The sequence below is a fragment of the Bos indicus genome, chromosome 12 (genome assembly GCF_029378745.1).
Source record: "Bos indicus isolate NIAB-ARS_2022 breed Sahiwal x Tharparkar chromosome 12, NIAB-ARS_B.indTharparkar_mat_pri_1.0, whole genome shotgun sequence".
Taxonomy (NCBI): Eukaryota; Metazoa; Chordata; class Mammalia; order Artiodactyla; family Bovidae; genus Bos; species Bos indicus.
Window position 1 is genome coordinate 9464321 of NC_091771.1, and position 144179 is coordinate 9608499.

The window sequence follows — 144179 nt, forward strand, 5'->3', positions numbered from 1 at the left end:
AGGTTGAATAGGAAGAAGCCATGGACTTGAGGAGCAAAAGAAGCAGATACTACAACAAAAGCTTTAGAGAAGCAGGCTGCTAAAATGGGTGATGAAACACATATTGGAAGAATGAAGGGCATATGTGTACTTGCTGGTTTTGTTGGTAGGATAGGGCAGGGTGGTAGGTATTTAATACAAAAGCAGGTAAGAGTACTTAAACTATGGGCCATAAGACATTGAATGTAAGTTGTTTTGGTATGTTGAATAATAAAATGTGGTAGATTAAGGGAAGGTTTTGTGCATTTGACAAGTCTAGGGATGTAGGATGGAGAAGGCAATGGCATCCCACTCCAGTACTCTTGCCTGGAAAATCCCATGGACGGAGGAGCCTGGTAGGCTGCAGATCTTGGGGTCGCAAAGAGTCGGACACGACTGAGCGACTTCACTTTCACTTTTCCCTTTCATGCATTGGAGAAGGATGTTCTTGCCTGGAGAATCCCAGAGATGGGGGAGCCTGGTGGGCTGCCGTCTATGGGGTCACACAGAGTCGGACATGACTGAAGCGACTTAGCAGCAGCAGCAGCAGCAGGGATGTAGGTAATGGGGGTCAGACCATGGAAGCAATTGTGTCTTTGATAAATAGCTTGGGCTTTGTGTGGAAATGTAGGGCCGTTTAAGGGATTTTAGTCCAAGCTGAACTAGGATTAGATTTATACTACAGAAAAATCTATGCAGATGTATTTTGTGTTAGTCCCTCAGTTGTGTCTTACTCTGTGTGAACCCCAAGGACTATAGCCCACCAGATTACTCTGTCCATGGGATACTCCAGGCAAGAATACTGGAGTGGGCTGCCTTTCCCTTCTCCAAGGGATCTTCCTGACTCAGGGAATCGAACCGAGGTTTCCCACATTGCAGGCAGACTCTTTACCATCGGAGCCACCAGGAAAGCCCATTGCAAAGGTACAGTATGTGATAAAATTGAGTCATTTAAGAAGATGGCTATAAAAGTCCACATGAGACATAAAGACAGTCCAACAAAAGGAGATAGTAGTAGGCTGGAAGGAATGGAATTTAAAGTCAATAGAATAAAGACACATGCACCCCAGTGTTCATTGCGACACTATTTACAATAGCCAGGACATGGTTGTTGTCCGTGTCCACGTCCATGTTGTAATGTCCATTGACAGATGATTGGAGAAACAGATGTGGTATGTGTATATATATATATATATATAAATAAAATTGGGTCATTTGTAGAGACATGGATGGACCTAAAGACTATGGTACAGAGTAAAGTAAGTCAGAAAGAGCAAAGCAAATATCATATATTAATGAATAAGTGTGGAATCTAGAGAAATGGTACAGATTGACCTATTTGCAGGGTAGAAATAGAGACACAGATGTAGAGAACGAGCGTGTGGACATGGGGCGAGGGGAGTTTGGGATGACCTGGAAGAATGGGATTCACATATATACATTACTATGTGTAAAATAGACAGTCAGTGGGGATATGCTATATAACGCAGGGAACTCAGCTCAGTGCTCTGTGATAACCTAGATGGATGGGATGGGTAGGTGGGAAGGAGGTCTGAGAGGGAGGAGACATGAATATACATAAAGCTGCTTCACTTCATCGTACAGCAGAAATTAGCACAGCACTGTAAAAAAATTATACCCCAATTAAAAGTTTTTTAAAAAGCAACAGAATAAAAAGGTAGACACACTCAGGCATATGTATGCCTGGGTACTGACTGTATTTGCTACTTATAGTATAATGTTTGAAAAATAATTTAATGTGTCTACTCTTGAATCACCATTTGTAAAATGAGAATAAATGTAGTACATATTCATAAGGTTACTGTGATAATTAAATAAAATAATGCTTGTAAAATACTAGGACAAGCCTGATACATTATATGCCTCAATAAATGTTAACAGTTTTTATTATTAGGAACACTTCAAATGAACAAAAGCTCAAAGCAGAAACAAAAATGGCAAATAAGTGAATATGTTAAAAATGTTTCAATTGCATAGTGTTCGGAGATGTGCAAAATAAAATGATACCAAGGAATAATTTGCACCTATCAGATTAACTATCATTAAAGGAATGGTAATACTCATTGTGGGCCGGTAGGTGAGACCAGAAACACTAAAGCTTCAGGGGAAGAGCCTGATTGTTCTGCAGGGTTTTGTGCTGTGTTTAGTCATGGCCCCCAACTCTTTGTGACCCCAGACTATCCCACCAGGCTCCTTTGTCTTGGGGATTTTTCAGGCAAGAATACCTGAATAGGTTGCCATTTCCTCCTCCAGGGGATCGTCCTGACCCAGGGGTCAAATCCATGTCTCCTGTGTCTCCTGCATTGCAGGCAGATTCTTTACCAGTTGAGTCACTGGGGAGCATGTCAAAAGCTGGAAAAAAAGACATATCCTTTGACTCAGCAATTCCACACCTTGAATTTTATACTCTAGAACAGACAAATATGAAAATATAAATAAACTAGGATGTTATTTGTGACATTGTTTATGGTCACAAAATATTGTGAGCAACCCAAACATTCAACAACTAGGAAACGTTTAAATATTTTATGTTGCAATTTATAGAGTGAAATGGTGTTCCGCCTTTAAAATGATGAAATAAATGAATATTTATTGCTGTGTAACTATCCATGTGGCGTTTAGTTTTTTAAAAAGCAGATACAGCGTAAGCTAATTTTTGATTGAACTCATAAATGTCCAATCACATATGGTAAATTGGATAGATCTCACTAAATTTATAGACTTATTAAAAGCTGTTAGAGTGAGAGAATGAGGGTACAAATAGAGAAACGTGAAGGGAAAATTGATTAATGAAATTCCCTTTGGAAACAAAAGCCCTTTCCATGGTATTAGTGTTATGAAAAGGAATTATTTTTCTCACAAATTGAAATAAAGGAGGTGAGAATATATCATACTGTGTGATCCAGTAATTTCCTGACTCCAGAAAAAGCAGCTTTAGATTTTTGTTTTACATTATTTTTGTTTGTTTCTTTCCTTCTTTGTTTGCTTTTGGGTTTTCTTTTTTTTTGGTTCTTGCTATCCAGTCTAAACTACTTCTCTACTCTTTTCCTCAAGACTCTTGCTTTCTACAAAATATGTATATTATGAATATGTATATTTTAATTATGTGCTTGAGCCAAGTGGTGAGAGGTGGTTTGCTTTATAACCTCAGTAGTCTGTTGTTTTTATTGTTAAATTATCAACAAGATTATTTTACTAAGAGTGACGGGGCAGAAGTGTGGGAGTGTTTTTAAAAGCAGAGCAAAGAGAGATTTCAATTAAGACTCTGCATTTCTACTGCAGGGGGCACAGGTTCAATCTCTGGTCAGGGAACTAAGAACCTGAATGCCTTACAGTGTACCCCTCCCCAGAAAAGAAAAAGCATATAAAAGAGATGTAAAACACACTGCAGAGGACATAAATCTAACTCATCACCTCTCTCTGTGGGTCTTTTCCTTTGCTGGTTGAGTAATACCACTTAACTCGTTTAGCTAGAGTAAGGCTGAATCCTTCTAATTTATTTCCTGGGAGGGAAATAGGCAATTCCTAGTTATGGGAAAAGGCAGTCTTTTTTCCTGCAAGGGTATGAGTTTAAAAGATATTTAATCCTGGAGCTGTTGATTCCATTTTTTCTGTCATGGAACAAGACATTGCCTGAAAAATGAAATCAACACAGAGGAAGGAAGAGAAAATAGAGATCTTTTTTATGATATATTTGAGCAACTGCATTCCAGAATGTTTGAAGAGAATTCTGTTTCTAGATCAATGGATCTCAAAGTGTGATCCCCACCCCTAGGTACTTGTTAGAAAATCAAATTAAAAGTCCACATCTAGGATTGGGAACACGTGTACACCCATGGTGGATGCATGTTGATGTATGGCAAAATCAATACAATATTGTAAAGTAAAAAAAAATAATAATGAAAAAAATTTGCCAAAAATTAAAAAAAAAAAAAAGTCCACATCTTAGACCTAGCGAATCAGAAATGCTGAGGTAGGACCTGGCAATTCTATTTTAACAAGACCTAGACGGAATTCTCTGGAGAAGGCAATGGCAACCCACTCCAGTACTCTTGCCTGGAAAATCCCATGGACGGAGGAGCATGGTAGGCTGTAGTCCATGGGGTCGTTAAGAGTCAGACACGACTGAGTGACTTCACTTTCACTTTTCACTTTCATGCATTGGAGGAGGAAATGGCAACCCACTCCAGTGCTCTTGCCTGGAGAATCCCAGGGATGGCTGAGCCTGGTGGGCTGCCGTCTATGGGGTCACACAGAGTGAGACAGGACTGCAGCGACTTAGCAGCCGCAGCAGCAGCAGAGGGAATTCTCATGAATGCTCAAGGTTCAGAGTCATGGCATAAGCTTTTCAAATAGATCAGCCATTCAATGCCTTATTTCTGTCTCTTTCATGGGAAACTCCTACGTTTATGGCCACTGGGATAAATAGAATAGGTTGGGTTGTGATGGGTGATCAGCAGTTTTATAGACCCAAAGAGAATTGAAATTATTTTTCGTAGCACCAAAATGTATGGTTGTGTGTTTTTGTGTGGCACTTTTCCACTGCCCACATGTATGAATAGATACAGTAAATGATGAGTTTTCAGAAAGGTTGTCTCAGAAAAATAAGCTCAAGAAGTGGTGCCTTAGCTGAAAGTTTAAGAAGATAATGAAGCCATAAAGGAAGTTCTCAATGAAGAAACAGATGTGAGGCCAAGGGATAGATATCAGGATGATATCAATAAAAATGTGCAGAAAGGAAAGCAGTGAGAAAGAGGGCAGGAGGTTAGGGTTAGACATTTTCATACCTAAATTCAACTGAGAGCAGTTCTAGGTGTCCAGGATGGAGACACAGGCCTAGGTGGTAAGGACTGCTGCTGTTGAGAAGGTCAACAGTTCTGGATTCCTGGGTCAAACATTTGGACATCCACAGAAGTTCAGCCAAATGCCAAATTTCAGAATGAACAAACAGAGGATATTGGTAAATAAGGCAATAAAGTGTGCTGAGGGTATCCTGCTGCTGCTGCTGCTGCTGCTAAGTCGCTTCAGTTGTGTCCGACTCTGTGTGACCCCATAGACCGCAGCCCACCAGGCTCCCCCATCTCTGGGATTCTCCAGGCAAGAACACTGGAGTGGGTTGCCATTTCCTTTTCCAATGCATGCATGCATGCTAAGTCACTTCAGTCACGTCCAACTCTGTGCAACCCCATGGACAGCAGCCCACGATGCTCCTCTGTCCCTGGGATTCTCCAGGCAAGAACACTAGAGTGGGCTGCCATTGCCTTCTCCAATGCATGCATGCATGCTAAGTCACTTCAGTCGTGTCTGACTCTGTACGACCCCATGGACAGCAGCCCACCAGGCTCCTCTGTCAACGGGATTCTCTAGGCAAGAGTTTTGGAGTGGGTTGCCACCTAGCTGGATTAAATGGGTCTTAGAAATGAAAGCAATTCTCTAAGTGGGAAGTTTTGGTCAAGAAACAACAAAGGTGGGTATGAGAACTGTATCATGGTCTGCAGAACATGGCACATGGAATGCAGTATTATAAACCTCCGCTGAGGAAAACCGAGAGAAACAGTGCTCAGTGGTGGGGAGGGAAGGCAGAATTTCATAAAGGCACAGAGTTGGAGGCAGCATCTGGAGATGCTCACTAAAAAATGATGCGTCTTTTATCTGGGGAAAGGGTTGTGATGTTCAAAATGACAGAGAATAAGCAGAAAGAGGCAGAAGTTAGCTTTAGAATATTCAGAATGGAAGCAAAGAGGAAATTGAAGATGAAGATCATTTTATGTTCCTGTTATTGTACATTAACATTTACAGGATTCAATCTAAGATTACAGTTGATCTATTTCTATAAATAACTTACAGAAACTCTTCATAAGAGGTTCATTTTTTTTTAATGTGAATATTGGGGCACATTTTCTTGCCATTAGGTGAACTGTCATGCTGGATAAGACTCTTGAGAGTTCCCTGGACTACAAAGAGGTCAATACAGTCCATCCTAAAGGAAATCAGTCCTGAATATTCATTGGAAGGACTGATGCTGAAGGTGAAGCTCCAATACTTTGGTCACCTTATGAAAAGAGCTGACTCATTGGAAAAGACCCTGATGCTGGGAAAGATTGAAGGCAAAAGGAGAAGGGGGTTAGATAGCATCACCGACTCAATGGACATGAATTTGAGCAAACTCCAAGACATAGTGAAGGACAGGGAAGTCTGGCATGCTTGCCGTTCATGGCCTCTCAAAGTGTCAGACCAATTTAGTGACTGAACAACAACAATAAGATAAATTAACCTTGATGTTGAGTGTGTAGTAAATGCAGACTGCATTTCTATGACTTCTTCCTCTGTGGCAGGGGCTGTAGTTTCAGGCCCTTGCACCTGAGATTGCCTTCACTGTGGACTGACATTGACTGTAAGTAGGGTGCTTGGTTTCTAAATAGTGTTTGTCATGATGGACACAAGTACCTCACTACTAGTGTGAAGAACTTGGTTCACGCTGTGAATGAAAATACTCATTTGAGAATGGTATACTTATTCTGGCTGCAGCCCCTCTTGGCTCAGATGGTAAAGAATCTGCCTGCAATGTGGGAGACCTGGGTTCGATCCCTGGGTCAGGAAGACTCCCTGGAGGAGGGCATGGCAACCCACTCCAGTATTCTTGCCTGGAGAATCCCATGGACAGAGGAGCCTGGCAGGCTACAGTCGATGGGGTCACAAAAAGTCAGACAGGACTGAGTGACTAACACTTTCACCTTTTCATACTTATCCTAGTATACCTATATCTATCAGAAATCTTTAAATTTGTCAGTGTGTCAAACTATCTTCTGGTTAATAGTTAACAGTCATTTTCTCTAGTCCTTACCCCACCCAGAGAAAATATTATTTAAAATATCCTGGGTCAGTGATGCACTCACCTTAGGAAAATGAAGTATTTTATTTTCACACATGGATTAGAATTTTCATGATTTTTACATTCTGAGAAAATGAAAAAAATAAAAGTTGATGACACAAAACACAGAAACATGGCTTTCGATTTTTTTCTTCATAATATTCTATGTTCAGTGATGTTTGAGTTTTGTTTTATTTGTTTTTGACAGTAATGGATAGTTCCATTATTAGGCTTCAGTTCTACAGATCCAGGCCAAGAGGATAAACAAAATAATAAAGTGTATTTTATGCTGAAAGTTGTATTTAAGCCTGATTCATTTCTGTTACATATTCATGGATGTCTACTTGTCATTAAACTACAGTGCTTTTCTCTCCCATTCAGTCAAGCAACCACATATGTAAATCTAGTCCCACCACATTAAAAAGCACATATATTAAAAACATTAAGCCTTCTCTATACATCAAAAAATGCTTCTCAGTGACTCCCAGCAGAGCATGTCTATCTCCAGCTAATGAGTCTTATTGTATGATTTTTCCTGTACCCCGCCTCTCCTTACACATCAATCTGTTCATGGCATCTGCCTTGCAAACAGTAACAGGGAAACCGCTGGGGCTGTCAAGGAAATGACACCTTTCTCCTTTAGCAGAACCTGAAAATGATGCCCAGATTTTTCTGAAATTCTCCAGGCAAACTATGTCTTTCTTTTAAAACCAATGCCATCTGCCCAGGCAGACATTTCTGAGCCAATTGTCACATGAAAGATTTTAATTGATTTCTGATATTCAAGTTTGTTACATTAGGTTATCAACCTTTCATTTAACTAGATGACTTACACATTTCAAACTGAAGATGAATATTATAGACTATAAAAGCATGGGTTAATTTTAGCCAGACCACATCATAGTAAAAGCAGCAGCCTTGACTTATATTTTAAAATAAAGCCACTCAGTATCGTTTCAATTTACGTGTGTGCATGTGTGTGTGCATGCTAAGTCACTTCAGTCGTGGCCGACTCTTTGAGACCCTATCGACAGTAGCCCGCCAGGCTACTGCATCCACGGGATTCTCGAGCCAAGAATACTGGAGTGGGTTTATCGGCCCTCCTCCAGGGGATCTTCCTGACCCAGGGATCGAACCTTTGTCTCTTATGTATCCTGAACTTGCAAGAGGGTTTTTTTTACCACGTGTGCCACCTGGGAAATCCTTACATATGTACATATATGTATATATGCATGATTTCTGAATTTAAAAAATTTTTTTCTTTCAGAATAAAAGCTGAAAGCATATAAAAATATATTATCAATGAGCACATACAAAAAAATATATTATCAATGAGCACAAATGAGTAGTGGCCATTTTCATGTTTCTTGATTAAATTTTTATTCAGATCAAAACTTAACCAATGCAATATAATTAAATACAATATCTTACACACTGAGCTGCAGCAAAATGATCCCCATTTAATCATTTCTATTCCATAGCTAATTGTATTCAGCAGATAATTCATTCACAAGTGTACACTTTTACACCTGGTTCTGCTAATTTAATTAATCTAATTATTTTTCATAATCTATCAACTTATTCAAATATTTATCACCCTAAAGAAAAAAGTATAAACATACACATGTTGCATATGCATATATGCACATATGTACTTTATACATAATGTAATTTTTCACTTAAAATAATTGATATCATCCTGGGTAAATAAATGTATATGTATAGTACAGATTTTAATGATGCTCAGGATATCCCTGTGTGTGTGTGTCACGTATGTACTGTTTAAAGAACTATTAAGAATTTGCAGTGTTTTGTTATTGCTAAAAGCATTTTGATGAACATTTTTATTGGTATATTTTTATAAGCTGACACATTTTGGCTCATCTTTATGACTCCCCAAGAGTTATAACTGATCATTAGGGAGGTAGGAATATTTTAATGATTTTGATGCATACTTTTCTAAAAAATTGTCAAATTAAACCACTTTCAGCATTGCATGAAAGTTTCCACTTCACAATAAACATGTAAACATTAAATATTTTCATTGGTAATTTCTTGTTAATTGAAAAATGTTCTCACTGTTTTGTTTCTTTGATAGCTACCAAGGGTTAATGTTTTCCCATAAGTTTTTAGAACATTCTATGGTTTCTTCTGTGATTTATGTCCTTCTGTGATCCCATTAGAGCGTTGCTCTTTTTTTCTCATTCATTTGCAATAACTTGCACTCTTAAAAGATATAAATTCTTTATATGTTATATAAATTACATGAATTTTCCAGATTTCCATTTGCATTTTGCATTTTAGTAAGGTTTCTGGTCATTTTTTACTTGCAGTGTTTATCAATCATTTATATCAAGTTTTGCTTTATGGACTCTATTTCTCTTTATGGTTTGTTATCATTCTCTCTGCTCCATTATTACACAAGTTTTCAAATCTATATTTTTCTAGCAATTTTATAGTTTTATATGCCTATTTTTTTTAATTGGAGGATAATTGCTTTACAATTTTGTGTTAGTTTCCAGTGTACAAAAACATGAATCAGCTATATCCCCTCCCTCTTGAGCCTAATTTTTAATGAATATAGTTTAATAATGACTCTCCCAACATTCCAATAGCTTTTCTTGAAATATTATCTTTTTTATATGCTATATTTTTATAAATTGGGCTATATAAATCTCTCTATTATATTCTTTGGGCTATTTGCCTATTTCTATTCTAGTAATATATTCTTTTATCTTACGCATTTAAGTATTTTTTAGGGGAAATTACTTTCCCAATATTATCCCAACACTATTGCTCTTTGTATTCAAGAATTCAATCATGATTTTCACATGTTTGTTATTTCAGGTCAATCTTAAGATTATTTTGGTTAAGTTTTTATAAAAATTTAAAAGTTTTTATTAATTTTTAACCTGGATATCACTGAAAATTTTAACCATCTCCTATTACCATTCTCCTTTTTTTTTCTTTTGCAAGAGAAACCCAAAATGTTTAGCTGGATATGGACTGCCTAGGCTTACAACTTACTGCTGCTAAGTTGCTTCAGTCGTGTCTGACCCTGTGCTACCCCATAGACGCCAGCCCACCAGACTCCCCCATCCCTGGGATTCTCTAGGCAAGAATACTGGAGTGGGTGCCATTTGCTTCTCCTATGGCTATGTAATTAAACTAGTGGCTGAGTGAGTGCAAATGACAAGTATGGCTTCTGAATCATTGCCTTTAAAACTGCTGCCCTGCACCAACAAACTTTGAGTTGATAGATGAAAGGAAAAGCAAAACATCTCTTTTATTTAAGACTGAGTATGACAGGATATTTTTTACAGCACTTTAGCTTGAAACTTAACAAATAGAATTGTCTTCTGGGATGTCGGGATACTGACAAAAATGTACAATATGAAGGATTGCCTTAGCGATTGTTTAATATCTAGAAAGAACACAGGTATCATTATAGTCCTGCAATCTAGTCACCAACTTTATGGCAAGGTTAAGCACTTGGCAGAACACTTGCTTGTGATCACCTGGATGTCAGACTCATGAGAACTGGTTGAAAAAATATAGAATGTTTGTAATGGCTGTTCCTTGTTGCTTTTAGCAACAGAGGGGAAAGAGACATTCAGACAAAAACTGGCCAGTTTGCAACCAGAGATAGAAAGAAAACAAGCTCTGTTTCAGGGAGGTTCTGACTGCCAGTGTACTGAAATTTAACCTGAATGAATGTCCAGTAGTTTGAGGCCTTAATGAATTTGAAGTTCCAACTGCTTCTGTGTATAAACAGCAGGAAGTAAATTCCCTGCTTCCAAAAGCAGACTGGAAGCTAAAAAAAGCAGATTAAGGTTGTTGTAGTCCCATATGAACTCATGGTTACAAATCCCTCAAGGGAGCTCCCATTATAGGCGAGAGAGAGATGACTAAGTTCAGAACCCATCCAATATGAGAAGAGATCCTGCAAGCTCAGGAACTGTAAACAGAGGAGATCTATGTGAATGGTTATTTCACGTGAAACTGACTGGAAGCAAGGAGAACAGAGACTACTACATTTTGGAGGAAACTGAATTGCCAAATAAATTACAAACCTAAGCACAGAAGCCTGTGGTTGTTCTGGCTCCAAAGCAACTCTCCAGTCATCAAACCTCCATTTCTGCAACACCCATTTATACAGTGGCTACAGGGCATAATAGGGAGGAAGAACTTGCAATGGACCACAGAGGGGCCGTGGAGGACTGTGAACAAGGAAGTCTGTGGAGAAGACTCAGAGTTGGTAGGAGAGGATTAAGGAAGGGAACTGCTACCTCTGGGGTAAGGAGACTTCTGTCCAGCTGGGTTTGCTCTCTATGACAGACAACCGAATATTTCCAAACTTCCTTTTTTCAAATAGTACTGTATATATTTGAGCGTTCTTTTCCCTAATTTTCTGTGAATATTGGTGGGTTTAATCTGTGATGTTATTAGTTCCCAACCCCTATAAGTCATTCCTAGAATTAATACAAATAACAGAGCATTCAACCTTTTTTATTTGAGCAAGATGCAGAAAGTGGGGAATTGAGTTAACTTCCTCCATAAACTGTGTGTGTGTGTGTGTGTGCATGCGTGTGCGTGTGTGTGTGGTGGGGATGCCTGTGGGGCAGAGGAACTTGAACAGAGACTAAAAAACATTTCTCAGCTTCTTCTCTTCTATTCTTCCTTTAATAAATGTTACAGTTTTTACATTTGGCCCCCAATTTTTGATGCTCTTCCGCTGAAGTGGGTCCTGTGTCTTCTCCTGAATCTGGTGACCCTCGTGTTTTCAGTGGAGCATGGTAAAGATGACACGAGGCGATTTCTCAAGGCTTCTTAAGACAATTAGTATTCTGCCTCCTTCCTTAGAAAATCCTTCCTAAGGACCAGTGACTTGGTATGTAAGCAGTCCAACTGCCCAGAGGCTGACGTGTTGGGAGAAAGCCCCAGCCAGTATGTCAGGACCACACACGAAAGTTCTGGGTTCACAAGAGAGGCAATTATTCAACCAGTCATGAGTGGCTCCATCATCCCATATCCATATTCTTACTCTTGTTACCATCTCACAACTGCAAGTGAGATGCAGAGTCCAAACCTCCCAGCTGAAATTTTCCTAAGCTGTTGAGTCACCAAAAGTTTGAGAAATAATAACATGTTATATCACTAAACTTTAATTCGGTTTGTTACCAGGCACGCAGACATTTCACCCTGTTTGGTAATAGCTACAGATTTCACTTCCTAGCCTCCTCGGCAGCCAGACATGACAATGTGAATAGATTCTTGCCAAGTAGATGTGCACAAACTCTAGGCCATCTCCTTGAAGATTACTTGCTTTAGAATTACTACTTCCTCCTTTTAGTCTAGTCTGAAATAGGAAAGAATAGAGCAAATTTGGAAGCTAAAGGATACTAAGGATACCAAAGTTTCTCTGCAACAAAGAAAACAATCAATAGAGTAGAAAGGCAACCTACAGAATGGGAGAAAATACTTGCAAATCGCATATTTGATAATAGGTTAATATCCAAAATATGTGAGTTTTCTGCTATAACTCAATAGCATAAAACCAACTAACCTGACTAAAGAATAGGCAAAAGACTTAGACATTTTTCTAAAGTTACACAGATGGTCAAAAGGCATATGAAAAAATGTTCAACATCACTAATCATCAGGGAAATGCAAATTAAAGTCACAAGGAGATATCACATCACAGCTTTTAGGATATCGTTATCAAAAAATAAAAATTAACATGTTGGATATAAAATATGTGAAGAAATTGAAACCCTTGTGCACAGTTCTTAGAAATATGAATGGAACGGCTGCTCTGAATAAGTCTTTGCTTGATTATAATGTATATTGTGCCTCAGGTGGGGGCATTTCTGTAATGGTAGGGGGAATAGATGGCATGTGAAATAAGGCATACCCTATCAACTTTGGTTTGAAGATAACTAAACCAAATTATCTTAAGAAGTGAAGGGTTTCTGAGATGTTTTTATGATCCTGGCCTGAATTAAGGTTGGAACCTAAGCTTCAGCTAAAGTTGATAGATGACATAGTCATCATTCCTTGTTTTTATCACTATGGGGATTTTGTGAAGAGAGGCTACACACACACACACACACACACACAAAATCACATCCAAATATCAACTTCACTTTCCGTGTTTCACTTAGGATTTTCATACCTGCTTATATTTGATTGACTGATATTTGCTCTGAATTTTTGCATCTTTGTTCATGTGATATTTGTCCCTAGCAATTCCTGACGTTTCCAATCTCACATTTGTTAGGTTTTGTTCAAAGTCAGGGAAATTTGGTAAAGGCACTTTTTTTTTTTAACATAAGTGTATTCTAAAATGACAATAAAAAGTTTGATTCTGAAAGGTTTAAATGAACATATACATGGGATTTTCTGCACTAAGTACAATTCTAGACAATTTGACATGCTTTTTAATGGCTTTAGGATAGAGGTTACTTTAGGTTTTCTTTATCCTGTTAAGTCACTTGCCGTTACGTTTTTCTCAAAAAGTCCCCCATTCCTTTGATTATTTTCTATAATTTTTTTTAAATCAATGCTTTTATTCAGAGGAAAAAATCAAGAGAAAGAACAAATATTTTAGACAATCACATATTAATACTGCTGCTGCTACTGCTGCTAAGTCGCTTCAGTCGTGTCCGACTCTGTGCGACCCCATAGACGGCAGCCCACCAGGCTCCCCCGTCCCTGGGATTCTCCAGGCAAGAACACGAGTGGGTTGCCATTTCCTTCTCCAATGCGTGAAAGTGAAAAGTGAAAGTGAAGTCACTCAGTCGTGTCCGACTCTTCGAGACCCCATGGACTGCAGCCCACCAGGCTCCTCCGTCCATGGGATTTTCCAGGCAAGAGTACTGGAGTGGGGTGCCATTGCCTTCTCCACATATTAATACTGGGTAAGGCCAAATCTGTAGAAAAATGATTTAACTACATATATATGTGTGTATATAGGCTTCCCTGGTATCTCAGCTAGTAAAGAATTTGCCTGCAATGCAGGAGACCCCGGTTCAATTCCTGGGTTGCGAAGATCCCCTGGAGGAGAGCATAGCAACCCACTCCAGTATTCTTGCTTGGAGAATCCACATGGACCAGAAGAGCCTGGTGGGCTACAGTTCATGGGGTTGCAAGAGTCAGACGGGACTTAGCAACTAAATCACCATTACCACAACTATATATATATATATATATATATATATATATATATATATATATATATAAAACTTTTAACAGTTATAGTACTACTGATGTTTTTAGAAAAATTGGGAGCTCATTCATTTTCTATATGCTACAGTGTCTGAGTGTCTCAATATTTTCATCCTTTTGCTGTCAACAGGATCAATTTTGTTATGTCATAGGATGTTTTAAACCATATTATAACTGAGCTAGTCCATTGTGCTTTCTGTACTCTCCCTGCCTAATAAATGGTTAATGACTTGGTCTCACAGTTTAAAAAATAAATTATTAACTCTGAGTCTATTAAGATAAGTGAGTATAGAATGGCCAGACAGTCTCAGGTATGTATATTTTTATGTATGTTTAAAGTCATCTGAATGTTACTTTTTATTCTCCTCTCAAATGTGAATTTTCCCTGTTCCTCTGGATATCTTTGATGCTTATGGCTGTAAATCATTAATCTTGCCTTTATAACTTTACTACCTCTTGAACCATTGCTAAGAGACAATATTATGGAGAAGACTTTTGACTAGTCCTCAGTATCACCCCTTCACAACTTCACACTGTAAAAAAATTATATTTCTTACAAAATTTAATGAATGTATATCAGAAATACAAGAAATACCACTGCCATAATTATAAAGGAAAAATATACCTAAAGGAAATTATACAACTTTGTTTTTTTTTTTTCTTCAAACAATTCTGATAACAACAAAAATTCACAAACTTGTCAATTCTTTGGAGGTTACTTTTTATTTTTTTAATAAAACTAATTAACCAGTATGAGACAGTTAGCTAACATTAAATTTTCTGCAATCTGCTTTAAGAATCAATACCAAAAAAAAAAAAAAAAAAGAATCAATACCATATTATCAGAAAACAAACTGAAATTGAGGATTAAGTAGGTGAAAATGTACACCCTCTGAAGTACATTCCACGGTTAATATGAAAATAAGAGTGCTTAGTCGCTCAGTCATGTCTGACTCTTTGTAACCTCACGGACTGTAGTCTACCATGCTCCTCTGTCCATGGAATTCTCCTGGCAAGAATATTGGCATGGCTATCCATTTCCTTCTCCAAGGGATCTTCCCAACCCAGGGACTGAACCCTGGTCTCATGCATTGGCAGGCAGAGTCTTTACCCTCTGAACCAGCAGGGAAGCCCTTCCATGGTAAATATAGATTCATCCTAACAATCTGATGTTGGAACGATGGGAGGCAGGAGGAGAAGGGGAGGACAGAGGACTAGATGGTTGGATGGCATCACTGAGTCAATGGACAGGAGTTTGAGTAAGCTCCGGAAGTTGGTGATGGACAGGGAGGCCCGACGAGCTGCAATTCACGGAGTTGCAAAGAGTCAGACATGACTGAGCAACTGAACTGAACTGAACTGAACTGAACAATTTTCTGCCAATGAAATCTAAGCTACCCTGCTTTGCTCATTTGGGAGCACAACAGTTTGAACTGAAAGTCTTCTGTAGCAAAGGAAAGCAGTCCTGAATAAATGGGCCTTTTACTTTGGTTGATTTTCATTCTTTTTTTTTACTTTAAACAATAGTGAAGAAAAGTTAACTTTAGTCTGCTAGGTTTGTTTTCATGGGAATGTTTGCTTTACATATGCAAAAGCATCTCCCTATAGCATTAATATGACATATTCATCTTCAGAGATGCTATGCTTTTTTATGCACTATAACAGCCAAATCTGAAATGAAAGCTTTCAAGTCTGTTGACTCTGGAACTACTTTGATTTTTCTTTCCACGCTGCCATAAACGCCCTTTTTCTAATTTGACACTGAGAATAAAAAAGCAAACTCTGTCAGCATAAGTCACCTGAGGAACAACATTGGTGTTTGTCTCGCTCAGAGTTTTCTAGCACCCTGGATATTCAGAATAACTGAACTTACTGGACCCCAACCAAGTTCGCTATCTCTGACGGCCGCTGTGCTGTAAATTTATCCCCCAAACTATGATTTTCTCCTGAATTGCTGCAGCTCCTTCAGTAAAATGAGAACTCTTCCACAGCTTTCTGTCAGCTTCAACCTGGAGGTAAGATTTAGGAAGGTTGCCTGCCTTAGTCTACTGACAGAGAATGATTTTCCCACGGTCTTCAGAGCAGTCTTCCTCAAATTCAGCGTTAAAAAAGAATACAACAGAGATGCTGGTAATCAAGCTTTGCTATAATTGGTTCAGAGATGTTGTCTTTAGGCAATTTCATTTTTAAAAGTCCTGATAAGTCGGATCGGCAAAGACTGGCGGCAGTTTCTTGTTCAGGAGCCTTCTATCACGCAGTCTAGCAATCTGGCAGTTATCTTCCCCCAGGCTCATTAGTTTATGCTCTAAGTCACTCGTTTGCAGATTTAAGTTTGAGTTTCTCAGGCTGAAAAATAGCCTCTCCATTCTACTTGAGCAAGGCCAACATGTCTTTGAACTGATACTTCAAAGGGTCTTGGCACATGGGTATCACCATCTAGTGATGCTCTCTGCCCATGCTCCGTATTGCTGCTCAAAAACCATTCCCATCTGAGCAAATACGTACTGACTAAAGTGAAGGTTTCATTGCTTAGAGTGTTGAGAACTTTATAAAGAGAGGTAAAAAGCAGATCGGAGAGATGAAAAGAGGAGTGGGTGATCAAACTCCCCAGTTCCTGGGCATGCTACTTCCTGGTAAAACAGGAAAAGTCCGAGGCAAACCAAATGAACTGGTAATCCTAGTCTTTTATTTTATGTTATGTTATTTTAAAATTTAATTTAATTAAATTTCCATTTGTTTTATTTTATTTTATTCTGTTTTATTTTATCTCAGCCTCACTGAGGCGTGATTGACAAAAACTGTGTGTATTTAAAGCACACAATGTGTTGTTTTGATATACACTGTGAAATGATTAGTACAAGCAAGCTAATTACCATATCTATCAGTCCACATAGTTACCTTTTCTTTGGCATTATATACTTGAAATTGGTTACTCTAATTCTTAAGTGCCCTCAAAATTAACTTTATCCCCATTAGTTAGGAAAAATTAGCATTTGCCCTTTCAGCAAATAAACTACCTAACCAGGAATAAAATAATATTTCTATCTCTGAATTCCACTAACTAGCAAGCATCGTTGCAACCTATCTCTTTTCTTGATTTAAATATTCTCAAAAAGAAAATTTCAAATTAAATTATTGCTAATCAGATAAAAGACAGTCTACACTGATTTAAATTCTAAGTCTACCACATACCAGTGCAGACACATACTTCAGAATCCAGACTAACTAAGGGAGCCCTTGTCTTCTGTGTATCCTCTATCTAATTCCCAACACCATGGTACAAAAGATATGGATTTGCTTCAGTGTCACTTCAAGAGGAAAACAAAAACAAAAAACTGATTTTATAGGCTATCAGTTTTGACAGTGAAAGTAAAGACTTAACCCTCCCTGTTGCTACTGCCTCAAGGTATACTTGTAGAAAATAAACAAAAATCGTTTCCACAGGTAAAACTTAGGTAATAAAAAATAAAGCAACATCTGTGTTAAAGGAAACTCTAAGAAAGTTAAGTCTGCATAGTTTGACCTGAAAACACCACAGCTTGCTTGAGTTACATGGCCACCTGTCACAACTGCGCTCCAGATTCTTCTAAAACAGTAGGAGTTTGTCACATAAATGGAATGTGCAGGATTTAAATTATTGGAGACCAGGAGGCCACTCCAATGAGTGTGAAAGTTTTCAAAACAGAAATGACAGCGCTCAGTGTCTCCAAAAGCCATGTAATACTCCCTGTTGGCGGAATTCCTATAGCGAGACTGAGGATTAAAGTGACAGCATTGTCACTGGATTCTAACACGTTAAATTGTACCAATTAATAAGATTAAATTTGTGAGTCCCTACCTTGTGGATACATAAATCTTTTGTCAATGATATGTACAGATGACTGTACATATCAGGTTTTTGTGTGAACATAGTGGGAGATAATCGGATGCCACCACCTTTCTTAAATGCATGCTTTGTCTTATCCTAACCACCAGGGGGAGCATCACAGGGGGCTCAGAGGTAAAGTATCTGCCTAGGAATACAGGAGACACTGAAGAGGTGGTTTCTATCCCTGGAGAAGGGAATGGCAATCCAATCCTGTATTCTTGCCTGGGAAATCCCACGGGCAGAGGAGCCAGTGGGCTTCAGTCTATGGGGTCAAAGAGCAGGATACAAAGAGCAGGTCACAAAGAACAGGCATGTACCCAACCACCAGGAGAGGCTGCAGTTCCACAATCCATGCACCCATCCCTCAAGGGCTGCCTCCTCCTGTATTCCTCTTTCAAAATACCTTAGAAATGATGATCAAACTGACACTCAGAGTCATTTGGTCTAAGAAAGTACTTACTTTTTGCCCTCTTCACTGTCTTCTCAAAAACCTCATGGTTCCTAGTGTTGCAAAAACTAACACCTAAGGATTGGGGCATGGGCAAGAAAGAACAATAAGATCCAGTTATAACTCCATCTGAGAAATCTTTTACATGCCCCATCCCTTATCACCACTATTTTCCAAAGTCCAAGTCCCTTATCCAGTTTCAGCTGTGGCTCCCCCAACGTGGGACAACCCTCATTGAGTTTCTCTGCTTGGTCCTATTAAAACACCTAGTTCACATTTTATCTTGGAGCAGGTTTTCACTTACTGAAATACCCTTTTCTCATTTCTTTTACCCCCAAATTCATTTTTTTCTTAATGAAAATTTCATTTTTAAATTATTTTTCAAGTTACTTTTTATTTTATATGGGGATATAATTGATTTAAAATTCTGTGTTAATTTCAGGTGTATAGCTAAGTGATCGAGTTATATACATGTGTACAGTGCTAAGCACTTCACTTGTATCTGACTTTTTGCGATCCCATGGACTGTAGCTGACCAGGCTCTTCTGTCCATGGGATTCTCCAGGCAAGAATACTGGAGTGGGTTTCCATTTCTTATTCCAGGGGATCTTCCCCACCAAGGGATCAAGCACACGCCTCCTAAGTTTCTTGCATTGGCAGGTGGATTCTTTACTATTATCACCACCTGGGAAGCCCAGTTATACATATATATAGCCATTCTTTTTCAGATTAGTTTTCTATAAATGTTATTAAAGAATACTAAGTAGAGTTCCCTGTGCTACACACTGTGTTGTTGTTTATTATTTATTTTATATATTGCTGTTGTTCAGTTGCTAAGTCATGTCTGACTCTTTGAGACTCCATGGACTGTAGCCCACCAGGCTCCTCTGTGCATGGGATTTATGTATATGCTAATTTATCCCTCCCTCCTAGCTTTCCCCTTTGGTAACCATAAGCGTGTTTTCAAAATCTGTGAGTCTTTCTCTTTTGTAAATATGTTCTCTTGCATCACCTTTTTAGATCCCACATGTAGGTGATGTCATACAGTATTTGTCTTTCTCTGTGTGGCTTACTTCACTTAGTATGATAATCTCTAGTTCCATCCATGTTGCTGCAAATGGCATTATTTCATTCTTTTTATGGCCAAATAACATTCCACTGTGTACATTTGCTTTATCCATTCTTTATCCATATTGTATTCATACATTCTTCTGTTGATGGACATTTAGGTTGCTTCCATGTCTTGACTATTTTAAGTAGTGCTTTGAACACTGGGGTGTTTTTATCTTTTCAAATAATGATTTTTTTTAAATTTTATTTTATTTAACTTTACAATATTGTATTGGTTTTGCCATATATAAAAATGAATCTGCCACAAGTATACATGTGTTCCCCATCCTGAACCCTCCTCCCTCCTCCCTCCCCATATCATCCCTCTGGGTCGTCCCAGTGCACCAGCCCCAAGCATACAGTATCATGCATCAAACCTGGACTGGCAACTCGTTTCATACATGATATTATACATATTTCAATGCCATTCTCCCAAATCATCCCACCCTCTCCCTCTCCCACAGAGTCCAAAAGACTGTTCTATACATCAGTGTCTCTTTTGCTGTCTCATATACAGGGTTATTGTTACCATCTTTCTAAATTCCGACCAAACTCATTATCTCCCATGGTTACTTCTTTTCCTATGTTTTTTTAGCTTTTTCATGATATTTATTGCTTCATTTCTGATTGTTAAATATAATAAATGGTCAACTCAGAATATTAAGAAAAAATTAATAGCATACATTTAATTTTATTATGTACACACTCTGCATATACACAGTCTTAAGTGTTCTGTAAATTTACCACACAAGACAAATCACTGGTTACATGTATTTGTATCTTCTTAGCCTACGTGTGTGTGTGTGTGTGTGTGTGTGTGTGTGTGTGTGCTTCTCTTATGCTGTTTGGCAGTGTTCAGGCAGATTACAAACTCGTCGACACTCATCTAGTTCATCTGTGCTTTGAGATGCTTTGTGACACACAGAAGTTAGAGCTAGAAGGAGCCTTGGGAATGAGACTCCAACTACTTATTTTATGAATGAGTGAAGTGAGGACGAGAGATGTTCATTGCTTCACCCTAGATCATGCAGTTTGTAAGGAGCAGCATTAGAATTTGATCCACATAAGGACAGCACTTTCAGTTACACATATTGTGCAACAGACAGGGCAGCCTGCATATTCACCGAGCTGTGCACCAGGGTTCAGTGCTGCAACATCTGGAGAAAGGGGCACAAAGACAGGATCCATTTATGATGAACTTTCAGGGTTCTGATCCCAAGGGTAGCAGGAGGTGATAAGGATCATGGGAATAAGAGAGTGTTTCTAATTCAACAGACAGCACTGCGGAGACAAGCAGTGGAGGGCCTGAGTCCAGGCTTACTTGCCAAGCTGATGCTCTTTTCAGGACCTTTGGTTTTCCACTGCATCTTTCTTCCTAATACGACATATTTGGAACACAGGTATACCTGTGGCGGATTCATTTCAATATTTGGGAAAACTAATACAATATTGTAAAGTTTAAAAATAAAATAAAATAAAAATAAAGGAAACATCCCTTTAAACCTGAAAAAAAAAACATAAAAAATTACTCCAAGTTAGATATTTCTCTATAATTTGATACTACTTGCCATACCCATCAGAGAAGGCAAGGGCACCCCATTCCAGTACTCTTGCCTGGAAAATCCCATGGACGGAGGAGCCTGGTAGGCTGTAGTCCATGGGGTCACTAAGAGTCGGACAAGACTGAGCAACTGCACTTTCACTTTTCACTTCCATGCATTGGGGAAAGAAATGGCAACCCACTCCAGTGTTCTTGCCTGGAGAATCTCAGGGACAGAGGAGCCTACTGGGCTGCCGTCTATGGGGTCGCACAGAGTTGGACACGACTGAAGCGACTTAGCAGCAGCAGCAGCAGCCATACCCGTGCATTTATGTATATATATATATATATATATATAAGAAGCACACACACATATATATATAATATTCCATTTATATATGAAATCTCTCCCAGTACCTTGATTATTAGCTTCTGTGGCCTGAAAAAAAGGTATAATAAAATAAGCAATGGATTGGATTGATTATTGGAAGGCACACTTGAAAAGAAGAACTGATAGTGTGTCAGTAATGATTTACTGAAATTATTGTCTATGACAATGGTCTTCATCTCACCTCCTGAACATGCAGTAAATTACCTTATATTCTGAAAATATTTGTTTAAATTAGCTCTTATACCACACAGTAGGAAATGCCAGTATTTGAGATAAAATAAAAGCAACAATATAGTTTGTTCTACCTTATATTAGGAGTGATTTTGATCAGCCAAATTCAAACATAAGTAAGGGAAACATTCATGTAAATTAGAGAAAATGATAGTATGGGGATCAAAAGCAAAGATCTTGCAATTACCAAGCTTAAACCAAGGGTGGAATCTACTACTGACACTTACTAACGTGTGATTGTAAGAAAATTCATCTGTAAAATAGAAATGATAATGCTACCTTTTAAGTGTATTCTAAAAGGTAAATAATAATAATAATGCATAGTCTGACATATAGCCAGCACTCAATAATTGTTAGCTATATTATTGAGGTTCTGTACTCTTAATTTTGTGTTTTAATTCTCTTTATAAAATATGACTCTTTGCTGATAACTGGGAGACTTTTTTAGGGTGATTCTCATGAATAACTTAGGAGAAATTCTCTCTCCCAAAGCCTATTTCAAGAGGTTTTTCTGAAGGTTTCTCTTGATACATGTAACTTTGATTCTTGTGAGAGTTGCTAACTAGCATGTTGATTCAGAAAATAAGAGAAAAGGATGTTTGGCTTCCAAATTAAAACTGGGATATCTTATTTGAAATAAAGTGTTAAAATATAAATACCATCAGGAAAATGTTTCCATAACTTCCTGCATCTCAAAGTGGAAACAATTACTCATTTTCCATAAAAGCAGTACAGCCTGTTGACACTGCCTTACCGGAGCTTCTGTGGAAAGGAGGGAATGTGATAATTTGTGGGAGATTTCATTTGAGTTTTCGGGAGCTTCAACCAACCACCTGCATAAGCTTAATTACTTTGTGAATGAGCAAAAATATTGATAAGAAGATCAGTGAATGGCAGCAACACCATTACTGATATGACATACTTAGGTGATGCCGCTTCCCTTAGCTCCTTCTGCCCAGACTTAGACCTTGGAGAATGATGATCCCAAATGTGCAGAGTAGAGAACAGGCTTTCTCAGGCCAATGAATGAATCAACTAATTCTTACTCCTCCTCTTTTGAGGAGAAAGAGAGTAAAATCAGAAGCATTCCATTTACTGGGTGAATAAAATAATTGTGCGTCCGTGGCCTGGACTATGCTGCTGCTTTTAAAAAGGGAGGAAACACTGTTATGTCTCATTACATAGTGAGTCTTGCTAAGTGAAATAAAGAGAACAGTGTTATGAAATGATAGCTTTTGTTTTTGTAAAGTAGGAGGAATAATATAAAGAAACATATTTTCTTAGATAAAAGCATAGAATATCTCCAGAGGAATATGTAAGAAATTGCTAATATTGATGGCTTCCATAGACAGGGCATGAATGCTTGGGGAATGTGTGTGTCGGGGAGACTTTACTGAATATTTTTCACATTTTCAACAATGTGACAGCCCTGCTTATTGAAAAATAAATGCAATTAAAGTAAAAGTAAATGCCACTTTTATATTTTTTCTCAAACACCATCATTTTCTGATGCAGTTACTGCCAATTGCCTCTTCTCTGTTTTCTCCTAAATATCCTGGTGAATGCTATATGTCTCAAAGGATTTCTTTATCATTACCTTACAAACAGTAGCCCCTTCTAGTAAAAATGTCACTGAGGCCTCTGGAAGCTATATATAATTCAAGTATTAAATTTGCATCAATATTTCATATCAGAATCTTGATATTTACCTATATTTTTCAGCCTGACGTTTTGTGAAGCTTCCTCCTTTTCTGAAGAAGCAGAGTGTGGGTCTTCCAAGACCTTGAACTGAGATTTACTTTCCTTGTCCTGCTTTGACCCATTTCTGCATCTTGGAGACTTGCTAACTCTATGCCCTTGAGGATGAGAAAAAATAAATCCTTGCAGGTTCTTGGAATATAAATTACAAGGAGGTGAACAAGATGAGTGTGGTATAGAAAACTGACTTCCCTTTCCCTGATGTAAGCTTTCAGAAGTCTTTGTTTTTTTTTTTTTTTTCCCCCTAATCCATGAATCAAAAAGTGAGGAATTGAGGCAATATTTCAACTAGTGCATTACTTGTTTATTTCATAACATTTTGGATAATTATTTTAAACTCTTTTCAGGGAGGTACTGTTTAGAAAAGGGGAGAACAAATTCATTCCCTAGAGCATCTGAGAATGTGGGGAAAAGTCCAGTTGTTTGATACAAAAAATAATCACACTTCAAATATGTGTGTATATATACATATGTATATACATACATATACATACATATATACATATATATATATGCAATTTGACTTGACTATGTATGGAAATTTTGCAATCTGCATCACAAGAATGTAAACTGCTCCTCATTGTTTGGTGTTCACCCTCAGCTTGTGGTGCACATCTGTGCACACTTTTTCAGTGACAGGAATTCGCAAATGTGAATTGTGAAAGTAAGGTGTTACGTGAGAAATAATACATTATATCAGAAAGTAATTGCTACTGGTATGTTAAACTCTCTGTAAGATCCTCAGATATAATTATTTTCATCTGCTGAAAGCATATGTGAGATAGATAAGTGAAGAACCTTTTGCTAAATACCTACTGTGTGTAAGTTATTTTCCATTTGTTACCTAGTCCTCACAATCAATCTGATAAAGCATTATTAGTGCTCCCATTTTACTGATGAAAAAGAAGCCAAAATAAATAAGTCACAATTCCAGTCTGGAGGATGGAGGAATTTCATTGACCCACTGGCCCACTCTGGATAAGGAATTCACCTCTAGGCTAACTAACTGTAGGGAGTTTAGGGCAAGACCCTCTATTAAACACATGACTGCTGCAGTAGCTCAACTTGAAAGGCAGGTTTCAGAAAAGCTGACGGTATCTAGGCCCCATAGGTCCCGCAGAACGTGTGTAGTATGTTGTGTAAAGTCACACAGTTGTGAAACATGGCAACCAAGACCCTACTCTTTTAGCTCTACCTTGAAATCTAAATGCATCCTGGATTAATACCATAATGCAAACCCTTTGCCTCAAGGCCAGAAGGAGTATGGAGCACTATTCACTAGGCAGTTTATGCTTCAACCCAGATTTAAAGAATGAGAGACCTTGTAGGTCAGACAATAGGCATAACACGTGCTGTCAAATAGAACATATCAGAGCTACAGATTTACTAGAGAGAGAATACATTCATAAAGCTGAGTGAATGAGTGCAATAAACTGTGGCACTGTAGAAATACAAGCGTGACTGCAGGAAGGCTGGTGTAGAAAGGAAAAAGCATGCTTGATGCAGGCTTTCCCACATCTAAGCCCCAGGTTTGGAGTGGAAGCTGAAGGTGATGGGAATCACTACTGGACTTGAAGCCGGGAAAATAAACATTCAGATTTGTCTTTTTGAAAAAAATATTCTGAAATCAGTGTGGAAATCAGATTGCATGGCAGTGAAATGGAGACAAAACACCATTTGGGATATTATTAGAATAATTCAGGCAAGAAGAGCTGAGGATGAGTGAAAACAGTGGCAGCAGTAAGGAAGGAGGGGACTCAGGTACAAAAGCAGAGTGGGCCAGGCTTGATAGCTTTTTTCTCCAGGACAGAATTAAGTTCCCTTCCTATAAAATAACTATTTCCATCATTTTGAATGTGTTGCTGTTACTGTTGCTGTTAAGTCACTTCAGTCGTGTCCGACTCTGCGTGTCCCCATAGTCGTCAGCCCACCAGGTTCTCCTGCCCCTGGGATACTCCAGGCAAGAACACTGGAGTGGGTTGCCATTTCCTTCTCCAATGCATGGAAGTGAAAAGTGAAAGTGAAGTCGCTCAGTCGTGTCCAACTCTTAGCGACCCCATGGACTGCAGCCCACCAGGCTCCTCCATCCATGGGATCTTCCAGGCAAGAGTACTGGAGTGGGGTGCCATTGCCTTCTCCATTGAATGTGTTAAAGGGGCATAATTAGTTATGTAACAGAATGTAAACCCCTGGTTTTACAGATAAATTGTTATTTACAAAGAAGTATCATTGGCATTTAAGAACGTTGGTTGGAATTTTGTATTTTAAATTTATTTTCACCTGATTAGAATGATTATACTTATCAATTCTGATCAACTTTAAACAGGATGAATTATTCTTTGCTTTCCCCGAAGACTGAACCTAAAATCACATCCATATTCATTTAAATGAAGAGCAAAATTTTAAAGTTTAATGTTGAAAAATACTAAGTAACTCAGCTCCTTTTGTTCCACAGGATAGATTAAAAAAAAAATATTAAAAAAGGAGGGGAAAGTCTTTCCAAAGGTTGTCCAAAAGAAAAACAATTTCAGAGATTAAATCATGCCTTCATTTAGATCTAAGAGGAAAGTTATGATAATTTGTCTCCATGGAGGCAGAGCACATCTCTGGGACTTATGCTTTGTTAGCTTGTTTGCTGGACTTTTTTTCCCATCTGCTCATTTGTTTTCCTTATTTTATTTATCTATCTGCGAATGGATAATTATCCCCCAGCCTTTTTGTCCCGTTACTGTAGATGTTCTGTTTTTGTCAGATTTGTTTTCCCTTGATTGTTTTCTTACTGCAACCATCGAACAAGAGGGTGATACATTTTTCATTTAATTATAATTTTCTTTATTATGCAAATTTCAAGATTAATAATGGCACAAACAGATAAGAAAAAGTCTCTTTGGAGTTTCTATGGTTTTGCCACATAATGACACATTATTTAGACCAGATCTCTCAGATCATTTATGGGTATACATTGAAGTCAGAAAGAAGTCAAACTATCATTTCAGTTTAATAAAACACAGTAAGGGTGAATATTGATACCCTAGGCAAGATAGCAGTAAAGTTCAAACATGCACAATATTTCAATGAGATGTATTTCTCTGCTGAACTAAGACCCTAAAATATTATTCAATTTGTTTAATGTCTGAAATATATGCTCCACTGTGGTTATCAATTACCATTAAATCAATAATAGCCTTAAAACAATTTTCTTTTAAAATATTTCACATATTAAAATTGTATGTCCTTGGAACTAACGGATTTTTAGGTTTTTCTGGAAAACCTAGTTTAGTACGCAAAGACTCAAATGGAATAATTTAAATCTAGTGATAGAATGATCAATGTACACTATTATTTAACTTTGACAAGAGACTATTTGGAGAGCAATTGACATAGCAAGTTTTTAAACTATCAAAATAAGGAAATAGATATGTTAATTTAGGAATGAAGGGAAACCGTCTTTGGGGTTTATCTATCTGCTATACCATCTGTGCAGGAAATGAATATTATCATTTATGGAGATCTTCATGATATACACAAATATAAAAAAATGCAGAAAAAGACATAGTGCTACATGTTATGAAGTATATTGTTGTTGTTCAGTCACCCAGTCAATCCCGATTCTTCGCAACCCTGTGGACTGCAGCATGCCAGGACTCCCGGTCTCTCACCATCTCCCAGAGTTTGTCCAAGTTCATGTTCATTGCATCGGTGATGCTGTCCAGCAATCTCATCCTCTGACACCCTCTTCTACTTCTGCCCTCAATCTTCCCCAGTATCAGGGACTTTTCCAATGAGTTGATTGTTTGCATCAGATGAACAAAATACTGGAGCTTCAGCTTCAGCATCAGTCCTCCCAATGAGTGAATATTCAGGGTTGATTCCCTTTAAGATTGACTGGTTTGCTGTCTAAGGGACTTTCAGGAGTCTTCTCCAGCACCACAGTTCAAAGGCATCAATTTTTTGGCCTTTTGCCTTCTTTACAGTCCAGCTCTTGCAACCGTACGTGACCATTGGGAAGACTATAATAGCCTTGTATTATAGGGGCTTTTTTTTTTTTTTTTTTTCAATGATCCAGTGGATGTTGGCAATTTGATTTCTGGCTCCTCTGCCTTTTCTGAAAACAGCTTGAACATCTAAATTTATGGTTCACATATTGCTGAAGCCTGGCTTGAAGAATTTTGAGCATTACTTTACTAGCGTGTGAGATGAGTGCAGTTGTGCAATAGTTTGAGCATTCTTTGGCATTGCCTTTCTTTGGGATTGGAATGAAAACTGACCTTTTCCAGTCCTGTGGCCACTGCTGAGTTTTCCAAATTTGCTAGCATACTGAGGGCAGCACTTTCACAGCATCATCTTTCAGGATTTGAAATAGCTCCACTGGAATTCCATCACCTCCACTAGCTTTGTTCGTAGTGATGCTTTCCAAGGCCCACTTGACTTCACATTCCAAAATGTCTGGCTCTAGGTGAGCCATCACACCATCATGGTTATCTGGGTCATGAAGATCTTTTTTGTACAGTTCTTCTGTGTATTCTTGCCACCTCTTCTTAATATCTTCTGCTTCTGTTAGGTCCATACCATTTCTGTCCTTTATCGAGCCCATCTTTGCATGGAATGTTCCCTTGGTATCTCTAATTTTCTTGAAGAAATCTCAAGTCCTTCCCATTCTTTTGTTTTCCTCTATTTCTTTGCATTGATTGCTGAGGAAGGCTTTCTTATCTCTTCTTGCTATTCTTTGGAACTCTGCATTCAAATGGGAATATCTTTCCTTTTCTCCTTTGCTTTTTGCTTCTCTTCTTGTCACAGCTTTTGGTAAGGCCTCCTCAGAAAGCCATTTTGCTTTTTTGCATGTCTTTCCCATGAGGAGGGTCTTGATCCCTTGTCTCCTCTACAATGTCACGAAGCTCCATCCATAGTTCATCAGGCACTCTATCAGATCTACTCCCTTAAATCTATTTCTCACTTCCACTGTATAATCCTAAGGAATTTGATTTAGGTCATACCTGAATGGTCTAGTGGTTTTCCCTACTTTCTTCAATTTCAGTCTGAATTTGGCAATAAGGAGTTCATCATCAGAGCCACAGTCAGCTCCCGGTCTTGTTTTTATTTCTGCTTTATTGCCTATGCCAAAGCCTTTGATTGTGTGGATCACAATAAACTGTGGGAAATTCTGAAAGAGATGGGAATGCCTGACCACCTGATCTGCCTCTTGAGAATTTGTATGCAGGTCAGGAAGCAACAGTTAGAACTGGACATGGAACAACAGACTGGTTCCAAATAGGAAAAGGAGTATGTCAAGGCTGTATATTATCACCCTGTTTATTTAACTTATATGCAGAGTCCATCATGAGAAACATTGGGCTGGAAGAAGCACAAGCTGGAATCAAGATTGCCGGAGAAAGATCAATAACAGATATGCAGATGACACCACCCTTATGGCAGAAAGGGAAGAGGAACTAAAAAGCCTCTTGATGAAAGTGAAAGAGGAGAGTGAAAAAGTTGGCTTAAAGCTCAACATTCAGAAAACTAAGATCATGGCATCTGGTCCCATCACTTCATGTGAAGTAGATGGGGAAACAGTGTCAGACTTTATTTTTCTGGGCTCCAAAATCACTGCAGATGGTGACTGCAGCCATGAAATTAAAAGACACTTACTCCTTGGAAGGAAAGTTATGGCCAACCTAGATAGCATATTCAAAAGCAGAGACATTACTTTGCCAACAAAGGTCCATCTAGTCAAGGCTATGTTTTTCCTGTGGTCATGTATGGATGTGAAAGTTGGACTGTGAAGAAAGCTGAGTGCTGAAGAATTGATGCTTTTGAACTGTGGTGTTGGAGAAGACTTTTGAGAGTCACTTGGACTGCAAGGAGATCCAACCAGTCCATCTTAAAGGAGACCAGTCCTGGGTGTTCATTGGAAGGACTGATGCTGAGGCTGAAGCTCCAATACTTTGGCCACCTCATGCGAAATGTTGACTCATTTGAAAAGACCCTGATGCTGGGAGGGATTGTGGGCAGGAGGAGAAGGGGATGACAGAGGATGAGATGGCTGGATGGCATCACTGACTCGATGGATGTGAGTTTGGGTAAATTCCAGGAGTTGGTGATGGACAGGGAGGCCTGGAGTGCTGCAATTCCTGGGGTTGCAAATAGTCGGACACAACTGAGTGACTGAACTGGACTGAACTGATAGGGACCTTTGTCCACAGAGTAATGTCTCTGCTTTTCAACAGAGAAGTATATTGTATTAGTTTTATAATGCTGTTATAACAAATTACTATAAATTTAGTGATTTCAAAAACAAAAATTTGCTACCTTTGTTTTTCTAGATTAGAAATCCAACAAGGATCTCACAGGACTAAATCAAGCCATCAGCAGACTGCATTTCTTTCTGTAGTTTCCATGGAAGAGTACCTTTCCTTGTCTTCCCAGCTTCTAGAGGCTGCCCACACTCTTGGCTCATGGTTCCCTTCCTTCATCTTTAAAACTGGTAATGGCATGTTGAGTCTTCCTTGTATAGTGTCACTCTGACTATGCTCACCTCCCTCTTCCATTTTTTAAAGACCCTCATGATTTCCATTGGGACCACCTGAATATTTCAGAACATTCTCCCTACTTAAGGTCAGACAATTCACAACCTTAATTCCATCTGCCACTGGGATTCTTCCTTGCCACGTAAATTAACAAATTCACAGGTTATAAGGATTAAGACATGGGCACCTTTGTTGGGAGTGAGGGTTATTATTCTATCAAAACACATATATTTTATGCATTTCTGTAATAGTCAATTTTGTAATTTCATGTAAATTTCACAAACGATCATTTAATTTTTTATCATTACAAATGTTTCCAATTTATATAAATTAGGATTTCTTTGAATAAGTAAATGTCATAGGATTAAAGGAAATTATCTGTATTCTCAAAATAGTTAATAACAATAAAGAGGGATTACATTTATACTCCTATAGCTAATAACCTTATATTTTCATAAATACATGTGGAGGAACAGAGTCTTTAAGGCCACCTTCCGAAGGTTAAATCAAGATTTTAAAAAGTTACATTTTTAGATAAAAAGTCTTTGGTATAATTCTAGGATTTGATTTTAGAATTCCATATTCTATATAAATATTTATATATTTATATCTATATGTGCATCACCTCACACCCTTGGAGAATAATATGTCATGCTGATTAGTACCTTGTTAATTATCTTTTGATTTGAAGAATATGGAAAATTTACATGGATAAGGGTGTTTAATATGAGAAATTTACATGGATAAGTGTGTGTGTATGCCTGTGTGTATGACAGATAATTTGTTTTCTCCAAAATAATTGAGTTGGTTTGGCAATGTCAATGAATAGTATCCTTGTAAATATTGAGCAGCGTGACTCTTACTGTGTTATCATGGGTCAAGTGTACATTTCCAGTGCAGTAAGACCTAGAGAAATTGAAATATGCTATAGATCTCTAGCAGAAAAGGCGATGGCACCCTACTCCAGTACTCTTGCTTGGAAAATCCCATGGACGGAGGAGCCTGGTAGGCTGCAGTCCATGGGGTCACGAAGAGTCGCACACGACTGATCGACTTCACTTTCACTTTTAACTTTCATGCATTGGAGAAGGAAATGACAACCCACTCCAGTGTTCCTGCCTGGAGAATCCCAGGGACGGCGGAGCCTGGTAGGCTGCCGTCTATGGGGTCACACAGAGTCGGTTACGACTGATGTGACTTAGCAGCAGCAGCAGCAGCAGCATAGATCTCTAGTTGTATGATTTTCTTTATAGACTTTTTGCTGAGCATTTTTAGACATTCTTGTCCTGCATTATTTTATGAAAATTCTCAGGTTTCATTTTGTTAAATCTCAGTGCACCCCCCGCCCAAGAAAAAAAGCTTAACCTCTCCTGAGTCCCTGGTATGTTTTAGTTCCAGTAACATTGAATCTCATGGCTGTCCAAGTTTTCATCTTTCTTTGGCTGTCAGGGATCAGAGACCCAATTTGATGTTGAGCTGTAGCAAGTGAATAGAACATTGTTCTATGAATCTTTCTGTCCTAATTTATGCTGGTTTAGTTAACTCTCATTTTCATTTTTTTCTGCTTTATTTTTTTGTCATACAATAATGTATGCATCTATATGTCACATAAAATTATTTGAAGAATAAATAAATATATCATTTCCAAATAACAGAACAAGTAGAACTAAAAATTTTGGTAACTCAGTTGAAAGATTGAGAATAAGAGTGAACTAAACATCCAAATTTTAAATTCTTTTTTTTTCTTTTTTGATGTTAATTAGCTACACAGATTTTCTAAATAATCATTTTGGGAAGTTTGACAGATCTGGAAGCACAGTAGAGCTGAAAAGATGTAGAAATTCTCTTTGCTATAGAATCTGATGATCATAATAATCTGACCTAATATAGTACATGCATGAAAGTATCAATTATCTTAAATCAGTACTTTGACATGAAATGGTCTGATAAATTTCAAAATATTCATCTTTCCTTTATTGTGACTTTTTGCTGACCCTATAGCTCTAAATATTGTTGGAAATGTCATCGTGCATGGAAGAAAAAAAAAAAAGCTTTTTATATTTTAATTCCCAGAATGTAACTTTAAAAACAAACAAACAAACTTCCTGTTAAGTTACACACCTTTGTGAAATAATAAGTAAAAATGTATAATATGATTGGTTGGAAATGAAAGAAATGGGCAACTTAATATGTATCAGTGATTTCTCAGATATGCACCCTTCTTACTTGAATATTTAACTTGCAGGATGATATTTCAAAGTACTAGCAAGAAGAGAATAATGACTAACCACCGAGCACTTAAAGACAGACTCTGGTTTAGTAGTTAAATGTTTTCCTTTGGGGAGAAACATATCTTATTCTCAACTCCATTATTGACTGATAGATTCACCGTTAGCAATGAATCCTGAACAGCCTCACAAGGCTTTTGTTGGATACCCTCAGGGAAATTAACACCCTTCCTATCTGTGCCTTGGCTTCCCAAATTACTTAATATATAACAGGCAGACACTATGAAAAGAGGTTCAAGTTTTTCAAGAAAGATGATCAATAAGGGGAAACGTGATTTAAATGTATGATCAAACATGGAAATAATGTATATTGATGTTGCCATGTGGAAAAAATAAATTCTAATCTTCAAGTGAGTCTCAGAAGACAGAAGTTTGTATGACCCCTCAAGGTCAACCAATGCCATGTACACTATCTCTTCCTAACTTGAAAGATGATTAGGTTTCTCTACCACTGAATAGGTTTTAAATCCAGAGTATCTGCTATTTTTCCTCTATTTTATTTACTTTGATTGTATTTTATCAGAATTGATTTAAAAACTAAATTGATCATATTTAAGGACTATTTCATAGAGCTTTCCCAATTACTTCCTCCAAAAATTTCAAAGCCTCGACACCATAAAACATGCAATAGAAAGTCTTGCTTAGCACATTTTCTCTCTTAATGTAAATTGAATGGGCCAAATTTTATGGTCTAATTTGATTTTTCCACGCTCTTATAGACACAGTTACAGTCTCAAAGGGGTTTCATCATATTGAATTAGTACAAACCAAAGTGCATTAAATGATAGGCATTACAGAATTCTTATTTCAGATAAAAACACAGCATTTTCAATAAAAGGATATCTACTTCCCTGCCTAGTATGTTCACAGAGAGACAAATAGTAGGCTTTTGGCATTACACCTTAAGGTCTTAAAGTCAAAAGCTCTATTCTTGTTCAGTGATAGCTTTTAAAATGAAAGAAGAGGTTTTGGTTTTCAGTGACAATGGTCATAGGATATTAGAGGGCCTTGAAAACTCAGAGCTACTCATCCTTACCTGTCTTATAACATAATGCAACTAGCATCAGATGTGATAACTCAGGCTTTAGCTCAAGGCCTTGTAACTACTGTCACAAGGATTCCTATCCAGATTTCTAGGCAAGAACACCTACAATGTGTTTAGGGCATGGTAGCATTTTTGGGGGGTGAGGGGGCTTCCTAGGTGGCTCAGTGGTAAAGAATCCGCCTGCCAATGCAAGAGATGCAGGTTCAATACCTGGTCAGGGAAGATCACCTGGAAAAGGAAATGGGAACCCACTAATCCACAATACTAAACTAATAAACAAAGTCCTGTTTGGAAGGTGAAGCCAGGTGTCATCATGATAGATAGTGGCAGATACGGAGCACGTGGGTCAAAGATATATAACCACATGCCTTTCATAATTTTTATATGGGACTTTTTTCATGGTCTAGGGTAGGCAATTAATTTTATTTTCTCCTATGGATAATTATTTATTAATTAATTAGTCTTTCCACATTTCTGAACAATGTAGGAATTGTAACAGGTTTTTATTAACTTCAAAACTATCCTTTCCCACCATCTATTTCCAACTTGTCAATAATATCATAAAATTATTACATGAATAGAAGTGTGTGTGTGTGTGTATGTGGGGCTTCCCAGGTGGTGCTGAGATGTGGCCTTGAACCTGGGTCGGGAAGATCCCCTGGAGTAGGAAATGGCACCCATCTTCAGTTTTCTTGTCTGCAGAATCCCATGGACAGAGGAGCCTGGCGGGCTACAGTCCATGGGATCACAAAGAGTCAGACACAACTGAAGTGACCTAGAACATGTATATGTATATATATATGTACTGTGCTCAGTCACATCCGACTCCTTGTGACCGCATGGACTGTAGCCTAGCCTGCCAGACCACTTTGTGAAATTTTCCAGGCAAGAATACTGGAGTGGTTGCTATTTTCTCCTCCATGGGATTTTCCTGACCCAAGGATTGAACTCGTGTCTCCTGTGTCTCTAGCATGTGTGTATATATTCTTAAGTCAAATTTGTCAGTGTGACTTACTGATACTTGCATTAATTTTTTCTAGGTTTTTAAAAAATTTTCTTGAAGAAGTGTATCTTTAACCATTTCTTTTGTCTGTGATTATTCAATTTTAGGAAATTTTGTATGCCCAAAAACATATTTATGTCACCTTAACTTTAGAATAGCTATTGTGGCTAATAAACTTCAGTTTAAAACATTTTTTCCTAGAGCTTTGAAGATACTATCTCATATGACATTGCTTGTATTGTTTCTGATATCATTTTGTTTTCCTTTCGTTTATAGTAATTTACCTCCTCCTCTGATACTTCTTAGCAGTTCTACTTTATTTTTGATGCATTAAGGTTTCATCAAGCTGTGGTTAGGGTGTGGGTTTTCTCTTATCGATCCTACTGTTGATCTCATGTCTTCATTATATTCTTGAAATTCCTCATACTTATTTTGTTGAATATAGCATTTTGTCATTACTTTCTCTACTTTGGGTTTCTTTTTTTTTTTAAATATCTGGAACATCTGAAACTGTTCTATATTCTTTTCATTCATTTTTATTTCATATTTCTATCTCAGCTCCTAGACAAGGATAGAAAATGTCCCTCCCCACCCCACACATATAAATATGGTGGATGAAATATTTTAGGATATGGAAGGGAAAGGGAACCATTCACATTACATAAAAAAATAAACACATAAACAAAGAATCAACACATAAACAAGTTAGTAAGCAAGAGTGATCGCCGTACATCTCATAGGACTGACACGGCAGGTTATGCATGCTAGTTCTAGAATTTTATTACCTGTGTCACATTGCAGTGACAAGAATAGTAGAGAAATGAAAGTGGCTCCTTACACTGCAAAGGAGCCAGGGGAAAATTGTCTTGACCGCAGGCAGAAATTGAAATTTTTATTCCAGTCTACAGTTGACACACAGGTTAAAACAGAAAACTTTTAAGCCTAAGATTGCACAGCTTATGGTGGAATCTGAAACTGTGTCACTTACATGCTGCAAAACACAGGAACTGAGAAACAAATGTAAAAAATGGTGTGTAACCCACTGTGCTGTGCTTGGTTGCTCTGTTGTGTCTGACTCTTTGCCACCCTGTGAGACTGTAGCCCACCAAGCTCCTCTGCCCATGGGATTCTCCAGGCAAGAATACTGGAGTGGTGTGCCATTTCCTACTCCAGGGGATCTTCCTGACCTAGAGATCGAACCCATATTAGTCTGTCTCCTGCACTGGCAGGCAGATTCTTTACCACTAGTGCTACCTGGGGAAGCCTATATAATCCATTACTTCATATTAATATGAAATAGGTAAACAAATAGGTCCTACTGAATAGCACACAGAACTATACTCAGTTTTTTGCAATAAGCTGTAAGGGAAAAGAATCTGGAAAAGACTATACATATGTGTGTATGTATGTGTGTGGGTGGGTGTGTGTGTGGGTGTGGGTGTGGGTGTGGGTGTTAGTCACTCAGTTATGTTTGACTGTTTGCAGCCCTATGGACTGAAGCCAACCAGGCCCCTCTGTCCAAGGAATTTTCCAGGCAAGAATATTGGAGTGAGTAGCCATTCCCTTCTCCAGGGGATCCTCCTGACCCAGGGATTGAACCCAGATCTCCTATACACACACACACACACACACACATATATAACTGAATCCCTTTGTTATATATTTGAAATTAACACAAAATTGCAAATTAATTATACTTAATAAAAATTAGAAAAAGAAAAACTGGTGTATAATCGCTGACTAACCGTGAATAATGTCAGTGTTAGTCACTCAGTCATGTCTGACTAGACTGTAGCTGGCCAGGGTTCCTCTGTCCATGGAATTCTCCAGGCAAGAATACTGGAGTGAGTAGCTTTTCCCTTCTCCAGGGGATCTTCCCAACACAGGGATCAAACCCAAGTCTCCCACATTGCAGGTGGATTCTTTACCAGCTGAACCACAAGGAAAGCCCCAGCGAAGTCCCAGCCTCTGTCATTTTAAGAGGCTCTTTCTTTGTCAGTTGCTTCATTTGCTATTATTTTCTCCCATTCTGAAGGCTGTCTTTTCACCTTGCTTATAGTTTCCTTTGTGGTACAGAAGCTTTTAATTTTAATTAGGTCCCATTCATTTATTTTTGCTTTTATTTCCAATGTTCTGGGAGGTGGGTCATAGACGATCCTGCTGTGATTTATGGTGGAGAGTGTTTTGCCTATGTTCTCCTCTAGGAGTCTTATAGTTTCTGGTCTAATGTTTAGATCTTTAATCCATTTTGAGTTAATTTTTGTGTATGGTGTTAGAAAGTGTTCTAGTTTCATTCTTTTACAAGTAGTTGACCAGTTTCCCAGCACCACTTGTTAAAGAGATTGTCTTTTCTCCATTGTATATTCTTGCCTCCTTTGTCAAAGATAAGGTGTCCATAAGTGTGTGGATTTATCTCTGGGCTTTCTATTTTGTTCCATTGATCTATATTTCTGTCTTTGTGCCAATACCATACTGTCTTGATGACTGTGGCTTTGTAGTAGAGCCTGAAGTCAGGCAGGTTGATTCCTCCAGTTCCATTCTTCTTTCTCAAGATTACTTTGGCTATTCGAGGTTTTTTGTCCTTCCATACAAATTGTGAAATTATTTGTTCTAGCTCTGTGAAGAATACTGTTGGTAGCTTGATAGGGATTGCATTGAATCTATAAATTGCTTTGGGTAGTATACTCATTTTCACTATATTGATTCTTCCAATCCATGAACATGGTATATTTCTCCATCTATTAGTGTCCTCTTTGATTTCTTTCACCAGTGTTTTATAGTTTTCTATATATAGGTCTTTTAGTTTCTTTAGGTAGATATATTCCTAAAGTATTTTATTCTTTTCATTGCAATGGTGAATGGAATTGTTTCCTTGATTTCTCTTTCTATTTTCTCATTATTAGTGTATAGGAATGCAAGGGATTTCTGTGTGTTGATTTTATATCCTGCAACTTTACTATATTCAGTGATTCGCTCTAGTAAGTTTCTGGTGGAGTCTTTAGGGTTTTCTATGTAGAGGATCATGTCATCTGCAAACAGTGAGAGTTTTACTTCTTTTTCCAATTTGGATTCCTTTTATTTCTTTTTCTGCTCTGATTGCTGTGGCCAAAATTTCCAAAACTATGTTGAATAGTAGTGGTGAGAGTGGGCACCCTTGTCTTGTTCCCAACTTTAGAAGAAATAGCAAATGAAGCAACTGACAAAGAATTAATCTCAAAAGTATACAAGCAACTCCTGCAGATCAATTCCAGAAAAATAAACAACCCAATCAAAAGATGGGCCAAATAACTAGAAAGACATTTTTCCAAAGAAGACATACAGATGGCTAACAAACACATGAAAAGATGCTCAACATCACTCATTATCAGAGAAATGCAAATCAAAATCACAATGAGGTGCCATTTCACACCAGTCAGAATGGCTGCTATCCAAAAGTCTACAAGCAATAAATGCTGGAGAGGGTGTGGAGAAAAGGGAACCTTCTTACACTGTTGGTTGGAATGCAAACTAGTTCAGCCACTATGGAGAACAGTGTGGAGATTCCTTAAAAAACTGGAAATAGAACTGCCTTATGACCCAGCAATCTCACTACTGGGCATACACTCCGAGGAAACCAGAATTGAAAGAGACATGTGTACCCCAATGTTCATTGCAGCACTGTTTATAATAGCCAGGACATGGAAGCAACCTACATGTCCATCAGCAGACGAATGGATAAGAAAGCTGTGGTACATATACACAGTGGAGTATTACTCAGCCATTAAAAAGAATGCATTTGAATCAGTTCTAATGAGGTGGATGAAACTGGAGTCTATTATGTTGAGTGAAGTACGCCGGAAAAAAAAAACACCAATACAGTATACTAACACATATATATGGAATGTAGAAAGGTGATAACAATAACCCTGTATGTGAGAGAGCAAAAGACACACAGATGTATAGAACAGTCTTTTGGACTCTGTGGGAGAGGGAGAGGGTGGAATGATTTGGGAGAATAGCATTGAAACATGTATAATATCATATATGAAATGAATCACCAGTCCAGGTTCAATGCATGATACAGGATGCTTGGGGCTGGTGCACTGGGATTACCCAGAGGGATGGTATGGGGATGGAGGTGGGAGGGGGGTTCAGGTTGAGGAACACGTGTTCACCCATGGCAGATTCGTGTTGAAGTATGGCAAAACCAATACAATATTGTAAAGTAATTAGCCTACAATTAAATAAATTTTTTTTTAAAGACGCTCTTTCCTACTAGAGAATATTTGAGGGGCTGATGTTAAATTTTTGGAATAAAATCAGCACAAGCTTTGGCCATCCAGACTTGTAAACCTCATTAACGGTATCATTCCCTAAGATGGTTATAGTTTACAGCCTCTGCTTAGCTTATCCCTCTTTCCATTGTTGCAGTGATAGCTTTCTTTCTGCTCTGTAAAATAATAAGCTTATTTGGAAAATAATACACTGAATCTGATATCTGAACCAGGGTCAATTTCTTTATTTAGCTGAAAAGTTTTAATAGAAAGTTTCTCTTAAAGAAGTTGAACATAATATTTACAGGAACATGAGCAATCCAATCTTCCAGCTTTGAAAGAGCCCAAAGATTTAGGTCCTAAGTACTGCAATTTCTTAAAAGCCCTCCAAAATTTTCACTGAGCTTATCTTTGTTATATAATATTTGGTAATAATAGAAAGGAGCAACAAACTGAAAATTCTAGCTTTTGCTAATTACTTCCCTCTAGAATTCCATACAGACTTGCGCTCTGGTGTGTGTTCTGACTTCCAAGTTATTGGAGGCAAATTCATAATTAAATATTTCCATTAACATAACAAGAATTACCAGCTATACAGCCTATTATATTTCCTCTTTATCATCCACTACTTGCCCTCCAGGGCTTTCCAAGTGGCCCAGTGGTAGACAATCCACCTGCCAATTCAGTAAACACAGGTTTGATCCTTGGGTCAGGAAAATCCCTTGGAAGAGGAAATGGCAACCCATGCCAGAATTCTTGCCTAGAAAATCCCATGGACAAAGTAGCCTGGAAGGCTGCAGTCCATGAGGTTGCAAAGAGTCTGACACAACTAAGCAACTGAGCACTCATGCACTTGCCTTCTATGTCAATGTCATATATTTCAGATATTTCCTAGGGGTTCTTCTTTCAGGTAAAAATATATATATTTATATATATTTTATTACAGCAATGGTGAAGCCCCTATAACAAAAAAATAGCCAAAAGATAGTAACTTAAATAGTACAAAAGTATATCTCTGTTTCAAATGCTGCTGTTGTTTAGTTGCTAAGTCGTTTCTGACTCTTTGCGACACCATAGACTGTAACCCACCAGGCTCTTCCATACATAGGATATCCCAAGCAAGAATACTAGAGTGGGTTGCCCTTCCCTTCTCCAGGGTATCTCCTGGATCAGGGATCAAACCAGTCTCCTGCATTGGCAGGCTGATTCCCTCCAGCTGAGCCCCCAGGGAAGCCCCTGTTTCATATAGAGCATGAATATTCTAGTTGGCTGGAGTCTGTGTTCCATGGTGTCATTCAGAGACAGGTTCCTTCCATTTATTTTCCCCGCCTTGCTAAGGTGTTTGCACTTATCTAATATGTCAAACCAGAGTCATCTCATGCATTTAGATTCTGGAGTATACTGTTTTAAGGACAAGATTTTCCTTATCCTTAAATCTATTTCACTAGTAATATTATTTCTAATTCTATTTCATTAGTAATTTTATTCTGTTGACTGACACTCAGTTACATACCTATTCCTAACTGAAAGGACATACTGTCATATTTCATATGTTGAGATATTTTGTCTCTAGCTGGACAGTCATGTTCCTCCTTATGTTCATGGCTTTATCAACAAAAGGAAGAAAAGAACTATACCAAAATCACTATTAGCTGTCTCCTCTTATGTTCTAGTAAAATAAAGCAGTGCCTTAGAATAAGTATGCTTAAGATGTGGAAATAAGTAAAAGAAGACAGATAGATATATATGTTGAAGTAAATAAATAGAAAATAATATAAAGCCAGCAAAACAAGAAACAACAACATTTACATTTACATAAAGCTTAAGTAAAATGCTCCAATATGGGGAAAATTAATCATGTAGAAAACTCCTAAGTGTAAGTTTCAAACACTTACATTTTAAAAAGATATTAGAGAATTTATATAAAAATGATAGTAAAAGAAACATTTATCCTGTGCTTACTATTGTCCACCATTGTTTTTAAGTGTTGTATATATGCTAACCTAGTGCTGCTGCTGCTGCTAAGTCACTTCAGTTGTGTCCGACTCTGTGCGACCCCATACACAGCAGTCCACCAGGCTTCCCCATTCCTGGGATTCTCCAGGCAAGAACACTGGAGTGGGTTGCCATTTCCTTCTCCAATGCATGAAAGTGAAAAGTGAAAGTGAAATCGCACAGTCGTGTTCGACTCTGTGCGACCCCATGGACTGCCGCCTACCAGGCTCCTCCCTCCATGGGATTTTCCAGGCAAGAGTACCGGAGTGGGTAAGTATAGACAAATCAGAAACAGCTAAAAAGAGATTAATTAATTAAAAGCCATTTCTGGAGGCCTTCCCAGGTCGTGCTAATGGTAAAGGATCCTCCTGTCAATGCAGGTTAGACATAGGAGACGCAGGCTAAACCCTTGTGTGGGGAAGACCCCTGGAGGAGAGCATGCAACCCATTCCAGTATTCTTGCCTGGAGAATCCCCTTCATGGACAGAGGAGCCTGGCGGGCTATAGTTCATAGGGTCACACAGAGTTGGACACGATGAAGCAAGTGAGCACACACGCACATAATACATTGGAGATGGAGAATAAGAAAAACTGGTAAGTAACAAAAGTGGTTTTAAACTCAGTGATTGGTGGCAAACTTAATGTGAGCAAAGCAGGAAACTCTTGCATGAAGGTAACGTATCTAATCCGTAAAAGTACTAGTTCTGTTGCTCCCTTCTTTCTCTTCTACTTTCCAGACTCCTCTTCAAACTCTTCCCTTTTAAATGAGTTTTCCCTAAGAATGGAATTCGTTCATTTTTTTATTTCTCTCCCTTGTCAATTTCAACTACTTTTAGTATTTCAACAACTGTTACTTTTATGTAAATAATTGCCAAATATACATCTCTAGTCTTATTTTTGTTATTGAGTTTCTGTTATGATTTCAAACTTTTCTTCAATAATATCCATCGATTTTCCCAATTAACATAAAATTCATTATGCTGCAAACCAGATTAACTCATTCCCTATCAAATGCACTCAGTTTTCTGCTCAGTTTTCAGTCTTCCCATTAAGCATTCTTCGCTCAGCCAATCATGAAATTTTTAATCATTCATTCGGTTATCAAATATATATTTAATAGCTACTGTAAGATAGGCAATGGCACCCCACTCCAGTACTCTTGCCTGGAGAATCCCAGGGACGGGGGAGCCTGGTGGGCTGCCGTCTATGGGGTCGCACAGAGTTGGACACGACTGAAGCGACTTAGCAGCAGCAGCAGCAGCAGCAGCAGCAGTAAGATAGGCATTGGCAATAAAATGGATAATGAGAGAGTTAATATTCCTGTACATGGCAAAAACCACAATATCATAATTAGCCCCCAATTAAAATAAATTAATTAATTAAAAAAATTACTGTACATAGAACTTAGCATTTGTAACTAATAGAACAATACACAGTTCTAGATCTTGGGTGTGCGTGAGTCTTGTGTGCATGTAAGTACCCTCTGGAAATAAACAGTGTGTTGTGATGGAAATCACCAGGGGTAAACCACAGGGATTGTCAGGGAAGTCTACTATTTAAGAGGAAACTAGGATGTAAGGCCAGCCATAAAAAGATCTCGGGAAATATATTGGTAGCAGAAGACAAAGTCAATACAACAATTGTCACATGGGAGAGAGCATTTGATTCTGTCCTAAGAAGACAGAGAATAACTGGAGTGAAAGAAGAGATTGGTATGAAATAAGTTGGGGAGTTTGGCAAAGTCTAAAGCACGGACACCTTAAAGGAGGGGTTTGAATTCAATTCTCAATGCAAAAACACATTTGCCCTGGAAACAGAAATCTGTGGATGCTCATCACCAAAAGCTTGGTAATAAGTGAAATTTCCTTGGTAGACTATAGATAAGGAATAGCTTAGGACAGAAATCCTCTTTTTTTTCAATAGTAATGGTCAAAATGAAGGCTCTTCCATATGCAGGAGAGAGGACTTGAAAGACTGTTCAGCAAGACAGACAGACAGCAGAGAGAATTTTACTAAAATGTACGAGTATTTTAAGGAGAAACAGTCACCTGAAAATAATGTCATTGAAAGGGAAAATTAGAGTAAAACTGAAAAAAAGACATTTTCAACTGAAATTGATGAACTAGGTCACTAAAAGCAGAGACATTGCTTTGCTGATAAAGGCCCGTCTAGTCAAAGCTATGGTTTTTCCAGTAGTCATGTACGGATATGAGAGTTGGACTATAAAGAAAGCTGAGAACCAAAGAATTGAGGCTTTTGAACTGTGGTGTTGGAGAAGACTCTTGAAAGTCCCTTGGACTTCAAGATCAAACCAGTCAATCCAAGGAAATCAGTCCTGAACATTCATTGGAAGGACTGATGCTAAGGCTGAAACTGCAATACTTTGGCCACCTGATGTGAAGAACTGTCTCACTGTAAAAGACCCTGATACTGGGAAAGATTGAAGGCAGGAGGAGAAGGGGGTGACAGAGGATGAGATGGTTGGATGGTATCACCGACTCAATGGCCAAGAGTGTGAGCAAGCTCTGTTGGTGATGGCCAGGGAAGGCTGGCATGCTGCAGTCCGTGAGGTCACAGATAGTCAGACAGGACTGAGCAATTGAACTGAACTGACCTGGGCAAAACCACATTGGGAAAAGGAATAACATTTTAGTCAAAGGATCCAAATTTTATCTTTAGTAAACATTTATATGGAACTGTTTCTGAAGTACTTTCTTTACCATTTTCTTAAAATAAGAAATCTGAATAATCTTTCTTTAAAGGCTCAATCATTGTTAGGGACATTACTGCTTATAAATGTTTTATATTGCTGCAATTTGAAGTTTGCGGATATGTGGGATTGTTAGTTCCAACTCTATCTCTAGATAAGAATATGTGTGTCTGTATGTATGTGTTTCGGAGAAGGCAATGGCAACCCACTCCAGTGTTCTTCCCTGAAGAATCCCAGGGACGGGGGGGCCTGGTGGGCTGCGGTCTATGGAGTCGCAGAGTCGGACATGACTAAAGCGACTTAGCAGCAGCAGCAGCAGCATGTATGTGTCTGCTCCCTGTTAGCTCAGCTGGCAAAGAATCCACCTGCAATGCAGGAGACCCCAGTTCAATTCCTGGGTTGGGAAGATCCCCTCGAGAAGGGCATGGCAACCCACTCCAGTATTCATGGGGTTCCCTGGTGGTTCAGATGGTAAAGAATCCGCCTGCAATGCAGGAGACCTAGGTTTGATTCCTGGGTTGGGAAGATCCCCTGGAGGAGAGCATGGCAACCCACTACAGTATTCTTGCCTGGAGAATCCCCATGAACTGAGGAGCCTGGCAAGCTACAGTCCATGGGGTTGCAAAGAGTTGGACACGACTGAGCGACTAAGCACAGTGTATGTGTGTGTGATGTTGTTCTGTTGGTTTGTTGCTTTTTTTTCTTTTACTTTATTGTCTTTTAAGCTTTTTCATTCTCTTCTCTTTATGTTGGGCTAAACATAGCATAACTTCTTGCTTTGTTGGTCTAGTTAAATAAATACATACTTGATTAAAAACAAAAAAAGAACTTGGCTCAATTTTCATTTCCTATATAGTAATTTATTGAAATAAGAGGTTAAGGCAAGTTTTCTCATCAATAAAAATCCTGTACTATCATTTTATAAAATGATTGTGAAAAGCATATAAAGTCAATGAAGGCATCATTAAAACCATAAAACACTATGTAATTATAGGCACTGGTATTATTAGACATTGAATATTATTAATCCAAGAAACCTCATGTCACTCAATTTACTTGTTTTACTCTTCTCTTAGCTACAATTTTGGTGAAAACTTGTATTCTGAGTCATCTAAAATATAAGAAAGAGTTTTAGATTGGATTTCTTACTCTGTTTTAATATAAAGGTTATTTTGGTCCCACATCCTTCCCTTTCTCTTTCTGACACTGATGTTAGGTTGTGAAGGTCACTTCTAAGTACTATCTATAAGTGAGGGGTGGCTGTACACAGGCTTGGTTGACTATTATATAATGAGATTCACTAAAATGAATGGCATTGTCCCTTTTATTTTACTGTTATGTCTTCTCTTTAGTTGCAAAAATGATAGTATAATAGAGGAAACAAGTTGTATCAGTGGCAGTTATGTTCAAACATCGATTTCCTAATTCAAAGTTCCCATATGGTGGCCCCAGGAGCTTTGTCGTGCAACTTTCTACTTAAGAATAATGGTTCAATATGCTAAAAGAGAAAAATTTGAATTCTCTAAACAATTGTCAGAGTGGTAAGTATAAGGACAGAGTTTGCTCAGTTTATTTTCATAACATTATATGTCATTTCTCCTGTGAAATGGATGTTTTAGGGTGTAAACATCTAATGTTGAGCCAGTATTTAACTGTGAATTTATTAATAATTTAAAAATTCTGAATATGGAAATGACATTCTGAATTGGAAATGACAATGTGGATGAGATTTAAAATTTAGGGTGCTGCCAGGTCAAAGTGCGTTCTTTTTCAGCTTATATCATGTCTTGATTTTACAGTATAGAAATATCTTTAAAGATTTGTATTCCAAAGAAAAATCATCTAAGGCCTTATTTTCTAAAATTATTGAAGTTATTTGTTTACTGACAGCAGTATCAAGGCTGCAAACAGTAAACTTGAAAATACGGTAATAATTTTGAAATAATTTCAATAAGTAATATTTTTGAAGGGAAAGTGTGTACATGGCAGTAAGAACTTTTCCTTTATCTAGAAAACTGTGACCCTAGCTTAGCTTAACAAGGTCTACAAAGTAAGGTGACTCTATTGTTAGCCAACCAGGATGCTCCCCTAAAGAGAGGTTTTGTTTTTGGTTTCTCTGTGTTATCATAGTATTCATTGAAAATGAGGCCTGAAAATTTTACCACAACTGAATTAATGTTTAGAGATGGTCTAGAAATATAGGAAACCTATCAAGAAAGTCAAGTTCATGAAGAAAATCTGAATGGCGGCCATCCTAATCATACTCAATTCCTAAAAATCTCACTCCAGAAAGACTGTGCTAAGTGTGAATTTTACTAAAATCACTAGAAAAACATTAGACTACCTCACTTTTCTGTTTTTGTTTGTTTGATTTGTTAAACAAAAGAAAAACACATAACTGCTATAGAAAGGATAGGAACAGTCGGGAACATCTCAGGTACTAGGAAAAAAAACTATTTAGAAACTTAAAGTATGTTATATTAGAAATAAGTGGAGAAAGATGGTGAAGAGGTAACAGTAAAGTTGAATTTTATCTTTCTGGTATGAAATATTATAATGCATTATAAATGTGTAGTACTTTGTGATATATCCTTTAGAGTTTGGCATGTTATCCATCTTTAAAAAGTGTGACATCAAAAGTGCAAGTGTTCAAAGTGCTGAGGAAAGCACACACAACTGGTACCATTTGCATTTGATTCACTAGGAAAGATGTGCATAAAAATGTATTATAAACATCTGTTCAAGTTTTCTTGACTTCCTTTCAATCTAGACTTGATGAAATAAACTTGTAGAGGTGGTTGTTAGTTTACATATTTATCTTTTTTATAATTTTTATGTATAGATGTACTATCCAATGATGTTTTAATACAAATCAGAATATGTATTTGTTTTCCCCTAAGGTTAAATGGACATCACCAGATGGTCAACATCGAAATCAGATGGATTGTATTCTTTGTAGCCAAAGATGGAGAAGCTCTATACAGTCAACAAAAACAAGACCAGGAGCTGACTGCAGCTCAGATCATGAACCTCTTATTGCCAAATTCAAATTTAAACTGAAGAAAGTAGGGAAAACCACTAGACCATTCAGATATGACTTAAATCAAATTCCTATGATTATACAGTGGAAGTGAGAAATAGATTAAAGGGCCTAGATCTGATAGATAGAGTGCCTGATGAACTATGGAATGAGGTTTGTGACATTGTACAAGAGACAGGGATCAAGACCATCCCCATGGAAAAGAAATGCAAAAAAGCAAAATGGCTGTCTGAGGAGGCCTTACAAATAGCTGTGAAAAGAAGAGAAGTGAAAAGCAAAGGAGAAAAGGAAAGATATAAGCATCTGAATGCAGAGTTCCAAAGAATAGCAAGGAGAGATAAGAAAGCCTTCCTCAGTGATCAATGCAAAGAAATAGAGGAAAACAACAGAATGGGAAAGACTAGAGATCTTTTCAAGAAAATTAGAGATACCAAGGGAACATTTCATGCAAAGATGGGCTCAAAGGACAGAAATGGTATGGAACTAGCAGAAGCAGAAGAGAGTAAGAAGAGGTGGCAAGAATACATAGAAGAACTACACAAAAAAGATCTTCATAACCAAGATAACCACGACGGTGTGATCACTTACCTAGAGCCAGACATCTTGGAATGTGAAGTCAAGTGGGCTTTAGAAAGCATCACTATGAACAAAGCTAGTGAAGGTGAAGGAATTCCAGTTGAGCTATTTCAAATCCTGAAAGATGATACTATGAACGTGCTGCACTCAATATGCCAGCAAACTTGGAAAACTCAGCAGTGGCCACATGACTGGAAAAGGTCAGTTTTCATTCTAATCCCAAAGAAAGGCCATGCCAAAGAATGCTCAAACTACTGCACAACTGCACTCATCTCACACGCTAGTAAAGTAATGCTCAAAATTCTCCAAGCCAGGTTTCAGCAATACATGAACCATGAACTTCCAGATGTTCAAGCTGGTTTTAGAAAAGGCAGAGGAACCAGAGATCAAATTGCCAACATCCGCTGGATCATGGAAAAAGGAACAGACTTCCAGAAAAACATCTATTTCTGCTTTATTGACTATGCCAAACCTTTGACTGTGTGGATCACAATAAACTGTGGAAAATTCTGAAAGATATGGGAATACCAGACCACCTGACCTGCCTCTTGAGAATTTGTATGCAGGTCAGGAAGCAACAGTTAGAACTGGACATGGAACAACAGACTGGTTCACAATAGGAAAAGGAGTACGTCAAGGCTGGATATTGTCACCTTGCTTATTTAACTTATATGCAGTGTACATCGTGAGAAACGCTGGGCTGGAAGAAGCAAAGCTGGAATCAAGATTGCTGGGAGAAATATCAATAACCACAGACATGCAGATAACACCACCCTTATGGCAGAAAGTGAAGAGGAACTCAAAAGCCTCTTGATGAAAGTGAAAGTGGAGAGTGAAAAAGTTGGCTTAAAGCTCAACATTCAGAAAACAAAGATCATGGCATCTGGTCCCATCAGTTCAGGGGAAATAGATTGGGAAACAGCGGAAACAGTGTCAGACTTTGTTTGGGCTCCAAAATCACTGCAGATGGTGACTGCAGCCATGAAATCAAAAGATGCTTACTCCTTAGAAGAAAAGTTATGACCAACCTAGATAGCATATTCAACAGCAGAGACATTACTTTGCCAACTAAGGTCTATCTAGTCAAGGCTATGGTTTTTCCTGTGGTTATGGATGTGAAAGTTGGACTGTGAAGAAAGCTGAGCACCAAAGAATTGATGCTTTTGAACTGTGGTGTTGGAGAAGACTCTTGAAAGTCATTTGGACTGCAAGGAGATCCAACCAGTCCATTCTAAAGGAGATCAGTCCTGAGTGTTCTTTGGAAGGATTGATGCTAAAGCTGAAGCTCCAATACTTTGGCCACCTCATGTGAGGAGTTGACTCATTGGAAAAGACTCTGATGCTTGGAGGGATTGGGGGCAGGAGGAGAAGGGGACGACAGAGGATGAGATGGCTGGATGGCATCACTGACTCGATGCACATGAGTTTGAGTGAACTCCAGGAGTTGGTGATGGACAGGGAGGCCTGGCGTGTTGTGATTCATGGGGTCGCAAAGAGTCGGACACGACTGAGTGACTGAACTGACTGACTGACTGACTGAAGGTTAAATGGTTCTTAGTAATTGTAGGTTTTACATCACTAATTTTCCTCCCAATTCTAAATGTTAACAGTATGAGAAGAATCATTACTTACTTTCACAGTACGGAGAGGAAAATTTAATCATGAAGAACAATAGTTACTTCTACAAGATCAGAGTGTGGCAGGTAGAAAATACTGGAAGGAACTTTCTAATATCATTTATATTCAGCCATAGCTCTTTAGTTGCTGAAACACTTAAGTGAAATTTTCCCTTAAGGCATATTTTTTCTCAAGGGATAGAACGATACATTTTGCAATACAGAAGCAGGTTTGTAGCTATTTCCCAGATGGAAAGTAAGGTCAGTGTCTAACAAGGCTATTTAGATTGAAAAAGAAAGACAAATAGCAAGTAATTCATAATTTGTAGAATAAAAGAAGAAATATACTTAATAATAAATTTACTTCTTGTCTTCAAATTCTAAAATCCTATGAAATATGGGAAATAGTGGAATTAGAATTAAAATTAGATGAATAAGTTGAAGATAAACAACATAAAATGCTTAGGCATGAATTATTTTCCAGTTTATTCAGAATATGCCAAAGCTTATATAGTTAAAAATTTAAGATGTTTTATAGATTATAGTAAAATGAATTTGAAACTTTAGATACTTTCAGTCTCCAATCCATACTTAATTTTTCAGCATATGTAGTATCACCATTTACACAAGAAAAAAATAGAGCCCTTGAACAGATTAAATCATTTACTTGAGGCTACAGACTTACGAACAACATCCTCAAGGTAAGAACCTTCCAAGTCTTAACCCACTGCTCTTTATAGTATATCAGACTGACCCTTAGCCACAGTATTATTCTCCTTCAAAACCTTTCATTCAAAATCGAAAGCAGTCAGTGTGGGATTTTACTGCTGCTGCTGCTGCTAAGTCGCTTCAATCGTGCCTGACTCTATGTGACCCCACAGATGGCAGCCCACCAGGCTTTCCTGTCCCTGGGATTCTCCAGGCAAGAACACTGGAGTGGGTTGCCATTTCCTTCTCCAATGCATGAAAGTGAAAAGTGAAAGTGAAGTCACTCAGTCGTGTCCGACTCTCTGCAACCCCATGGACAGCAGCCTACCAGGCTCCTCCGTCAATGGGATTTTCCAGGCAAGAGTACTGGAGTGGGGTGCCATCGCCTTCTCCGGGGATTTTGACTAGGACAGAGTAAAAAGGCTGGCAAATCTTATTCCTACAAAACAAGTATACAACTTGACCAAATTGTCAAAAACAACCACTTTAGTGCTCTGGATACTGAACAAAGGCAAATAACAAACTGAGTAGCATTATACACAAATTGCTGTTAGAAGTTCCATAAGCAAGGTGGGGGTCTTGCCCTTTCGTGTGTAGCTGCTCCCACCCCTCTCTACCCAGCACCGCTGGCACTGAGCTCACAAAACTACTCAGCATAAAATGCCTTCATCCACATCCCTGTGCTGAAAAACTGATCCAGCACTAACATGACTTCTAACAGCTTCAGGCCATGTCCCTAGAATGACCCCAATTCTCCTTAAAGTACCTGCCTGAGAAAGCCTGCGATTGTAAAACCTTTCTCTGCTTTTTTGAGATATACATATCTTCAACCATCCAGAATTTTCTCCTCAAGGACCTGGGAGATGTCCCTTCAAAATGTAGACATCCAGAAAGATAATTCTCCTCCCCTACATTCCAGTCCTACTCTGAGTTCTCTAAGTGGTCTGAAGGTAAGCACCTAACTCCTGTGGGTTCCTTACTTCAATTTGAACAACTGTCTCTTAAACAACTGTCATAAAGATTCAGTTTGTTTCTCCTCTGTTTAGGGCCAGTTACCAAACCCAGACAGACTGGTTACATGAACCAATACCCACTCCTACCCTTAAAACCCTTAAGTACCTTTCCTTTAGCTCACACTAGTGTTTCAAAGGTCTCCTGGTTTCGTTTTTGGTGGAATTGAAGCTCATTTCTACACTGAAGCCCTTTTCCCCTGCTCTATTAGAATCTGAATAAAAATTGTCTTTTCAGCCTTTAACTAGGATCTGGTTTTGTTTCTCTTTATCAGCATAGTAGAACTATCCAGGGGTTTTTTGTTTTTAACAACATCATAGATTTATTCAAGGAGAACAGACTCTGGAAAACAGCAGCTTTGCTGACAGAGGAGGGTGAATTGACTTCAAGTGGAAAGCAAAAGCCACACACAGCAGCATTGTTAGTGAAAATAGTAAGCCCTGTAGAAAAAAATAAGGGATCTAGCTGAGGTAAACAGTAGAAGACTGCCAAATTTTAGATATCCACTTAATGAGACAGCTATCCAAGGGCTAGATAACCCCTTCATCACTGATAACCTGGATAACTAAGAAACAACACGTATGCACTAGAAAGCCCCCGAGATATCTAGTGCAAAATAAAACCTAAGCAACATATTAAGTTGCCTTAACTTTAGATGCACTCTCCAACCCTAACACTATCTACAATTACAAAGTGAGAGTCGCAAAAGCATGAGCAGCTCCATCCCATCCTTGGCTAACCACTAAGCTAGGTACACACAGGAGCAATCCCTATGAATCATGGTTAAAAATAAGAATGAGACAAAATTTAAAAAGGACTAATAAGAGATATCAGGGGCTGTTATATCACAGGAGTAGAGCACTGGCAATTAAACAAGGCACATTTTTAAAAGTTTAGAGAAACATCAGAATCTATAGCTTCTAATTTAAAATATCTAAAGGTTCACTTGCCAAGAAAAAACAGGAGTGCAAAAATTCAGAAAAGTATGACCTATCCTCAAAATAATAAAAGCAGTCAATAGGAATCTACTTTGAGCAACATCAGATTTTGGATTTAGCGGACAATGACTTCAAATCAGTTATAGTTATGGACAAAGAATCTTTAAAATTTTTTCATGTATTAAAATATGATTAAATTTACACAAATATGGAATTCCAATAAAGAAATAGGAACAAGGAAGAGAAAGTAAGTGAAATTTCTAGAGTTGAAAACTAAAATAACCAAAATGGAAAATATAGTAGATGAGCTACACAGAAAATCAAAAAGGGAGAGGAATCAGTGAACTTGGAGATATAGTAATAGAAATTATCCAAGTGAAGAACACAGAGAAAAAGATGGAAAATATAACTGTCATAAGTATAAAAACACCTAACAAAAGTGCACCAAAATACTTGAAGCAAGAAGAGACAGAACTTCAAAGAGAAATGAGGAATGACCAGTTATATTTGAACATTTCATTATCACCTTTTCCTTAATTGAAAGGACAACAAGCAGACAAAAAAAGATTAGCAATGACAAAGAAGATCAATACTATTAACCAACTTGATCCAACTGACATATATAGACAATTCCACTCACTGACTATAGAATACACATTATTTACACTGTGTTACATTATTACACATGGACTATTATGATGAATAGTCTCTAAAATTAGAAAAAAAAATTAATGAAAGTACAACATATATCATGGGGCTTCCTTAATAGTTCAGTTGGTAAAGAATCTACCTTCAGTGCAGGAGATCCCAGTTGGATTCCTGGGTTGGGAAGATCCCTTGGAGAAGGGAAAGGCTACCCATTCCAGTATTCTTGGGCTTCCCTTGTAGGTCAGCTGGTAAAGAATCCGCCTGCAGTGTGGGAGACCTGGGTTTGATCCCTGGGTTGGGAAGATCCCCTGGAGAAGGGAAAGGCTACTCACTCCAGTATTCTGGTCTGGACTGGAGAATTTCATGGACTGTATAGTCCATGGTGTTGCAAAGAGTCAAAACATATAACATAGAATGCAGTTAAAATACATTATAAGTTGGAAATTTAGGTCATTAAACACCTATATAGAAAAGAAGAAACCTCTCAAATAAGTAGTTATGCTTTTGTCTTAAAAACTGGAAATATAGGGTCAAATTAAGTCCCAGAAGGCAAAATGGGATAAATGTTAAAATCATGGGAATCAAGTAAATTAAAAATACAAAAAAATGGAAAAAATAATTTTAATCAAATGTTTTGAGAAAATCAGCAAAATTGATTAAAAATTTGCTTGAGAAATCTAAAATAAAAAGACAAAATTTCTAAAACCTGTAATGAAAGTAAGGATATCACTATCAGTCTTAAAGAAACAGATATTTAAGGAAATATTATGAACAGTATTATGCCAACAAACAGAAAACTTAGATAAATGGAGAATTTTCTACAAACTTCCAAAACTAACTCAGGAAGAAATAGAAAATTTTAACAGATCTATAATGAATAAGCAAATAGCACTGGTGATTGTAAAATTACTAGAAAGTAAAGCTCATGCTGTATGACTTCCCTGGTGAATTCTATCAAATATTTCAAGAATGTATATCAATCTTATATAACTTTTGGCTTCTCAAGTGGCACAGTGGTTAAAAAAAAAAAAAAAAAAATCTGCCTGCTGATACAGGAGATGCAGGTTTGATCCCTAGGTCCAGAAGATCCCCTGGAAATGGGACGGCATCTCCAATTCACTCCAGTGTTCTTTCCTGGCAGGCTACAGGCCACGGGGTTGCTTAGAGTTGAACATGTCTGAGCATGTACGCAAGAGGGACACAACTTTTTCAGAAAAATGTAGGAGGGAAAATATTTCTTAACTCATTCTGTGAGACCAATATTATCATGTGCTATAGTCTGAATATTTATGTTCCCCCAATGTGATAGTATTTGGAAATGGGACCTTTGGGAAGTGGATTAGGTCATAAGCTTAAAGCCCTCATTAATGGAATTTTACCCTTATAAAAGGGAAACCAGAGAGCTTTTTTGTTCCTTCTGCCATATGAGAATACACTGCAAAGACAGCTGTCTATGAATTAGGAAATGAGTCCTCACCAGATATCAAATATACTGATACCTGGACCATGGGACTTCCAAGCCCTCAGAAGTGTGAGAAATATACATTTATTGTTTATAAGACATTCAGTCTATGGTATTACTGTTACAGTACTCCAAAATACTATGACATGCTGTGTTGAGGGCAAAATTCTAAACATGGTCTCTCCCCCCAAATGCCCTACTCTGATTATTCAAATTATAACTCAGGTACTACTGTGAAGTAATTTTGAAAATGTAATTTATGTCCCAAATCAGTTGACCTTAAAATACTCAGAATATCTAGGTGGATTGAATCTATTCAAGTGAACTCTTTCAAAGCAGTTTTCTCCTGCTGATAGCAGATTTCACAGAAGTCTCCTGGTGATCTTAAAGAAAAAAATCAAACAGCTATTTTGTAAACTGAAATGGAAAAGGATAGCCCCATAGATGTTGAGATTGACCTTCAGTTAACAACCAGCAAGAAAATAGAGAGCTCACAACTACAACATCAAGGAAGTGAATTCTGCCGATAACCTTAGAGCCTGAAGAGGACCTGAGTCTTGGATGAGGACCTTTGTACCAACAGACATCGTGATTTCAGCTTGTGAGATCTGACTAGAGGATTTAGCTAATTGACCTCCCTAACACATGGAAATGTGGTAGTAAATATGCATTGCATTAAGCGATGAAATGTGCAGTAATTTGTTGAGTTGTTGTTGTTGTTCAGTCATTCAGTCGTGTCCTACTCTTTGCGACCCCATGGACTGCAGCATGCCAGGCTTCCCTGTCCTTCACCGTCTCCTGGAATTTGCTCAAACTCATGTCCATTGAATTGGTGATACCATCCAACCATCTCATCCTCTGTTTTCCCCTTCTCCTCCTGCCTTCAATCTTTCCCAGCCTCAGGATCTTTTCTAATGAGATGACTCTTTGCATCAAATTTAAGCCACTAACTTTGCAGTAATTTGCTATGGTAGCAACAGAAAACTAAAACACTCCAAAATTAAAGCCAAAGATACCAGTAAAAGAGGAATTTGCAGACCAATCCCTCATGAACATAGATCCTTAATAATATATCACTAAATTAAAAGCATACAATATAGAAAGGATGATGCACCATCACCATGTAAGATTTATTCTTCAAATAAAACATTGGTATGGTATCATGTATCTCCTGCCAGGACCCTAACATCTCACAGTCAATCAAGATGACACATAGCGATATCCTGAGCTCTCCTCAACTACATAAGGAGGAATTCCCTCTGAAAGAAATCAAGAAACTACCTGAGTGATTCATAAACATCACATAAGTGGGAAAAATACCCCCACTGAAACCTGTAGGAAAGGTGGAAACATACTCTCATCATATACTCCAATCCCCAAACAGTGCCATCCAATCAGAAGACAACCCACAACCCAGCTTCTCTTGGAAGAGCAAAGGGATTGGACTCCATATCTAGCATCTTAAATTTTAAGACTCTTCCAAATGGACAGACTTCCAAAACACCTAGTTCTGAAAGCCAACAATGCTTATGTTCACAACATCTACAAGATTATAGCAAACAGAAGTGCCATTATCAGCCTGGTGACATAGGCTATCCCTGTCTTTGCTCCCTAGCAAAAGAAAAACAAGCAAAGAAGCAATATTCAAGAACAAGACACCCCTGAGAGAATCCTAGAACGTAGGAGTGAAGCTGAAGGACTCCCTGGACCACATAGATCAGGACAGATAGCATTAGAAGAGCAAGGGAATCAGTTTCATATTAACCGTTTTACCCTCCCTAAAGGTCAGTGTGGAGCCACATGGAGGGGTCTCCCCTAAGCCTCCAGTTCCTCCAATGGGAAAAGAGAGCACAGGGGAGAAAATCAGTCTCCATGCCATCACTGAGATTGCTTTGTGGGAGCCTCTACTCTGATCTTGCACCATGAAGATTTCAAGGGAATCTGCAGGACTTAGCCACTGGGAATCTGACTATGGTGAAGATGTAGGCAAGGGCTTGAAATAATTACTACAATGATCCTGACAGACCAAGCTCATACCTGCAGTGCCCAAGCAGGATGCCAACCCAGCAGTATTGCTCATCTGCAGAACCAAGTTAGGGGCACAATCTGATAAGGAAACTCAGTGAGGTACACATCTGCCTGATTCAGATTCTCAAACAATGAGTTGTGCTGGTTCTACAGCCTGGTTTGCCCACTCCCAGGCAAGGAACTGAATTACTGCCTCACCTACAGGAGAGAGTTTTCTGGCACCATCTGACAAGGAGAACTAGCACAGACTGCTGAAAGCAGTATGGCCCAGTGGCACTTAGGCCCAGTGGCAGGTGTGCAGAGGCAATGTTTGCAGAACAAAGTCTGTGTCCCAGTTCAGTCAGGAAACTTGGAGGAGGGGGACAAGTCAGCTTGAGTTAAGACCACAGTGAACTTTACTGACTTTAGAGCTGAACTGTTGTGCCCAGGCAGAGAGTCTAATTCACAGCCCTGTCCATGCCTAATTATAGCCCTCAGCCTGTCCAACCAGGAAACTTAACCAAGCATATAATAAGCTGCATAGTCCACTCAACATCCCTATGTACAGTGTTAACAGAGGGCCTAGCCTGTGACTTCCCCCATATGCAGAGAAAAACCAGTGGCCTCACCCGACCAAGGAACTCAGTGTACACTCTGGCCTGAATCAGGTATCCCCAGAATGTACAGCTGTCCAAGTCCTGAGTCCTATCATGTCCATCTGCCAGGGTGTGGAAGTTGATCCACAGCCCCATCTATTACTGAACACAGTAACCAGCGTCAACCATCTTGTAAGCCTGACCAGAGAATCAACACAACCAAAGAGCCCATCCTACAGTCTCAGTTGAGTAGAGAACCAAGATAATAGTCCTTTCCAACTGTTCTCAGCCATTGGCACACCTGTATCCACATGCTCAGAGCTTGAACTTCTGCCTCTTCTCAAAGCAGACCATAGTAGCAAGCCCCATTTGCCCAAGAACATTAGCTGCAAACATACCCAGTAACCCAAACTGAAATGATTGGTGAAGGGCTATCTTTGCAAGTCATAGCTCTAAAGTCTGCAAGAGGAGCCTATTACTCACATGCATGAGTATCAGTGTAAGGAATCAATGATTATAAAAATCAGGTAACTATAACACAACCAAAGGAAACTAATAAAGCTCCAATAATTCACCCTAAAGAAATGTTGATCTATGGATTGTCAAAGAATTAATAATAATCCACTTAAAGTCTAGTGAACTATAAGGACAAAAAGGACACACAGAAAATTAAATGAAATTAAGAAAACAATACATGAACAAAATAAGTTTATCAATGAAGTAGCAAACATTAAAAAAAAAAATCCCTGAGTTGAATAATACAATAATTGAGCTGAAGAATTCAATAGAGAATTCCAAAAGCTGACTCAATCATGCAAGAGAAAGAATCAGAGACCTGGAGAAAAAGACAGTGGAAGTTACTGAGCCCGAAGAATAAAGAAAAAATAGTGAAACAGTGGGAAGGAAGTCTACAGAAGTTATGAAACATGATGAAAATGAAAAATTCTCATTTTGGGGACTTCAGAAGGATAGTAGAAATAGAAAGAGAAAGAAAGTATATTTAAAGCAACAATGGTTGAAAACTTCTTGAGTGTGGATAGAAAAATGGACTTCCAGTTCCAAGAGATCTGAAGGACTCCAAATAAGTGAATACAAATAGGGACATACCAAGGTGCATTATAATTAAATTGCCAAAAGGCAAAGGCAAAAAAAAAGATTTTTAAGGGCAACACGTGAGTTTGAGTGAACTCTGGGAGTGGTGATGGATAGGAAGGCCTGGCTTGCTGCAATTCATGGGATCACAAAGAGTTGGACACGACTGAGCAACTGGACTGAACTGCACTGAACTGAACTGAAGAGCAACAAGAGAGAAGAGTAACATACAAGGGAATTTCCATAAGATTACTGATAAATCTTTCAACTGTAACTTTCAGGCAAGGAGAGAATGGGATGACATAATCAAAATATTGATGAAAGAAAAGCAATAACCAAGAATTCCATATCTGGCCAAGCCATCCTTTAGAAATGAAAGAGGAATAAAGACTTTCTCAGAGGGCAGTTCTAATAAGGCAGAGGAATAGGACAGGGAGACCACTTTCTCCCCCACAAATTCATCAAAAGAACATTTAAACGCTGAGTAAATTCCACAAAACAATTTCTGAATGCTGACAGAGGACATCAGGAACCCAGAAAAGCAGCCCATTGTCTTCAAAAGAAGGTAGGAAAAAATATAAAAGACAAAAAGAGAGACAAAAGAGGTAAGGACGGAGCTCCATCCCAGGAAGGGAATCTTAAAAACAGAGAAGTTTCCAAACAAAACACTCTCACTGCCGAGTCTGTGGCGAGCCTTGGAACCACAGAGGGCAACATAACTGGGAGGAAAATTAAATAAATAATTAAACCCCACAGATTACGTGCCCAACGGTAACTCCCCCAGTGGAGAAGCAGCGCAGACGCCTGCACCCGCCACTAGCAAGCGGGGGCTGGGCAGGGAGACGCAGGCTGCATTGCTTAGAGTAGGACTGGGCCTGAATGCCCCAAGGGCAATCTGAGGGAACTAACTTGAGATAGCAGAACAAACTGTGGGATAGCTACCAGGGGAAAAGCCCTAACCTAAGACACCATGAGGCCCACTTACAGAACAAAGGACTGAACAGAGCTAGCCGGCTGCAGACCATCCTCCTCTGGTGACAGGCAGCCAGAGCTGGAAGGGGGCAATCACAGCCCCAGAGAGGCATTATCTACCAAACTGCAAGCAGGCTTTTTTGCTAAATAAGGCTTCTTGGGGTTCTGGATGGTCAACATCCGCCTGAGAAGGTGCGCCGGTTGTACACCCAGAAAACCGAGAGGCAGGGACGGGGGAGGCAATAAGTAGCAGTGACCGTGCTCACCAAACACCTCATCACCTGAGCTGCTCGGACCTGGGAAGGGCACAAAATGCAGGCCCAATGGAGTCTGCGCCTCTGGGGAGTACCCGAGTGCCTGAACCTGAGCGGCTTAGACCTGGGAGGTGCATGCAGCCCAGGGCCAGCCTCGGATGGTTCCCAGGGGAACAATCTAGAGTCTGAGCAGCATGGGCAGGGAGAGCACATGCGCAGTAAGCGGGAGCAGGCCCAGTGTGGCTGAGACACTGCAAGTACACGCCAGTGTTATTTGTTTGCAACGTCCCTCCCTCCCCACAGCGCGACTGAACAAGGGAGCCTAAAAAAGTGTCCACCACCGCCCCCTTGTGTCAGGGTGGACATCAGACATGGAAGAGACCAGCAAACAGAATAAGCTAAAACAGAGGGAACCGCCTTGGAAGTGACAGGTGCAATAGATTAAAACACTATAGTTAGTACCAACTACATAGAAAGGGGCCTATAGATCTTTAGAAAAATAAGCCTGACCAAGGAACTATCTGAAAATGAACTGACCCCACACTGCCCACAACACCACCAGAGAAAGTCCTAGATATATTTTTACTATCATTTTTAAAATTTTTTAAAAATTTTAAGTCCTCTATTACTTCTTTAATTTTCATTTTTATAACCTACTGTTACTTTGCAAAAAAAAAAGAGACCCTATTTTTTAAAGCAAACTTCATATATATATATATATTTTTTTTTATAATTTTTGTGACTTTGTTTTTTTTTTTTTTTTCTTTTCTTTAATATTATATTTTTGAAAATCCAACCTCTACTCTAGATTTTTAATCTTTGCTTTTGGTATTTGTTATCAATTTTGTACCTTTAAGAACCCAGTCTTCAGTACTCATTTTTACTTGGGAGCGAGATTACTGGCTTGACTGCTCTCTCCCCCTTTGGACTCTGCTTTTTCTCCACCAGGTCACCTCTATCTCCTCCCTCCCCCTTCTCTTCTCTACCCAACTCTGTGAATCTCTTTGTGTTTTCCAGATGGTGGAGAACACTTAGGGAACTGATTACTGGCTGAATCTGTCTCTCTCCTTTTGATTCCCCCCTTTATCCTCCTGGCCACCTCTGTCTCCTTCCTCCCTCATCTCTTCTCTTCTCTGTATAGCTCCGTGAACATCTCTGAGCAGTCCAGACTGTGGAGTGCACATAAGGAAGTGATTACTGGCTAGCTTGCTCTGTCCTCTTTTGATTCCACCTCATCTCGTTTGGGTCACTCTAACTCCCTCCTCCCTCTTCTCTTCTCCATGTAACTCTGTGAACCTCTCTGGGTGTCCCTCACTGTGGAGAAATTTTTCATCTTTAACCTAGATGTTTTATCAACAGTGCTTTATAGATGGAGAAGTCTTGAGGCTACTGTAAAGACTGAAAACCAGAAGCAGGAGGTTTAAGTCCAAATCCTGAGAACACCAGAGAACTCCTGACTCCAGGGAACACTAATCGACAGGAGCTCATCAAACACCTCCATACCTACACTGAAACCAAGCACCACCCAAGGGCCAACAAGTTCCAGAGCAAGACATACCATGCAAATTCTCCAGCAACACAGGAGCACAGCCCTGAGCTTCAATATACAGGCTGCCCAAAGTCACTCCAAACCCATTGACATATCATAACTCACGACTGGACACTTCATTGCACTCCAGAGAGAAGAAATCCAGCTCCACCCACCAGAACACCGACACAAACTTCCCTAACCAGGAAACCTCGACAAGCCACCCATACAACCTCAGCCACAGCGAGGAAACTCCACAATAAAGAGAACTCCACAAACTGCCAGAATACAGAAAGGCCACCCCAAACACAGCAATATAAACAGGATGAAGAGATAGAGGAATACCCAGAAGGTAAAGGAACAAGATAAATGCCCACCAAACCAAAAAAAAGAGGAAGAGATAGGGAATCTACCTGATAAAGAATTCTGAATAATGATAGTGAAAATGATCCAAAATCTTGAAATGAAAATGGAATCACAGATAAATAGCCTGAGGACAAGGATTGAGAAGATGCAAGAAAGGCTTATCAAGGACCTAGAAGAAATAAAAAAAGAGTCAGTATATAATGAATAATGCAATAAATGAGATCAAAAACACTCTGGAGGGAAGAAATAGTAAAATAATGGAGCCAGAAGATAGGATTAGTGAAGTATAAGATGGGATGGTAGAAATAAATGAATCAGAGAGGAAAAAAGAAAAACAAATTAAAAGAAATGAGGACAACCTCAGAGACCTCCAGGACAATGTTAAACGCCTCAACATTTGAATCATAGGAGTCCCAGAAGAAGAAGACAAAAAGAAAAACCATGAGAAAATACTTGAGGAGATAATAGTTGAAAGCTTCCCTAAAATGGGGAAGGAAATAATCACCCAAGTCCAAGAAACCCAGAGAGTCCCAAACAGGATAAACCCAAGGCAAAACACCCCAAGACACATATTAATCAAATTAACAAAGATCAAACACAAAGAACAAATATTAAAAGCAGCAAGGGAAAAACAACAAATAACACACAAGGGGACTCCCATAAGGATAACAGCTGATCTTTCAATAGAAACTCTTCAGGCCAGGAGGGAATGGCAAGACATACTTAAAGTGATGAAAGAAAATAACCTACAGCCCAGATTACTGTACCCAGCAAGGATCTCATTCAAATATGAAGGAGAAAGCAAAAGCTTTACAGACAAGACCAGCTCTCCAACAAATGCTAAAGGATCTTCTCTAGACAGGAACACAAAAAGGGTGTATAAACTCGAACCCAAAACAATAAAGGAAATGGCAATGGGATCATACTTATCAATAATTACCTTAAACGTAAATAGGTTGAATGCCCCAACCAAAAGACAAAGACTGGCTGAGTGGATACAAAAACAAAACCCCTCTATATGTTGTCTACAAGGGACCCACCTCAAAACAGGGGACACATGCAGACTGAAAGTGAAGGGCTGGAAAAAGATATTCCACGCAAATAGAGACCAAAAGAAAGCAGGAGTAGCAATACTCATATCAGATAAAATACACTTTAAAACAAAGGCTGTGAAAAGAGCCTTTTCACAGAAAAGACACTTTTCACAGAAAGAAGGACACTACATAATGATCAAAGGATCAATCCAAGAAGCAGATATGACAATTATAAGTATATATGCACCCAACATAGGAGCACCATAATATGTAAGACAAATGCTAACAAGTATGAAAGGGGAAATTAACAATAACACAATAACAGTGGGAGACTTTAATACTCCACTCTCACCTACAGATAGATCAATTAAACAGAAAATTAACAAGGAAACACAAACTTTAAATGATACAATAGACCAGTTAGGCCTAATTGATATCTTAGGACATTTCACCCCAAAACAATGAATTTCACCTTTTTCTCAAGTGCAAACGGAACCTTCTCCAGGATAGGTCACATCCTGGGCCATAAATCTAGCCTTGGTAAATTCAAAAAAATTGAAATAATTCCAAGCGTCTTTTCTGACCACAATGCAGTAAGACTAGATCTCAATTACAGGAGAAAAACTATTAAAAATTCCAACATATGGAGGCTGAACAACATGCTGCTGAATAAACAACAAATCACAGAAGAAATCAAAATATGCATAGAAATGAATGAAAATGAAAACACAACAACCCAAAACCTGTGGGACATTGTACAAGCAGTGCTAAGGGGAAGGTTCATAGCAATACAGCCATACCTCAAGAAACAAGAAAAAAGTCAAATAAATAACCTAACTCTACACCTAAAGCAACTAGAAAAGGAAGAAATGAAGAACCCCAAGGTTAGTAGAAGGAAAGAAATCTTAAAAATTAGGGCAGCAATAAATGCAAAAGAAACAAAAGAGACCATAGCAAAAATCAACAAAGCCAAAAGCTGGTTCTTTGAAAGGATAAATAAAATTGACAAACCATTTGCCACACTCATCAAGAAACAAAGGGAGAAAAATCAAACCAATAAAATCAGATATGAAAATGGAGAGATCACAAGAGACAACATAGAAATATAAAGGATCATAAGGACTGCTGCTGCTGCTGCTGCTAAGTCGCTTCAGTCGTGTCCGACTTTGTGTGACCCCATAGATGGCAGCCCACCAGGCTCCCCCGTCCCTGGGATTCTCCAGGCAAGAACACTGGAGTGGGTTGCCATTTCCTTCTCCAATGCATGAAAGTGAAAAAATAAAATGAAGTCACTCAGTCGTGTCCGACTCTTAGCGACCCCATGGACTGCAGCCCACCAGGCCCCTCCGTCCATGGGATTTTCCAGGCAAGAGTACTGGAGTGGGGTGTCATCACCTTCAGCAATTATATGCCGATAAAATGGACAACTTGGAAGAAATGAACAATTTCTTAGAAAAGCACAACTTTCCAAAACCGAACCAGGAAGAAATAGAAAATCTTAACAGACCCATCACAAACACAGAAATTGAAATTATAACCAGAAATCTTCCAGGAAACAAAGCTCAGGTCCAGACAGCTTCACAGCTGAATTCTACCAAAAATTTAGAGAAGAGCTAACACCTATCCTACTCAAACTCTTGCAGAAAATTGCAGAGGAGGCTAAACTTCCAAACTCATTCTATGAGGCCACCATCACCCTAAAACCAAAACCTGACAAAGATGCTGAACATAGATGCAAAAATCTTTAACAAAATTCTAGCAATCAGAATCCAACAACACATTAAAAAGATCATATACCATGACCAAGTGAGCTTTACCCCAGGGATGCAAGGATTCTTCAATATCTGCAAATCAATCAATGTAATACAACACATTAACAAATTGAAAAAAGTAAAAGCCATATGATTATCTCAATAGATGCAGAGAAAGCCTTTGACAATTTTCAACATCCATTTATGATATAAACTCTCCAGAAAGCAGGAATAGAAAGAACATACCTCAACATAATAAAAGCTATATATGACAAACCCATAGTAAACATTATCCTCAATCGTGAAAAATTGAAAGCATTTCCCCTAAAGTCAGGAACAAGACAAGGGTTCCCACTTTCACCACTACTATTCAACATAGTTTTGGAAGTTTTGGCTACAGCAATCAGAGCAGAAAAAGAAATAAAAGGAATCCATATTGGAAAAGAAGTAAAACTCTCACTGTTTGCAGATGACATGATCCTCTACATAGAAAACCCTAAAGACTCCACCAGAAAATTACTAGAGCTAATCAATGAATATAGGAAAATTTCAGGATATAAAATCAACACACAGAAATCCCTTGAATTCCTATACACTAATAATGAGAAAGTAGAAAGAGAAATTAAGGAAACAATTCCATTCACCATTGCAACGAAGAGAATAAAATACTTTAGGAATATATCTACCTATAGAAACAAAGACCTATGTATAGAAAACTATAAAACATTGGTGAAAGAAATCAAATAGATGGAGAAATATACCATGTTCATGGATTGGAAGAATCAATATAGTGAAAATGAGTATACTACAAAAAAGCAATCTATAGATTCAATGCAATCCCTATCAAGCTACCAACAGTATTTTTCACCGAGCTAGAACAAATAATTTCACAATTTGTATGGAAGGACAAAAAACCTCGAATAGCCAAAGCAATCTTGAGAAAGAAGAATGGAACTGGAGGAATCAACCTGCCTGACTTCAGGCTCTACTACAAAGCCACAGTCATCAAGACAGTATGGTACTGGCACAAAGACAGAAATATAGATCAATGGAACAAAATAGAAAGCCCAGAGATAAATCCACACACCTATGGACACCTTATCTTTGAAAAAGGAGGCAAGAATATACAATGGAGAAAAGACAATCTCGTTAACAAGTAGTGCTGGGAAAACTGGTCATCCGCTGGTAAAAGAATGAAACTAGAACACTTTCTAACACCATACACAAAAATTAACTCAAAATGGATTAAAGATCTAAATGAAAGACCAGAAACTATAAGACTCCTAGAGGAGAACATAGGCAAAACACTCTCCGACATAAATCACAGCAGGATCAGCTATGATCCACCTCCCAAAATATTGGAAATAAAAGCAAAAATAAACAAACGGGACCTAATTAAAATTAAAAGCTTCTGCACAACAAAGGAAACTCTAAGCAAGGTGAAAAGACAGTCTTCAGAAGGGGAGAAAATAATAGCAAATGAAGCAACTGACAAAGGCTTAATCTCAAAAATATACAAGCAACTCCTGCAGATCAATTCCAGAGAAATAAATGACCCGATCAAAAAATGGGCCAAAGAACTAAATAGACATTTCTCCAAGGAAGACATACAGATGGCTAACAAACACATGAAAAGATGCTCAACATCACTCATTATCAGAGAAATGCAAATCAAAACCACAATGAGGTACCATCTCACACCATTCAGAATGGCTGCGATCCAAAAGTCTACGAGCAATAAATGCTGGAGAGGGTGTGGAGAAAAGGGAACCCTCTTACACTGTTGGTGAGAATGCAAACTAGTACAGCCACTATGGAGAACAGTGTGGAGATTCCTTAAAAAAATGGAAATAGAACTGCCTTATGACCCAGCAATCCCACTACTGGGCATACACTCCGAGGAAACCAGAATTGAAAGAGACATGTGTACCCCAATGTTCATTGCAGCACTGTTTATAATAGCCAGGACATGGAAGCAACCTAGATGTCCATCAGCAGACGGATGGATAAGACAGCTGTGGTACATATACACAATGGAGTATTACTCAGCCATTAAAAAGAATACATTTGAATCAATTCTAATGAGGTGGATGAAATTGGAGCCTATTATACAGAGTGAAGTAAGCCAGATATAAAAACACCAATACAATATACTAACACATATATATGGAATTTATAAAGATGGTAATGATAATCCTGTATGCAAGACAGCAAAAGAGACACAGATGTATAGAACAGTCTTTTGGACTCTGTGGAAGAGGGAGAGGGTGGAATGATTTGGAAGAATGGCATTAAAACATGTATAATATCATATATGAAATGAATCACTAGTCCAGGTTCAATGCATGATACAGGATGCTGGGGCTGGTGCACTGGGATGACCCAGAGGGATGGTACGGAGAGGGAGGTGGGAGGGGGGTTCAGGTTGGGGAACATGTGTACACCCGTGGTGGATTCATGTTGATGTATGGCAAAACCAATACAATTGTAAAATAATTAGCCTCCAATTAAAATAAATAAATTTATATTAAGAAAAAAGACTTTCTCAGACAAACAAAAGCAAAAGGAGTTCGTTACCCTTAGACATGCCTTGCAGAAAATGCTCAAGGGAGTTCTTTGACAGAAAGTAAAAGAGCAGTGATTAACATCACAAAAACATAAATGACATTATATTACTGTAAATCTCACTAGTTGAGGCAAATACATAGTCATAACTAAATACTGCAATGTGGTAATAGTGGTGCAAAATTCACTTTACATTTCTATTTAAAAGATGTTTTTAAACAAGCATAATAGAAATAACCATAACTACAACAAATTGTTTTCAGTAACACAATGTTAGAAACATGTAAATTGTAACAGTGATAATGTAAATTGTGGGAAGGAGGAGAAGCAAAAGTGTAAAATTTATCAATTTCTATTGAAACTAAGTCGTTATCAGTTTAAAATAGGGTGTCATAAGTTTAAGACATTTTGTAAGACTAATGGCAACCACAAGAAAAAAGTTCTGTAGTAATTACACAAATGAACATGATAAAGAAATCAAAGCATACTGATACCAAAATATATCAAAACACAGAAAAAGACAGCAGGTTAAGGAATAGTAGATTTACAAAACAACCATATAACAACTAACAAAATGGGAATAGGAAGTTTTTACTTATCAATAATTGCATAAAAGTAAATAAATTCTGCAATTAAAAAAAGACAGAATAGCTGAATGGACTTCAAAAAAAAAAAAGACAAGATCCAATCATATTTGTCTGTAAGATACTCTCTTTAGCCTTAAGGACACATACAAACAGAATGAGGGGATGGAAAAAGACATAATATCAAGTAAATGGTAATAAAAAGAAAAAAAAAGCTGGGGTCACCATATATTACACTATAGACAAAAAAGTTCTACACTAAAAATTAAAAACAGAAAAGAAGGTTATATCATTATATCATGATAAAAGGGTCAATGCCTCATATACATGGAATCTAGAAAAGTGGTACTTATGAACTTATTTGCAGGGCAGGAATAGAGATGCAAGCATAGAGAACAGACTTATGGACTCCAGGGGACCATCAGGGTAGGACGAAGTAAGAGAGGAGCACTGACCGAAATACACATCACCATAGGTAGAACAGCTAGCTAGTGGGAACTTGTGTAATACAGGAAGCTCAACCTGGTGCCCTGTGAAAACTGAGAGGGTTGCAATGGAGTTGGGGGTGGGAGAGAGGTTCAAGAAGGAGCGGACATATGTATACTTCTTGCTGATTCACGTTGTTGTATGGCAAAAACCAACACAGCTTTGTAAAGTAATTATCCTCCAATTAAAAATAAAATTTAAAAATATATCAAGAAGATATAAAAATTAAAGCTACTGTAAATATTTCTTCATTCAATCAGTTCAGTTCAGTTCAGTCGCTCAGTCGTGTCCAACTCTTTGCAACCCCATGGACTGCAGCACGCCAGGCCTCCCTGTCCATCACCAACTCCCGGACCTTTTTCAAAATCATGTCCATCAAGCCGCTGATGCCATCCAAATATCTCATCCTCTGTTGTCCCCTTCTTCTCCCGCCTTCAATCTTTCTCAGCATCAGGGTCTTCTCAAATGAGTCAGTTTTTCACATAAAGTGGTCAAAGTATTGGAATTTCAGGGTTAGCATCAGTCCTTCCTATCAGGACTGATTTCCTTCAGGATTGACTGGTTTGATCTCCTTGCAGTCCAAGGGACTCAAGAATTTTCTCCAACACCCCAGTTCAAAATTATCTATTCTTCAGCGCTCAGCTTTCCCACTCAATACAGTAGTATTTGACTATATAAAGCAAAACTAACAGAGTTTAAAGGAAAGATAAACTAGAATACAATAATGGTTGAGGACTATAATATCCCATTCTCCAAAATGGATATATCACACCTAAGCTTAATGAAATCGAAAGAATTATATGATCATCTCAAAAACAAAGAAAAAGCATTTTACCCAATTTAGCTTCCATTCATGATAGATATTCTTAAAAATTAGTCATACATATCTGAAAGGGGTTAATGTCCAAAATATAAAAAAAAAACTCATACAATTCAATAGCAATAAATCAAATAACCAATTAAAATTGGGCAAGATACCAGAATAAGCATTTTCCCCAAAAAATACGTGAGGCCAACAAGAACATGAAAAAATGCTCAACATCACTCACTAGTCATTAGAGAAATGAAAATTAAAACCACACTGAAATATTATCTCACATCTGTTAGAATGGTCATCGTTAAAAAGACAAGAGATAGCAAATGCTATGGAGGATATAGAGAAAATGTAGTTCTAGTTCACTGTTAGTGGGATTGTAAATTAGTACAGCTACTATGGAAAACAGTGTGGGGAAATCCTCAAAAAATTAAAAATTGAACTATCATATGACCCCAAATTACACTTATGGGAATATATTTTAAAGGAATTAAAAACACTAACTTGAAAAGATATCTGCACCCCCATGTTCATAGCAGCATTGTTTACAATAACAAAGACAGGGAAACAATCTAAGTATCCCTTGATGAATAAGTGAATAAAGAAGCTGTGGTGTATAAATACAATGGAATGTCATTTGGCCATAAAACATAAAGAAATCCTGCCATTTGTGACAACATGGATAGACCTTGAAGGCATAATTAGAAAGAAAGACAAATACAAAATCATCTCATTCATATGTGGAATCTAAAAAACAAACAAGCAAATAAAAATAAATCCCCAAGCTCATAGGATGTGTTAATTAACTTGATGAGGATAACCCTTTTACAATGTATATATGTATCAAGTCATCCCACTGTACACTTTATGTTACAATTTTATTTGTCAATTATACCTCTATAAACTGAAAAAAAATGTTTTAAAAGCAGATATCATAATCTGAAGATGACATTTTTAAAAATAAGAAAAGGCTTATACACTGATGCATACAAAATATTATTGAGAGAAAATAGGATGGTGCAACATCCCAGTGGGAAATTTTGTTATTGTTAAGATGACAGTACTTCCCACAATGAGCTATGATTCAGCATAATCCTTATCAAAGTTATGTCAAGCTCTATTCGTAAAATGTGTAAGTTACTCTAAAATATATAGGATCTGGCTCATGCTGATTCACCTGCTTTATCTGTGGCCACACTTACCCCGACTCTCTTTCACTCCTGTCACATTAGCCTTTGTAAGTCTCAATTCTATAGTTCATCCGGGTGCTCTGTGCTTAGCTGCTCAGTCGTGTCCGAATCATTGCTACCCCATGTGCTGTAGCCCTCCAGGCTCCTCCATCCCTGGGGATTCTTCAGGCAAGAATAGTGGAGTGGGTTGCCATGCCCTCCCACAGAGGATCTTCCCAACCCAGGGATTGAACCTGAGTCTCCCGCATTGCAGGCGGATTCTTTACTGTCTGTACCACCAGAGAAGTCCAAGAATACCGGAGGGGTAGCCTATCCCTTCTCCAGGGGATCTTCCCCACCCAGGAATCTAACCAGGGTCTCCTGCATTGCAGGCGGATTCTTCACCAGCTAAGCTACCCAGGAAGCCCCATAGTCCATCCTACTACAAGCTTTTTTTTGGATCTTCTGTCTCCTTACTAAGGCAAGTTTACCCCTACCTTCTTCTAGTCACCCTTCAGTTTCAGATGAAATGGCTTTTCTTTAGTGAACTTTTCCTGGGCCCATCTACTATCTCTGCTGTGTGCTCATTTATTATCACTTGTATCTCCTTTGGAGTGCTTATTGTAATTATACTTAAATAATTAATAGAATAACTTACTATTTAAAGTCAGTTTCTCCTATTAAGATGTGAGCTTCAGAAATCCTTAAAAAATAACTTCCAAGCTTTCATTCCCATGCTCTAGGAATCATTGGTGCTATTGGCCATGATTAGACATTGAATAGGTGTTTCTCTTCCAGATGGATTTAAGTTACAGAGTTTTTCATTTTAAGACTCTCAATTCAGTGACAACTTTCTCTATGTGCATGTCATCTTTAGTTTGTTACTTGGAGAGTACACTTATATTTCTTTATATGTTTGATTAGAAAAAATATATAATCTGAAAATAATCTCCATTGACAGTTGACTACTTAACAACTAGGATGATTGTCATTGATACCAAATTAAATAGATTAGAATAGAATCTATTCTATTCTAATCTATTCTAATAGAATCAAATTAATAGAATACCATTATTTTGCTCTTTGAATAATAAATGCATATAGAAAAAAGCAGTTTAATTATATCAGAAATTTCAAGATATTTTCTGTTTAACAAAACATAAGTTTCTCATAATGAAAAAAGTATGAATTTCGAAATAAGAAACTTGAGACCTACTTATTGTACATCCCATCTGTAAAATATGTCATGTCTTAGAAGTCCTTGCTCACAAGTTTATATTGAGGATTAAATAGGATAACACGTTTGAAATTTCTTTATAAGCACTAAAGCACCATACAGGTGTTAGTCATTGTTTGTATGTCCATTATAGAGAGAGGAAATGAAATAATTCTATTTTATGCCCCCAATGGACATAGACTTGACACACATTTATGTGACTGTCAATATCTTCCATGGGAATTCTTGAGCATAAGGGCTGTTTTAGAAATGTATTATTAGACCCAGAGGAAATATTTCATTCTCAAAGATCATGTGCACATAGCAACTGTAAGGGAGCTTAACTCTCCCAAATAGAAGATGTGAATGTATACACCCACAGTATCAGAAATTCAATTATTTTAATTACATAGTGCCAACGAAACCTTTATATGACACACTGAAATTTCATATACAACACCCCACATATACACATTGTAACTAAATTGAATCAAGACATTTTTTCTTCTTCAAGCCAGAAAAAGGGTGGTGAATGGCCCACCTATAAATTTCAACTTTCAATTACCCTGTGGAATATTTAAACTGCCTGGTTAACGAGGGAGGAAAGCCTATTAGTGCAGAACCTAATGTTTCTAACTATTAATACTGACAGCAGCATCAGATTAGAGAGGACAGGAACGGCTAAATTAATCACCCACACCCCGTCCTTTGAGAACCAGGAAAATGTGTTCTCCAGTCTACACCAGAAGTGTATTCCAGTGATATGAAGAGAGACATAAATTTAGAAGTATTATTACCTCCTTCTCATAAAATGCCTGAGCTACTTCATTTTTATCTGAGCAATGATGCAAGACCAAGGCGCTGGCCAGACCCACAGAATATAGAATCACAGCAGGAGAAATCTTCATTTTATATACCTGTGCCCTGCCTTGAATCTCTATTTAAGAGGCATCCAGCCATTTTGTGTAAATGTTGATGATAAGCTAAGCTTCAGCAGTTATTTTGGGGAAAGAAGATGAAGGTTTGGAATAGCCCAGATGAATTTAATGAACATCTAATCTGTGAGCAGAAATATCGGAACTGGCAGCAGCAAAATTACAGAATCAGAGAAGCCAGAAACATTAAAGCATGACTGGATGACATCCTTAGGACCACGCTTTTAAAAGGTGGCATGGAATCTTCTGCATATCAAATTAGTCATCAGGTCAAATTGCAAGTGAATTCACCTTCTATGTAAAACTTTGGAATTCCCACAGAGAGGACTTGGAAGGCAAACGTATCCCTAGGTGAGCAGTCAGAGCACCTGATTCCTGTATAATTACATGGAATGAGAATTTGATACATGACAGTAATTACCTAGCTGAAGGTGCAATTAGCCATTTGTGACCTCATTCTGAGTGGCAACTAATTAACCCTTAATGTCAAAAATGTCAACCTTCATCAAGACACCAAAGAGAAGTACTACATGATCAGCTAATACTTGTTCCAACCTATTAATGGTTGAATCTGTCATGAGAAACGTGAATATATCATTTTTACATCAGCATTTATGTTCAGATGTGGAATATGCTTCATTTCTTTCCTTTTGTGGCTGCATTTCCCTTGCTTACCCTAGTATGAGTAGAATTCCTTTTCTAAAATAAGAATATCTTTCATATGCATATAAAATAATCATCTCTCAGTGGGATAAAACACCATCAGGAGGTACATAGAGAACTATAACTTGTCAGTTGCATGTGATTTCTCATGGTTATAGAAATGGCACAGAAATTGTAAAGATCTTAAACTGTGCTGTCATTATGAACACCTCTCAAATATTGTCCTCACTGGAAATTGACTCTGGTACCTGTTCTTGTAGTACATGCTAAAGTCAAAAAACATTTCCTCTGGGATGATATGAGGAAGTCTAAAACCATCATCCTTTTTAAACCACCAAATACTGGACCACAATTTTATAATTGCCAGTAGTCTACTCTTTTTCCTGCTATTTACTATGTATAAAAGCATAACATTTGAAAAATCTATGTAATATATATGAGTTTGCTTCAAATAGAGAAACTGCTATACATTTTCTTCACAGTCCTAGGATTCCCAAGAGTAACCTCAAAGGCAAGTCATTAAAGTATTTAGCCATTTGTTCTTAAATAAATGCAATTATTAAACAAGATTAATGTAGCAAGTATTTGTATTACAGACTGAAAACACAATTTAGCATTGATATATATATATTTTTTTTTTTTTGGATTCACAACCAGAAAAGCACAATATGCGTTGCTGCAATTTTGTAGGTTATTTAGTTTGATTCTTCTCTTTCTTCAAAGTTGTTTCAAGGGCCTAAACCTAATCTAGGCAATTTCATTTTATTTAATGGGGAACCAAAACATTTTCTCAAGTGTCTTACAAATTCATGTTTCTGGGGCAGTAGGTACAAGTCAAAGAAAATTTTCACACATTTACCCACTCTAGTGTTCTTGCCTGGAGAATCCCAGGGACGGGGGAGCCTGGTGGGCTGCCATCTATGGGATCGCACAGAGTCGGACATGACTGAAGTGACTTAGCATTAACATTACCATCTTATTCTTTACCTTTTTTTGCAGCAGAGAGTTCTGATGGCTTTACCTAGAAGTTTTAGAAAAATAACCAATTACAACTGGTTCAAAATATTATTGAAAATTTTTATTACTCATAAAAATTCAAGGCATGTTTTAGACTTATAAACAAAAACAAACACATATCTCTTTGATAACCTTTAATAAATTCTGAAATAAAATATTTCTGTTTCTTGCATTTAGAAAGGTATTTCATAGCCATTTCCCTGAAGTTGCCGGGGACAACTATGCATAGGTGAATGGTGTTAGGTTTTTGTTCAAGATAAGAAACATCTCTATAGATTCAGTAATCTTTCAAACCAGAAAGAATGGAAAACTTGTAGAGAGAGTGAAAATGAATGAAAGTCATCTATACTTATTGACTAAACGCAAGGCAAAACCCTTGCTTAAATATGAGGTGCAAAGTCATGTGATTACAGAAGACACTCAGCATCCAAGAGGGTTTTGCGTCTGTTCTGGTTTTGCATTTATTTGGATTAAGAAATGAAAGCCACATAACACAGATGGTGAGCTTATCAGCCGTAGTGGCACCCTGAATTAGCCATTTCCATTGCTCATTGTAAGTTTCATGTCTATGCTTTCAAGGCTCACTGCCTTACCACTCACCCTTCCTGTTCCTTTTCAATGGTAGGGTGCCACTCTGGGCCCTCTGAATGTGAGCTAAATTCTGCCACTTGACAGACATGGCTAACTGCTTGTTCTAAATTACAGTTGTTTATTTAAAACCACATATTTACTGTAACAAGAGTGTTGGCCAAGCGAGAAATTCACGTGCCAAACATGCTCCCAAGCAGTTGATTTTGCTTTTTCTAATTGAATTACACATAATAAAATCCATAAAACATGTCCATATTCGCACATTTTATATGTGTGAATATAAGTAAATTCTTTCTTCAACAGCGTTTTCAGGCTTAGTGCATTCTATCGAGATGCTTTTTATAATTGTTAACTGGGTAAATACTAAAAGAATAAAATTTTTTTTAAACATCTGGCTCAATATTTCAAAACACTAGCTGTGAATTTGTTTTATAGCTGAAAATATTTTAATTGGAAAAGGTAAAACTTTGTCACAAATAACAAATTATAAATTGTTCTTAAGGTAACTGATAATTAAAAAGCTTATGAGATATGAGTTTACAAGTGACTATCTGCATTATTCAAGTTTCAAAAGGTATAGCAACATTTTTAAGTTGATAATTTATCTATCTCTTTTTAAAAAACTTATATTCATGGAATTAAACTTTCAAACTCTAGAAATAGAATATACACTATTTTAGCACATATTTTAGTAAGGACGGTAATTGGATTTCAAATCCAAGCAGCTGCAACCATCTCATTTGAAAATAATTAATAGCTACATTTTAAAAAGATCAAAATTTTTATGAACCAGGAAAAAAGTCATCCTATAATTGAGATTCAGAATTTGTAATATTGTTTTCCTTATGTGGATTATCCCATAACAATCTACTCTTTGTATTACCTGTTAGACAAATCAAAGTACCATAGACACTTTGGTATTATATGCAAAAAACATGCTTGTTGTTTTAGTTGCTAAGTCCTGACTCTTTGTGACCCATGGACTATAGCCTCCAGTCTTCTCTGTCCATGAGGTTGCCCAGGCAAGAATACTGGAGTGGGTTGCCATTTCCTTCTCCAGAGGATCCTCCTGATCCATGGATTGAACCCATGTCTCCTGCATTAGCAGGCAGATTCTTTCAAACTGAGCCACCAGGGAAGCCCAGAGATGTAAGTAGATACAGATGCATCCTACTGCTATCTAAGAGCTTCTCAACCATTACCGTATAGCTATCTAAGAGCTTCTCAACCATTACGGTATACTTGTTGATATTCATAAGGTAAGAATGTTGACTACTGGAAAATATAATCATCTTCCATATAGTCAGAGAAAACACCTAAAGGAGAAAGATGGTTTTGAGAAAATATTTTTGTTGAAGTTAATCCAGATGGGAGCAATATTATTTGCAAATATGGAGTGGAAAAAAAATTTCTAAAGGAAAAATAGTGTGCATATGTATGTTTTCACACTTGTATGAGTGTGCATGTGCACGGTAGTATGGAGAGAACTGGAGTACAGTGGTGAAGGTCAGAATAAGGAAACCCATAGAGATAGAAAATAAATGATTTCTAGGAGCGCATGATAGGAAAGAACAGAGTTTTTGCTAATGGACAAGGAGCTTCTTTTTGACATGATTACATTTCAGGGAATTAGACAGCAGTGATTGGTGCATGACCTCATGAATACACTAAAAACCACTGAATTGTATACTTTGATATTGTAAATTTATGGCATGTGAATTCTAATTCAAAAAACATATTTATGACACAGATACATAGTTAATGGAGAAGAGAAATCTCTTCCAACAATGAAATTCTAATTAATAAAATTAGAAGAAATGATGGAAATAAAGAATCCCCATTTAGCAATAAGAGTTTCAGGGAATATCATCAAAAGATACTAAAATTGATGAACAACTCTATGATTAAAAATAATATTTACATTGTTGAAAGTATCTGCCCATCAAACATATCCAAAACCAAAACAATTTTTTAAGGTATATATAATAAAGGTCTATCTTTTCTTTTTATATATAAAAGGATTCTCTTACAGTATTTAAAACAAATTAACATTAAAGCTAAGTCCTTCATAAATCATAGCTAAAGAGGTCATCAGATGTTAAAATTTGTTGCCTTCCATCAGTTACAAAAATGGTCTTACACTTTAAATATTCTCATCTCACTTTAACAGTGATATTGCAATAGGATATATTTCCTAGTGCTTTTCAAAGTCGGGTTTTTGAAGGAGATTTCTCCTGTGTAAGATCTAAGGGTGGAGATACCTGATGGAGAGTTAAATTCCTTTGTTCCTCAGGAAAAATAAATTTAAAAAACCGGGAAGATCCTTCCCGATTGTGGATTGCCACAGCTGGGTTGTGACTTTTTTCCTTGGCATGGCCATATCACTTTTTCTTCTATTTATCTGTCCTTCCACTCTTTGTTGTGGAAACTCTGTTTATCCACTTTCAGGTCTGTTTCAGAGAGAATTACTCCATTCTTGAAGCACAAGCTGGAATTATTCCATCTGTAGATTTGTCGTGACCACGGGGGGAGGTGAAGATCTTCCTATCTTGAGCAGGGCCATCTTGAGCCCTCCAAGTTCTTTTTTTTCCATTTGCAGAATAAGTGTGTTTCTACTCTTATCTTCATTTTATCCTCTGTCATATGGATTTTGGATGTAGGGGAAAGCAAAGAACATGTATTTCATTTTATAAATCCATGAAGCATAAGGCATCGCCACCAGTCCTCGTCCTGATTTTAAAGATTGTGAATCACCCAGACACTCTAGAATTTCATACGAATATAGGTACTGGAAGGGATTTCGGCTTATCTTCTTTGGGATTGGATAAACTGTGTTCTCAATAGAAAGAAGAGTACATATAGATATTTAGTGGTTTGAGGTGCTGCCTGTGCAAAGATTATGAGCTCTCCAATAGTATCATGTCTCTCTTTTCCTTGGACACACAGCTACACTTCCAGGTCCCTTGCAAGTAAAGGTGGAAGGTATTTCAGTTTACAATGGAATGAGAGCAGCCAAGCCATAAAATATCCTTCCAAGTCTGTCATACTTTTTATCTTTTACCTTATTGAGTTGCCGATAACTGAATTTCCTTGTAAACCAGGTATTGAACACAATGGAGCTTCTGCGAGCATGGATCCTCAACACCCACTCTAGACTGTATATGAGTAAGAGGCAAACTGTGTTGAACTATTGCATTGTTTAGATTGTGTTCTATGAGCGCAATTGCACTCATCTCACATGCTAGCGAAGTAATACTCAAAGTGCTCCAAACCAGGATTCAGCAGTATGTGAACCAAGAACTTCCAGATGTTCGAGCTGGATTTAGAAAAGGCACAGGAACCAGAAATCAAATTGCCAACATAAGATGGATCATAGAAAAAGCAAGAGAATTCCAGAAAAAAACAACATCTATTTCTGATTAATTGACTATGCTAAAGCCTTTGACTATGTGGATCACAGCCAACTGTGGGAAAAAGATATGGGAATACCAGACCACCATACTTGCCTCCAGAGAAATCTGTATGCAGGTCAGGAAGCAACACTTATAACCAGACATGGAACAACAGACTGGTTCTAAATTGGGAAAGGAGCATGTCAAGGCTGTATATTGTCAACTTGGTTATTTGATTTCTATGCAGAGTGCATCATGCGAAATTCTGGGCTAGATGAAGCACAAGCTGGACTCAAGATTGCCAGGAGAAATACCAATAACCTCAGATATGCAAATGACACCACCCTTATGGCAGAAAGCAAAGAGAAACTAAACAGCCTCTTGATAAAAGTGAAAGAAGAGAGTGAAAATTTGGTTTAAAACTCAATATTCAAAAAAATAAGATCATGGCATCTGGTCCCATCACTTCATGGCAAATAGATGCAGAAAAAATGGAAACAGTGACAGACTTTATTTTCTTGGGCTGAAAAACCACTGCAGAGGGTGACTGCAGCCATGAAATTAAAAGACGCTTGCTCCTTGAAAGAAAAGCTATGACCAGCCTAGAAAACATATTAAAAAGCTCCAACATTACTTTGCCAACAAAGGTCCGTCTAGTCAAAGCTATGGTTTTTCCAGTACTCATGTATGGATGTGAGAGTTGGCCCATAAGGAAAGCCAAGTACTGAAGAATTGATGCTTTTGAACTGTGGTGTTGGAGAAGACTCTTGAGAATCCTTTGGACAGCAAGGAGATCATACCAGTGAATCCCAAAGGGAATCAGTCATGAATCTCCATTGGAAGGACTGATGCTGGAGCTGAAACTCCAACACTTTGGCCAACTGCTGCGAAGAACTGACTCATTGGAAAAGACCCTGATGCTGGGAAAGGTTAAAGGCAGGAGGAGAAGGGGACGGCAGAGGACAAGATGGTTGGATGACATCACTGAGTCAATGGACATGAGTTTGAGCAAGCTCTAGGGGCTGGTGAAGGACAGGGAAGTCTTGAGTGCTGTCATCCAGGGGGTCGCAGAGAGTCGGACGGGACTGAACGACTAAACTCAACTGAACTGAGATTGTTCATTTCAGGAGCCAATGCTTTTCTATCCAACATAACTATAATAACTCTTTTTTTTTTTCTTTTCAATGAATGATTATTTTATATAGACATTAATTGTTTTTTCATTTTCTAACATTTTACTCACATTCTCTCACTTAATCCTCATAGTAAGCCTAAAAGTGAGATCTCTATTATACCTTGAATACACTAAAGCCAAAGGAGGTTTTATCACAGAACGAGAAAGTGGCAGGCCTAAAAGTGATTTTGGAGCTGTCTGAACCCAAGGCCCAAAGTACTTGTAGTATTACTCTGAACATAGTTGTAGTTCACTATGCAAAAAAAAAAAAAAGAACCTAAAATTGAAACTGAAAGAAATTTTACATTTCCCATTTATTTCAAGAATATGTTTCTTACACCATTTTTCCATCTGTAATATCATTCATTCATACCAACTCTTCTTTTTATGACTGAACTATATTTAGATTATTGATGATTTTTACTGTATTATGCAAAAATATTTTTACTTCTATGTGTTTTACTTGGATTCTCCCATCTGAAATATTCCTAGTAATGGGCCTTATTTGTGTGTGTGTGTGTGTGTGTGGTGTGTTAGTTGCTCAATCGGGTCTGACTCTTTGTGACCCCGTGGACTACTGGTAGCCCACCAGCTTCCTCTGTCTGTGGAGTTTCTCAGATAAGCCTACTGGAGTGGGTTGCCATTTTCTTCTCCAGGGGATCTTCCTGACCTAGGGATTGATCCTGGATCTCCTGCACTGCATGCAGATTCTTCACTATCTGAGCCACCAGGGAAGCCCCCTATTATCTGAAGCAATGCAGTAGCCTGTGGTGGTCAACAGACTTTGGTCAATTTATCAGAGATGAAGAATTAACAAAAGCACAGCCAATACAGAATATGTATATTTCTACTGTGTGTGTTTAAATGATGAAGATGGACAACACGACTGATGCAGGTGTACTTTGCGTGTGACATGCATGTGTTAGCCATGAAGCCACATCTACTTACATGTCCCCATGTGCAGTTCAACAAAGGTTGTGCATATGTCTTACTGAAGTTTCACCCTCTGGGTTTATCTTTTCAGGAATACCTATATTTTAACCCCCAAGGCTCAGTTTTAATTAAAGCCAAGTTTCCTCCTCCCACCATTCCTCTGCTCTCCATCCTGTATTTCATCACTACATTGGATGCGTTCAGTTTCACTCTATGCTTTGTTTACCTAGTTTGTGTTCTTTTTGAGTGATTTCAGAAGTAAGTTCATAGCGAGACATTTTCAAGCCTTCCAGGTCTAGGCAGGGAATACACCTCAGTATCTTCAGTGGATACTAAAGTTAGACTTAGTTTCATTTAGAATTCAGTGGTGTTTGAGGTATAAAATAGAAAAATACTATCCAGGTGAGCTTTTCCTGTATCCTAAACAGGATATGAAATTCATTTCAAAATCATGTAATTGATCTAATGTAAGTATATATTATAACTTATAGACACTTATTTTTAAAAGGTATATATAACAGCTTCATTTTACATATGAAAATACCTTGGAGATATTGTAGATTCAGTTTCAGACAACTGCAATAAAGTGAATCACCTGATTTTTTTTTTTGGTTTCCAGGTACATATAAAAGTTACTATAGTCTATTAAGTGTACAATAGCATTATGTCTGAAAAAAATGTACATATCTTACTTAATTTATTGCTAAAAAATGCTAACCATCATCTGACAATGCAAGGTTGCTGCAAAGTTTCAGTTTGTAAAAAAAAAAAAATGAGATCTGTGAAGCACGATAAAATGAAGCCCACTAAAATGAGGTATGTCCATGAATACGAGGAGAATATTCTTTGAAAGAATAATAGAAATCCAGAAATATCGTAGTGCATGTAAACATAACTACTTAAGTTTTTCATTATAAAACTGGTAGTATTTGGTGTTTATTGTATGCAAATTACTATATTTTCTACAACAGTTTATACTGATACACAATAAATATAAAAAGATGGTGAAGCTGTTTCTAATTTCATCTAACAGAAAAGTCCAGATCAAACTGGACTTAAAGGTGGTTATAAGACTGAAAAGCCCAGAAGTTGTCTGGCTCAATAAGAACATTGGCCTTGTCTGGATCTTGACTTTGAACTAACTTTGGAAGACAGTTTCACGCTGACGCTAGAGCGCTAACCGCTTTAGCATCATGGGGGAGGAGAGCTGATGGTTCTCCGCACACCATCATACAGTGCTAGGCTTTATCTTGATTTTACCTTCCTGAAATACACACACACACACACACACATACACAGTGACCAAGGGATGCAATAAACTTATTGGCTTAGACTGCAGGAATCAATCACTGTGACAAGGAATAATAGTGACTTAAGAGGCTTAGAACAGTGAGCACCCTGCTTAAGACAAGGAGAGGGTCAATCCAATCCACACCGTGCCATTGGTACTCAGGAGGAAGGAATTTAAATAATGCAAGGAAGCAATAAAATACAAGTTAGGTTAGGGACCATCACTATTATCATTTTGTTGGTGAGGATGTAAAGTTTAGCAAATTCAAATGATTTACCCAAGCAGTAAATTTGCAGAGAGGGAACAAAAAAATAAGACTGACTCTGAAGACAGTACTAATAGAGTCACTGTTTATTTTTATTTTCTTTTATTTTATGCATTAAATGCATTTATTAGGGAAAAAAAATGCAGTAATGTTTTCCTAAGCATTACACTTTATTTTTCCTGTCTTCTGTGTCAGCGTGAGTTAGCAAATAAATCTGTCAAGTTATATGAGTCAGACTTGGGGTTATTTAATCTTGTAAATCATTATGACTTCACAGAATCGGACATGACTGAAGCACCTTAGCAGCAGCAGCAGCAGTACAGTGATATTATCTGGTTGCTTAATAGTTAAAAATTGATAACAATAATGAATATAACTGAATAGTTTCCTAAGAATTTTAGGAAATTGTTATTACTTTTTTATGCCTTTGAAAGTCATATATATGTGTCATGTAAATATATATAATTATACATATTTATAACTGGTCACAAAGTTGGACACGACTGACTGAACTGAACTAATACATATTTATATACATACAAAATATGTATATAAATTATGTCTGACCCCATGGACTGTACAATAAATTTTATGTATATATATATATCTGGCTTCCCAGGTGGCTCAGTGGTAAAGAATCTGCCTGCCAAGCAGGGAACTGGGCTTCTATCCCTGGATCCAGAAGATCTCCTGGAGGAAGGCATGGCAACCCACTCCGGTATGCTTGGCTGGAGAATCCCACGGACAAAGGAGTCTGGTGGGCTAAGGTCCATGGGGTTGCAAAGAGTCGGACACAACTGAAAAGACTGAAAATGCAGGCAGGAGGATAAGACACCTTTCTTGCTGTAGGGGAAAGAGGCCAGAATGCATTTTGAACTCAACTCAGCTTAAATAAAAGGTACTTTAGGAATTGGATGAGGGAGAGATCACAGGCCATCTGTGTTTGCTAATTGGCTTTACCCAAAGGGAAAGTAAACTTTTTCTCATCTTCATCACAGGAGCTAGTTTTACAACTTAGCAGAAGGCATCTGGCCAAGTTAGCCTCCTGTCCCCTACAGAAGCCGGGAGATAGTAACTTTACCTTCCTCTATGACTGCATTTCAGAAGGATGGCCCCTGGGTCCTTGAGAAAGACATTCCTAGGCTGTAAAACTGGCAAGAAGCTCTTCAAGAGATTTACATATCAAAGGGGCAGAGAAATAATTTACAAGTTTTCTAAAGTAATTACTCTCAGAAAAGGGAGGTCAGGAGTTTCAGAGTCTGGAAGAAGCCTGTGTAAAGTTTAGTCAAGTTGGAGAGAACTTTGACCCTTCTTTGTCAATTGTCATTCAGGTCACCAGGCTGATGGCCATCCTACCATCTTTAATATAAGGTTTTCAAGGTCACCCGGAAGGTCAACAGAAAAGAAAAACAGTATGAGGGAGTTCACTTCAGAATTTTTTCAGTATTTCCATTCACATGTTATTGAATACACACATATATAGGTATATATATATGTATATATATATATGTATTATATGAAGGAGTTAGTCACTCAGTCTTGTCTGACTCTTTGCGACCCTGTTGCCAGGCTCCTCGGTCCTTGAAATTCTCCAGGTAAGAACACTGGAGTGCATAGCTATTTCTTTCTCCAGGGGATCTTTCTGACCCAGGGATCGAACCTGGGTCTCCTGCATTGCAAGTGTATTTTTACCATCTGAGCCAGCAGGGAAGCCCCTATGTATGATATGTCAGGGGAGTGTGTAATTTCCTCGGTTCTGTCTCACTGCAGCAAAGATTTGAAATGGCAGACCAGTGTTACAGTTCCTCCAGCTCAGAGTTCTATTTGGCAAACAAAGGATAGTACAGCCTCGAGGCATGAGGGCTGGTGACCCCAAAAGAGAGGCCTCAATCTGTCTTAGATTCTTTTTATACATATTGTCTCCTCCCCCCTGAGCCTGCCCTAGGCCAATTCAGCTAGCCAAAAAGGGGGCATGTTTGTTTCAACTGAAGTTCTCTCTCCATCTGTGGATTTTGTTCCATTTTCTGGGCTTTTCCCTTTCTTTGTCTTTTAGCCACCATCATTTTGGAATCCTTTTTCCTATTTTAACTACCTGACATATTTATAGGTATATACATATATATATATAAATATATATATACATATATGTTTAATTAGGGAGAATTTAATAAATTCTAACACATAACTGCAGAGAAGTCTGGGAAATGTAGCTGTGTGCCCAAAAGCTATAAATAGGATTTTGATAGCTTGCATGCTCTGTCACCATAAGGAAAAGGAAAAAACAATTAAAATATAAAAATATATATAAATCTCTCCTCCCTCAAGTGAAGCAGCAGAAAACCTGAGATGGGTAATAAGAACTTCATCTAGTAAAGACTATTGAGAAGGAGTTTAACCAAAATCAATAAGACATATCAGAATCTTTAGAGATGTTGATTTTAGAAGGACATTGCAAGAAATCATACATATTTATGGCCATCTTAATTTTCAAATAAAAAAATGTCAAGTTTAGGTAATTCACAATAAAACTATTTTTTGAATATTAGGTAGTTAATTCAATCCATTAAAAGTCTTTATGAATGCTGAATAAGAACAATTCACTAAATCCAAACACAAGTGGTCCTAGGCAGATGATTCTACCATGGCCAGTGGGCACAGTCATAGTCTTCCAGCTGATTCTCAGCCCCAGTCACAGGACCAGAAATAAGGCAGCTACTGAATGTGGATATTGCACATCATTGTTGGCGCCTCACTCAGTTCTTCATGGCTTGCTTCTTTGCGTCAAGGGTGACTCATTAAAAATCTGAAATGGGCACGTCTAATTGATGGAGAGTAGATCACTGTCTTCTATTTCAGTTGCAGGAGAGCCTGGGAAAGTGAGTATCTGATGTGTTTGAATTTCATAAAAGAAGATGGCTTCTGCCTGATGGTATAAAGGATTTTATAAATATGACAAACATGTTTAGGTACTGAGTTGTTAATAATTAATTAATTAGAGAATGGTGGTATTAGCACAAGCCCACTATCCTGGTTATAGTATCAGTTTGAGATGGAAAGACAACTTGCGTGCTTGCAGGAAATAATTTGTGTTTGGCAAAATTTTTGAGAAGACAGAAATTGATTGTGCATGCAAAAATAATTTTAAAAGTTAAGCTTTTATTAATTTTAAAAAAAGCAAATAAAGGGTTTCCATTAGTGGGATCTATAGTCTACAAAAGTCGCCATCTTTCTTCAAAGTGAGTCATTTGTCCATTACCAGAGGCACTGAGTAAAAATTCAGAAGAAAAGTGTACTATATTTTCATACAGGAGAAAAGTATTTATCTTAGTGTTTACTTCGTTAATTTAATGGAATAAAATCTCAACCATCAAGTTGACAAAAGTCATTATAAGGTTCAGGTTGTCAAAAAATTCTGACACAGGTGCCATTTGGTTAAATTCAACAAGACTTGTCTATCTGCTCAGAGCAGAAGAAAGACTGTTATCAGGTCAGCAACTTTCTCTGAAGCCAGGGAAGGGATGAGCTGGAGGCTCCCAGGAGTTGCAGCAAAGGGTGCAGAGGTGAAGGTCATGACACCTGAGTCCATGAGAACTTTAGACTTTCCAGCAGCTCAAATGCTACTCTTCAGGCCCATAATCCTATCTCTGAAGATGGGTCAGTCCTGGTGACAGTCCTTCCTCGATGACGGCTGAAGGTGTCAGTCCCAGTCAACTGCACTCACCAGGCTCCGGCTTATGCAATGTGTGATATAATTACATATTACTGTACACAAAAGAGCTAGGCCTGAACAGACTTCTCGTCCCTCACTTCTAAGCTAACGCAACTTGAACTAGAATCTTCACAGATTCTCTGCGTTACGATCAGAATAAGGGTGAGTTATATTGGAGTCTCAGAATTATGTTAAGAGGCACTTCAACCAACTTTTGAATTTTGGAGAGAAGTGGCAAACAAGCTGGGGGATAAATGAGCAGCTTCAATAAATCAAGAATTTTTTTTAATTTATTTAATTTTAAAGTTTTAAATGAAATATGTTAGTTTCAGGTGTACAGCAAAGTGGTTCAGTTTTTTATATATATGTGTGTATATATATATACATATGTATATGTGATAATATGTGTGTATGTATCTATAAATGTGTAGGTTCCCTTTTTTAGTTTATATATATATATATATATATATATATATATGTGAAAGTCACTCAGACATGTCCCACTCTTTGTGACCTCATGGACTACAGAGTCCATGGAATTCTCCAGGCTAGAAAAATGGAGTGAGTAGCCTCTCCCTTCCCCAGGGGATCTTCCCAACCCAGGGATTGAACCAGGGTCTCCTGCATTGCAGGCGGGCAGATTCTTTATCAGCTAAGCCACCTGGGAAGCCATATATATATATGGATTTTTTTTTACATTCTCTGTCACTATAGATTATAAGATATTGAATATGGACTTTTCCAATGATCCAGTGCTTAAGAATCCATCTTGCAGTGAAGGGGATGTGGGTTCAATCCCTGGTAGGGAAATTAAGATGCCACATGCCATGGAACAACTAAGCCCACTCCCTGCAACACCAAGCCCTCACACAGCAGCTAAAGACCACGCAAACCACAACTGAGACGTGAGGCAGCCAAGTTAAAAAAAAAAGATATTGATTACAGTTCCTTTGGTATATTGTTGATCCTTATTGGTTATCTGTTTTATATACAGTAGTTTGTATGCATGCCTGCATGCTCAGTAGCTAAGTCACATCTGACTCTTTGCAACCTCATGGACTGTAGCCCACCAGGTTCCTCTGTCCATGGGATTTACCAGGCAAGGATACTGGAATGGATTGCCATTTCCTTTCTGGGGAACCTTCCTGACCCAGGGATTGAACCCATATTTCTTGTATCTCCTGCCTTAGCGGTTGACTTCTTCACCACTCACGCCACCTGGGAAGCCCTAATAGTTTATATATCTTAACATTAAACTGCTAACTTATCCCTTCCCCTCCTTCTCCTTTGTTAGCCATAAGTTTGTTTTCTATGTCTGTGACTCTGCTTGTTTTTAAATAAGTTCATTTGTATAATTTTATTTTAGATCCCTCACAGAAGCAGTATCATACGATATTTGTCTTTGTCTGGCTTGCTTCACTTAGTATGATCATTTCTAGGTCCCTCTATGTCGATCAACAAAGCATTTCAAGTATAAAAGTAAAGCAAGGTAAAATGTTTGCCAGCTGTTTACCATCTAAACACTAATACATGTAATATAATGTTTTGTGAAATGATTGTTGTTTTTTCAAAATGTCTCTGCATAGCAAATTTCTGCAAAGGAATTTAGTTAAATTTTATTGCAAATTGTGGCCTAGGGAGATAAAACAATTTATGTAAAGGGAAAACAAAGATAGTGTCAGAACAGATATCAGAAACCGGGCCTTCTAATTCCTAAGCTGGTGCATGCACCAAAATATATGGCACTTGACATAGGTTCCAGGCTGTCAATCCAAAAATCCCTAGATGATTTTGAAGAACATTAGCATTGGAAATCTCGGAACAGTCATTAAAGTTGCATTTCATTTACTTACTTAATCATATAACAAATAAAAATCTCAAGGCCTCCATCTTGGACCCATGCATTAGGACAGAGTTAGAGTATCTTATGGCACCCCACTCCAGTACTCTTGCCTGGAAAATCCCATGGACGGAGGAGCCTGGTAGGCTGCAGTCCATGGGGTCGCTGAGGGTCAGGCATGACTGAGCAACTTTGCTTTCATTTTTCACTTTCATGCATTGGAGAAGGAAATGGCAACCCACTCCAGTGTTCTTGCCTGGAGAATCCCAGGGACGGGGGAGCCTGGTGGGCTGCCATCTATGGGGTCGCACAGACTCGGACACGACTGAAGTGACTTAGCAGCAGCAGCAGAGTATCTTATCCCCAAATAAATTCATTTATTTTTAAGTGGATAACACATCTAAGTTCAACAAATGCTATTCTTCTAAACAGAGTGGCTAGAAAAACATACACTGGGCTGATTTTTTAAAACATAAATTTGGGTTGATTTTAGCACAGATAGGAAATCCTCACTACAATTCTTTCCTGGCAAAACCACTATCTGGAAATGGATTACTAAGTAGAATTCCCTTAAAGGGCTACTAAATGATGACCAAGCAGGTTTTCAAGTGAAGTCAAAGTGAAAGGATACTATAAGAAAAAATTAGTTCTTCTTCCATAGTTAAGTTTATCCTTGGAGCCCTCCCACTTTCCATTAAGTGCCCTTTCCTCTGCCTCCCAAGAAATGAGTATGCTCAAGTGATTCTTACCTAATACAGAGTCAATTATTAACCCACGAAAGTCTAAACATTACAACTCCAGTATGATTTACATCTTAATAACAATTGGAAGCTGTATAATAACTAAATAAAGAGTTCCTAAATTTGCTGTTTGAGACCTGGGTAAGTGTGTCATGGGAAGTGCATTTGTTTAAAAGTCATAGTTGCTGCTGCTGAGTCGCTTCAGTCGTGTCCGCCTCCGTGCAACCCTATGGACTGCAGCCTACCAGGCTTCTACGTCCCTGGGATTCTCCAGGCAAGAACACTGGAATGGGTTGCCATTTCCTTCTCCAATAAAAGTCATAGTTAGCATCCTTCAAATGATGTAACCTACTGCCTACTCATCAATTCAGTTCAGTCGCTCAGTCGTGCCCGACTCTTAAAACTGTTTTAAATTTGGAGAACACAGAAAGTGTGAGCAAAGAACAGAAACAGGAAAATCAGACTTTAAACAGTAAAATATACAGGCTGCATCTTAACATGTTCCACTGAGATAGGTTTTATAACTTTATGAAACGTTTTTACTATTTCATCTTCCTATCAACTCTGTGAGGGAGGGGAATTAGAAAGACAACAGACATGTGCAAAGGACGGGGTGGGAGCTCCTGGGAGTAATTATTATTCCCATTTTATAGCTGGTGAAACTGAGACTTAGGCTCATGTTCAACAAGCTTATACTGGTAATTTATTACAATCTCATATTCAGTACTTTTACATACACTGTCACTAAACCTTCACAAGAATTTTTAAAGTAGGCATTATTATCTCTATTTTATAGATGCAACAGTGGAAGCAGAGTTAAAAGACCTCTTTAAGAACATAACATATGGCTGGATCTTACCTCCTTTAACCAAATCCATTCATAATCCTCTTAGATCCTCCAGATACCATTTCATGGACCTATAGTCATGCCATTTGCTGTTTGCAAATGAGTTAACAGAGGATTTTAAATCTCCTGACCTTATGAACAGTGTTCTTTATACTACACTTTGTCAAAACAACGACGAATACCCCAGTGAAAAAGAAGAATTTAATTAGGCTGTTTGCTTGCAAGAGGGCAAATATCTGAACATTTTAAACCAATTGGGTGGCTGAGTGAATTTTTTATATATCACCTAATGTGAAAGGTGAGCATATATCTATTATATATAGAACTGTAACAACACAGAAAAATATAACCAGAATAAACCAAAATGAAGCAAAGTCAAGAGCCATTTTGATGTTGTAGCAGAAAGAGATGAAAAATATCATGTAGCTAAGATCGAATATATAATACTTTTTGCCAACATGTTTATTATGTAAATAAACAAACTAAAGGCTACATAAACATCTATTACAATATTAGAATTGATAAACAATATTTAAACTCCAACTCCTACATCCTCTGTCCACAGTATAATTTCTACCAAAAACAAAAGAGGAGCCTCACGAAGGACTGAGCTATACGGACAAAGATGAATAAACAGGGGAAATAACCAGCCTTCAAAAACTAATCCTGCTTAGTTCTCTCAAGGATTGTTTTCTCATTTTATTTTAATGACTACTTAATCAAGATGAATTAATTTTTCTCTGAAATGGTCCAAAAAGTCAGGATTGAAATTAAAGCAATTTGAGATCAACTGGAGACTATTTTAAGGGTTGGAAATCTTAATAAATATGATTGATAAAATGACAATTTATGCAGCTGTTGAAGTAAGGAAGAATATGAGAACAATTTAAACAAAATGTGTGTTTAGGGCTTTCAAATGACAAAATATCCCCCTGCAGTAAATTGTGGAATGGCCAACTCTTGGGTTTATGATGCCTACTTACTGTGACTCCAGGGAGCTCCAAGTTCTCCCAAAGGATGCAATGAAGCCCTCAAAACATTCTTGAAATGAAATTAATGTTGAGATGCAATGTGTAGTAATAATATGAAATCAGAAAACAAAGAAATCATGAGAAATAGAATACAAATCTATCACTTAGCACACTACTGAATATATAGCTATTGCCAATTTGAATAATTATTGATAAAGATATTGAAATTTCGAAAACTCTTAGGTGCATCTAGGCAATATCAGAAATACTACATTTCATTTCATGTAGTACTTACAGGAAATGTGTATTGACTATTCAAAAATCTTTTGTACTACAATCTGTTTGCAATGTATTATAACGTCAAAGAAAGCGGGCCCATTTTTAAGAAGTGCACTGAGAGCCAAAGCTGCTGGGAAGTAAAAAGTCTATTGAACATCACAGTAGGCAAAGTAATTCAACAGGAACTATACCAAAGAGGTCCTGGGCAGTCATAACAGAAAATTCTGGATATACCACAGGTCTGTGCTTTTTCATCTAAGATCCTCCCCAATATCTGTAAAAGAAAATTTTCCCATTTCCAAAATACGTTTGGTGACAAAACCTAATCTAAATGGATATTTACAGGCTTTCTGTATGCTATTAACAGTTACTATGCATCTATTAGTGTTTAACTACTGTGTGTATCAAGATTATACTAGGGTGTCCCAATGGATAAAGCGTATATGCTGTATAGGCTTTCTGAAAGCCGGACAATTTTGAGTTCCTAAACATATTGCTCCACAAAGGTTTGTAGTAAAGGGCAGGTCTTTTTTCTGTGTACTTGTGTTTATGAACACTCTGACCTTGGATAAGCAGCTCTACTTGCCTCTGGGATAATGATACCTTTACAGGATGTGGGGAAAATAAACAAGGTCATGTTGAAAAGTGGTTGGGACACACTGCGTATTGATTACATGGTAGCTAATATCAACTGAATGCTGGAAAGTGGAGGCCAATTGTACTGCTTTCCTCCAAGGACACAAATGCTTTTCTTTCTTCATATAAACTCTATTTCTTGAATTCCTGCATTATGCTTTGGGGATACAATATGAACCTCACCGTTGAAAAGTAGAAGAGAGTATGTTTACAATTCATGCCTTGAGAGTACAAAAGAAAGGACATTTTGCAGCGTGTACTTTGGGAATCCAGAGATGAGATCCTGAAAGTTCTGCCTGAGCTGAGTTTTGAAGGAAAAGTAGGAAGTAAAGAATAAGCTAGATGTGGAAAAGTCACATCACTTTTCAAGCATTGACCGAATATCAGCACTCTCTCTGAGACAGAAAGTAGACTGGAAAGTGACCAACGTTCCTGGTTTGCTAGGGACTACCCTCGGAAACACCACTGTGCTGGGCAAACAGAAAGGATCAGTCATCGAATGTGGATGGAGGAGACAACAAAAGAGAAATCAGGCTGGAATCATAGGTAAGAGGCAGTTAATTTTTATACTTTTATTCGATGTTGGAATAAAGGTACATGGCCAGAAGAAGGATGAGCCCTCCTGGGGCCTAAAGTGAGAGACATTAAGTACCAAGTAAGTGAGAGGTCAGAGAAGGCAATGGCACCCCACTCCAGTACTCTTGCCTGGAAAATCCCATGGATGGAGGAGCCTGGTAGGCTGCAGTCCATGGGGTCGCTAAGAGTCGGAAATGACTAAGCGACTTCACTTTCACTTTTCACTTTCATGCATTGGAGAAGGAAATGGCAACCCACTCCAGTGTTCTTGCCTGGAGAATCCCAGGGACAGGGGAGCCTGGTGGGCTGCCGTCTATGGGGTCTCACAGAGTCGGACATGACTGAAGTGACTTAGCAGCAGCAGTAGCAAGTGAGAGGTACTAGTGTTAGTATCATAAAGCATCACTGGAATTCAGTCTCTCAGTTGTGTCCGACTCTTTGTGACCCATGAACCGCAGCACGCCAGGCCTCCCTGTCCATCGTCAACTCCCAGAGTCCACCCAAACCCATGTCCATTGAGTCAGTGATGCCATCCAGCCATCTCATCCTCTGTCGTCCCCTTCTCCTCCTGCCCTCAGTCTTTCCCAGCATCAGGGTCTTTTCCAATGAGTCAGCTCTTCTCATGAGGTGGCCAAAGTACTGGAGTTTCAGCATCAGTCCTTCCAAGAACACCCAGGACTGATCTCCTTTAGGATGGACTGTTTGGATCTCCTTGCAGTCCAAGGGACTCTCAAGAGTCTTCTCCAGCACCGCAGAGAGTTCAATTGATTTCAAAAGAATCAATTCTTCAGGGCTCAGCTTTCTTTATAGGTGATTGATAATTGGAAACAAAACTGCCAGGGAGAAAGAAAGTAGCCCTACTGACTACAGTCTTAGAGGGAAGGGCTGAGAGAAAAATAATCACCTTAAGCAAAAGAAAATATTTGAAAGATAATAAGAAAACACATTACCTGTCACAGATTGGCTTCATTGCTGAATCTCTCATCTAAAATGAGTGATTTTGAGATGACACCATAGTTTTCTTTAAAAAAAAAAAAAGATTTTAAGTTCATTTGCTCTATGGATTTCTGTGCAAAAGTAATTATATGGTGAATACTTGTACTACATATTATTTTTGTTTATGGTATGTGGAAATTTGATTGCTGACACAAGCAAGAAATAAGAACTACACTTATTCAGAAACATCAAGAGATATCAGGGATCAGAATCAGGAAATAAACTAAGAATCCCATGTTGAATTCTATGCCTGAGGAGACCACAGCACTCATTTGAAACATAATCCAAATTTTCCTCAAGTGAAAGAAGCTTCAGTGTCAAATCACAAGCTCATAGATGAACCTGGCAGACTTCTGGAAATGGGCTTGCCAGGTTGAACCTGTTTTACCACTGGAAACAGCTGAGACTGCGTACTTGGTGTTACTAGGCAGAATTTATCATGGAAAGTTCCATTGACCTGAAAACCACAATTCACACAAGATGAGTGGTGATAGGAGGTGATGATGGGTGCAGACCCTTTACACAGACTTGCTTTACTCTCTCTCCTTTGCCTGGAATGAAAATCCTCCCCTTCCTTTTTACTTTAACTTAAATAATTCTAAAACCACATATTTCCCCCAAATCCTCAAGAATGTCTCTTATGCAGGAATGTTTCCACGTAAAGGTTGGACAAAACAACAAACAAAAAAGAAAGCAAGAAAAGAAGGTGCTCAAGGTGGTGCATTGGTGGCATGAACCCTAGAAGATGAGAGAATGAGAGGCACTGGGCCCAAACTACTAAGGATTCTTTTACCAGCTAAGGAGTATAGGTTTTCCATCTGTTTGGGGAAATCAACTAAGGATTTAAAGCAAGACCATAATGATTACCTGAGTTAGGGAAGTAGCAGAGGAAAACAGAGAGGAAAGGATTAATTTGGAAGACATTAGGGCAATAGAATCAATAGGAACAAGAAGCTGCCTGCATGTGAAGAAGAAAGTGAACACTTATTACAGGTTCTAGGTTGGACGACTAGAAAGGTGTTTAGCCTCTTTGAAAGGAAGAGCTGAATTAATTTAGAGATACAGTGTGTTAGTTTTTTTTTTTTTCTCATTGAACTTTAAATTGTTAGCAACTATGGGACTCTACTCATTAAAGTGTTTTTTACTTTTCCCTTCAATAACAAAGAATAATGGCTTTCAACTGTAAGTGGTAAATTAGAAATCCCTAGGTACTTTAAATGGAGAAGGAAATGGCAACCCACTCCAGTGTTCTTGCCTGGAGAATCCGATGGACGGAGAAGCCTGGTAGGCTGCAGTCCATGGGGTCACACAGAGTTGGACACGACTGAAGCGACTTAGCAGCAGCGGCAGGTACTTTAAAAGGCACTTACTCCTTGGAAGGAAAGTTATGACCAACCTAGATAGCATATTAAAAAGCAGAGACATTACTTTGCCAACAAAGGTCCGTCTAGTCAAGGCTATGGTTTTTCCAGTGGTCATGTATGGATGTGAAAGTTGGACTGTGAAGAAAGCTGAGCACGGAAGAATTGATGCTTTTGAACTGTGGTGTTGGAGAAGACTCTTGAGAGTCCCTTGGACTGCGAGGAGATCCAACTAGTCCATTCTAAAAGAGATCAGTCCTGGGTGTTCATTGGAAGGACTGATGCTGAAGCTGAAACTCCAATACTCTGGCCACCTCATGCGAAGAGTTGACTCATTTGAAAAGACCCTGATGCTGGGAGGAACTGGGGGCAGGAGGAGAAGGGGACAACAGAGAATGAGGTGGTTGGATGGCATCACCAACTCGATAGACATGAGTTTGAGTAAACTCTGAGAGTTGGTGATAGACAGGGAGACCCGGCGTGCTGTGATTCATGGGGTCACAAAGAGTCGGACACAACCGAGCGACTGAACTGAACTGAACTGAGGTACTTTGAAGGAGAAATACAGATTCCTGTGCCCCAATCCCAGAGATTCTAGTTTAGAAATTTGTTGAGGGCTCTGGAAATCTATATGAAAAACAAGACAAAAATATCCCCAGATGATTCTGATATGCACTCAGTTCTGGGAAACACAGCTAGAGTGCCTTTGCCTAAACACTTCAAAAATTTAGAAGAATTTTAAATGAATAAGAATGCGGAATGATGTAAAATTAAATTAGCAACAAAGCAGCAGTGTGTGTTGGTAAGATTTCAGGGTGAGGGCATAATTTTGTAAGAAAAATATGTATATTTTTCTTAACACACATAGAGGTCTAATTTAATTTAGTTTCCATTACTTTTTTATTTTTAGTTTGGGGCAAAAATCTATTTATTGTTTCCTTACTTCCCTTTGTAGTTTTAAATACCTAACTCTGTAAATGAAACTAGACTTTTTATTCCAGCTTGCATGAAATAGCTGAAGGCAATGTTTCTTCCTATCCTCTCTGTTCCACAAAGGTATTGCTTCATTAAATGATCATTTTTGTAAAATGCTATTACTTCATATTTTTTGAGGACAAACAATATGCTAGGTGCTGACAAACTATAGTCATTTCACAGTAGATATAATATAGTTTTTTATTTCTTATTCATGCTCCAATTTAAATGTTCTCATTAATTGCTTGTAAATCAAACAATCCTTCTCTTTGTGTTTACTCAAACATTTTCAGGACTTGTATTTCATTTATATTCACCATGAGACATTTTACACTTAAAAATATGATGATATGAAAATCGAATAAAACCACCTTTTAATTTCTTGGAACATGAGATGAAATATTAGGGAAAGGAGGGCAATTAGAAAAGGCATTAAGAACAAATTATATTCATTAAATTCCTTGGCGTTATTCCAAATGGAAATTCCTTTGATAAGAGAAGTCAATGTTATTATTACCCGAGAATGAAGAACTTTGGGGTGAATTCAGGGGAAATATTAAGTTTCAAAATGCTGAGGCATGTAGAAGAAAGTTTGTTCAAGAAGAAAAATTATTTCTTATGTCCACTGGATGCATCTACTGAGATATTAAATTTACCAACATCCTTTACTCTGGAAATTAACCAAGATTCTAGCAGGCACTATCCTCTTTTGCTAATATGTATGAGTCCATGGGGCAAAGAACTTGAAAAGGCTCTCAGGTTTCCAGAAACTCTGACAGGCTTGTGACAAGAGCAGTTAAATGCATGAAAGTAGAAAATGACCCATGCTCACCTCAGAGCTATTTCAAGCTTTCCAAGTATACATCCAAAATTACATTTATTGATCTTTATTTTCAGGGATAGAAGACACTAGCCTTTCAGAATTCCTGAAAATGTGTCGAGTATCTGTAAACAGCATCTTCTAGACAGAGTTTCTTTCTCAACAGAGTTCTAAAATGGACCAGGAGTTCTTTTTACCTCTGACAATATGAACAAGCAGATAGACACTGTATTACATGGTTGCCACTGGTCATTAGTTTCTTCAGTCAGGATTACCGAGTAACCTGAGTCAAGTCTGAAGTCCAGGTCAAAGCCCTCTAAATTTAGCATTCCCTATGACTTCCTCATTAACCTTGGACTCATAGCTTAACCCGTAGCACAGTGTCCCAGCTGAGCCTATAAAGCATGGCCCATGGTCATTTCCAGACATGCTGAAGGGGTAGAGTCTATTATTTTTTATCTGAAGGAAGGTCAAGAGTAGCCCCAATTGAAACGGGAGAGAAGAATGAATGGTATCAGTTTACTAGTTAGACTACAGGACTAGTTCCAACACCCTATGGAGAAGAAAGGGCAAAGAGTAAAGCTGACAGGGCCATTTTAAGGTCACGGTGACACAGAAGAGTAGGGATGGAGTGGGAGGCGCATTCTTTTAATTCTGTGCAGAGTTCAACAGCAGTAATCTGTGCGTGCTCAGAGAACTGACCTTTTCACAGAAGTTGCATCAGTGGCTGAGGCAGAGGCCAAAAGTTCAAGGGCAGTAGCTTATGAAGCTGCCAAAAGGGAACACCACAAAGCAAGAGGGTATGTGATCGCTTGGGCCTCACCTCTGAGTGTTTCTAGACAGCTAGCTAGATTTAGTGCAGGAAGTGTGGTGTTTAGTAAAAGAAAAATGGTAAGAAGCCAGTGAGATATTTCATTATTACCTAAAACAAGCGAGGCCCAGGAACATTCAGATGATGGGCTTTGTGGACATCATTTGACAAGTAGTCGTAATAATAAATAATTTCTCATTGGTAATCTTTAAATAAACATTTTATTGTGTAATAGTTTTAGTTCAGAATTCTGATATACTTCCCATTCAGGTTTCTCTAATGTTGACACCTTACATAAGTGTTGTCTTTATCAAAATTGAGAAAATAACATTGGCACATTACTGTTAATTATACTACAGATTTTTTTCAGGCAGCACCAGTTTCTCCACTAATGCACTTTTATTGTTCAAGGGTTCAATCCATAGTAGCACATTGAATTTAGAATTTTTTAATATATAATTGCAAAGTAATTATATTAAAATGCATAGTGAGCGAGACATAGTCTCTGCTTTTTCTACAGTCAACTTTCTTACAGTCAAATAGGAAAAATAAGCAAAAAAAAAAAAAAGTAACAGGTGTACTATTTTGTCATAAATGCTATGATCGAAGAAGGCACAGAGGACTGTAGATGTCCACAAAGACAGTTAAGCTATTTTAGGGGAAGAGGCATAGATTCCAGACTTCTGAAAGGGAAAAAAGACTTAGAAGGCAGTTGAGAAGGTAGAGAACGTTGTCCCAGGCAAAGGAAACATATGTTAGGTAAAGGTCTTTAAAAATTCACTCAACTATATACAAAATGGCTTTGGAAAATCTGTTTTGAAAAATTCATAAAACACTATCTTTTTCACCCCCTTAAATTATGAAGACACAAAAATCAATCATTGAATGTGGCAGGCATAGCTTTTGGTAAACTTATAGACATTAGCCTTCTCTAGCCTAGTTTATCTTATGATTTCTTGGTTTGGATATATAATCCTGTGGTCCCAATTCTCAACTCTCTATTTTAATATATGTTTGTATATTCTTTTAATGTTAATAATCTATCACAACTATTAGAAACCATAAATCCCTCAGATTCAATAACCTATTATGCATCTCCAAATGACTGCTGCTGCTGCTGCTGCTGCTGCTAAGTCGCTTCAGTCGTGTCCAACTCTGTGGGACCCCATAGACAGCAGCCCACCAGGCTCCCCCGTCCCTGGGATTCTCCAGGCAAGAACACTGGAGTGGGTTGCCATTTCCTTCTCCAATGCATGAAAGTGAAAAGTGAAAGTGAAGTCACTCAGTCATGTCCGACTCTTCGCAACCCCATGGACTGCAGCCTACCAGGCTCCTCCATCCATGGGATTTTCCAGGCAAAAGTACTGGAGTGGGGTGCCATTGCCTTCTCCAAATGACTGATTTAACCCCATTTCCAATGGTCCTTCAATAAATACTGTTTAAGTGACTATTTTTCCTTTGCTACATTTGTGAAAAAGGCAATCTCTATGCATGTAGGTGTGTGTAAATTTTGGAGAGAGAGATTAAGTTCTTTGCTCTTTCTTTTGAGGAAGTACAGGGCTAATAATGATAAAGTGGAAGAAAAAAGACTGTGGGCCCCTAAACCATAACTGACTTAAATAAAAGCAGAAAGTGTTTAGTCTAACAAGGAAGGCAACTAACAATGCCTTAATTCCATCCAAGCTCTCATTAAAATACAAATGAAGATATCCATGTAATGCTTGTGTTGTTGTTGTTCAATAAGTCGAGTCCAACTCTGACACCATGAACTGCATCATACCAAGCTTCCGTCCTTCACCATCTCCTGGAATCTGCTCAAACTCATGCCCATAGAGTCAATGATGCCATGCAACCATCTCATCCTTTGTCATCACCTTCTCCTCCTGCCTTCAATCTTTCCCAGCATCAGGGTCTTTTCCAGTGAGTCAGCTCTTTGCATCAGGTGGCCAAAGTATTGGAGCTTCAGCTTCAGCATCAGTCCTTCCAATGAATATTCAGGGTTGATTTCCTTTAGGATTGACTGATTTGATCTTCTTGCAGTCCAAGGGTCTCTCAAGAGTCTTCTCCATACCACAGTTCAAAAGCATCAATTCTTTGGTGCTCAGACTTCTTTATGTTCCAACTGTAATATCCACACATAACTACTGGAAAAACCATAGCTTTGATTATACAGACCTTTGTTGGCAAAGTGATATTTTTGCTTTTTAATATGCTATCTAGGTTTCTCATAGCTTTTTTCCTAAAGGGCAAGCATCTTTTAGTTTCATGGCTACAGTCATTGTCTGCAGTGATTTTGAACCTCAAGAAAATATAGCTATAAATCAATGATGCATTTGAAAGAAAGCATGTATACATAATTGTACACATATATTTTAAATCTTCAAACAGCCTCAAAATAGCTAAAACTCTACATGCACTTCTTGAAGACTACCGGTATTTCTCATTTCTTCTCCTCAACTGAAAGAATTTTATTCAACTGTCAACAGCTATAAAGCACCTTAAATTTTCACATACTTGCAAGCTAAAAGTTAGCCTCTACAATTTCATGTATGCTGGCAGAAGATATCAGACTTCTGTGTCAGAGAAGAGCATTATGTTAATCACAGCAGTATTGGAAGAACATCTATATTATTGTGCAATTTTCCTGAGTTCCAGTTCCAAAATAGTGATGCAAAGAATGTTAAATAACTAGCCAGTGGATTGTATATAGGAGAGCAACATTAAACTTAGGGAACCAAACTGTTTTATTAACTTACTTTTTTTAATTTTTATTTTTTTATGTTTTTATTTTATTTATTTTAAATTTATTTATTTATTTATTTTTTGGAGGCTAATCACTTTACAATATTGCATTGGTTTTGCCATACATTGACATGAATCCGCCACAGGTGCACATGTGTTCCTCATCCTGAACCCCCCTCCCACATCCCTCCCCATCCCATCCTTCTGGGTCATCCCAGTGCAGCGGCCCCAGCGCCCTGTATCACACATCAAACCCGGACTGGCGATCCATTTCACATATGATAATCTACATGTTTCAATGCCATTCTCCCAAATCATCCCACCCTTGCCCTCTCCCACAGAGTCCAAAAGACTACTCTATACATCTGTGTCTCTTTCACTGTCCCACATAAAAGGTTATCGTTACCATCTGTCTAAATTCCATATATATGTGTTAGTATACTGTATATTAGAGTACAGTTGCTTTACAATGTTGAGTTAGTTTCTACTGGACAGCAAATTGAATCAGCTATACCGATAATGCACACCTGTCCTTTGCTCTGGAGGGAGATATTATCTTTATCTTACTTGACATTCACCTTCCTTTTGCTCCAGAGGGAACACTATCTCCATCTACCAAAGCTATCCACTATCTAAATATTATTTCAAACAGTCCAGAACAACAAGAACAAGGTTAGTGCCTTACTCACAAACCTGCAAAAACCTGAGACGAAAGGAGAGTTGTCTCCCCATGATAATGTTTGCCAGACATGCCTCTCACTCTTCTCCCATTTCCCTTGCTCATTTCTTCTTAAACATACAACTTACAGCTTTATATATCAAGGCCAGACTCTCTATGGAGAGTAATGGAAGAGAAAAAATGTGTGCTTGTGTGTGCACAGGTGTGTACACATGTTAGGGTGAAATGACAGTAGTCTGCTGCTGCTGCTGCTGCTGCTAAGTCACTTCAGTCGTGTCCAACTCTGTGCGACCCCATGGACGGCAGCCCACCAGGCTCCCCCGTCCATGGGATTTCCCAGGCAAGAGTACTGGAGTGGGGTGCCATTGCCTTCTCCAGACAATAGTCTCAGTTCAGTTCAGTTGCTCAGTCATGTCCGACTCTTTGCGACCCCATGAATCGCAGCACACCAGGCCTCCCTGTCCATCACCAACTCCTGGAGTTCACTCAGACCCACGTCCATCGAGTCAGTGATGCCATCCAGCCATCTCATCCTCTGTTGTCCTATTCTCCTCCTGCCCCCAATCCCTCCCAGCATCAGAGTCTTTTCCAATGAGTCAACTCTTCGCATGAGGTGGCCAAAGTACTGGAGTTTCACCTTTAGAATCTTTACTTCCAAAGAAATCCCAGGGCTGATCTCCTTCAGAATGGACTGGTTGGATCTGCTTGCAGTCCAAGGGATTCTCAGGAGTCTTCTCCAACACCACAGTTCAAAAGCATCAGTTCTTCGGTGCTCAGCCTTCTTCACAGTCCAACTCTCACATCCATATATGACCACAGGAAAAACCATAGCCTTGACTAGACGTACCTTTGTTGGCAAAGTAATGTCTCTGCTTTTGAATATGCTATCTAGGTTGGTCATAACTTTCCTTCCAAGGAGTAAGCGTCTTTTAATTTCATGGCTGCAGTCACCATCTGCAGTGATTTTGGAGGCCAAAAAAGTAAAGTCTGACACTGTTTCCACTGTTTCCCCATCTATTTTCCATGAAGTGATGGGACCGGATGCCATGATCTTCGTTTTCTGAATGTTGAGCTTTAAGCCAACTTTTTCACTCTCCACTTTCACTTTCATCAAGAGGCTTTTTAGGTCCTCTTCACTTTCTGCCATAAGGGTGGTGTCATCTGCATATCTGAGGTTATTGATATAAACTATAACTTTGTATGAATCATAAGAAAAGAAGACACATATCACAATTAACAAGTATATACGAGTCTATACAATATCTGGAGAGATTCTTTAACCATGTTTTTATTAACTAAAGTTTAGAAGAAAGTGTGTTTAGGAAAAAAATTGTAAAACACTCATTTTATCTGCTAAAAGACACAAATTAAAGGGGAGTGATTATAACATCTTCCACATGCCCATATGATCACCTCTAACTCTGAAATCAAAATTATATCAGAAAGCAAATTGAACAACCAACCTAGACTACAGTTCCCCAGTGCTGTGATCCAGCCCAGGCAGGACCATGTCATACATAAGGACAAAATACTGAGCCCAGATCACTTGGTTTAATCCAGAGTTTGACAGCCATTGAACCATGCTGTGTCTTCGTGTCCTCATATACAAAATAGCAGTGATAACAGTACATGGCCATTGGAGTCTTGGGAAGAAGATGCACCAATAAACGTGATGTGTTCTAAACACGCCTCCATAGAATACATTTTCAAGGCACACTAGCAGATCGTCTTCCAAGCCAGCTTGTCTGATCCTAGCACACCACCTCCAGTATCCCTATAAAATCTCACCTACTCCACTCCTACCTTTCTAGTAAATCTTTCTATACTTATTCTGATATTACAAAATCTCAGCAGATTAATGTCTTGTGACTCAACAGTTTTGGGAGCTTTGTACCTGGAAAACATCAAGTATTTGAAAAAGGGTAAAATAATATCTGTGATGTTTGTTGGGTTTTAAAGTAACATTACCATCCCTCACTAAAAGAGAAACAATGTTTGTTTTTACTTAGAAATTCAATTCCAGTTTCTCAATAATTTAAGAGCTGTACTTTTAAATTTGTATTTTAAGCTTAAAAAGCTTAAAAGGTGGAATGTTTCAGTCATATAGAAAAGTACAGTTGATCATACAGTGAACCCTCAGCCAGATTGAATTGCAAATAGAGCCAAATTATTCCCCAGGTTACCACCCCAGCCTCTCCCAATCCTCAGATCCCTAGCTCTATCCCAAGATACTCCCCATACTTCAAACTATTTTGAAAGAAATCCCAGGCATCCTAATTATTTCCTCTCTATATATTTAAGCATGAGAATCATGTCTCATCTGATTAATTTCTTTTATGAACTGATGCAGACTATTCTATGTCTCTAGCAAAAAACCTTCAGTATTTAAAATTATACTTCAAAAATAATGGCATTTATCTTATTTTATACATTTCATGTATCTCTATTATATTGTCTGTTCCAACGTCATTTTTATTTTTAAAGACCTTTATTGAGGTATAGTTGATGTACAAAACTACTCATTTAACATATGTAATTTGGTAAGTTTGGACATATGCATACAACCATGAACATATTTCCACAATAAAGGTAACAAACATATCTATTACTTTCAAAATTTTACTCACGCCTCTCCCTTTCATGTGGTAAGAACACTTAATATGAGATTTCCCCTATTAAAAAATTTTAAGTGCACAATAAGGTATTGTTAAATATAGATACTGATCTCTTTTGCATCTTATATAACCAAATACAGATCTCTTTTTCATCTTATATAATCAAAAATTTAGACCATGGAAAAACTTCCCATTTCCCCCTCACAAATGTCTTTCTCTTCTCGGGTTCTTTGAGTTTGATTATTTCAGATACTCATATAACTGGAATTATGCAGTCCTTGTCTTTCTGTGACTGGCTTATTTCACTTAGCATACTGCCTCCCAAGTTCGTTCACATTGTTACATGTGGCAAGATTTCTTTTACTTTTTTAAGGTTGATTAATATTTCATTGCATGTGTATGTCACAGTTTTAATTCATTTTTCCATTAATGAACATTTAGATTGCTTTATATCTTATCTACTCTGTCTACTATTGTGCTACAGTGAACTTGAGATAGCAAATTATCTCTTTGAGATCCTGATTTCAATTCCTTTGGGTATATGCCCAGAAGTAGAAATGCTGGATCATATAGTAACTCTATTTTTCATTTTTTGAGGAAACTCCATACTGTTTTCAGTAGTGGTTGTATCATTTTACATCCCAACAACAGCTGTACAAGGATTCTATTCTTCATTTCCATAAACAGATTTCCCAAATCAGAGAAGCACACAAGATATAATAAAAATACTGATGTCAATGTGTTGTGCCCGACCACAGCTCAGATGAAGAGAGCATTATATATTTATGATATATGAGTAAACACCATATTTTTTCCTACTGATGAAAGCATATTTTAGCAAAACTAAGGCCAAATAGATGACATATGAAAACTATCAAAATAAAAATTCCATAATGGGATTTAAGAGTATACTAGTAAAACGTTAGTTAGCCTTGGTTTGAAAACACCATTATCTAGAAAAAAGCCATTTAGGAAAGGCTTAGAAACACAAAGAATGTTCTAAATAATAAATGCTGAGAGCTGTAGTCTTCAATGTTCTTTACCACAAACAAAGAAGAATTAGATTCTGGCTATGTTACTGTCACAAAAATAAAGAACGTTGACATCCAAAAAAGACTCTGCCCAGGAGAACAGAGTAAAAGAACAGAAATTCAAGGAATTAGTCTATGAGCTAAGCATATTTATTCTAGGACAAAAAGTCTGTCAGGATCCAGGTGCATAACTGGGAGAGGGAGCTACAAATAAATGGAACTAAAAATACAGATATTTGTAAAACTCAACCAGAACATATGACTTAATTTTGAATAATTATAAAGTATCCTCCCTGGTCTTTACAAACTATTACAAAAGAAATGACAATTATCCCGAATAGAGGAATATGTACTTATTTCTTTTATGGGGGGGGAAAGAGTGTTCTATACAAAACAGCGGAATATGTTTGGATCTCTATTGTCATCAGACATATGCAATAAAGTATGGCCTCTAAAATTAGAACAGAGACATAGTAAGTGAATTCACTATCAAAAAGGCAAAATAAAAGAGAGAACTGTATTAAAAAAGAAAAGAAGGGAATAAAACCAACACTGAAATAATCTACATTTATGCCAGCTGAGAGAGCATATATTCCAAAGCAATACTTCACTTGTAGGTGGCACACAATTGAATAGCTCATCCAGAACACAGCAGAAAGAAGGAAGAAATGAGAACCTTGAGGGGAAAAGTGACAGTTCTGGTGGACTTAAAATAGTCTTCTAAACTATAAAATGTTTGTGTCCCTAAAGGGAAAATAAGAGAAAAGGGAAAGTAAGCATTGACCAACTATCCAATAGGAAACAATAAAGGAAAGTTCTCCAAGGTGAAGAAGAAAGCCAAGAATGCAAGATAAAGGATTTGAATATGATTAAAGCAAAGTTAAAAAAATTAATCAAGTGGAGCATGGCTTTAGAAAAATTTTCCCAATTAAGAAAAATATATCCAGGTAAACAAGCAGAAAAATCAAATTAAAACAAGGATATGAAAATAAAACTTTGCTCATAATTAACACCCCCAAATACAAGCTTTTTAAGAAAAGCATTGTTTCTGGGATTTGCTTGATGTTTCTTTTATTTTTTTTTTCTTAAATGTAGTTTAAGTGTAAGTAATATATGTCATTGGAAAAGACCCTGATGCTGGGAGGGATTGGGGGCAGAAGGAGAAGGGGATGACAGAGGATGAGATGGCTGGATGGCATCACCAACTCAGTGGATGTGAGTTTGGGTGAACTCCAGGAGTTGGTGATGGACAGGGAGGCCTGGCGTGTTGCAATTCATGAGGTCACAAAGAGTCAGACACGACTGAGCGACTGAATTGAACTCAATATATGTCATGTTGAAAATTCACACTTTTATTTAAAGAATAAAATGAAATTTGAATTCTTTCCTTCACTCTGTTTTCCCTGGGCCCCTGACCAGAAGGTAACCAATATGAGCAGTTACTAGTATATTCCCACTAAAAATAGTACCTACTAATGTATAAAATAAAAAGACAAGGAAATATCTTGCTTTAATCCATGCATATATAACATTTAATATGCACTGAGCAATATTTTAAGAACTTACAATTATTACCTCAATATACATTATTCCAAATGTCCTACTGGATCTTTTTAATATAAATGTAAAAACAGATTTCATTACAGGTAATAAGAACGCTAAGTTGCAAACTTTGGGGGGAAATACAGTCATCATAAGTAATTAAAGCACAATAAGAAAAATACAATAAAATGTTGATTATGGTAAAAACCAAAGAGACATCACTTTGCTAACAAAGGTTCATATAGTCAGAGCTATGGTTTTTCTAGTAGTCATGTACATGTAGATGTGAGAGTTGTACCACACGGCTGAGCACTGAGGAATAAATACTTTTGAATTGTGGCGCTAGAGAAGACTTTTTTTTTTTCTAATTTTATTTTATTTTTAAACTTTACATAATTGTATTACTTTGCCAAATATCAAAATGAATCCGCCACAGGTATACATGTGTTCCCCATCCCGAACCCTCCTCCCTCCTCCCTCCCCATACCATCCCTCTGGGCCGTCCCAGTGCACCAGCCCCAAGCATCCAGCATCATGCATCGAACCTGTACTGGCAACTCGTTTCCTACATGATATTTTACATGTTTCATTGCCATTCTCCCAAATCTTCCCACCCTCTCCCTCTCCCACAGAGTCCATAAGACTGTACATCAGAAGACTCTTGAGAGTCCCTTGGACTGCAGGAGATCAAACCAGTCAATTCTAAAAAAAAAAAAAAAAAAATCAGCACTGAATATTCATTGAAGAGTGATGTTGAAGCTGAACCTCCAATACTTTGGCCACCTTATGTGAAGAGAGGACTCTGTGGAAAAGACTCTGGTGCTGGAAATGATTGAAGAAAAAGGAAAAGTGGGTAGCAGAGTATGAGACGGTTAGACAGCATCACTGACTCAATGGACATGAACTTGAGCAAACTCTGGGAGATAGTGAAGGACAAGGGAACCTGCTACAGTCCATGGGGTTGCAGAGATGGACATGACCTAGTGACTGAAAAACAACATGGTTAAAAAAAGAAAAGAAAATTTGAAAAATTTGGATTTTTAAAGTTTTATGTTAAGACATATGATTAAAGCCCCATTGTTAGATGTTATTATTAGCACACAAGGAGCATACTGTAAACAAGAAGTATATATACACAGAACACACTAGTCATAGCAAATACGCTTTTCCAACAACACAGCAGACACCTCTATATATGGACATCACTAGACGGCCAATACTGAAATCAGATTGATTATATTCTTTGCAGCCAAAGATGGAGAAGCTCTATACAAGTCAGCAAAAATAAGCCCTAGAGCTGACAATGGCTCAGATTATTAGCTCCTTATTTCAAATTTCAGGCTTAAATTTAAGAAAGTAAGGAAACCCATTAGGCCATTCAGGTATAACCTAAATCAAATCCCTTATACAGTGGGATATCAAATAGACATTCAAGGGGTTAGATATGGTAGAAAGAGTGCCTGAAGAACCATCAACGGAGGTTGTTAGCATTGTATAGGAGGTGGAGACCAGAACTGTGCCCGCAAAAGAGATACAAGAAGGCACAATGGTTGTCTGAGGAGGCTTTACAACTACCTCAGGAAAGACAGGAAGTGAAAAGCAAGGGAGAAAGGGAAAGATATGCTCAACTGAATGACAAGTTCCAGAGAAGAGCTAGGAAAGATAAGAAGGCCTTCTTAAGTAAGCAATGCAAAGAAATAGAGGGAAACAATAGAAAGGGAAAGACTAGAAATCTTTACAAGAAAATCGGAGATATGAAGGGAACATTTCATGCAGGGATGGGCATGATAAAGGACAGAAATTAAATGGTAAGGACCTAACCAACGATATTAAGAGTAAGTGTCAAGAGTACATAGAAGAACTCCACAAAAAAATCTTAATGACTGGGATAATCACAATGGTGTGGTCACTGTAGGGCCAGACATCCTGGACTGTAAAGTCAAGTGGGCCTCAGGAAGCATTACTATGAACAAAGCTAGTGGAGATGATGGAATTCCAACTGAGCTATTTAATATCCTAAATGATGATTCTCTTAAAGTGCTGCAATCAGTATGTCAGCAAATTTGGAAAACTCAGCAAGGGCCACAGGACTGGCAAAGGTCAGTTTTCATTCCTATCTCAAAGAACGGGTATGCCAAAGAATGTACAGACTACTGTACAATTGCCCTCATATAACATGCTAGCAATATTGTGTTCAAAATTCCTCAAGCTAGGCTTTAATAGAAGAAATTCCAGGTGTACAAACTAGATTTAGAAAAAGCAGTGGAACCAGAGATCAAAATGTCAACATTTGATGGATCATGGAGAAAGCAAAGGAATTCTAGGAAAAAACATCTACTTCTTCTGCATTGACTATGCTAAAGCATTTGACTGTGTGGATCATAACAAACTGTGGAAAATTCTTAAAGAGATGGGAATACCAGACCACTTGACCTGCCTCCTGAGAAAACTGTATGTGGGTCAAGAAGTAACAGTTAGAACTAGACATGGAACAATAGACTTGTTCATAATTGGGAAAAGAGTTTGACAAGACTGTATATTGTCACCCTGATTATTTAACTTATATGCAGAGTACATCATATGAAATGCTGGACTGGCTGAATCCATGCTGGAATCAAGATTACTGGGAGAAATGTCAACAATCTCAGACATGCAGATTATGCCACCCTTATGGCAGAAAGTGGGACTTCCCTGGTGGCTCAGATGGTAAAGTGTCTGCCTACAATGCAGGAGCCCTGGGTTCAATCCCTGGGTTGGGAAGATCTCCTGGAGAAGGAAATGGCAACCCACTCCAGTATTCTTGCCTGGAAAATCCCATGGACAGAAGAGCCTGGTAGGCTACAGAAGAGTCAGACATGAATGAGTGACTTCACTTTTACTTTCATTTTCATGGCAGAAAGTGAAGAGGAACTAAAGAGCTTGTTGATGAAATTGAAAGAGGAGAGTAAAAAACTTGGCTTAAAACTCAACATTCATAAAACTTAAGATCATGGCATCTGGTCCCATCACCTCATGACAAAGAGAAGCGGAAAAGGGTGGAAGCGGTGACAGATTTTATTTTCCTGGGTTTGAAAAACACTGCAGATAAGGAATGAAGCCCTGAAGTTAAAAGACTCTTGCTCCTTGGAAGAAGCTATGACAAACCTAGACAGCATATTAAAAAGCAGAGACATCATTTTTCTGACTAAAGTTCATATATTTGAGGCTATGGTTTTTCCAGTAATCTTTTATGGATATGAGAGCTAAACCATAAAGAAGACTGTGTGCCAAAGAATTGATGCTTTTGAACTCTGGTGTTGGAGAAGACTCTTAAAAGCCCCTTGGACAGCAAGGAGATCAAACCAGTCCATCCTAAAGGAAATCAACTCTGAATATTCAATCGGAGGACTGATGCTGAAGCTGAAGCTCCAATACTTTGGTCACCTTAGAGAAAGAGTCAACTCATTAGAAAAGACCCTGATGCTGGAAAATAGTTTGGATGACTTATGGAAGAGTCTGGAAGTCTTCCTGGAAGATATTCATGGAAATGCCTTGAGTGAGTATGAATGATAGTTGCTCAGTCATGTCCGACCCTTTGCCACGCCATGGACTGTAGCCTGCCAGGCTCCTCTGTCCATGGGATTCTCCAGGCAAGTATACAGGAGTGGGTTGCCATTTCCTTCTCCAGGGAAAACTCCTTGGGTTCACATTATAATCAGTCAAGGAAAACAACTTCTTAATGTCAAAGTATCTGCAGTTGTCCAGTGGGAATGTCCCCCTATAATCAAAGAAGTGCAGGTGTGCTTTGGTACTCATGGTTCATCTTTCCATTCACACTGACCATCTAATAATCAATCTCCTCTAGCAGGACCATAATGTTGCCTTCTAGAAACCGGTCACTCAGTTCACATTCTCCTCAACCATGAACAAGCTTGAACCAAGATATAGACGTCGGGAAGAAATTCTTAAGATACGTGGAAGCATTCTTCACTAAATAGGGGTATTATGCAGAAAATTTAAGAATCAAACAAAAGGTGGACCAGATGACCTCTAATGTCCCTTCCAAAGCTCTGATTATATCACAAGCTATTTGTCTTCTAAAACGACAAAAGTTTTACTCTTGGGCATGGTTGAAAATATATCTCCATACACCACTGTCATAATTTTACAGGAAACAGCAACTGCACAAGCTGTGACCAACTCAACATGCCAAGGGATTTAAAGTGATATATGTCCAGATTCATTGAACTAGACTACTTTATTGCATTCTCTGATATCAGCAGGCTGGTTGTCAAAAGCTGAGAGTATGTTAAAGCTAGTTCAAGCACAAAGCATTAAGGAAGCAGAAGTGTGTTAAATCCCTTTGTTTAATCTCCTCACTTTTTCTCCTACCTCATCTCCGACAAATGCCCGCCTTCCCCAATGTACCCTACCACCAAAAAGCCTTATTTACTTTAACTTAATTTGGGTACTTGGTAACACCTGTTTTAACTTCGAGGATTTTCATCTCTACTCATGAACTACATGGATATCACTTCTACCTTTTAATGTAATTTTATATAAGGTTCCCTTGGTGGCTCAGATGCTAAAGAATCGCCCTGCAATGCAGGAGGCCCAAGTTTGATCTATGGGTCAGGAAGATCCCCTAGAGAAGGGAATGGCAACACACTCCAATATCCTTGCCTGGAGAATCCCACGGGCTACAGTCCATGGTGTCGCAAAGAGTCAGACATGACTGAGCAACTAACATTTTCACTTTCACTTATGTCTATGAAAAATAAACACACATAAGATTTTAGATAAGTCACATGTCTCCAAGGTTTAAAATACAATGTAGTGTTTCCTCCCCTTTTGTCCCTAAGGTGATCTTCATTCCCCAGAGGTATTTTCCGCTCCTTTATCTGTTTCTGTGGTACCTACTTTTACATTTCAAAATAACATGTTTATTGGACTGTGTCTTTTTTTTTGATATTATCTATTGACTTCCTACTGTGGAAAGTGAGGACTTAACCCTCTTTCTCACCTTCTGCCTTATATATAAAATTTCTATACTTTACCCTTCAGTAGAGTTGTATCTGTGTTTATAATATCAGTATTAGTATTCATTATGCCTTTCTTTTGCTTTTTTTGATTCTGTTTGAAGGTATTTTCTCATCGTTGCATGTAATTAGAATTCTATATTCATCCCCAAATTCTCAGACATAGGTATACATCCTGTTCTAAATATATTAAAAAAAAGTCAAGTACTTCAGAGACTAACTTTCAAATAACCTGGCTTTTAGGCCGTTGCACCAACTTCTTGTAAGAATTGGCCCTCCAAATTCTTTTACTTTCTGGCATTCTGTTGTGAGAAACAGGTTGCTTCTCAATCTTCCTTGTCTCCTGTTTTCTAAATTTTGTTGTGTCATTTCCCCTTTTTTTCTTGTCTGTCTTGATTTAAGCCTTTTAAAATCCCTTTTTAATTGAAGATCTCAAGGTTGTTGTTTTTTTTTTTCGGTGCAAATTTTCTACCCATTAGAGCAAATGCCTCTCTCCTGAGATAATTGTCCATTTTCTATGGCAAGTCTTTGACTAGGCATCTTAGACCCCCATTTTCTTACAGCAAAATTTCACTTACAGTTACTTGATTTTTCATGAGCATAGGTTATTAGAGTAGGCAAAAGGAAACAATTTGTTCTGGCGTCCACAATAACAAAAGGTTCTGTTTACAAAAAGAGATGGATGAAACTTAGTGCCAAAAAAGATGGTAATAATGGGTGATATCATTGAACATTGGCTCTATCGCTGGAACTGTTCTAAGCACTTCACAGATGTGGATAAATTAACTCACTTAATTCTCATGGCAGTCCTGAGATCACAAGGTTTGCATTCCTTTGTCTTCTCTGTTTAATAGAAATTATTGTCTGCAGCCGCTATTAATAGCACTCTGAGACAGTTTTCACATTTTCATATCTGATTTCCAACATGCAGTTTTGCTTCCTCTAGGAAGTTTGGGACCAGAGTCTCACACTTTTACTGTCAGATTTGTCCCATCCCCTTGGATCATTAAAAACAACAGCCTAAGTTGCTCACTTCATGCAAGGGTTTGGTATTTAAGGGTTTTTGCTAACTTTCCACAAGAGATAAATGACGTGTCAAAATATTTGACTAGTCAATAAATGTATTGTTTATTTAAGACAAATTAACACAAATTAAATTTACTGATATTTGATACCTTTGATGAGAAACAGTATATCATTATTATTCTGCTATGTGCCAGAGACAGTAAAGTGAGGTGGTTCAAGTCCTGGTTCTGCTATTCACTAGCTGAATATTCTGGAACAATTTATGAACTCTTTCATTTCACTTATCTGTGTGTGTTAAGCTGTTTCAGTCATGTCCAACTCTTTGCAACCCTGTGGACTATAGCCCATCAGGCTCCTCTGTCCATGGGATTCTCCAGGCAAGAATACTGGAGTGGGTTACCATGACCTCCTCCAGGTGATCTTCCAGACCCAGAGATGGAATCCAAGTTTCTTAAGTCTCCTGTGTTGGCAGGTGGGTTCTTTACCACTAGAGCCACCTGAAAGCCTTCACTCACCTGTAACATGGGGTTAATAATTTCTAGAACAGGGTTGTAATAGGGAGGTGGCTCAGACAGTAGAGAGTCTGCCTTCAATGCAGTAGGTCCTGGGTTTGATCCCCAGGTCAAGAAGATTCCTGGGTTGCAAAGGTCCCCCTGGAAAAGGGATTGGCTATCCACTCCAGTATTCTTGCCTGGAGAATTTCATGGACAGAGAAGCCTAGCAAGCTACTGTTCATGGGGTCACAAAGTGTTGGACACGACTAACACTTACACTTTTTTTCACAAGTTAATTTTACACGAGCAGCATTTAGAATAGTATTTGTTGTATAGTAAGTGTTGGCCCTTACCTAACCTATTGGCAAGAATCAGAGTGACTCTGAAAGGAAGACATATTCCATCTCTTATGAACAAAGTAACTGAGTTGCAAAAGAAGTGCAGTCTGTCCCCCAACTCCATAGTTTCCAGAGTATTAGTCTTTACAAACCTCCCAAGGCGTTAGTTGGATGAAACAAATTCTATATCATATATGAAGAAAGAAGTCTTCTCATCCCATGGTAAGTCTAGAAAAGAATATGCAAATGATAACCTTCAAACCCATTTTGAAGGTTAAGGAAGCACTACCTTTTCTGATTTGAATTAAATATTAAAAAAAAAAAACAAATAAGTTCTGGAGTGTAATAACAATTTATGTAACAGTTTCTTATTCCAAAAATATTTTTCCATTGATGCTGAAGGATATATTCTAAATTGGAAAATACCGTTTTTAAAAAAATTGATACCAAACCATGCTTAAATATAAAACGTATCACGACAGGTCATGTGTGACCTCACTTCCCTAGTCTCTCTTAGGCTTGCATAGCTATTCATTTTTGTACTATGCATTCCAGATACATAGGAATTGTCTGTTTCATCAGCATGTTCTGCTGGCTCCAATATCAGAGATTTGACATATGCTGTTCCCTCAAACTGGAATGTTTGTCCTCTTATTCTATATCTAGTAACAATGGCAGATCCTTCAGGTCTGAAATTTTATCTAATTTTCTCAGACAGATTAAATTTCCAGGCTTAGGTAAGGCCACATAATATACCTCCATAAAAATACCTATAACTCTGCTCCTAGTAATTTGCATGTTTTTAATTGTGGATCACAATAAACTGTGGAAAATTCTGAAAGAGTTGGGAATACCAGACCACCTGACCTGCCTCTTGAGAAATCTTTATACAGGTCAGGAAGCAACAGTTAGAACTGGACATGGAACAACAGACTGGTTCCAAATAGGAAAAGGAGTACGTCAAGGCTGTATATTATCACACTGTTTATTTAACTTATATGCAGAGTACATCATGAGAAACGCTGGACTGGAAGAAACACAAGCTGGAATCAAGATTGCTGGGAGAAATATCAATAACCTCAGATATGCAGATGACACCACCCTTATGGCAGAAAGTGAAGAGGAATTAAAAAGCCTCTCAATGAAAGTGAAAGTGGAGAGTGAAAAAGTTGGCTTAAAGCTCAACATTCAGAAAACGAAGATCATGGCATCTGGTCCCATCACTTCATGGCAAATAGATGGGAGACAGTGGAAACAGTGTCAGACTTTATTTTTCTGGACTCCAAAATCACTGCAGATGGTGACTGCAGCCATGAAATTAAAAGATGCTTCCTCCTTGGAAGGAAAGTTATGACCAACCTAGATAGCATATTCAAAACCAGAGACATTGCCAACAAAAGTCCATCTAGTCAAGGCTATGGTTTTTCCAGTGGTCATGTATGGATATGAGAGTTGGACTGTGAAGAAGGCTGAGGGCTGAAGAATTGATGCTTTTGAACTGTGGTGTTGGAGAAGACTCTTGAGAGTCCCTTGGACTGCAAGGAGATCCAATTAGTCCATTCTGAAGGAGATCAGCCCTGGGATTTCTTTGGAGGGACTGATGCTGAAGCTGAAACTCAAGTACTTTGGCCATCTCATGTGAAGAGTTGACTCATTGGAAAAGACTCTGATGCTGGGAGGGATTGGGGACAGGAGGAGAAGGGGACGACAGAGGATGAGATGGCTGGATGGCATCACTGACTCGATGGACGTGAGTCTGAGTGAACTCCGGGAGTTGGTGATGGACAGTGAGGCCTGGCATGCTGTGATTCATGGGGTCACAAAGAGTTGGACACGACTGAGCGACTGAACTGAACTGAATTGTTTTACTGATTATATACAACTATTTGTCTTTCAATCAACCTGTAATCTCCATAACTTCTGCAAACATAGCTGACTCCTTTTTCTCTGTAAGTTCACTCTTACCCCTACTGCTGAATACCATGCCTTTCCACAAAGCAGACCACCATAACTGCTTGTCAAACAATAACCAATTACTTTTCAGTATTGTCTGTTTCCACTGTTTACCCATTTTTCAAAAATGGAAGAGTCATTTAAAAAATAGTCATGGTGAAGTGAAAGTTATTTAGCAAAAGAAAATTTTCCTCTTCAATATATTTTCATATTATGTCTCCTGGAAATTTTGCCTGTTATAAATCTAGGTTTAAGATTTTCCTTTCACTTATTGTCTTGAATTTACAATAAAAGGAAAAAGGATCTTTTACCATTAAAAAAGTCAAGGTGTTCTTCTATCTAAAACTATTTTGATCTGTTTTCTAAGATTCTTGAAGTAAAGGAAGAGTAAGGAGAAAATATATTTTAGAGAAATATGACTGAGAAGGGCTTTGTAACCTGCAGAAGTTATTCAAAGTTCTAAGTAGCTCTTCCATAACAAAAACCCACCAGGCAAACGACCCCTTTTCCTGTGTGCCAGTCTAATTGTATAAGAACTTTTTTTTTTTTTTTTTACTTACTTATGCTTAAGGGAAAAAGTCGTCCTCACTTGGCTTTCATGGTTAAGTCACTGTTCTACAGTCTTGTAAACAAACAGATGAGACAACTGGGATTCATTTTAGAGATCATTAGAGAAGAGCTGAGATGGACTTCTTGTAATTTTAAAAGTCAATACTTAATCAAGAGAACACATGCCAAAAGATAGACCAGTATTTTCTTCTGACAAACTAAATACCAGCTCCAGGAGCATTATTGTAAAACAGAGTGGATTCTATAACTCCCAGCACACTCAGACAGAAATTTACCTCTAAAGTCTAATTTGATTTCCTTATCAGGCAATTAGTATATTATTAAAAATTCACGGCAGGGTCAATCTCCTGTTGATTTGCATAATTAAGTTGCCTTCTCTCTGTTAAATTAAGGGAGTTTTTATTCATTTCTAGAGCAGACTTCTGAGGATTGAAAGGGTTCTTTTTCACACCATAATAAACCATATCCATGACTATATATATTTCATACATATATATAGCTTACTTTTAATCTTTCATAAAGTTCAAGTTGCCAGATTTTGGCAAGAGATACCCAATTCTTTCTATTCCCTTCTCACTTGTGCTCAATCCATCTCTGAAAAATATCTGTAAATAAAGTTGTTTCTTAATACATTCTGAAAGCATACTAAATTCTTCCTTAGGAGTTACTTGCTGCCAATCACTAAGTCAAAGGAGTAAACATTAGTGAAAGCCAAACTTCATGAGGTTTCCAGGTTTGGTTTAGATCAGATCAGTCGTTCAGTCGTGTCCAACTCTTTGCGACCCCATGAATCGCAGCACGCCAGGCCTCCCTGTCCATCACCAACTCCCAGAGTTCACTCAGACTCACGTCCATCGAGTCAGTGATGCCATCCAGCCATCTCATCCTCTGTCATCCCCTTCTCCTCTTGCCCCCAATCCCTCCCAGCATCAGAGTCTTTTCCAATGAGTCAACTCTTCGCATGAGGCGGCCAAAGTACTAGGGTTTCAGCTTTAGCATCATTCCTTCCAAAGAAATCCCAGGGCTGATCTCCTTCAGAATGGACTGGTTGGATCTCCTTGCAGTCCAAGGGACTCTCAAGAGTCTTCTCCAACACCACAGTTCAAAAGCATCAGTTCTTCAGTGCTCAGTCTTCTTCACAGTCCAACTCTCACATCCATACATGACCACAGGAAAAACCATAGCCTTGACTAGATGGACTTTTGTTGGCAAAGTAATGTCTCTGGTTTTGAATATGCTATCTAGGTTGGTCATAACTTTCCTTCCAAGGAGTAAGCGTCTTTTAATTTCATGGCTGCAGTCACCATCTGCAGTGATTTTGGAGCCCCAAAAAATAAAGTCTGACACTGTTTCCACTGTTTCTCCATCTATTTGCCATGAAGAGATGGGACCGGATGCCATGATCTTCGTTTTCTGAATGTTGAGCTTTAAGCCAACTTTTTCACTCTCCATTTTCACTTTCATCAAGAGGCTTTTTAGGTCCTCTTCACTTTCTGCCATAAGGGTGGTGTCATCTGCATATCTGAGGTTATTGATATTTCTCCCAGCAATCTTGATTCCAGCTTGTGCTTCTTCCAGTCAAGCATTTCTCATGATGTACTCTGTATATAAGTTAAACAAACAGGGTGACAATATACAGCCTTGACGTACTCCTTTTCCTATTTGGAACCAGTCTGTTGTTCCATGTCCAGTTCTAACTGTTGCTTCCTGACCTGCATACAAATTTCTCAAGAGGCAGATCAGGTGGTCTGGTATTCCCATCTCTTTCAGAATTTCCCACAGTTATTGTGATCCACACAGTCAAAGGCTTTGGCATAGTCAATAAAGCAGAAATAGATGTTTTTCTGGAATTCTCTTGCTTTTTCCATGATCCAGCGGATGTTGGCAATTTGATCTCTGGTTCCTCTGCCTTTTCTATGAACAAAGCTAGTGGAGGTGATAGAATTCCAGTTGAGCTATTCCAAATCCTGAAAGATGATGCTGTGAAAGTGCTGCACTCAATATGCCAGCAAATTTGGAAAACTCAGCAGTGGCCACAGGACTGGAAAAGGTCAGTTTTCATTCCAATCCCAAAGAAAGGCAATGCCAAAGAATGCTCAAACTACCACACAATTGGTTTAGATAAGAAGGTAAAAAATGAAAAGTATTTTCCATTTGTCTTTAAATCTCTAGAGTTCACAAAGTTTGGCAGAAGGCTTCTGTTTAGGTTTTCTGTGAATGATTTTGAAAGAAAAGTACAGTCTCTTTGTGGAGGTCTAAGTTACCTGATTTGAGTCTTAGAAAATTCAGAAGTATAAATCACATTTTTAAAGGTTAAATTTGGTGATGAAAGAACAGCATAGGGGAGGCAAAAGTTCTCCTTGACCCTCTTAGGCCTCCTGACAAGGTCTGAAAACTAACTTGACAAAGAGATTAACAGGAAACAAGCCTACACATTTATTGAGCATTTACAGGTACATGACAACATTTACAAGAGAATGAAGGCCAGAAGGAACAACTAGAACAAGAAGCTTGTATCACTTTTAGACAAATAATAAGTTTGTAAAGAATTGATAAGAAAAAGGAGTTTGGGCTAGAGGTAGTAAATGGTGCAGAAGTAACTGGGAAGATGAGGGTAAGTCTAACTAGGTTTGCTAACACAGCTCCTGGGCCCTAAATTCCCAGTCTCTGGTGATAATGATGCCTTATGTTTTCCATCCAGGAAGGTGTTGACTCTAAAATATGCTCAATGTGAGAGTTGTGAATCAAGTTGTATTTGTAGCAAAATGACGACTATAGGCCAGGAGACAGCATTTCAGATAGCTCTGAAGACCCTTTTCTGAAGATGTAGGGGAAGGTCAGTATATATATATACACATATATATATGTATATATATATGATTTTGGTGAAGGGGGAGTACATGCAATCAAGCACATATGTTTTTGCAGAAGGTTACTGCTTGTCTCATGAAGCTTACTGCAGGTCATGAGGCGTGTATGTCACCATGAAGGATTTTAGTGTTTTTCTAGATATGAGGAGATAACAAAACTTGGGCTCATAAAATTGGCTCCCGAAAATATCTATCTGAAGACTTATTCTGCCAGTTATTCCCAGAGCTCAAAGTGCCTCAATTCTACTCTCCACCCTGAACTCCTTTCGGGGAGTGTTGAAAATCAGTGACTGCAGAAGGGCATGATTTAATCCTTGTAGATGTAAAGTGCTAGTTTACAAAGGCTCTCATGGGAAACTTTCACATCACCTGTTTTCAGGGGAGCAGGGGCTAAATGAGGGCAGTGGTGACAAGATTGGAGTAATCTTCTACTCCTGCCTTTTCCTGAAACTCCTTCAGCTTAAGATACTCAGAATGCCAAGGGGCCATGTTTGGAGGTAGCATGCCCTGTACCTCATCGATAGGTGGTTTCACAGTTTATTCTTCTTGCTTGCTATCCAGTGTTTACTGAGACTGAGGCAGTATAAAAGACAACGAGACCAACAAGTTTACTGCCTAGTAAGCCAACTAAATGAAGTACATTATATATTAATAAAGAGTTCCTGGATCCAGGATGTGTGTCTCTTGGGGACAATAAGTCGAAATGGTACCTTCGCATGGAATGATTGTTAGTTCTCTGTTACCAGGTAGAACATTTAATTTTATGTCTGAAATGCCCAAGCTGCCTTCAATTCACCTCCAGGAAAGAAGGATACAAGGTAAGCCATATAAACTGATGTTCAGTTTAACATCATTTCCTTTTAAATCTCTATTGCTGCTAAGATACAGAGTAAGAGTCCATGCATTTCTAGTACTGAGCACATAGTAGGCATTAAGTCAATGTTTGTGGAGGAAAGAAGAAAGCAAGTCAGTATATTTTCAATTTAAAATTTATTTACTTTTTTCTAGGACTTGCAATGGAGAAGGCAATGGCACCCCACTCCAGCACTCTTGCCTGGAAAATCCCATGGATGGAGGAGCCTGGAAGGCTGCAGTCCATGGGGTCGCTGAGGGTCGGACATGACTGAGCGACTTCACTTTCACTTTTCACTTTCACGCATTGGAGAAGGAAATGGCAACCCACTCCAGTGTTCTTGCCTGGAGAATCCCAGGGACGTGGGAGCTTGGTGGGCTGTCATCTGTGGGGTCTCACAGAGTCGGACACGACTGAAGTGACTTAGCAGCAGCAGCAGCAGCAGGACTTGCAAAGTTAGTATGTGAATACCCGTTATTTGAAATGAAAAGTATTGCTCAATGCTAGTCAATCAATGGAAAGAGAATAAGAGTAGAAGTATTTTTCTTAAGGTGTGCTTCATTCTTTACATCACTGCTTGATTCATTTCCAGAAATAGTTTTATAAAAGTAACATCTGCTTTTTCAAGGTCCAGATTTGTATTCAGACTCCACTAACCATAACTAACATAATATGTAATATTGACTGTAAATAATTATGGCTATGGGTTGTCTGATTTGTTTCAGAATCCTGGTGAATCAAATTTTTTTTTTTTTAGGGTTGCTAAGTAAGACATACTTATACCTTCTATTTATTTCCACTCTTTATCTATGTGCTTCCATTTTTAACTTTAAAGGCAAAACTGCCTCAGTATGATAGGGACTCTCACTGTAAATAATTATCTGAAGCTTATAGACTATTTAGACAGAATCCGTGTTGGAGTAGGGCGATAAAGGAGAGAGCAGATAATCGGCAGCCATGCTTAGTTATAATTTATAACTAAGAACACTGAGCATCATTGTTAAAATGCTTCATTATCACTCAGAATTGGTCATTTTTGTCCTTTCACATTACAGGGGAGATTTTCCACATGATAAAATGAGGACAGAAAGAATTTTTGATGAAAAGTCAGAGCACACACACACCTTAAAGGTGCTCTTGGAAGAACACTCACTTGAACATGCAGGGAGTAAATGATTGACACTCTGTATAAGGGCTTTGAAAGTCAAGGCTTTGACGTGTCATTTGTTAGAAACCCTATTATAATAACTGACAGCCATACCCAACAGATGCACCACAGAGATGTTGTGCCAATTTCTTCCCTAAGAAACATTAAATATTGTGAATTTTAATATGAAATATTCGGCAGCGGAAACCAGTGCTGCTATTCTTGTTGACAAGGAAAGGACTCCGCATCATGCACACAATTCTAAAAGGTATAAAGGTTACAAGTGATGAAAATTATATCAAAGCGTTACAAGAACTTTGCTAAGCCAGCTGATTTGAAAAGTGGACAGAATGAAAGATTTTAAAGCACAGAGGCTCCTTTTATGTATAAGAACTTCTGTTTGAGGGACAAACCTTGAAATCAGCATTTGCAATTTACATAAGACTACTCACTAATGCAAAACATCTTATGACACAAGATTAGGAGTGTCTGAGGAACGGACATATATAATATTTCCAATTGACTTCTTCAAATGAGATCTGCTTGTTATTTGAGTCAAGAAGGTGGCAGCCAAGAAAAAGTAGTTAATTTCTTTCCTACGTGCTGAGGTAAAAAGAATGACCATGGAGTAGAGATGAGACCAGAGTAAATTTTTATAAAGGAGAATTAGGACACTTTGGTCCCCCTTTATCAACGCTCCCATTTCTGAACATCTGAAGTACCCTAGCTCTGGGGTGCCCAACCTGCAAGATCTAATGCTTGGTGATCTGCAGTGGACCTAATGCAATGACAATAATAATAGGAATAAAGTGCACACCCAATGTAATGCACTTGAATCATCCCCAAACCATCTCCTGACCCCAATCCATGGGAACTTTTTCTTCCATGAAACCCTGGTGCCACTGCCCTGTATATATACTATTTGCATTGCTTTGAAAGGAAAGGGCTTGATTTCAATCCCAAAGAAAGGCGATGCCAAAGAATGCTCAAACTTCCACACGATTGCACTCATCTCACACGCTAGTAAAATAATGCTTAAAATTCTCCAAGCCAGGCTTCAGCAATATGTGAACGATGAACTTCCAGATGTTCAAGCTGGTTTTAGAAAAGGCAGAGGAACCAGAGATCAAATTGCCAACATCTGCTGGATCATGGAAAAATCAAGAGAGTTCCAGAAAAACATCTATTTCTGCTTCATGGACTATGCCAAAGCCTTTGAGTGTGTGGATCACAATAAATTGTGGAAAATTCTGAAAGAGATGGGAATACCAGACCACCTGACCTGGCTCTTGAGAAACCTGTATACATATGCAGGTCAGTAAGCAACAGTTAGAACTGGACATGGAACAACAGACTGGTTCCAAATAGGATAGGAGTACATCAAGGCTGTATATTGTCACCCTGTTTATTTAACTTCTATGCAGAGTACATCATGAGAAACGCTGGGCTGGAGGAAGCACAAGCTGGAATCAAGATTGCTGGGAGAAATATCAATAACCTCAGATATACAGATGACACCACCCTTATGGCAGAAAGTGAAGAGGAACTCAAAAGCCTCTTGATGAAAGTGAAAGTGGAGAGTGAAAAAGTTGGCTTAAAGCTCACCATTCAGAAAACTAAGATCATGGCATCCGGTCCCACCACTTCATGGGAAATAGATGGAGAAACAGTGGAAACAGTATCAGACTTTATTTTTTTGGGCTCCAAAATCACTGCAGATGGTGACTGCAGCCATGAAATTAAAAAACACTTACTCCTTGGAAGGAAAGTTATGAACAACCTAGACAGCATATTCAAAAGCAGAGACATTACTTTGCCAACAAAGGTCCATCTAGTCAAGGCTATGGTTTTTCCAGTGGTCATGTGTAGATGTGAGAGTTGGACTATAAAGAAAGCTGAGTGCAGAAGAATTGATGCTTTTGAACTGTGGTATTGGAGAAGACTCTTGAGAGTCCCTTGGGCTTCAAAGAGATTCACCCAGTCCATCCTAAAGGAGATCAGTCCTGGGTGTTCATTGGAAGGACTGATATTGAAGCTGAAACTCCAATATTTTGGCCACCTGATGTGAAGAGCTGACTCATTTGAAAAGACCCTGATGGTGGGAAATATTGAAGGCAGGAGGAGAAGGGGACGACAGAGGATAAGATGGTTAGATGGCATCACCGACTCAAAGGACATGAGTTGGGTAAACTCTGGGAGTTGGTGATGGACAGGGAGGCCTGGCGTGCTGCAGTTCATGGGGTCGCAAAGAATCAGACACAACTGAGCGACTGAACTGAAGTGAACTGAGTCTATAAAGGGAACTAACCATTAGTCTTTCTGCTAAAGCGGGCAGAGCAGGAGTGCAGAGAAGGAGAGAAGATGGGTCAGAAAGGGGCTCTAACCGTCCACATATCATCCACGCAGAGGTTAAGGTGAACGCATGAGAACACAAACTCGTCTTTCTCTTCCTGTCTCCATCTTCTCTACCTAGGGTGTCAAGAATAGCATTGGCACCCTATAGTCATAGAAAATACTTGTGGAATAATTGAAAGCACCACTCTTTCCATAAACGGAGTCGCTGCCTTCCTCGGCATACTTCGGTGATACTTCCGTCCTTCCTGTCCATGTGGAAACTGAATCACATGGTAGCTGATTTTGTTCGGGACACATGGGATAACATACCCTACTGGGCTTTGCCCCCTTCTTACTCATTCTTTCTTTCTAAAAGGCTTCTCCATCCCACTCTCGGTATGTGTACGGGAACATAAACTTAGTTTTAAATTAATTTCATTTTGCTAATGGGAATGCATAGAATGAGCATTTGGGAGGTCAGCCATTTCCATTTCATAAGACCACAGTAATGCTAAAAGGCAGAAAAAATTCTCGCCTATCTGATATAGCAACTTAAACTGATACCATGGATACTGGGAGGAAAGGATGTCCTAATGATGATAGCTATCCTCTGATCTAATTGCAAAGCATTTTTAAATGCCTTGTTGTGGTTTTCACCTAATGGCTTATTGAAGCCATTATGCTCAGCATAAGCAGCCCTGGATATTGGCACCTGGAATACAAGCCTAGGAGGCATGTCTGCTATTGATTAACTAATAATTAATTAATCCAGAGCCTGTGTTCCTTACCAAAGATCTATGTGTTTCAGGCTTGGATGGCATGTCTTTTTTGGGATGCGGGTGGGGTAGAATAGAAGAAGACAGATGATAAAAGTTTGAAAACATAAGATCAATGTTAAAAGTCACACTTTTCCCTGAAAAGCCTAAGGTATGTAAGCAGGAGCATAACCTCTTGGCTGTGACACGGTTAGAGGTGATTCTGAGAACTTATTTAGTAATCCTCCTGCTCCTCCCATCAGCATGTAACTTCCCGATGAGGGAACTACCTTACAATACCCCTAATTAATGCTAATTTATGCCTGTTTAGTGACCATAAAAATGTGTCACCCAGTTTTAATTGCTTGAGGAGGGTAGATAGATGAAAGTACTAAAGGATTAGTGTGTCATTTACTAAAGAGACCTTTAGGAACGATAAAGACCATCTGCCCTGTCAATCTTCATTCTCTGGAGACAACACTACACCTTCTGAGCCAATGATAAATAAAATTGTCTGCGGTAGAAATGAGGGTAAATGTTGCCCTTCTTCATTATTTGTGTCAAATCAGGATAGGTGGAACTTGCAGGAGAGACAGCTTGTTGCAAATGCTGACTGTTCATTTTAAAATTAACTTTTACGGGTAGCAAAGCATTTTTATAGGACAAAGGTGACATCTATTACCCACTTAGGTCTCAAGAGTATATTTTTCATAGGTTGTTAATTAAATAGTTCAGAAGGCAGTTTTTGAAATGTATCAGGTGAATTCTTTATTTATGTATGCCCCAGATTCCCAATATGCATGTACTTAAATGAGAATTTCATGTCAGTAGGTTTTGCAGACCGCAGCAATGCTATTTCTAGATATAGCCTAAACTTTCTTTTATATGTAACACTCTTGATTTCAGTAGCAACTGACTTCAATATATATAAAAAAATACACCTACTGTTCTAAGCTTCAAGAAGAGTTGGCAGTCAACAAAATGCATCTTTGATTCCGTGTGTCTAGTAAGGAGCCTGGCACATGCTACCGGCTCATTGAATATTTGCTTGAATGAGATGAATGAATGGATGGATGAATGATCTCAGTCATCTGCCAACGTGATTGCAACTCTTCCTAATAGTTCCTGACAGTGTGTCATTTCTATCTCCCAGCCTTCTCTAAATGGAGGAAGAAAAATCAATGAATATGTTCAAAGTAATGATAACGACATCCAAGTCTCTGGCACAGATTCCTATTAGGTTACACCAGGTTAATAGCATAATTGCTAATACCGCTGGTGCTCCCGCCCCCAAACTCTTTAACTGGAAGAAGTCCAGGTGATTTTGGAAGCTCTTCAGGCTTTGTCTGTTCACAGGGATCCAGGAATCTCTCCACTCATGGGCTCGCAGCCCTAGACTCACAGGCAGAACTGTTCCTGAAGTGTTCATTTTGGTGCCCCCTGACACAACTGTTACCTGGAAGAGACCTGGGTTAGGAAAGGACTGGATGCTTCTTTCCATGTCTGCCCCCATCCAGGTGGACCACGGCCCCCACGCGAAAGCCTGTGAGTCCCTGTGATCTTGGGGTGTTGCTGGAGAGGCAGAGTGTGTGTCTGCTGATTCGCGAAGCACTGCTCTAAAGCTAATGCTTCTGTGTACTGAGATCTGGTTAGTCTCGCAGCAGCTGGTCAGGGAAGAGAATTTCACAGATGCTCAACCAGGCATAGAGTCCCCGAGGAAGAAGCCAGAGGCCAGGGCAGAAACGGAACTATCTTCACTGATGAGGAGATCTGCAAAGAGTGATTCAAAATGACATAGCATTAAAAACATCAGCTAAAAAGATTATGCCAACTATGAGCACACTTGTGTCAAAAATAATATATGTGTGTGCACATGTATATATTTTATTTCATCTGTCTAATCTATTATCTATGTATATATGGCATTTATAAGAATATGCAGCCAAATTATAAAGGAGTTATTTCTGGGTCCTAGGAATACATAATAAGGAAAATAGCCCCCTTTCTCCCTCTGATAATCTTAATATTCAGAAAAACAAATAGTTTCAATGATGACAGGAGGAAACAAAAAAGATACTGAATTTCACTTTGTAGTTGCTTTGTATCATTTTAGAAACACCAAGATTTTATGAAATCAGTCATCTAATACTCATTTACGTTCATGCTATTTCTAAACCTCTGCCCTAGTTTGGGAAACTTTAAAACCCTGAATCAGTGCCTGTATTAACCTACTGCTTGGAATAGCAAATCCCACGGACAGCACCATTACCACAGGAATGCTTGTGAAAGGTGAAGGGCAAATTCTGCAATTTTCCCCGAGTCTCCAAAAACAAACGTCTCTTCCTTAAGTTCTTTGACAGCTGTTCATTTGTAAAATGCGCTCTCTTTTCTAAGCATTCAATTCTGGAAACAAACCGGCACCATCAACCTTGTATAAGAAGCAGATTAGAACTATTTCCTCCTTATTTTAAGGAGCGTCTTTTTCCTTAAGAGTTGAAGTTATCAAATGGCACAATTTACCATCCGGAATTTTAAGGCCATTTAGCCCGTTGAATCGATTCCCATGTGACTCTAGGGCTGCATCAGAGAGATGACAGAAGGGAAAACAAAAAAGGAGAAATAAAACATGAGCGAGGTAGTCTCAAAAATAGCAAAAGAAAAGAAAACAAAGTGAAGATTTTCTTCCCCCTTTTAACCAAGCTCCCCTGGGAACAGTCTCTAATGCTCTGGAAGGTCTTAGGAAAGAAGAAAGGTTATCTTATTGGCATCAGGAATATTATCCAGGGGTTTTGATTACAGGAAAAGTGAAAAAGAAGCCCCAGTTCTCTGTCTGACTCAGGGTCACCTCTATCTGTGATGTCCCTTCTGACAGGACAGAAAGATAAACATATGGCCTTCAAACTATTTTTATTAGTTAAGAATGCAAATAGTAGCAGGGACTGAAAGATAAATAAATAAATGGCATCCCTAATTGAGTAACAGGAATATTTAGAGGACATTTCACTAATGAGTCTTTTCCCATGAAAAACAGATTTCGCCTATAAAAATTCACTTGTGTTCTCTATGCTTACCCTTATTCTTTTTCCAGCACAAGGTCAGTTTTATATAGACAGTATATGGTTTCTCATAAAAATGAAATGGCCCTTCTTCATACATGTAGGCTATAATTACAATACATCAAGATATGTGGCAGAGAACTTTAAGACATTGAAACACCGACCGCCAGTAACAACTCTAAGCAACCCATGGAGAGACTGACAACTCGAATTTCCAGGCTGCTGGCGTACAGAGATTACGCTGAGATACGTGAGAAAATATGTGTAGTCCAGAGTGAGAGAGGATCTGAGCTGCGAAGCTAAGATATCCAGGGAGCTTTCAGTTATTTAGACAGAAGCCACATTCAGAGAAATTGTTTATGATGCTTAAAGAGTTATTTAGGTGCTTGCCGCCTCGCGATAACATTGGTTATCACCTGGAGTTATTAAGGCTATTTTGATGGAATAATATCACAAAGTGGTGATGAGCACTAAAGATATTTTATTTATGATTTCGAATACTCTGAAACGTGTGTTTTGGCTTGCTTGGGATGAAAGGAAACACCACTAAGCTGGAGAAATTCAGTCTGAGATATGGACACTTAAGAAAAAGAAACTGAAAGGATATGTTTCAAGTACAAGGGTGAAGTAGGTTATTGGTGTATAAACACGGGTTTTCAGCTAGTCATACAGATCATTCTTTATGGAGTGAAGATGACTAGAGGAAAATTAGGAAACGGTTCAATAGAAAACCTTAATTGATTAGATTGCCAAAGGCAGACAACTGGACAATTAGATACATGCTATTGCAAACAAAATAAGTTTAAATCATGCATCACTGGTAGGCATTAGTAAGTAAAATGGTTAATGGCTGAAAGCCTATTGTGAAGGGACTTTTACATGGTTTGCTATTCTGTAGTCTCTGTTTCATACGCACACACACACACAAATCAAAATTAATTACCGTCTTGTACATTAAGTTATTGTTTTTGGGAATAGGGAATGTTATCTCCGGAAAATTAAACAAAAAAAAAAGAAGAGAAAGAGAAAGCAATAAATCCTAGGGATGCATAAAAGCCTCTATCATACAGACTTGTCTAAATAAAAGTTTGGAAGATCTGAGAAAGTTCATTTTGTGTTATCATAATCATTTCTACTCTTGATCATGCACATAGAAGTGTGGGCTAGTCCAAAATGTTTCCACTTCTTTTTCATTATATTTTAGCATATACTCTGTGTTTACAAATGAAAAAAAAAAAGAAAGACAAAAAACCTGATGTTCAATACTAGACTTCAACAGCATGTAACACTAAACTGAGAAGGAGCATGAAAAGTATTTATTTTTTTATTGCCAAATCTTTCTGAAACTTTATGTAAGAAAACAATCACTCAAATTACAATCAAACAAGAGCTTAAGAACACTTGCTTCATTTCTTTCTCTAGCTTTTCCTGGGAAAGGCATTGCTGCTATTGCTAAGTCACTTCAGTCATGTCCGACTCTGTGTGACCCCATAGATGGCAGCCCACCAGGCTGCCCCGTCCCTGGGATTCTCCAGGCAAGAACACTGGAGTGGGTTGCCATTTCCTTCTGCAATGCATGAAAGTGAAAAGTGAAAGTGAAGTCACTCAGTCGTGTCTGACCCTCAGCGACCCCATGGACTGCAGCCCACCAGGCTCCTCCATCCATGGGATTTTCCAGGCAAGAGTACTGGAGTGGGGTGCCATTGCCTTCTCTGGGGAAAGGCATAAAATGGTCAAATTTTAAAGTTGCTCTCCCACTAAGAAATAGACAAGTAAGAGTAAAAAGGAAAGGTGGCAGAGTGAACAATGATTTAGGCAGAATAGACGATATTACTGTCAATCCAAAAATGTCTTTCTGAACACCTACTAATTACCAGCAACAAAAGAGATACAGTGAAGAAACAGTCTTTGTTCTCAAGAAAATGAAAATACTGGAAAAGGGACAAGAAAAGTCTATAAATCATAGGGAAAAGAAAATAAAGTAAGCTTAACAAATAGGTTCAGATAACAAATCAGGAATGTGCCTTGCAAGATAAAGTTTCACCAGGTAGAGTCAGAATAGAATTATGGCCACAAGGATAGTACAGTTGGCAGGAAGCACCAGAAATGAATGGGTAAGAGTTAGAAATCCAGTTGACTAAAGCATTGGAATACACACACACACACACACACAGAGAAAGAGAGAAAACCTCTGAAAACTCGTACAGAAGACTTGGTCATACACAATGCACATAGTAAAAATAAGTTTTGTTTTTCTCATGATTCTCTGGCCGATTCTTTGCAGTTTTCTTAGTGGGGCTGTTATTTTTTTGATGTTCCTCAGGGTTACATCTTTGACCTAATATTTAAGACATTCACATGGACTAATTCATAAGGACTAAACTCTTACGTGGGCTTCCCGGTTGGTGCTAGTGGTAAAGAACCCACCTGCCAATGCAGGAGACATAAGAGACTCAGCTTTGAACCCTGGCTTAGGAAGATCCCCTGGAGGAGGGCGTGGCAACCCACTCCAGTATTCTTGCCTGGAAAATCCCATGGACAGAGGAGCCTGACAGGCTACAGTCCATGGGGTCACAAAGAGTTGGACACGACTGAAGTGACTTAGCAGCATCAGGAAACTCTTTTACATATCACAGCAAAGATCAATGACACCCTGATGACGTTTAAATATGTTTCACCATCTTGAAAGCTCAGCTCCCTCTCCTACACTCCAGATCCATATTTCCAACTATGTCATAGGATATTCATCTTGAATATCCCTAAAGTACCTCAAAATTAAGATGTTGCTGTTAGCTTCTTCCCTACATTATAACAATTATTCAGTCATTGTCCTGCTGTGAAAGTAGTTTCTGTACTAAGCACTGAAGAAAACAAGCTGCTAAAAGAGTAAGCAGCCTGGGACCAGTTTGTGAACCTTGCAATTCCCTGCTATTCTCACAGGGGATTAAATACATAGCCATCTGCCAAAGGGACTTCCCAGGTGGTTCAGTGGTAAAGAATCCTCCTGCCAATGCAGGAGACACAGGTTCAATCCCTGGGTTGGGAAGATACCCTGGAGGAAGTGGCAGCCCACTCCAATATTCTTGCCTGGAAAACTCCATGGACTGAGGACCCTGGCAATTTACAGTTCATGGGGTCACAAAAGGGTCAGGCATGACCCAAGGGCAGCTTACCCAAGGGCAGCTCTTTTGTATCCTGGGCTGTAGTCTAAGAGGGAGACAGGGGCAAAGAGCTGAGCAGGTAGCAAAAAATATTGACCAGATTATTTAGTTAATTTCCAAGGAAATGAAATTTGACATGTGAGAAGACTATTAGAGTATGAAGCAAGTGACAATGTGAGCAGAAATAGAAAAGGCACTAAGAGAGGCAATGAAAGGCGGGTGACTGAGTTGCATTAAGGTGATGCGTTGGGAGTCGAGATAAAGCAATACTTATGGTTCACCCTTACATTTCTAGTTATCTTTATAATATTTAATATTTAAGTACCATGCACAAACATGATAACAAATACCATATTTAAAAGTAATATAATGTAGCTTTTATTTAATAATATATAAAAAGGAGGGATTTCCGGTGACACCAGTGGTAAAGAATCTGCCTGCCAATGCAGGAGATGGAAGAAATGTGGGTTTGATCCCTGGGTCGAAAAGATCCCCTGGAGTAGGAAATGGCAACCCACTCCAGTATTCTTGTCTAGAAAATTCCATGGACAGAGGAGCCTGGCCATAGGGCCACAAAGAGTGAGACATGACTGAGTACACACAATGATTCATTTGTGAATATATAACATACACAAAAAGGTGTATATTGCCTTTCATCTCATTTTCTATGTATTCCCAAGTAGAGAATCTAGGGTTATTAGTAATAAATAAAAGTGAAATACTGTGAAATAAATTGAAATAGTGTTACAAATTCCACACCACAGGATTATTTTCTCTGGTAAACTGAAAGCTTCCTGACTAATCCCTATATTGCAATGCCTTACCCATTTGGTTTACTTTCTTATCTAGATAACTTCATCTATTTACAACATTTTCAGCTTAGTTGGTCAGCAAGTTTCAATTGTATTAATTTCCCAAAATGAATGGCTGAATTTATTTTACAATTTGCTGAAATGATTTCATATTTACTTTTTATTTATTTGTTAATCTCTTACAAATTTTTCAGTAATCATACTTGTCAGTCATTTTACTAAGTATTTGCCCCTCCTACATACACTAGGAGAAGGAAATGGCAACCCATTCCAGTGTTCTTGCCTGGAAAGTTCCATGGACAGAGAAGTTTGATGGGTCCATAGGGTCTCAAAGAGTTGGACACTACAGAGCACTGTCCACACCCACATACACACACACACACAGATACACCCCACGGCTTCCTATTTCTATTGCTGGTTTGATTAGACAGTTGTTTATAAAATATTATTTGGGGATACCTATATAGTATATGATATGATTACATAATTTTAATTTCTCTCTAATATATAGTACTATAGTAGATTTCTCTTAGGCCACTGGCTCTTTGATATTAAGTACATTTCTGAAGTTAACCTTCTTGTTTGCAATTATTTCCTGTCTAAAATTTGCAGCATAAATTTTCCCTTGAGTTTCAATTTCCTCACCTATGAACTGAGTCCATGAGACTAGCCAACTTTAGGATCTCTCCATATCTAATGTTAGTTATTTGACTCATATAAGAGAGTTGTCTACATCTAGTATACCAAGGCTACATAATTACCCTATTCTCCTGGCTTGTCATATCACATTTGCAATGTCACTGATGTTAAATATTGAAGCACCTTGTGTAAATAACATAGTACTGTGACCTACAGCATATGCAAAAGAATCTTTTGTTAACAGTATTTCAGGTTTTTTCTTCTTACTGATGTATGTACTATTGAAGGAAATGCATGTAAGAAACAGCAGTTAGAAAAGTGCAGAGGCATGGACGTTGCTTTGACCTAATAATGATGCCCCTTATGAAAATGTAATAAATATGTACTGATCTTATTTTTATTGGATTTTCATCTATTCTCGATTGAAGAGTATTTTCATCTATTCTTGATTGAAAAGCAAATCGTGTCATTTTCTGGCAACTATTGCCCTCTTGAATGATTTATTTTGCAGAAAGAATTGTACGCTCTCTGTGGATATTTGTTATGTTTTTCTTTATGCACCATTATTAAGTAGCAGATTTATGCTGTGGATGAAATGTCATTATTTATTGGAGAATGATGCTGCAACTGCATGAGGTTGTTGGTAATATCCAGAATCCAACTGCAGAAAAACTAACTCAAGTCTTCATTTTCCACTAACATGGTAAAAAGGCTTTTAGATTCATTTAGAAGCTTATTGCACTGCCAGTCTTTACCAGTTTTATTCCCCTTTCATTATCCAAAATAATGTATTTTTCATTTATGGTAGATTTATTAATTTAATCTTATCGTTAGGCAGTGAAATGACATGTTTCAATTTCTTCTTTATAATAATCACTCTGCTGGATTATAGGATGAGACTAGAATGAGGAAGAATGGGAGAGAAACAATGAGAGGGAGAGAAAGAGCCAGAATGAGAGACAGAAGGAGCCATCTGTGTTAGAGGTGAAATGTGATGGTAACCTGATTCGGGGAAATTAAATGGGGTAAAAAGATTTAAGTGAATTTTTAAAATATTTAGGTGATACATCAGTAGAGTAGAGGGAGAACAAACTGAAGGTAATTCTGGGTTTCTCTCTTTAAGTAACTGGGTGGATTGTTGTTGTTTAGTCGCTCAGTCGTGTTCAACTCTGTGACCCCATGGACTGCAGCACACCAGGCTTCCAGGTCCATCACCATCTCCAGGAGCTTGATCAAAGTCACGTCCATTGAGTCAGTGATGCCACCCAACAACCCCGTTCTTTTCCATGCCCTTCTCCTTTTGACTTCGATCTTTCCCACCATCAGGGTTTTTTCTAATGAGTTGGCTCTTCACATCAGGCGGACAAAGTATTGGAGCTTCAGCTTCAGCATCAGTCCTTCCAATGAATATTCAAGACTGATTTCTTTTAGGATTGAATGCTTTGATCTCCTTGCCATCCAAGGGACTCTCAAGAATCTTCTCCCAACACCACAGTTCAAAAGCATCCATTCTCCATCACTCAGCTTTCTTTACGGCCCAACTCTCATCTATATAGGACTGGAAAAACCATACCTTTGACTATATGTTGGCAAAGTAATATCTCTGCTTTTTAATTTGCTGTATAGGTTGGTCATAGTTTTTCTTCCAAGAAGCAAGCGTCTGAATTCATGACTGCAGTCACCACCACCAGCAATTTTGGAGCCCAAGAAAATAAAGTCTGCCACTGTTTCCATTGTTTCTCATCTATTTGTCATGAAGTGATGGGACCGGATGCCATATCTTTGTTTTTTGAATAATGAGTTTTAAGCCAGTTTTTAAGCCGGTTTTCTTCACACTCCTCTTTACCTTCATCAAGAAGCTCTTTGGTTCCTCTTCACTTTCTGGTGAAGGTGTGGTTTCACTTAAGGGTGGTGTCATCTGCATATCTGAGGTTATTGATACTTCTGGCAATCTTGATTTTAACTTGTGCTTCATCCAGCTTGGCATTTCACATGATGTACTATACATATAAGTTAAATAAGCAGGGTGACAATGCACAGCCTTGATGTACTCCTTTCCTAATTTGGAACCAGGCCATTGTTCCAGGTATAGTTCTAACTGTTGCTTCTTGACCTGCATATACATTTTTCAGAAGGCAGATAAGCTGGTCTGGTATTTCCAACTTTTTAAGAATTTAAGAAATGAATCACCAGTCCAGGTTCAATGCAGGATACAGGATGCTTGGGGCTGGCGCACTGGGATGACCCAGAGGGATGGTATGGGGAGGGAGGTGGAAGGGGGGTTCAGGATTGGGAACATGTGTACACCCGTGGCGGATTCATGTTGATGTATGGCAAAACCAATACAATATTGTAAAGTAATTAGCCTCTAATTAAAATAAATAAATTTAATTAAAAAAAAAAAGAATTTTCCACAGTTTTTTGTGATCTACACAGTCAAAGGCTTTTGTGTAGTCAATGAAGCAGATGTAGATTTTTTTTCTGTAATTCTCCTGCTTTTTCTATGATCCAAAGGATGTTGGCAATATGTGTTGCCAACAAACATATCTCTGGTTCCTCTGTCTTTTCTAAATCCAGCTTGAACATCTGGAAGTTCTTGGTTCATGTATTGCTGAAGCCTAGTTTGAGAATTTTGAACATTACTTCGCTAGCGTGTGAGATGAGTGCAATTGTGCAGTAGTTTGAACATCCTTTGGCACTGCCTTTCTTTGTGATTGAAATGAAAATTAACTAACATTTTAACTGTCCTGTGGCCACTTCTGAGTTTCCAAATTGGCTGACATATTAAGTGCAGCACTTTACCAGCATCATCTTTTAGGATTTGAAATAGGTTAGCTGGAATTGCATCACCTCCTCTAGCTTTGTAGAGATGCTTCCTAAGGCCCACTTGACTTCACACTCCAGGGTGTCTGGCTCTAGGTGAGTGATCACACCAACGTGGTTTTCTGGGTCATTAAGATCTCTCATGTACAGTTCTTCTGTGTATTCTTGCCACCTCTTCTTAATGTCTTCTGTTTCTGTTAGGTCCAACCATTTCTGTCCTTTATTGAGCCCATCTTTGCATGAAATGTTCCCTTGGTATCTCTAATTTTCTTGAAGATATCTCTAGTCTTTCCTATTTTATTTTTTCCCCTCTATTTCTTTGCATTCATCACTTAGGAAATCTTTCTTATGTCTCCTTGCTATTCTTTGGAACTCTGTATTCAGGTGAGTATATCTTTCCTTTTCTCCTTTGCCTGTAGCTTCTTTTCTTTTCTCAGCTATTTGTAAGGCATTCCCAGACAAACTTTTTGCATTTCTTTTTCTTGGGGATGGTTTTGATCCCTGCCTCCTGTACAATGTTACAGACCTCCATCAGGCACTCTATCAGATCTAACTCCTTGAATCTATTTGTCACTTCCACTGTATAGTCATAAGGGATTTGATTTAGGTCATACCTGAATGATCTAGTGATTTTCCCTTCTTTCTTCAATTTAAGACTGAATTTGGCATTAAGGAGTTCATGATCTGAGTCACAGTCAGCTCTCAGTCTTGTTTTTGCTGACTATGTAGAGCTTCTCCATCTTTGGCTGCAAAGAATATAATGAGTCTGGTTTCAGTCTTGATCATCTGCTGATGTCCATGTGTAGAGTCATCTCTTGTGTTGTTGGAAGAGGGTGTTTACTATGACCAGTGTGTTCTCTTGGCAAAACTCTTTTAGCCTTTGCCCTGCCTCCTTTTGTACTCCAAGGCCAAACTTGCCTGTTACTTAGGTATCTCTTGACTTCCTACTTTTGCATTCCAGTCCCCTACAGTGGAAAGGGGACTTTCCATCTTTTTTTTTTTTTTTTTTTGTATTAATTCTAGAAGGTCTTGTAGGTCTTCATAGAACCATTCAACTTCAGCTTCTTCAGCATTAGTTGTTGGGACATAGACTTGGATTACTGTGATGTTTAGTGGTTTGCCTTGGAAACAAACAAAGATCATTCTGTCGTTTTTGAGATTGTACCCAAGTACTGGATTTTGGTAAAGAATCATTTCTGCATGTTGGTAAAGCTGGTAAAGAATCTGCCTGCAATGCAGGAGACCTGGGTTTGATCCTTGTATTGGGAAGATCCCCTGGAGAAAGGAAAGGCTACCCATTCCAGTATTCTGACCTACAGAATTCCATGGACTATATAGTCCATGGGGGTCACAAAGAGTTGGACATGACTGAGAAACTTTTACTCATTGCATTTTGGACTCTTTTGTTGACTATGAGGGCTACTCCATTTCTTCTAAGTGGGTGGATGGTGGTGGTGTTTATTCAAATTGTCTGTCAGAGGAGGAGTAAATGATTATAGTTTTGGTATAATGCAAAGCGTTTGAATGAGAATACAATGGGTTTTTTATACTTCCTAAGTTTGAAGTTCTAATCAGATAAATGTAGGCATGAAATTTGGATCTGGAGGTAGCCACCCCAGGACTGCCCCTCATGATTTCTGCCTCCTGGGATCCATACCCTTTTGCAACCTCCTCCCACATTCTATCAACATTGGTCTGTGTGACCAACAGAACATGAAAGAAAATCATTATGTGTCTCTTCTGTGCTTAGATCATAAAAAGTATCATGGCTGCTCTTGTTGTTCTGTCTTGGGTGACTCACACTGCAAGAAATCAGTAGCCATGTTTTAAGGACCCTCAGGCAATGCTGAAGACAGGTCCACAAGACAAGGACCTGAGGACTTCTGAAAACAGCCACGTGAGCCATCCTGGAATCAGATCATCAGTCCCTGTCAAGTCCTCAGATAACTGAAATCCCATCCATAGATATCTAATATGTTGAGACACTTGGAACCATAACATCCAGTTAAGCTGCTTTCAGATTCCTGACCCTCAGATACTGTGTGAGCATGAAAATTCTTGGTGCTTTATACTGTCAAGTTTGGGGTACTTTGTCATGCAACAATAGATAACTGGCCTCAAAAAGGAGAACTTAACCATAAATAAAGATAAAAACCACTGGCATCAATTTCATGGCTTTGGATGAGTTTTGCTTCAATATTGTGTATAAGAAGGAGACAATTAAAGGAGAGAATCAGTACAACAATATTTAAAGGTCAGGAATCAGGGAGAAAATAGTCCAAAAGACTTTAAGCAGTGGCTAGAAAGGCATAAGGGGAAAAAAGGTAATGCCACGTATGCCACAATAAGAGAATATTTTGAGAAAGAAGATAGAAGGATGGGTTACAAAACTGACATATTCTGCTCAAAGGTCAAGTCAAAGAAAGACAAATATAGGGACAGGCTGGAAGTCAACTGTATTGAAAGCAGTTTCAGGGAAGAATTAAAAATGGAAACAAAAGGTAAGTTGAAACTTGACCTTGGATTGTTCTGAGGGCAAATGTCTAGTATGATCGCTACCACGATTCAATGCTCAACTTCAGTATAGCAGCAAATTTTAACTTTGGAAGAGAACTAAACGTGGTCTCATGCACAGTGTATCAGTCACTTATACCAGAAGCATATCTAGGTCCTCAGATTTCCGGTGGGAAAGATCTGCCAACTATGAGCTCAAGCCAAAGAACCAACACATGCATGAGGGTAACATTACCACGAGTGAACATCAAGAGAAGAAAACTGGTTACGACTGTCAAGAAATTCAGATACTGACACTTTAGAAAGGAATATAAATGAATATATTTAAAAGAATGAAAATGAAAATATGAGCTAACAAAGTGATCAAACACTAGAAGTCTAGAAATGAATAGGCAGAATTAAAAGAGAGCAAAACAGAACTCAAAACATAAAATTGTTCACATTAAAATATTCAATGGATAGGATAAATAGTTTAGATATGGGTAATGAAAGAATTAGTTAATTGGTATAGGTTGTTTAGTGAAATATTGAAGACAGAGAACAATGACAAAAACGAAATGCTGAAACTAGAGCAGGTTAAAAGAAATCTGGTTCTCTAGGGACTTCCCTGGCGGTCCAGTACTTAAGACTCCACACTCCTAGTGCAGGGGGCACAGGCTTGATCCCTAGTCTGGGACCTAAGATGCTGCAGCTAGCCCGAGTGCCACAGCTATTGAGCCCACACACCGCAACTAGAAAAGCCCAGCAGCTAGCACAGGGGAAAAGGAAAAAAAAAAAAGTGACCTTAAATATATTCCAGCAAAAAAAAAAAAAAGTGTGGAGAATAGAAAACGGTCAGTGAAACAGTTTAGGTTAGATTAGACTAATTGCGTGTGTGTGCACACATGTGCGCTTAGGTACCGAGTCTCGGTCGTGTCTGACTCTCTGTGACCCTTTGGACTGTAATCTGCCAGGCTCCTCTGTCCATGGGATTTTTTAAGCAAGAATACTGGAGTGGGTTGCCATTCCCTTCTCCAGGGCCTTTTCCTCCTGTGTTTCCTGCATTGCAGTTGGATTCTTTACCCACTGAGCCCCTGGGGAAACCCTAGACTAACCTAAATGAAAATATATACGACAAGGGTGACTTTGCAGATCACTTGGGACAATTCCATAGGTGATATCGGAACAAATTATATTCACACGGGGAAAAATAAAATTCTATTACTACCTCAAACTATACAAGATACAGTCAACAAAATCTTATGGAGCAATTACCATGAGCCAGGCACCACATTTATTATTAAGCTTTTGGCGGGGATAGGTACAATATATCCTTTCATAAATATATTATACCCATGTCTTCCTGGCTCTCTCTTGTCCTATTTGGATTATTGAACCATCCTTCTAGATGAGATTTCTCTTTCCAGGGTGGCTTTAATCTCCACACTCCTTCCAAAATAATCCTTCTATAATGTAAATCTGATTATGTGCTTCCTGCTTTAATGACTTTTGCACTCTTTAGAATAAAACAAACACTCCATGGTATGGTATGCCAAGAGCTTTCTCATCTCTGCTGATCCCCCAGCTTCTGGATGTGCCATTAAAATGTGTACGTAAATGTCTTGAGTATTCTACTATTTTTGGCTCCCTGAACCGGTGTTCTCATATTTTCTCATCCCACTTTGCATTTGTCTAGGTCACTTCTGCCCTGTCAAGAAATGTACAGCCACATCTAGCTTGGTCCTCCCGCAAAAATTTCTCATCTTTTTTAGATTCAGAGGAAGCCTTGTCTCTTCTGTGAAATCAGCAGGGATTTCTTTTTCTCACTTTCTGTACAGCTTTCTGTTACAGCACTTAAAACCTGAATCTACAGGATTTGCTTACCTGTATGTCTCCCCACTAAAACATAAGCTCATTGAAGACAGGAAGCTTTATACCTTACAAATGTTTAGGACAATCCTGTCACATGTTTAGATAAATTAAATAACAAAAAGCACTAAAAACAAACACTTATTAAAGGTGTTAATTGATTCTGCTTGAAATTATTCTACATCATGGGCTTTCCAGATGGCACTAGTGGTAAAGAATCTGCTTACCAATGCAGGAGACTCAAGAGATGCAAGTTGGGAAGATCCCCTGGAGTAGGGAATGGCAACCCACTCCAGTATTCTTGCTGGAAAATTCCATGGACAGAGAAGCCTGGTGGGCTAAAATCCACAGGTCCTCAAAGAGTGGGACATGACTGAGTGACTGAGCAGAGACAGGTGAGGTGACAGATTGCCATTCTCGATTTGTTCCATAATATCATATTAGAGAAAACTACTGGAACATAAAAGTCCAAAATAACAGAATAGGAATATGAAAGCAATGATCATAACAACTGTCGTTGACTCTGATTTTGGTCACATGGTTGGCTTTGGTCAGCAGATATCAGCAAAGTGGCCTCGAGCAAGGACATGAAATGTGTTGGAATGGCAGGTGTTGCCTTGTACTTATTCTGTGACTATTAGAAGAAAATGTCCTGGCTCTCCCATTAGTGTTCTTTTTTTTTTTAGCTTGTATTTGTCCTTTGAAAATGCAAGTGCATACGTAATCATTCCTTGCAGGTAATAGGATTCTGATTAAAAGGCTCTATTGAACTGTGACTTATCTCTGTACTTGGAATTTGCAAATGCTAATGAATTTACATATTTTTCTTGTGTGCCTCACAGACATCCAGTTCACTTTGTTCCCACCTGATTTCCAGAAAAACAACAGTCTCATCCCATTGTCCCAATGTAGGGCTTATTTACTCAGCCAAAAATGTTCACCTCTGGCAGCCACATAAATCCCAAACCCAAGCTACGCCAATCAAGATCTTAGCAGAGTCTCAGACTATGCCCCTGAGACTCGCACCAGATTTGCGTTTTTATTGAGCACGGTTCCACAGAAGCCATTTGAATCGGTCTGTAAAAAAAATTGAAAAAGTTTGTCTGACTCACAGGTGCAACATAAAGAAAAAGACAGCCTTGAGTGAAAAAAATGAGGTCACAGCAAGGAGTGTGTGAAAGCAGTCTACCTGAGTTACTCAAAAATCTCAAGCATCATAAAAAGTAAATCAAAGGGCCATAACAGGATTTTTGGAGACATCAGTGCTTCAGCAACTTGGCAGCTCAGTTGATTAGAGTGATAATGAGGCCATGCTTTAGGGTCCTGAGTGAAGCACTTACTTTGGCTGTGATCCAAGGCCACGGACTTCACCCCAATCCGAAGCAGGAGCCGTGAAACATTTGCTGTCAGTTACAAGGGGACCTGGCTGAAACAGGTTTGATGGAGCAGTTCTAATCCATCACTGCTCACTGAAAAAGCAGGTCAAGGTACAGGTTCTATTGATGGCGTGTGTGAGAGCTTGAGTAGACTCATCTCAGGAAAGAAATACAATGTAGTAAAGCTGAGAGATTTATCAGTTGTCTGTTTTTCCTTGTGTTCTTTGTCAACGTTTTTTCATTTCATAATGTGTCAGCCGAGAATGGGCAAAAGGTTTTTTATGGTGGTGGGTTACTTAGCTTCCTTAATTCAGGTCAGATGAGTCTTGAGTCTGACTAGCTCACAAGAAGAAAATAATTCTTTTTAATATAAAATAAGTACCCATTCTTGGAAAAAATTCTACCAACACTGTTGTAACCATATTTGAGAGGGCTAGCTGAATAAAAACACATTATGTGGAAAAAGCACAGAGAAGTCATTTTTTAAATTTAGTTCATTAAAGCTGCATTTTCTTAAAAGTATTGATATTTCACTGTAGCTTTGTAATGAAGCTGCCTAATGAAGGTGGACATTCATATTTCTATGCAAGATCTCAAAATGGTTGTTTATTAAAAAATGCTTTTTAATGAGAAATGTGAATAAATAGATTTTATTTCATATATAAATTAAATATTTATATGCAAATTCTAAGTATTCCTGTACTTTGCTAATTCTATACATAATCCCATAAATAAACTATTACCTGGGCAAAATATAATCTATTGTTCTAATAAATGGGTTACCACTAAATGTGAAGTAAAACATGATATAAACAGGTAATATCACTTGGTAACTTTTGAGAACATTCATTTTTTCTTATAAAACCAGCAGTGCTATGACTCAGACCTTAGTGAATTTATGCCACATGCTCATGAGTTCATACAAAACTTTTTAAAAGATATTGAAGAAAACAGTATTACAGAAACAGAGAGAGAGAGAAAGACAGAAATTGGAGAAATTGTAAGATTTTAACAGGTGTAGAGACATTACTTTGCCAACAAAGGTCCGTTTAGTCAAAGCTATGGTTTTTCCTGTGGTCATGTATGGATGTGAGAGTTGGACTGTGAAGAAGGCTGAGCACCGAAGAATTGATGCTTTTGAACTGTGGTGTTGGAGAAGACTCTTGAGAGTCCCTTGGACTGCAAGGAGATCTGACCAGTCCATTCTAAAGGAGATCAGCCCTGATATTTCTTTGGAAGGAATGATGCTAAAGCTGAAACTCCAGTACTTTGGCCACCTCCTGCAAAGAGTTGACTCATTGGAAAAGATTGTGATGCTGGGAGGGATTGGGGGCAGGAGGAGAAGGGGACAACAGAGGACAACAGAGGATGAGATGGCATCACTGACTCGATGGACATGAGTCTGAGTGATCGTCGGGAGTTGGTGATGGACAGGAAGGCCTGGTATGCTGTGATTCATGGGCTTGCAAAGAGTCGGACACGACTGAGTGACTGAACTGAACTGAACTGAAGGATAAAAAACTCAAATTGTTTTCTCAACAGTCTTGCTTCAAAGTGGTATGGGCCTGACAAACACCCAAATCTTTAATGAAACCCTAAACCAAGGGAATATACACTCACTTTGAAACATTCAATGAACAAAATTCCCCTGAAGAAAGATGATCATCTAGGAGGGAAATACAATTGATATAAATTAGCATTATCATAATTATGAGTAGTAACAAAATAAAAAAAAATATTAACACATTATGAATCAGGAGATGAAGATGAACTCTAGAATAATATAGAAACAAATAATGGTTATCAAAGATTGAATAAGCATCATTATGAGCAACAAATATCTCAGGCACTTGAAAAAATGTTTTGCCAAATCCCTAATGGGCATATGTAGGTCAAACAGACCTGTATCGGGAGAATATATAGTAGGTAAATATTAGAAACACATTTATGTGTCATAGGCAGGATTTACCTTCTTCTTTACTGTCCTAAGATGTTTGATTTTAATGAGAGCAAAGTGATGACAAAGTAACACATTAGTCAAGAAACATTTTCATCATTAGAAAATAACTTCCATGGGCTAGTGTAGACATTTAATAAATATTGGTTAGGAAATATATGACATATTGGCCTGAAAAAGACAGTTGATTTTTTTAAAAAAAACCATTAAACGTAGAAAATACATTCAGTTTTTATTCAATATAAAGGCAAAAAATGATCAAGGAGATTGAATAACAAAATTGTCTAGGTAATTATGTCCCTAGATAGAGAAATTATATGGAAATAAAGTAACCAAAATAAATTAACTTAATAATACATTCCAAACAATTATAGAAAGAGAATTAAAGCTAGACTAAGGAAAGTAAAGTAGTTTATCAATCAAAAAACTGTAATAGTAGACTTCTAATGGTAAAACACATTCATAGGGTACTTAAACCTCCGAATAAAAAGAATGGGGAATTCTAGAAAAATGTACTTGAAGTTAGAGACATAATAATAGAAATACAGAACAACTGCATAAAGGAAAAACATGTAAAGGGAGAATTACAGTGTCATTTTCTATGCATATTTAATATAAAAATTTTACTAACGTTTTAACAATAGATTTTCATGAGAATATAAGACCAGTTCATTAAGAAATCTATGAAAGACCTGAAAAGGTATAACTTTCTATTTTAAAATATCTATTATTTACATCTAGTTAATAGACAAGAGCATTGAGATGAAAAAGAGAAGAATAAAAAGGAATAATTTGGAGGTTGCTCTCCTTTCTTTTTGTTCCATGAGGCCAAGCAATGACTTGGGCAGCCTTTGTCATCATCCTCATCTTATTTTTTTTTTCAATTCTATTCAAACAGGCATGATATCTTAACCTTCTTCGTAGGAGTTTTGTATAGAGAAAGTGGGGAGCGTTATTTATTATAGTAGTTTTTAAAGTTTCAAAGTCACAGGAGGGCTGTTGGTTTCCAGCAACACTGCCTGCCTCCCCTCTCAAAATATCCCCCAAATGCTGCTTTCCCAAAGGGGGACTCAAAATCTCAGAGAGGGTCATGAACCTAGCCTTACATTCCTCAGTCAGAATGAGCGCCTCATAAGCAGAGTCGAAAATTATTCTGGAAGGATAATAATTGAAGTCAGGAGCAGAGATCTTGTGCACTGAGATACCCTTTAATGAGTCCAGAGAGAATGATTCAAACCAGACAGGTGCTGCTAAAAACAGGTGTGCAAGAGAAGGTACCTATTCAGCAGTTTTAGGACTAAAAAAACCGATCTGCTTGGAGCTATCATAGCAACATTTTTAGAATAACCTATATATACAAATTCAGAAAACCAAATTGTTTGGCTTCATTATTCATGATTTCTCTGAAAATCCAATAAAAGCAACCACTTTACTTTATTTTAGACTTTATAGTTCTCCTGCTCCCTCTGTCCTTTTGGAGAATATTAAAACACGATTCACCCTCCTTCAATTTGTTGGAGATGAGATGGGATAGAAATGCCACGGAGCTGACAGGGCATACTTTAAATTAAGTTTCCCAAATAAGAATTCAATCTAGTTTCAATAAAAGAGTTATTAGCCATTGTTAATTAGGAAAAGCAGGCCTGAAACTGGGATACTTTCATCAGCTCCCAAATGCAAGGCCTGATCATTAGTCACTGATGGTATCAGGGCTTGTCTTTCAAGGGCTATGATGCTGAGGTTCACCAAACACATCTCAGGGGAAAGGAGAGAGTTGAAATGCATGGTTCTGGGGATATTCCTCAGATCTCAATTCGACTTGATTTGCAAAGTCTTTATCTTCATGTCAATACACAAGAGAATTTCTAAATTTGCTAAAATTTTTAGCAGTCGCTAAATAAGGCCAACCAGCACAATTCACTGCTGATGAAATATACCACTTCTTCACCACTCAAGAAAGAAAGCTGTATATACTAAGTACATCCAGGTACCTTAGCAGGCTAGGAAATTTGCAACGAATTAATTTTTTCCATCCAATCTGTTTGATATCCAATAAAAGGAGTTTTAATCTTTATTTGTCAGATTACAAAATTAATGGCAGACTGAAGCATAAATGGGGTCATGTGACCACATGCAAGCCACATTTTCTTACCCACCATATATGCCTGTCAAAGACAAATAACAAAAACGAATGTATCTCATCACTGAAAATGTCGAACGATAGCTATAATCCACGTCTCATATACCTTAAGGCACTTCTGCCAGATTTGATACAGATTGTATTGAAGTAAGGATAAGAGCCAACTTGTTTCATTAAAGAGCTCAGAGAGTGCGCAGAAGTACCCTTAATAAATCCCCACACCCACTTAACTTGTAAGGGAGAGAACAGACCAGGACCAGGAATGGTCCAGTATGATGTTAAGACTTCTTGTTATGGAGTTTGCATAAAATCAATAGAAAGTCATGTGTCAGAGCTGCTTCTTAAAAGTGCTGATACCAGTACAAAGAGGGCATTCTTTTTTTTTTTTTTTTTAACCTGGGAAGCCTTTAGTCACGTACTTTATTATTATTATTTAAATTTTTATGGAAATTTCAAATGTATGCAAAAGTGGAAAGAATAGTACAATAAACACTAAGGTATTCCTTACCCAGTTACAAAGCTATTAACATGCAGCCTTCTTATTTCATCCATCACAAATATATACATTTTTGCCTGAAATATAAAAATAATCTGAAACAATGTATTTAACCTATGAATATTTCAGTTTACTCTATAACAACACTTTTGTTTTTTTTTTTTTCTTTTTTTAATATATATATAAAAAATATCAAAATGAATCCAAAGAGGGCATTCTTTAAATTAGATGAGTAACAAAAATTGTCTACATTGTCAAAATTCATTTTGATTGCAGGTTACAAACAGAACAAAGCCTTCAGAGTTTTGATGCCTTTCCAGCATGAGCTTTTGCAACACTCTGAAATAAACACACAGTGAAAATCACCAGACCTGTGAAGATACAAGCAGAGGGACCGCTTTGAAGAATCAGAAGGATCAAAATAAACATCACTCTCTGCAACATACTGCATGTTGTTCCAGAAGATACCAACTTTGGGTTTACAAAGATTTTGCACAGTCACAGTGAAATATTAATCTGAAATTAGGAAAGAATATTTAAAAATGGAAGTCATGGTTGAGAATTAGACTATATTGCAAAGAGAAACATATAGAACATTGCATAACTGAAATAATGAACTGAGTAACAAACTCAAGGAATTCAAGTAATTCACCCAAAATTCTGAGGAGATACATGAACTTATGAAAAAGCAAATGGCCAGATATGATAGGTCCAGGATTGTAAAAATACTAATAACTGGAATTCTAGAGAGTTTAAAAGCCAAAAACAATGGAAAATATAATAAAAGAAACTTTAAACACAAACACACACACACAACTTTTCAGAGTTGAAGAAATAACCAAATCTATAGACAAATTGAATGGATTTGCTAGGTATCAGCAAACTGATGAAGAGACCAATCAATATGTACCAAGATGAATATTTAGAATCTCATTGATAATGTAAAAAACATGCAAAAATCCAAGAAGAGAAATTTACAGATACATCAATCATTTTAAAAATGATTATGTTTAAATGTTTGAAGATGTTTGAAGATACTATTAAAAAGTCCACAATAATTTCAGGAAAGGAGAAGAATAAAATTTTTGTCAAAAATTCTATAGTTGACTTTACGTGTGAAAACCTGATCAGGATCGCCATCATGATGGCCACCAAGGGAGAGGGAGAAATTAGGAGTTTGGGATTAACAGCCACACACTATATATAAAATAGGTAAACAACAAGGGCCTGTTGTGTAGTACAGGGAACTCTACTCAGTGTTGTTTAATAACCTGTAATGGAAAAGAACCTAAAAAATAATGGATATATGTATGTGTATAAATGAATCACTTGCTGTATGCTTGAAACTAATAACATTGTAAATCCATTATAACTCAATTAATTTTTAAAGAGATAGCCATAGATATAAAGAGATAGGAAAAAAGGGGGGGAAATTATTTGTGTGTTTAAGATACACTTAGAGATTGAACAATTAATTAAAACAAAGGCTATAAGAATAGGAAAGTAGAGATACAAGACAATGATGATGACCAACAAAGAAACCTTGGAAATATTCAAGCTGTGTTTTTAAAGTATTGCTATTATGGTTATAGTGAAGTTGCTCACTCATGTCTGACTCTTTGCCACCCCATGGACTATAGCCGACCAGGTTCCTCTGTCCATGGGATTTTCCAGGCAAGATTACTGGAGTGGGTTGCCATTTCCTTCTCCAATTATGGTTATAGATGAATGTAAATTAAAAAGAAAAACTTGACTTAAAATATGTAACAGTAATAAAATTTCATAACCACAGTGTGAGTCTAAATGTAAAGTAGGTCAATAAAAACTAAAAAATTGAAGAGGGAAGATGGGAAGAATTTAAACATTTAAAATCTCTAACAGAAGAATAAATATATGATGTTGTTCATGTTCTTTCTAAAATGTGTTTTCCTAAATATTTGAAGGCAATTACTAATATCAGAAAAAGATAGATATTTACCTTCCAAGCCAATAACTTAAAAGAAGGAAAATAATAGGAAATGAGAGAAGGCATAGAGCAAGCTTAGAGGACAAGCATATCCATTGCCCTAGTAACCCCAAATCAATTCCAAAATCTATAATAAAAACAGAGTCTCCAAATGGAGAAAAACATCAGAATTCTACAATATACTCCAGATAAAATGCATACATAAAATAAAGTAGCAACTAAGGGCTAATTTGCAAAACAAATCATGTACTTGATTGCTTATGACCGTGTAATTGACAATAGCAGAGTATTCCATACAATGTTAATAAATCTATAGGACCTTGGTAAATCACTCGAGATATTGCCATGTGAAGGAATATTATTTTTAGCGTACTATTGAGATGTAAAGTGTTTTTAAAAATGTCAGAAAAGCAGATTACAGAATGTCAGATTGCTCTTAGCTACACAAGTTTCTACACCCCTAGAATTTTATCTAGGTGCTGGGAATACAAGTAGCTTTACTGTTTTCTGTATTCTAAGTGTTCTGAAATATGTTTAGACTGAAGCCTATTTTAACAATAAAGAAAAAAGTGAAGGAAAGATAAATACAGGATCCTTGCCCATTCCAGAAAGTGTGGAAATTCTGGTTAGGGTTTCCAGAATGAATTGTGTTGCATCTCGTCCAGTGAGTGCAGCTTCAAACAGAACAAATAGTAAGGTTTTATTTATAGGTTTATGAGTTTCAGTCTCATTTTCTCTCTTTTTCATTAATGTTATATTCAGCCACTAAAAGTGAAGGAAATTGAATAAAGGCAAATTTGAAATATGCAATAGCTCATACAAAATAGTTTAAGAACCACCTAAGAAATTGCTTTGCATAAATATAGTA